Genomic DNA, 126,569 nt, shown 5'->3' on the forward strand with positions numbered 1-126,569 from the left:
GACAAGAATAGATAAGGAAAGGACTGAAGCACTTTTCAGAAGAGCTGAACCACTTTTCCACGCCAGTAATGCTGTTTCAATTTGTTTTCACCCCAAAATAACAATATGTGAAGTTGTATGAAGAATGTTTGATAGGAAACACCAATTGTGAGTAAAGCTACTTCTGGAAGTTCTATAAATGAGCTTTTCAAGCAACTTGCAGAGATGCATGGTCAATTTTCATTGAATTTCAATGGGATTTGTGCATCTGTTGTTTCAGTCTTAAACAAAATTATAAACCTGTTGGTTTTCACAGCAGTGTTGCTTAACTGCTTTCTTTGTACAGTAGTAAAAAAAAAAATCAAAGTTCTTTAAATACAAATCAATATAATGGACAAAATTACCGTTTGAAAATTGTAGGCTACTATAGTCATGTAAAGAAAACATTCTTAATCTTGCTAATCCCTATTCAAACAAATCCAACAACTGCTTTAAGAGACATATAATGATCTAATGTACTCAGCCAGCTCTGTGTCTCCTTGAATAACTCAAGGGGACAAAAAAACCAAACCAAAACAAAATTCTAGCCAATAGCCAGATGGGGATATGGCACAACTTAATAAATTGATGGGAGACAGATGGAGGCCTTTTCAGAAGTCAGATTTTGGTAGTTGGAAAGGACAGTGATACTCTGACTGTGACAAAATCCCAACTACCAATCACCCACAGCAGATTGGACCTAAAAAAGCTGTGGGTAATGAGTGCTCACAGCCTGACAGTAAAAGTGTGTAAAGAGTTTACTTAACTCCACAGATCTCCTACGCCTCAGATATGAACTATTTCTTAGGAGCCTTGCTGGGGTACTTGGGCATGAGCATTGCTGGGACACTCGGGATGCCATGAGAAGCAGGAGGGATTTTGCACTGCTAATATGAGCCTCTCAGTCAGCTGCCTTGAGATGAAGAGCCCCCACTTGTCTGCCCTTCAGGGTAGGCACAGAGGTCCTTCTCACTGTCCACCCAGGAACCTCCAGGCTATTTTCTCTCCATGTCGATGTCAGTGAGCAGAGTCACTGCAAAGCACTTTCCCACACTCCCCCTTCCACTCCTTCCTTTTCAGCATCGTGGGAAACACTGTGCCCACACTTTTCATGAATACTCCCTAAATGACTGAATGTTCATGTTGGGAACATGTAGGGGGGTCAGTTACACCATCCTGTACTTTGAGGGTTTGTTTCTGTTACACTATTTCCTCTTTGGCTGCATTTCTTTCCCTGCACTCCCCTTTTTGCTGGAGATACAGCACATTAGACCTTATTGTGTTCACATGAGAGGTTTCTGCTTTCTCCAAATCATTTCATTGTATCTCATCAAGCTGAAAACACTGAAAATTACCAGGTGGTATACTGGCTGCTGTGTTGAATTGACATTATTTTTCTTCCAGACTTTCCACCTACTTCTAAAGGCATTCTTGGTTACCTGCCAAGGTGCTACTCCCTGCCTTTTCCTTTTCTGTAATGTAGTAGTTGAGATGCAATTTCTACTAGGATGCTACAGAGTGAGGGACTGACCATTAATTATATGTACTCTGACCTGGCATGTCTTTCCAAACTGGTTCCCAATCCTTGTTGTGCCTCATGTGAAGCTCACTACAGAGTACAGCTGCTCAAGCCTGTATTTTTGAGGTGACACACCACCTATCCTCTCTTCAGTTCTCCCTGTGAACATCCTGGTTTTGCTCAATTTTTTCAGATTAGCAGCTTTCCAAAGGCAGAGACACTTGATCATCCTCTAAGCTTCACCAAGCATGTTAAGTCTGTGCTGCACATCAACAGATGTCACACTGTTTGATGGATTATAGTTTAAGAGCAAAAATATGGCCAACCTTATGAAATAGACACTTGAGAAGGTAGGAACCAGAGACCATGGAACATTTTACTGTCATTGGCACAGCTTGACAAAGTGCTATTATTTATTTAAAGCTGCATCTTGGCCTGTAGCATGAGCCTGATAATAGTGGTTGAAGGAGGGAAAGGAGGAGGAAATACTGAATGGTGCTGCTTGTAAATGCTTCAGATACTTGCCCTCTCAGAATCACAGAATGGGTAAGGTTGGAAGGGACCATGTCCACTGCTCTTACTTTCATAATTACTCTGTATCTGAGCAATACAGTTTCTTTAGTAAGTGGTTTGAGTTGCATCGTTGGGTGTGAACACACTGACCTACTTCAACCTCGTTTGCGATTTCTAAATTTCCCTGTTTACCCCTTTCAGTGTCATCTTGTTCACTGTCGCTTATAATCAGCAGGCTTTACTGCCTTTGTGGTTGATTTCTCCAGATATAATTAAATTGTCTGGGATCGACATCTGGCTCTGCCAGAGGTTTGGGTTGTGTCTTCTTGGCTCCCTCAATGTCCTCCGTGATTTGGGATTCTGATCACTGCCTGCCCTGGCGTGGCACATCATCAATAGGTCCTTTCATTCCTGCAAGGCTTGCTTGCGACTACAATAACACAGTGAAGTGTTTCTGGCTCTCAAATGACTCCGGAAGGTTATTTCAAGACAGCCTCAGCTGTGGTGCCTGTGGTGCATACTGGAGCCTCCAGCAGGACTGTGTCGAGCTATAAAAATTTCTAAGGGTTTCTGTCTCTTTGCAGGAGGGCTGTGAGCTCTCCAGGCCTGACGTCTTCACCTTCACACCCAGCTGGAGCTCTGGTTTGGAACATCCCTTGGTCCTTCGGCGGCTGATAAAATCCTGAAAAAAAAAAATTGTGTTTCTTCCTGCTGTCCATGATCTTGCCTAAAGGTCAAAGCAAGACCTCGTACCTCTTCTGTGCCCCCTCTTCTCCTCTGCTGTTAGGGTTTAACCCAAACTGACAACTGAACACCATGCAGCCGTTCACTCACTCCCTCACCAGTGGGATCGGGGAGAGAATCAGAAGAGTAAAAGTAAGAGAACTCATGGACTGAGATAAAGACAGTTTAATAGGGAGAGTAAAAGCTCTGTGAGCCAGCAAAGCAGAACTAGGAATTCACTCACTACTTCCTGTGGGCAGACAGGTGTTCAGCCATCTTCAGGAAAGCAGGGCTCCATCACAGGTAACGGTGTCTTGGGAAGACAAATGCCATGACTCCAATGATCCCCCCTTCTTCCTTTCCCCAGCTTTATATGCTGATCATGGTGCCATACGGTCTGGGATATCCATCTGGTCACTGGAGGTCAGCTGTCCTGGCTGTGCCTCCTCCCAGTTTCCCATGAACCTGCAGCCCCCTTGCCAGTGTGGCGGTACAAGGAGCAGAAAAGGCCATGACACCATGCAAGTGCCACCCAGCAATAACAACATCTCTATATTATCAACAGTGTTTTCAGCAGATCCAAAACACAGCCACGTACCAGCCACTGTGAAGAAATTTAACTCTACCCTAGCCCAAACCAGCACACTGTTACAGAACCTTCTCTCATTTCATGTGCTACAAGCTATGCTGTCTACACCCTTCTTCTCCAGTGCTTCTTTTAATCCCTTAATTTCAGGTTTGTGAAACATTGCAGGTGGCAACAAGAACAGGGCTCATCTTTTCTGTGACATACCTTTATGTCCCTGGCAAACAGCCCTGTGCTTTTCATACAGATGCAGTTGGTCCCCTTGCTTCTGGGAAGGCTTTTTACCAGGTACTGTTGTAGCTTTTGGTGACGTGTATCCTCTTGGTCCTGGGCCTAACAGCTCAGGTACATGCCATCTCATGGCCTACTGCTTTTCTTTGTCAAGTTCATTGGCTTTAGTGCATTAGGTGACAGGTACCCAACCTAGAGATGTTCCTCACTGAAAAGTTTGGCATGGCAAGTTTTAATCTTCCTACTAAATTTCCTGATTTTCCTGCTCCTGTGCTTGCTTGCATGGTCATGGTTAGCTATGACTGTCAATGTGTGTTTTCACAAGTGAGAGCCTTAAAGTTGACAGATTGTCTTCTCACTGCACTTGAAGTTGTTCCTATCTTTCCTGTAGAGACCTTTCACATTCTACCTTCACCTCCCAGCTTTTCCCCCTCTGGTGGAAAAAGTTCCCACTCTGAACTTTTTGTGATTCTTTCTGGTTGGAAGCTCTTTAAATTATTCATCGAATCTGTCTTATTATCACTTCCCATAGAAAAGGCTTCCCCCTTTCCCTTAGATTTTGTGTGCACTTTTCCTCTGCCTGCTTTACTCTGGCATTTCCAGCCACACGCTTTTTGATGCTTTCTAGACATCACGTTACAGATGTGTTTGTTCATTTCTGCCTTGCCCAGTGTGATCTCTGCACCCATGCAGAGACTGCCATGTATCTTTATTTTCTATAGCCCAATAGGAGACATTCTGCATGCCTGTAGGATGCTAAATGAAGATGCATCAAGAGCCGATCAGTTTGAAGTTATGGGATTTCTTTAATATGTCAGACTAACAAGGCTAATTATTTCTTTTAAGTCTGTTTTAAATATGTAGGATTTTTTTTCTCTCTGACTCTTTATGCAGAACATTTGTCTTTGGTAGATCATTTATGTAAAACATGTCATCTCTGAAGTAATATTCTTCCCTTCTTATTCTCAGCTCCCAACTCCAACAACTAGAACCAACAAGAAGTACCACTGACTGTGTTCTTTCCCATTTTCCTACCAAGAAACAGTTCTTTATCAGATTTATTTTTCCTGGTATCCTTCCATGTTCCCTGTATTTAATCTTTTAAACCTGTCAGCTGATCTGTAGTAGATTTCTAAAGTAAGCAAAGTAAACTCATACAGCACACAGCCCTCCAATACCCCCGTGCTCTAGTCTGGCTATAGTTTGGAGCTGCTTCCCAGCTCCATGTTCAAAGCACTGCCAAAGTCAGCTGGACACTTGGTGTCCCACAGTGATGCACCAGGAAATACAGTCTCTTCAGATTTGCTACTGGGCTTAACACTTCACTGGAGATTATCTCTATGGGCAGAGACTGAGCCTTGCACTACACAGGCTCTTCCAACTTGCACTAAATGAGAAGTCCTTTGTCTCTGCCAAGGTGAGAAATTGTATTATTAAGATTAAGTTATAAGATTCATTGCTCTGATCTCAAACATGAGGGAAATTTATTGATTGCCGCCATTCCTGGTAGGGTTCTTCCAGGTACCTGAGCTGTATGAAAGTCCAGGCCTTGCCATGAGAGCCCTGAACAAGCCCTGACTGCATGGTGTGAGGGGCAGAACTCTATCTGAGAGAGGCTAGAGATGCTCTAGGTTTCGGGCCCTGGTGAGCAAATTTGTTTAACAGAAGAGTATCTACACCCTCAGTTTTGTACAGTATAATAACTATATAACGAGAAATTCTCTCTGTTAACTTTGTGGTTCTAGTGCTGAAATCTTCCTGTTGAGCTCCCCTGATGATCAGCATGTCTAACTATGCATTTCAGCAGTACCTCATTTACACCTGGGCTCATTAGTAAGAGTGTGATTTACAGAAACAGCTACTGCTTGAGAGAGAGAGAGCTCCTCTCTTCCTACATTTATCTTCCTGGATCCTGACTGAAAGTGCTCTTGGGATGAAGAGGGTAGACCCACAAATATTTGACATCCAGCATAACTTGTTTTTCCCCGGTGGAGCTGGCAGATCAATCAGCAGGAACCAAATTGGGAACCAGTTTCAGGTGGCTGCCCTTTGTTTGCCATCGATTTTGGAGCTGCCTCCCTGAAAGGCTAATGAGGGCCGTCAGGTGCCAGACATTGCCAGGGATGCCACTTCCCCGTGATTGAACTGCCGCCGTTTCACAAAGCAGCAAGAACAACTTTGATACGCATGGAAGGTGAAATGGCAAGTACAACTATGAAGCTTGAAAGGGAAGCACCAGAAAGCAGAATACAAGCTACCGCTTGTCATTTAGCAGAGACAAACACGAGTGCAACCAAAACAACAGCATTATACGATTAGCAAGCACCTGCAACCCGCCAGGAGTGGATCTGCAAAGGCAGGGGATCTGTCAGCTGTCATTGCAACACCACTGTGAGTGCCACAATACATTAAGTGGGGATGAAGGGAGGTGGTGTAACAGGTGTAATTGCAAAAACGCTGAAAGGGACACTGCCAGAGCTTGCAGACCTGAAATTAGACCTCTTGATCCCCTGTGTGGGTGGTGCAATGTTATACTGCACTGAGGGCTCTGCCTTGTGGCTCCACTGTGACATCCAAGGATGCAAGAGTCCTGAGCTCTGCCACAGAGCTTGCAGAACTCAACATCACCCTTGTTCATGGTCCAGGACAAGCAGAGGACTGTTGTGACTGGGAATACCTCAGAGAAAGTGCTTGGTACATCCCTGCTTGGGATCACTTTGCTGATCTACCAAATACATCTCTGATGCCCTAGAAACTTATGTCTCAGAGATATGTACCAGCTTTAAAAGCACTCTTCACTTTTAGCTTGTCCTTCCCTTGCTGCATTCTCTCCTTTCCCATGAGGCAAAAAATTTATTCAATTTCAATCAGAGTATAAGTTGTAGAGATATATTATACTATGATGATGATGATAAATGGCGTAATAACTGTCTTTTACACACACACACAGAGTACCACCATACACTTACATTATACTGTACAGAAAATACTAAGTATATGAGATGTTACCTAAGCATGGTTTATGTGATCAGATTTTTCCCCTGAAGGGTAAGTGGTAAAAATAACACTTAAATTGGAAAGTCCTCATAGGGTTCATCTAGGGATCGTCTGCTCAATAACCTGCATAAAACAGAGGTTCACGTGGAAGGCTGTTGTATCATACCCATCTTTCAGTTTCAAGATTGTACATGCCAGTTCATTAAGCTTCTACTAATATACTCAGTTTAGTCAATCAGCTCTGGGTTGTTGGGCTGTTGGACTGTGCCTTAGATGCATAGATATGCAACCTCACTAGTACCTTCCCCAGGTGGCACAGACATGCATCTTTCCCAAGGAATCAAAATGATGAGAATGTTAATTGGGGGAGAAATCACAAAAAAATTGGGTTTGGAACGTGGTCTTGAAAATTGCACCATCGGTACCAACAGGGGGCTGGAAGGGACTTTCAGGACTAGGAAATGAAGGTCTTCTAGATCTTGGCAGCTGGGTGTCTGGGTCATGTCCTCCACAGCATGACCCAGGTTTAGTCAGGTAGAGCAGACTGATTCCAGCATGGCAGAAGAACCAGGCCCTTTGCTATTTGCTCCCATGCCATTTCGGTGGACTCGCCACAGAATGGCTGAATTTCCAAACATCTTTTGGGTGCTGAGACCTCATAATACCACGAGGTGAAACTCTGCTTTCCACCAGCCTGTGTGTTTACCAAGGAAGGCACTGAAACTCCCAGGGGGGATATAAGGCCTCCTTGGCCATTTATCAGCTGCTCCCTGGAGTGCTGGTGCCAGGGTGAGCACCACAGGCTGGGGTGAGGTGTGGATATTGCACCTGTGCCATGCAGAGATGCCCTTTGGAGGAATGTGGCCTTATCAGAAGATGAACGAGGTTCCATGGATGGAAGGATCTCCTTATTCACCTGCTAAATATACCCTTACCTTCTTTGAGCATCAGGGATCATGGAATCATAGAATCATGGACCTTAAAAATCATCTAGTTCAGCCCCCCTGCAATGAGCAGGGGCATCTTCAACTAGATCAGGTTGCTCAGAGCCTCACTGCATATAGTGCCTTGTTGCAATGCATGTCTTAAAAGCAGCTTATTTTCCCCCAGAGAGATGACAGTTTGCTGTAGTTTTTAGATATCCATGCACAGAGCATGGCTTCTTCAACCAGAAGCAGAGGACTAGAGTGACCTTGGGAAATGGATCCTACTTATAAAAAAAATGTGGCTCCAACTTTTCTCAAAGACAAGATATTGCTTGACAAGAAAGAATTAGGGAGGTGGAGAAACAGCACCAGTCATAGCTTTTCCAGTTTTGAAATAAGTCAACAGCAAGCACAACAGCTCATTTGTCTCCCAGCTAAAACTTGCCTCCTGACTGTTGTAACTGTGCAGGGTGTCCAGGATTTGAAACTCTCCTGGGATAGTGTAATGGTTTTACCCCAGCTGGCAATTAAGTACCATGTAACCACTCACTCACTCCCCACACACCTCGGTGGGATGGGAGGAGAATCAGGGGGAAAAAAATGTAAAAGTTGTGGGTTAAGATGGTTTAAGAATGGAAACAAAATATAATAACAAAACCAACAATAATACTTAGACTAAAAGGAAAGGGAGAGAGAGAGAAAATCCAAGAAAAACAAGTGATGCACAGTACAAAGTCCTTGCCTTAGTGCAAGCACCACTTAGCAAAAACTAAATCACCAGTATGTTATCAACATTGTTGTCATCCTAAATTCAAAGCACAGACCTCTACCAGCTACTGTTAAGAAAATTCACTCAATTTCAGCCAGGACAGATAGGCAGCTGTGTGCAACCTTCAGTGCTACAGGAAAGTTTATTGCAGGCCAACAGAGCATCAAGAACGTTGGTGATGATTTGGTCACAAGTTGGACAGGTTGACCTTCAACAATATGATGGACTCTTACATTGCTGTACCGCTTCAGGCCAAGACAAGTAGTAAATGGCAGATCCAGAATTCATTTTTAACACAGGCATTCTTTGAATATCATTAGGAAAGCAAGAGTCTGGCCATCAGGGGCTGTGGACTGGAACCGCTGGCTTGGCCAGCAGCACTGCTGCAGCCACTGTTGTGCTCTGAACTCGTTGGTTGGTGCTTGTTTGGGCTGCAGTTTCAGAAACACAGCCTGACTTCAGAGGTGAACTATTACTAATCACATAGCTATCCGAAGAGAGATGAATTTGCCATTATTTAAACAATCATCAGTTGATCTACATGGAAATAACAAAAAGAAAACCAGCAGAGGAACAGTTGAAGTTCAAAGTTACTATAATTTGTGGTTCTAGTTGTTTTTTTTTCTCTTTGTAAGGGAGACTGCAACTCTGTGGCTGGAAGGAGCTGAGCTCCTTATTCCAGCAGCCCAACGACATCCTGCATTTCTGTGCAATTATCACCTTATGGTCCCTACATCTCCTTTTAACAGGGAAACTTAGGCACATCACATTCACCTCGGGACTTAAAGGAAGCTATTCAAATACTCAAGACAAAATGCAAACAAAAGAGCAAGTCTGTCCATGCCTTTACTCTGTCAGCCTCTGCTCCTGACTCACTGCTGTGCACAGCCATCCTTTGAAAGTCTGGCAAAGCCTCTCAGATGGAGAACCGTGGAGAGGATGAGGTACTGGATGTGTGAACCCCTGTCACCCCTTCCCAGCGTCCTGGGAAGGATGGTGACTCCCCTGCAGGCTGCCAAAGGCTGACAAACCTGTCCCATGGGTAAAGCCATTCAAGCTTTATATTTGCTGTGCATACCTGGGACAAGATCCTTAAGTGCCATGTTGATGGGAGTTTTGCAGGGCGGGTGATTTATAGGGAAGGTTTATGAGCATCTCCCACTCCAGTAAGTGCACCCGTGTACTGGGTCACAGCTCCCACTGAACCAAACCACACCCTGTAACTCCCCCTGGTTTTGAGCTTGTGGCTGCCTCTGTGTCTTAGAGTCTCTGTCCTAGCTGCAGATACAAGCAGTTGGTATTTCTTGGGACTGTGGCATCAATAAAGGATACTTTCCTTTCCAAATTTCAACTATTCCTAAAAAAATTTCCTTTCTTGGTAGTGTAGAAAAAAGAATGATGGAAAATATAGACTCCATCTCTGTATGAATCTGTAGGAGACCTGGCCCAAGTCTTCCTTGGTTCTGTAGTAAGATCACATCAAGTCCTCATCCATTTGGTTTGTTGAAAAAAGGAAAATCAACTGAAAAAAGCAACCCTCTTATAAGTGAAAACTGAAAATACAAATACATTAATTTAAAATATTACATTACCAAAAAATGTAATCCTTGAGCCCAGGTACTTTAAATGTAGCCATTAGGTGATTCCTAATTAATGTTTCAAAGTTAATTACAGCTTGTTTAACTTCTGAAAACTTCTGCATTGGAAAAAAAGTTTTTCCCCCTTATAAATCTTTCCCCTGGAGATCTGCCAACCCTTCCAGCAAAAATAGAGAATAAACTCTACTGAATATTAAACTGAGGGACCTTTTCTTTCTCTTTATACTAAAATCATGACACAGCATGGAAATCAGCCTCCCCAGGGGCCCGGTGCTCTGTGGGAGCATTCCTTTAATCCCCATGACTCCGCACTCCAGGCAGCTTTTCCTGCAGCTGAATAGTCCCACTTCTCCACCCCATAAAGAGGTGGTGTGACAGGCACTGAGGGGGTGATGTAGGGATTGCAGGCCTGCTAAGGGTACCTTAGAGGATGGTTGTGGTTCCACACGAAAAAAAATTAAATTCCCCCATGTACTTTTTTTTTGAAGTTAAGTAATTACATCAAAACAAATGTGTGCTCAAAGAAGCATACAGCTGCGAAATTAGGCATCCATAATCTATGAGATGCCAAAATTGAGATTGCCTAAAGCAACTGCAATGCAGCTCTGTGCTCATTGCGCTGATCTCAACAGCCTCCACACCGCCTAATTCTCTTCTCCTTATTTTCTGCCCTTGTTTGTTCCTGTCCTTGCACCTCCAGCCTTAGCTCCATGGAATGACTGAATTTCCTTGACACATCCAGTGACGTGGTGCTCTGATGCTGCACCATAGCCTCCAGGCAGTACCACACTGCAAGAAGAGCAATCATTACTTTTACTGCTCATCTGAGGGGTTTCTCTCACTGCACACAGCGTGGAGCAGTAGTGGAGACACGGCCACCACAGAGGCGTTGGAAGGAGCTGCCTATTAAAGTCTGTGCTGGCTCCAGAGCCTGCTGCCACATTTGCCTCCAGCGCTCACGTGTTGTCCCAGGGGTTGCAACATTATTCCCTGGCAGTCCTCTTCCCCACCACGGGATGGATGGTCCCTGCTCCCCAGGGATGGCTGGAAAGGAGGAGAGGCTGGAGGCTTCTTCTTGCCTGTGGGGGGGGAACAGACTTCCTAGCAAATGGCAAGGGGAGAAGTGAGCAAGGAAGATCTTCTCTGAGGCATGAGTATTTGCTGTTGGCCTCCTTAATTAGACCTCCCATTAACCTGCGGTCTTTCCATGGGGAAAGCACTGAGGGCCGAGCTCCCCAGCATCACTCTGGACCAGTTCTTCCTAATTTGAGAGTCCAGTTTGGAGGGGAGGATTCAGCTGTTCACTTGAATCCTCAGGTTTGTAAATGTAGTGGGGCTGCTTCTAAAGCCTGGCTGCAGGAAGCTGTGCCAGAGCCCCCTGGTCAGCAGTGGCAGCCAGAGTTCCCTCCAGACCCGAATGAGCAAGGGCCACAGGGGGGTCAGAGGGAAGCACTACCTCAGGGAGCAGCAAGAATGCTCCCAGAGCAGGGGAAGGGAAATTGTTGTTTCATTTGCTAATTGTGTGAGGGCTTTCTTCTGACAGAGCCCTGCCTGTGCTGTGCTCTCTTCTGAGGAGAACCAAGTGGCTATGATGAACTGTCAAAACAGGAGAGCCACTGAATTGAGAAGTCAATGAAATTTTTTGCATCTTCACTAACACATACCTCGTTAGAAAATGCCAACAATCAAATAGGAACATTGAGGAAGGAGGGCTGTCACCTGGTGCTCATTCCCTGTAGTGCCAATGGGTTAAGCAGTGGAGACACCAGGGACACAACCCCCTGTCATTTGGCTGCCAAACACCTCTCAGACTATAAAATCACTACATCCAGACAACCACACGCATGAGTTATGTTCCACTCTGCCAAATTCTACAGGCACCATCAGTATGAGGTTGTGGCTGGTACTAGTGCATCTCCATTGGCTTCCTCAGCTCTGCACCCAGGGAAAAAGAGACCCTGGGGTTTTTTGTATGCTTTGTTTCATCTCCTTTATGAGTACAAAATCAAGTCTATTGCACTAATCCAAGCAAATTATTAATGATCTTTCATTTTGAAGCAACCAGCTCCAGTGCTCACCAGGGTAGGTTTGCCTCCTGTTTGTGACTGTCCTGCTGCCTCTGTTGTCAAACAATGTCGTTTTAGAACAACATCCATCTGAAGTGGATTATTATTGGGTTGACTACCCCTTGGGGTGTAATGAAAAGCATTCATTAATGCTCAGGGCAGGAGGGCTAATTACTTCTTTATAAAAAACCCGTGCTAATTGCCAATAACTTTTTTATTGAATGGGTCTCATAGAGATAATTTTGATTGGCTTTTTGATTTCCCTCTCATATTGTAGCACTTAAAATGCATAGTCCAAAGAAGCTGGGAACAGTTAGGCTATCCAGATAAGCACGGGGAGGAACCCCCACCATTAGAAAGACCAGTGGACGATGCCAGTCTATGCTCAGTTCAGTGCTCGAGCTTACTGAGGTGCTGGCCAGGATTTTTTGGGTCTCATACCTTCACGCTGCCTCAAGCTTCCACAAAGCAGGTGGAGAACCGTTTTCTGTACTCCCCCAGGGCACAGCACTGATCTGAGAGGCTGTAGGTGCTGGCACAGCAGAGAGAATGTGCAAGGCTCAGGCTGGTTCCCTACAGAGCTGAATTCCACCTCACCTGCAGGAACAAGGCAATCCCTGGCCCTGTAAAGTACCAGGATTGCATGAAGGTGAATGGAGTAGCACACAACAATAACCCACAGGGTCAATGTGGTTCCTATACTTGGGAGGAAGACTCATTCATCTGATGTTTGGGTCACACTGAATTCCAGGATGCAGAGAATTCTGGACAATAATTTGTTTGCTTTTATTTAGAAACAGTTAAAGGGCTGAAGATACCAAAAAATCAACGTAAGCACTAACCATGTTCTTTTGAGCAAACAATAACTTACAAACACTACATTAAAAGCAAATCCCACGGAGGCGCAGTCAGCCCATGGGAGGCAGAGGTAGGAAACTACCACTGTCCAACTTACCCTGCAAAGCCTCAGGTAGTGCCATAGGTTGATGCCAGACATGAGTTTCACTGGATGTGCACTGCAGCAGTTTCTAGCAGTCTGACACCTACAGACTCCCTCAAAAGGCTGCTTCTCACAATCTGGAGAATGTAAGACTGTCCTGGCAGGCAACAGTCCCCCCCGGAACAGACCTCAGATGCCCTGGCTGCAGACATGAGCTGCTGAGCCTACTTACCTTGGAGCTAGAGATTGCTGCACTGCCATGCCAGATACACAGTCAAGTTGAACTACTTCCCATTTCAAACCCTTCTGACTAAAGGAAAATAAGTTTATATGGTTTTTTCTCTTTTTTTTCTTCATCTATCCCACCCCAGCAGTTCTCCTACAGGGCATCAACCTTCTCTCACACCGTGTTTTCTTATTCTCTACTCAAGAAGATAAAGCCCATAAACTATGCCTTCCACGCAGCCAGAAAACTGCCCTTCTCTCTGGAAATCACAGTTTTAAAAATAATAATGTTTCTTTACTTGGTCAAATGATCTCCATTTTAAGAAGAGATAGGGCCTTCAAAAATGACTTTTCATTTCTGAGTGTCCTGAGAGGTTTCAAAAGGGTTGGATTACCAAAAAGTTAGTAATTTGGCACTTTCTGAAAGCTAGAACATTCTGTAAACACCTCCAGGGAGTTGCCTGAAATCAACTGCTTCTGCAAGTCTTGGCCAAGACACTGTGTTACGTGAGTATGGTGAATAAAAAACAGCATTTGTGTGATTTAGTAGTTGTTTTAGGAACGTATGTCACGTTAGGAGTTCCACTGTTGTATAGCACACCATAGATTCAGAGAATGGTTTGGCTTGGAAGATCACCCAGTTCCAAGGCCCCTGTCACGGGCAGGGACACCTTCCACTAGACCAGGCTGCACAATGCCACACCCAACCTGGCCTGGATGTTTTGTGTGTGTGTGTGTGTAATACACACTCCCCAGTTATTGGTCACACGGAAGGACCGCAATCTAAAATAAGCACTCAGTTTCATCTACAGATAGTTTCAGAGACCAAAAATAACCACACTGCAGCTACCACAGAGCAGAACAGACTCCTGAGCTTGAGGAGTTGCTGTCTCAGCATAGCTTGCTTTTAATGAACTTGTGTGTACCAAATATCTACAGTCATGCTGGACAAAAATGAAATGTCCTTTGAATATAATGCTTCCTGGTTGCAATAGGAACAAGTGCAATGACAAGAAAAAGGCAAAAGCAACAGCTTTTTTCTTCAAAATTGGGCCAGACTGGTTAAAACACCTTGCAGAAAGCTGACCATACTTTCCACGTTTGGAGGGCAAAACACTCTCACAAAAATGGAAAAGTGTCATTTCTATGTTGAATCACAAAGATTTTTATTTTTATGATACAGGTTCATACTGAAGTAGCCCTAACAGCCCGGGTAGAAGTCTGACATCCTGATGGATCCTGCCCCTCCGGGATACCAGGTATTTTATGCATGGGGCTTGGCTGGCAGTAAATTAATTTCCTGGCTTTAAAATTATCTTCCACGGTAGTGAGCTAATAAAGTCAAGGAGAGGAGTCACAGAAGATAAAATAATCTTCAGCACTGCATAGGGTCCTCCAAGGAGCAGCAGGCTGAACTCCTGTGAGCAAAGCCAGTCTCCCCTGCAGCAATGCTCACCCAAGGATGGCAGCAGCCAGCAAGGCTCTCCAGCACAGCTGTCCAGAGCCACAGTTCGATGATACTGGGAAACATCACCTTCCCAGCAACTTATTGTCCTCTTCGGGGCTCAGGGTTGTCCTCCTCAGCAGGAACAAGCCCTGGGAGGCAGCTCAGGACAGGATGCATGTCAGCTAAGGCCGCTGGTCTACCTTGCAGCCAAACCAAGCTAGCAACTCACTGGGACCAAAGCAAGGTGGTGACTCTTCCTTCTCCCACAGTCATGCTTCGTCTATGCTAGTGGTTTGGTGGTAGATTTGGCAGTGTTGGGTTAACAGCTGGACTGATCCTTGAGGTCTTTTCCATCCTAAAAACGATTCTATGATGCCCCACTCTCCTTGTTCCCCAGACATGCCCCATTCCTCCTGGGATACATCCAGTTGCTCCATCCCCCCTATAACTCCCAAACCTTCCCACCCTCGTTTGCCCCAGCTTGGTCTGGTGATTGCAGTGAACACAATTTGCTTGGGAAGGGATCAGGTAGCCAGAGTCAACCCAGTGCAACAGGAGCCCATCTCCTCTGCTGTTCGTTCAGTTCATACCACAGGGTATGAACTCAGCTTCTGGGGTAAAGGCCTCTGGTACTCTGTGGCAGCTTCCCCTCTGGAGGGAAAATCTGGCATATCTGTGCCCTGCTGACATTATTCCATGCTCAGCAGCTCCAGTTTTGTTTCCTATATCCACTGTCTTGCTTCTCCCTCCAGAAGTGTGGGGATGCTCCACCCAGGCCAGCATAACCTGCGCAGCCCCAGCTCGAGCCGGGGGGATTTCTGAAGGGAAGCCCCAGCTGTCCCTTCACCAGCCTGATCCTCTTCGGAGAAGCTGCCAAGAGCCCAATTAACACACCTACCCCATATAAGCTGGAGTGTTGCTGCACTGAGGGAAACAATTGACCATGCACTGAAGGGCTTTGCTGAATGGACTTAATTCAACGCTTATGTCTTAAAGCCGAAGCACATGTTTACTGAATGGGGATGGGCACGTTCGGGGGCCTGCTGACCTGTCATCCAACATCAGCATCTTCAAAAGAAACAGCTCTTGGCACAAACAACTCTCTCTTTCAGGAAAAAGAAATAAAACAAAAGGAAAGAAAACCAAGGAGAGGCCGGTGCTTTTCCACTCTGGAAAGTCACTGGTGGCTCCTGAGGGAGGAGACGGCAGCCTCACCCGCCTCCCTTCCCTCCATGGGGCAAGGGGAGACCTGCCCAGGAATGAATAGTGGAGGGAAACTGGGGCAGCTGGTGGGCCAGTTCTTTCTGGCATGGAAAAACATCCTTCTGTGAACTTCCTGTGCCTACAGGAGAAGGGCATCACTCCAGCATCGTGTAGCCCCAGCAACCGAGAGAGCGGCTGCGACTGTTTTTGAGCCCTCAAAAGGGACTATAAATGTGGGTGCTGTGACCTGTGCCGAGTGGCTTTGTCCCCATCGCAGCACTGCTTAGCTGCCCAACATTGATGCAGGACCTGTATTGACATTCTCCACCCTCACAGCAGATGCTTTATTGAGGGCAGATTTAAATTTGTGGACCAGCTTCCTCTTCTATTTGCAAAGCTCTTTTTCTCCTTCCGGCTCTGGAAGTGCCCTCTGAATAAAGCCAAAGATGATGCTGCTGAGATTTTTAAGACACGCTGCCTCGGCACGTGCCAACAGGTTTCTGCCTCTGTGGCTGCAAACCCTTTCACAGCCGTGGGTAGGAGTGCACTGACCACACCAGCAACCCTTGAAGGTTCATCAGGATCTGATGCTTCTCCCCATTCTCACCAAAATCAGATAGAAATGCTTAATGCCAACCAAAATCACTCACAGCACTAAGGATGGGACAATTAAACACTTCAGATTGTTAACAGTCACAAGAAGAAAAATTGCAAAGCAGAGGGTATTTGTCATGTGGTGAAAACAACTGTGGAAGGTTTTTCTGGGAGTTTTGAAACAATTCCAGCTCTTTCTCTCTCTTCTTCCCTCCCCCCCCCCAGTAACAACATTTTTCTGTCACAAGCAAGTTAGTTGTTAAAAAATGCACCAAGACATGTCACTCCAAGTTGTGCCCGGGTTTTTTTTATGTTCACTTCCTCTCCCCCCCAAAAAAAGAGTTTTCTTATGACTAAAGAAAGAAAAGGAAGCAGCTAGAAATCTGTAATGGTTCCATTTATTAATACGTATATCACAAATACTCACAATATCAATGCATTCTCGTTGGCATGCTAGACAGAGGCATTATTAAAAAAGTCCTATTTTTTTTAAAAAGGTTTTAAACTTTTGCTTTCCCCCAAAAATATTTCATATGCCTGTTGGCTTTTTTTTTGTGATTTTTTTTTTTTTTTTTGCTTGTGTGTGTGTGTTTTTTTATTTCGATTTGATTCAACAATGTATTTGGTGGCTGCAACCTCAATGCAAAAAGAAAGATAAAGAAAGAACAGGAAAAAAGTATGAAGGCCGCAGTACAGCACAGTTCAATTAGTTCCATAACTACATAATAAAAATAAAGGAAGCAAAATTTCTGCCTTCACAGTAAGCAACAACACAGCTTAATAACAGTATTACACAGGATCAGGTTCCGAGGCAAAATGCACTAGACAAAGCCTACCGGGATACGCACTAGGCATACAACACTGAGTAAGAATCAAAGATGTAGAAGAACATCAGGAATAACGGTTCCCTTCAAGCACAACATTTTAACATCGTTTTCAAGTATCTTTATGTTATGTTACTGATTCCTTTTTTTGGGGGGGGAAGGAGGGGAGCAGGCGCGGGGAAGAGGGGGAAAGGATGAAAACCTTAGTAAAAGCAATAAACAAACCCAAGAAATTAAGATAAAACCAAAAGAATATATATTTCATATACCGGTTTATATGAACGTGTGCAACACTTATTAACCATGGTGAAAGGCTAATTATGCCCTCCAGTCACTACATGCACAGCCCGATCAATGCTGTTAATGAATTACCTTTGTTAACTTACGATGCAACTACTGTGTGACCAAGAACATACAGACGGTGCCGTCCTACGCCGAGCCGAGGGGATGGGGGTCTGGGTCTGGGTCTGGAGGCCGAGGGGACCCGGCTGCTCTCGGTGGCACCGCGGTACTTCACAGAATGGTAACACTACGCATGGGACAGTTCGGGAGGAGGGGTGCGAGTGTGCGCGCGCACGTGCTTGCTCGTGGGGGTGTGCGTGCGTGCGAGAGACAGTGTGTGCTATAACATTCATGTCAGTCTTTCTCCAGTTCTGCAGCTCCTGGTCTTCAGGCAGGCTCTGGACTTCACGCTTCTGAAAGACTGGAGAGCGGGGAGGATGAAAAAAAAAAAGAATAACAAGTGGGTTGCTTTTGTTGCTCTAACAAAAACCTTATTTCTCTCTACAACTGCCTGAAAGGAGGTTGTAGCAAGGTGGGTATTGGTCTCTTCTCCCAGATAACCAGCTGTAGGACAAGAGGGCACAGCCTTAAGCTGCGCCAGAGGAGGTTTAGGTCAAACATTAGGAAGAAATTCTTTAAAGAGAGGGTGATTGGGCATTGGAAAGGGCTGCCCAGGGAGGTGGTAGAGTCACTGTCCCTGGAGGTATTTAAGAAGAGACTGGATATGGCACTTAGTGCCATGGTCTAGTAGACAAGGTGGTGTTAGGTCAAAGGTTGGACTTGATGATCTCAGAGGTCTTTTCCAATTTAGTTGATTCTGTGATTCTGTGATTTTGTAATAGTACTCACAGTAGGCATTTTACCCTCTCTTTTCAAGAAAACTGAAATGATGAAACATTCAACACTACATTTCCCCCTTTTTTTTCCCCACCGGGCACAATACTGGGATGTAAATCCCAAGGCAAAGAAGCCCATTGGAAGCCTTAATTCTCAACGAATATGCTGAGCATCTAAAACTTGCCCACACTTTTCAGCAGAAGCAGCACAGCCACAACAACATACCAAGGCTTATACAGTATTACTGCTTGGAAAGCTGGGAAAGCTCACCTTGTTACACCATCTCATATTGGTTAGCAGTAATAAACCGGGACAGACAGCATGCCAGCAGCATCCCAATCAACTGTACAGGACAAAAATAGAGGTAGAATAGAATTTAAGTCAGCTTATATTGATGCAGAGCAAAGGAGAGGCCATTGTAAACAAGTACTTCATGTTCCTGAGTCATTATGCACAACGTATTTATGCTGTATTTTAAGGATCGCTCTAACCAGAAAAACAGCATGAAAATCTCCCGTATTTCTTTGTCAGATCTTACTTTTGATTTTTATCAGAGAGTATTTATTTGACGGGCAACAGGCCTTTTTGGTATTTTTCAGTCCTGTTGTCATTGCCTGGACAAGCCAGACATGAATGGATAAACTGGAGGGGGTATCAGCATGCTCCACCTGGGTCCCTCGCCACCACCCCAGAGAGCTGGTGGTCACTTTAACCTTCCCAACAGTGTGCCAGGGAAAAGCTTCCTAATGCCCTAGAGCAGTTATGCTCTCTTTGTAAGTGATGCAGCACTGTAGAAATGAGTGCTATAAATATGGAAATAAATTTTAAAAAAGTCTTTCACTATTCCTTTGGCTGTCACTCAGATTGTTGAAAACAGATCCTGGGTTTCCAGTCGCCAATAAGCACTCGATCTTTTCAACATTTTGCCTATTGCAGTTTCTTAGTGCTCCCCGCATATGCCAATGATGTTAATATGCTGTAAGTGATTCAACCTCTCTTTTCTCATTTGGATTGGTCAATTAATTAACTCCTGAGCATATCCAGACTGTTACAGCTCATCCCTTGCTAAGGAGTGAGATGAGAGTGCTGCGTCTGCCAATGGACCAGCCTTCCCTGGACCTTGTTCCAAGCAGGGGCTGTCCCAACACCTCCAGCTGGCTTGCTCATGCCCACCTCTGCCCATCTCCTTCTGTTGCAGCCAGAGCACATGGCAAGGGGGATCATAACCTTTTGGTAGCAGCAGAGCTCCCTCAGATCATGACTAGATGATGACTGGCTGGCTGCTCATCCAGACTGGCTCCTTCTCTCTCACTCTTGGGATTGTGTGTCCTTTCCCCTAGACCAAGTAGTTGCTCCCTGTTAACATGATCACCATCAAAATATACATCTTCTCTACCAGCCAATTGCTTGATTTGGGCTGGCATCAGCCTAGAACAAGACCAAGCCAGGGTAACTCAAATCTAGATAAACTGTTTTCTGCCTCTATAATGTCACAGTCCTTGTCAGGCCATGTGTCATTTGCCAGAAATTTGCTCTGTCTCCTGTTTCAGTGTCCACCGGAACTGTTCTGGGCATCTCAAAAGGGCACAGAGTCACCTTTAAAGGCAGGCTGAACCCTTCTGTTCCCTACATGCACCCCCTGATTTTATCAGCAAAGGTGACAGTGCCTTGGTTATAACTAGACACGGGGCACAGGTAGCACCTCCAGACCAACCTCCAGTCAAAACCAAAGCTAGTAGCATTCAAGGACTGTATTTTTAGTTTCCAAAAGAGATGTGTGTGCTGAAAACCCTCTTCAGGTTTGAAAATCTCCCTAGATACCAAGAAGAAATTTCAGCCATCTTGCCGCCTTTTCTACTCAACTTCTCTAGACAGGTGTTGAGGGAGGATATGGACTGGCAATGATGAGAATTCCAGCTTTGTCTGGCTGGGCTTTGAATTTCCACACTTAAATACTCCTGTCACTGGGAGGATGATTTAATCAATTTGTCGGTTTGGAAAGTGTTGGTGAAAACCAACCACATTCTGCAGGTTTAGCTGGGGAGGCTTTGACAGTCCCGCTGCTGATTCATGTGATGTTTCTTTAGCTCAGTTCCAATTTGGAGAACGAGATTTCTGGTTTGGAAAATAGTACATATTTCTCTGTGCTTTGACAGGCTAAACAGAGTGAGAGCCTCTGGGTAGCCCTGTCCCACTTGCTTCACTATTACTTTGCTGTGTTTGTGGTAACTTTCAGCCTTTTCTCACCTTCCTCATCTGGTCTCAGAAGTTACTTCTCTGCTTTACTGCATTTTTCATTAAGACGAACTTCACAGTGTGTTTCAACCAATTTATTTTCACTGAGCAAATTCTGGCCCAGACCCAATACAGCTCTTCTCTCTTTCTACAATGGCCAACAATGCATGTAAATTCAAGTTTATTTATTTGTTGTTGGTTGTTTGTGTTTTTTTTAATGCCCGTGCCACAAGGTACCCCTTATTTCCCATGACAAGCACTCAGATTATGGTCACTGTTGTTCTCAATCTGCTGTTTGTATCATGTTTACGAGGGGAAGATGGTGCAACCTGTACAAATAGGAAGCCACAGGCTTTTCTTTCCCCCTTCAGCTGTAGCAGACCTCCCCAGCTACCTTTAATAAGGGATTCTTCTGTTCTGCACAGTCTGTAACTCTAATAATCAGTGTGTTTAACCTTTGTAGCATTTCAGGCACATAACAATGTTTTATTTTACTCAACTCAGTCCTAGGACAAATTGCAGGTTACTCATGAATATATCTTTCTGATCTTTGGCCCATTTATTAATTCTTGTCTCTGACCCTATGCTGGTTTAGGCATTTAAGTGGTTATAATAACATAATATTTATCTTCTGTACTTCAAAAATAATGGCATGCATATCGAGCCATTGCATACACATTTTATACAGCATTTCTAAGTATTACTAGGACATAGCAGAGCTATAATAAATACCTTGGAAGTACTTTGAACACATATAAAAACGTGTTTTCCAAGGTATGTAGACTGCCACGTTTAACCACAGGAGCACTGTCCCTCCTGTAGCCAAGAAAAGGTGATACTGTATTATGCTGAATTTTCCTCATGGTACTCTTTCATTACAGTCATAACTACGGTCCTCTGCATTTTAATCAGGTTAGAGGGTCCCAGACTGTGAACCACAAAAGAGCACTCTCCAGCCTGCCCTGCTCTCTGCATTTGTTCCATCATTTGCCTCTTCTGCTCTTCAGGTGGGGGGAGGCTCCTTATCCTATTGTGCAGCAGGTCCCTGCAGCTCCTTTGAAAGACCAGAAGGATCAGCATAAAAGGATGCCCACAAAGAAACTAGCTCCTAGGAGTTGAATTCATTTCCCTTCAGTCCCTTTATCTCTCAAATGCCCAGTTTCAACCTTTATACACTTACTAATTTATTTTATAGTCTTGATATTTGAATGCTAAGATGCCAAACTTGGTTCTGCATTTGTGTTCTTTCTCACTTTTCCTCTTTCTTATCTTTTTTTTCTAAGACTATCTTGGTCTTCTGAGCTATTATACGTAAAACTGAGAGTTTGCCTTGGAATTTCTGGTCTTGCCACAGGAAACTTGAAAATGCTGACAAATTCTTTGGTATTGAACCCTGGGAGACCCACATCCCTCAGGTGTGTCTCCAGTACTACAGTCCTGTTGGCCATAGCTCATTTCAGTGCATTTCTTCATCTCTCCATGGTTCCTAGCAGTCATCTCAGGTACATCTTAGTTCTGACCACTGAAAACCATCTGCAGCAACTTCCTGGCAATATTATCCCTGCCATACACATAATAACTAGCTTTTTAATACAGTTATTCTAGAAGACTTAACATTGACTGGGAGTTGTCCTGCATGACATATTTATTACGCCTTATTATACCGAAGAGAAAGAAACTGAATTGCAATTTGAATTTCCATTTTATTTCCAGTCTTGAGATCTTCACCATTTCTCATACCTTGAGAAAGCATCTATAAATAGAAACGTGTTGAACTAACTTGGAATTCATCAGCACATCAGGCAAGCTAAAACTGGGTGTTTTTTATTCATCAGAAATAATTTTTTAGCTCAATGATTTACCTTGCTATAGTCTCAAAATGCAAATCTCCAAGCATCCAGGTTGTCTGGCTCTATTTTAGAAGACAGAATTTTCTATGTCACAGGTCACTTATTTGAGCCAGCCTCCTGTGCTCTGGTATGCCTCTGGCACAGGTCCTATCTTCATACTGAACCCCAGTCTTATAATGGATTTTCAAGCCACGTATTGGATCCTGATACGGATCCCACTCTCTAAACCATGTGCAAATAGATGCAAGTGTCAGCCTCCTTAACTCAGGGAGGAGTTGTAGGAGACAGGGTAGATGATGTCTGCACCAGAACTGCATCCACAGTCAGACAAAGTTATTAACATTAATGTTGACAGTAAAGAGGGCAGGTGGATGTTGCACTGCAGAGAGGGACCATGGTAGCATGGGAATGTATCCTTAAATGATGGGAACCACATATGCTCAACAACTTGTTGGAAACATGGGGAGAACACCTGACTTCCAGTCCTTCAGCACAAAGGGAATAATCTGGCCTTAACAATGCACTGAGACTTCCCTGCTCAGGCAGTCTTTCCTGCAACCACAGCCTATAAATCCCTGAAGACCATGTCTCTTGCATTCCTTAAGCCAATGCCCGCACTGTAGTTTTATCCAGGCAAAACTCTTCATCATCTATGCAGTTTGCATAATTTTATTCTCTGTTGGGCACAAAACAGCAATCATTTTTCTGCTCTGAAGAGCACCTGCTAAACTGAAATTATTCCAGCTGGAAGTCAGCATTGGCATCTGAGTCCAAAAACAATCAAATTTTATTTTATTATTATTACTTCAAACCTGAGGAGCAGAACAGACAAGGTCAGCAACACAGCATGTTTTTAAAAACTCTGACTCTGATGGGGAGGTCTGTGCCAGGCCTGTAAGATGTGCAATACCATTACATCAAACTTTCCCTGTTTCTGGGCATCAGCACGTTCCCCATTCTAGTCAACACCTAACAAATCATTTGAAGGAAAGACCCTTGAGTGTGCTTTACTGTAGAAGAGCAACATGATTTAATTTGTCTTTTATTTAGAGCAAACCTATCCTCAGCAGGAACAGCGAAACCTCGCCTACAGCTGGAGCACTGCCTGGCACTACTGCCAGTCACAGTTAACCTGGAATCAGTTTGTAAACACTGTCCCTAATTGGGTCCAGCAAAACAGATTAGGCAGTAAATTATAACCAGCCGCCTTCTATTCTTCACAGCCCAAGAGAGCTGCATTTTTCTTCCCTGCATCCCCTCTCTTCTCATTTTTACACATTTGCTAACACCCCAAGGAGCTGGATATGTACTCACAGAGCCAGAGCACTGCCCCTACACTGGGGAGTGATGTCCCCACATGGCAGTAGGATGTACAGTGTCATCAGCAGCCTGAGAAGCCAACACTGTATCAAAACATGCCTTAGCTTTCACTTGGAGCCACAGTAGCAAAGTGCTTTGCACCCCGTGCTGCCTGCAACCTCCCAAGATACACCAATTATTGGTCCTGACTGAGACATCTCCCCCAGCAGCATATGAATTGTAAAATTCTGCTCATCCCATTTTTCTTTTGGATAGCTTTACATGAGGCACTTAAAAAGATGCTTTATAGCCTTCTGGCTGTCTGGAAATCGAACTGAAATATGAGCTCAGGGTCCTATAGCAATAATCAAGCTATAGTCAAGGTTGGAGAAGAGTATCAAGACTGTGACCATTCAAGAAGAGTTAGAACAGCCTATTTAAAAAAAAAAAAAAAAGAAGTCCCCCTACTTCATGAACAAACATCTCCAGACAGGAAGTTTCACCATTCCAGATCCTGAAAACCTGACACGCAGGCACATGCCCTGGGCAGCTGGTGTTGTGATGAACCAACATACACCCACATGAAATTGGCTGACAGGCCAAGTCATGGGCTTCTCACATCTAATACCTTGGCTACAAGGCATCAGGTTTCCAGATATGCCCAAGGCAGGGCAGTCAGCTAGTCTGAGCCCAAATAGTTTTGGGGCTCCCTCAGGTTGTGCATATGTAGACCGAGAGAATGTGGTGGCCCTTTTCCACATAGCTTGGGGACATTTATTCTGAAGAACCTGGAGATCATTGTAACTGCTGAGCAAAACTTCAGAGATTTAACTAAAACACCTTGCAGCCAAGGGCTGACCATGTGGGGCAGCTGGAGCAAGAGCCCCCTCATTAATTCACTTGCCCGCCACTAGCAACAGCACTGGCAAATCATTTGTTTTCAGTGCAGCACAGTATAAACCTACAGCATGAAAACTGAATTAATGAGTTTTAAGGACACCTCAAATAATTTTTCCTAGCACCTCATTTTTCCCAACCACTGGATAAACATGAGTCACCCAACAGAGGTACATTAATATTTTCAGGACTGCCTCAGGACCCAGAATTTTAACACTGTGTCAATGGAGTAAATGCAAGTTGTATGATAGTTTTTTGAATGACACATGCAGTATACTGTCTACTACCCATGGAGAAAAAGTAGACTCCTTCTCAGGAAGAAGCAGTTAAGGTATCATACACATCACCGAGTTTCATTGAACCACTGTGGAAACAGCTTTGCATTGTCTGTGTTTCACTCACTCTAAGTTTTGCACATTTCCAGTAGAGTCCTTGCTATCAAAAATGAACTGACTGGTATAAAAGAGCATTTTGTTGAAAGGTGCATGTGTTTTCTTGTCCCTTGTTGATCAGAAGATGCTGACCAGACCTATACTTCCCCCAATTTCTGTCTACATAAAGGCAGTTTGAACATTAGAGAGCAGCAAACTCTGTCTTAGCTCTCCTCTTGTCCCTCTCAGGACACACTCCTTTTGGTGCAGGCAAGGAGTTGGTTTAATAGTCCGATTTTGGTAGATGTCAGCTCAGTGTTCTTTGTTAAAGGGAAAATAAATAAACAAAATTGGTAATCAAAACCAGGTGCCCCCTCCAGGCTCCAGGTCCAGGATGGGGAGGCCTGAAGGTACACTCTTGTTTGAGTTCTAGACTCCTTTAAGAACAAATAAGAGTACTTAAAAGCCTATCCAAACATCAGATAAGCTATTTGTCTCCTTAGCTGTCTATGCTCCATTTAAGCCAATGTTTTATTGGGTTAACCTCTATTTGACCCAGTGGAGGGACAAGTTGTTTTCCTTGAGCTAGTCATTAGCTCAACTGTAACTGATATTCCCAAGGAGAAACTTCATTTAAGTTGAAAAGAAGAAAATCAATGAACTGATGACCTCAGAACTAATGAGCATGCTGAGTTCAGTCCCTTTCTATAATCCTTCCTTCCTGGAAGTCCAGGTAAAGAAAGAGAGGGGAAGAAAACGGGTGAAGGGGAGTGTTCTCACTTACCTGTGAGAACGCAATCCCAAAAGCCACTCCAGCTATGATTCCCATATTTGTCTCCATAAAACTGGTCACCAAGTCATAACAGCCCTGGAAAACAAACATCATCATTCCTTGTATCAACCTTCTCTGCCGTGAATGCATACATACAAATTTCTCACTTTAAATGGACTTGGGCTAGACAGTGCTTCTGCTGTGATTTCTAACACTCTCACCCTTTTATTTAATGGTAATTCTGAGTGAATGATGGGAAGTGGTGGCAAAAACAGTTTCTTTCAAAAACAAATGCATTTCAGTACTTTTAAAAGCTAAATGTGATGTTACACTCATTTTTATGGCTCTTATTAAGCAAGCCAATTTGCATTGTTTTAAAAAACAACATAGCTTTGACCTGAAACCAAACCAGTAACAATATACCAATGTTACAATACAATACAAATGTCAAAAATTAATAAATGATGCTGATTTTCTAATGTTCTAGATGTTTAATAGAACTGCCCCCTGAGGCATTTTTCTTGCCTTTATCTGTCAAGGGACACGAGGCAAAGCACTGAGTATTATGTAACTCTAAACCATATAACAAAGTTATCAAAGGTTTTGTATGAATTTTCTTGGTTCTTTTGCCCTTGGACATAAAATTCCCTGTCCTGTTCCCCAAACCCAATTTTCTCTCTCTAGCTCAGCCCCTGACTCCACCAGTTGATTTGCTTCCTCATGCTTCAATTCACATCCCAGACTGGGGCCAGAAGATTCATATACGTGTCTGCCCTTCTCTTGGATAGACTTTTTTGAGATGTTCTGCCTCAGTACAATAATTTTTGCCAAGTTCCTTCCCTTGCCTAATTTACCCCTCAAAAAAACCCCATCTGAAATTAGCTGTCCCAGTTTGTGGTGCCTAAATGAATCTGAACCAGCGACACAATACCTTGAAGAAATAAAGAAAGATGACATCTATTTTTTCTTCCATTACTAACCCATCTGTCCACACAATCCAAAATGACCACTCAGCCTCTTTTGCCACACTTCCTCAAATGATCAACATCACTCTGGCTTCAAGCCAGTCCTGAAGTGTTTTATACATTATAACTTTATCCACTCCATCAGAAGTTGGAAAACTCAGAAATGACAGTGAGCTCCCTTTCCCAGTTTGGACTCCTGTCCTGTAAGAGAAAAGTGTCTCCACATTTCACATCCATCCACACCCTCCTCATTTCTGCAAACACTGTAGGAACTCTTTACATGACCTCAGAGCAATAGGTGCTTGTAAAAAATAACAGCGAGAAGGAAAAACAATGCCCCTTCTTTGAGATAGGCCATTTATGAAATAAATTGTGTCATTTCTGTAACTTCTTTTATAATATGAAAAGATATTTAATCCTGACAGTAATTAAGTGGTGAACCTAATAGTAGCTGAGGACTAGCACATCTGTGATTCATTTCTGCAATGTTTAAGTGTACATATTAATACCTAACTATGTTTTACCTCAGTGTATGGTAAGTCCAATTCAAGCTTGCTTATTAAGTCATCAAGCAACTATAGTTGTGTGTGTCTTACATGTTATGCAATGAGATTAGATTTCTCAAGCAGTATTTTCATTCTGTCTGACATGGCTTAATGCTCTCCCACCTCTTCTGAAATCTGTTCTGTTGAAGTGCCTTCAAGAGATGCAACATCTAACTGCAATGGTAATCCCACGTCACAATAATCTGTTTACTGAAGTACATTGTTTACATACAGCTTAATTGCTCAGCCCTGACTGTGCTGAGTGAGAGTTCCAGCAGCACCCACGAGATGAATATACAGCACAGAAATGTGTGAAGCGCTGTGTGCACACAGCTGGGGGCTGATCCAGAGAGACAGAAGTGACAGTTTAGCAAGTATCTGATCTGTCTTGACTCCATGCAGCTTTTCCTTTCTTAAGGTTTTAGAGAGAAGTAGTAGTTCTTGAGATTTGCTGGTAAAGAACTGTGACGATTAAAAGCACTATATGAACAGTAATTAGCTAATCCTAAGGACAGCTCTTAAAAGCTAGGTATTAGTGCCCTCTGAGATGAAGAAATGGAGAGCCTAAACAATTTACCCAAGGTCACTAAGCAAGTTAGGGTCAGAATTGGCAAATACAATCCAGGAATGTTGTCTTTTAGTCCTGCAATTATATAATTAGTTTAATCCTCTTTGGTTAATTTATCATTGGTCATCAGAAACTGCTAGCAATTTGATTAGCTCATAGAGAACTTGTCTTACTGATAGTTTTGCAAGATCCACCAAAAGATATATTCCAAATATACTTGTCCACAGGCATGGTGAGAAGAGTTTTGTACAACACAGGCAACATATATTTTCCTTTTTCTCCAACATGCACAGGGTAAAGGGCTCGTTTCCAAGATGAGCAAGGTGCTTGGGTCAGAGGCAATGACACTTGCTTTCTAGCTGAAGTGGAAGGACAGGACCACACAGCATTTCCTCCTGCTTGCTTTTTGTTCCCATGCCCCTTTCAGAAACATCCCACCTTGTTCAAATGCTTGGGACAACTCCAAGATCTCACAACTGCTAAACAGAAATCTGCGACCTTTGATTACAAACGGCTATCTCAGAGAATGAGATAAAACCAAACAAACTTCCAAACATCCAAACTTCCCCTAGGTAATTAAATCAAGTCATCAATTCAACTACTTCCTGAGGAATCAGCAGTCCCTTTCTGTCAGATGACTTGTGCATTTGACATGAGAACACAGAGCAAACATGGCTAGAATGAGTTACTAGCCCTGGACTAGGACACATTCACCCCTCAGTCACTTTCTATAATTTAGCAGGCATCCTGTGCCATGAGGAACTCACAGGTGGACAAGGATTTACCTGTGCATGCAGAGCAAGCCTGGCACTCTGAGAAAACACTAGATCAGTGTTGGGAATGCAAATATTACCTGCTCAATGATGCACCCAGGAAAGGTTCAGAGTCCATGGCTGCCCCAAACTGAAAAGGTGGGACCTGCTGGTAGAATACCAGTCAGAATACCAGAAAGCTTTCCTGCTGGGAAGACGAGCAGAAGCAGGGGCTCAGGCTGGGCTGCCCAGGAGGCACTCTGCCTGCAGTGGATGCTGTTCTGCTCATGTCCTAGATTCGCCTCGTCCTGCCTCTCACCTTGCTTCCACTTCTACAGAAACATAAAGTTGCTACAAGTTCACAAAGTGCAACTGAATGGAGTGACTCACCCTCTATACTCATGTGACCCATCAAGATTACTCTTGCTGATGGTGACTGTGAATATTTTAACCAAAGAACACCACTAACATTCCACATGTCTGCAACAAGTGGTTCTCATTAAACTATTGCAAAAAAGAAAGGCTTAGTGGAAAATAACCCTCTAGTATCCCTTTTTCAATACAAGCCAGAAAATGTTGTCTACTTGACTGGTTTTCAAAGATGTTTCAGGCTGTGCTCAGCCACCACTCCAACCTTCTCAGTCACAGGGGACTGAGGTGAAAAAAACAGAAAGAGAAAAGAGAGAGGCATTTCTACATTTCCTGTTATCTACTCAGGACTTCTATTTATTGTTTCTAAATTCAACTCTGAAAATAAAAACAGAAAAGAAAATATTCTTTAAGTCTGAATAAGCTATGCTGCAACTTATCATGGTGATTTAGCCACAATATCATTCCTTTTACCAACAAACTGTTCCCTCTCTTGAAAATCTCGGGTGAGAAAGAAAGAGCTGATGACGCATTGGCTCTTGAAGCAATGACTTGAGTTGTACTTCTGCAGTGCAGCATCTGCTATAGATGCTGCATTATTTTCTTTTTATTCATCACTTTCTTAGTGTTTTCTGTAATTTTATTCACCAATTATTCTTTTTCTTCCTGTTTTCCCAACCTACTTTCCCAACCTGCTTTCCCAATCCTATTCCCGACCTGCTCCTTCAGGTAACCCCAGGGAAAGGGCCACTTTGGGCTATGCTGTACTTTCAGCAGCACATGTTCAAAGATTTTAAGTCAATGTACCCGCCAACCACAACACTTGTTGTCCATCACCCATATTTTCTCTGTTTGGGATGACAGCTAGGCTCCAACACTGAAATTACTGTTTGAACATAAGCAAGAGTAAAGCCTGTCCTTCCCTCCACCTATGTTTTCGTCCTCCACAAAACCCCCAGCATTCAGCAGGAGTGAGCAGAGAAGAGAAGAGGTGCTGACTGACCCAACCATCAAGGACAATCGAGCACATGTGCCACTTGCAGTCCTGTGCCCAGCCAGCATTGCCCCTGTGCAGTGCCTTTACCTCAACCTCTGCATGAGGAAAGAGAACAAATCCCCTACTCAACAGAAATGCTGCACCTGGGCATTTGAGAAAGGCCAGATTAAAGAACATGAAAGCAGGCAAGGGGCAAAGCCCATTGTTACCGTTGCTCCAGCCCTATATGCACATTATCAACCTATCATTTGAAATGAAATGCAATTGTAAACATCCATACTCTCCTCTCCACTGGATGGTGTCACAACAACTGCCTCTGGCACAATGTTACTGGTACCTTCTGGTTTACTTTAGTGGCAGCCACGGTCATGTTGCGCAGATCCTGAGTATTACAGTCACTGGAGTTCATGCAACAGCTCGTAGGGATGCCGTGCTTGAAGAAGTAAGGGCTGGTGCTCCAGTTGGTGTAGCTCTGAATGCCACAGCAGCTCAGCTAGAAGGAATAAGAGGCAAATTTAAGACACAAAAACAAACAGAGCAGAATTAAAATTAGCACAGAATCGTCACTGCCCACTTAATCAGCTCATAATCAAAATAAAGACAGGGTGTCTCCAGTTTTGAAAAGCAGATACCAACCCCTGCCCCATTAATTGTGAAAGTATCAGGAGTGTCATTTACAGAATATGGGAGCAGACAACTAACTAAAAAAAAGGTATTTTTTGAGCAGAGCTATTATTTGTAACTTTCAACAAGGGTCCAGCCATAAAGCCATCTTCTTCAGTTGAATGTCTGTTGTTGTTTTTATTTTTTTTTGTTTATTGGTTTCCTTTACTTATTTATTTCACTAAATATGATCCTGGAAATTCAAAACCCCAAAGCATTACACAGAATTACATGTAGCACATACACGGCCAAGCTAGTGCAAGATGATAAGGTGAAGTCTCTCTAACTCACCAAAATAATTTCTAGGACAATTCACTGAGCTTTGAATAGAAAGAGACCATATGTTCATAGGGGGTATCTATGAAATCAGCTGAAAAACCCCAAGCTGGGAAGGATGTGCTTCTTTAGATGCTAAGCTAGAAGACAGATACTGAAAGATATGAAATATGTGCTAATTTTTTTGCATGGAAAGGGCTTATAAATGCATTCCTGTAAAAACAGAGCTATGAATGAAATGAACATTTTGCTACAACAGAAACACTGAATAATTATTCAGAATTATTTAGTTTGTTGAACTCCAAGGAATCAGAAGTTCAAAATACAGGTTAACATTAGGCAAACAGACAATTTGATAGCAGAATATACTCAGTTTAGAGCACTGCAGTAATCTGCTAAGCAGGAGAAACCAGGTTAGAGTTCAGTTTCAAACATGTTGAGGTGTCCAACATAACAGTTGTAATTTCTAAAGGTCTAAAAATCATCAATACAATTACAGTGACGTTTCAGCCATTCAGCAAATTACAATCACAGGGAAAGCAAACTGTCTCACAGAATACACTGGGAGCTGAAGGGATAGCTTCTTGCTATAGTACAGCTTTCAGTGAGAATTTAAGTGTGAATTTTATCACTCTGTGTTGTAGTTGGTGGACTTGGTCCCTTGTGGGTGACAACTCCAACTGGTTTGACCATGTTGTGGCACTTGCCACCTGCATCCTGACAGAAGGCAAGGCAATCCCCCATTGCCCTGCTACCACACCCCATGGGTCAGAAAGGCTCTTCCACCAAGCACCTACTCCATCCCTCCAGAACAGCTTTCACTGCCAACCTCAGCAGCACATTTGTCCACTCCCTTTTCCTCTGGGGAAAATACACTCAGTTTTTCAACTCACTAAGTTTCCTTTGCCAGCTTCTCACTGTACTTCTGAAGAGAACTGCTGCATTTTATCAGTGATATAGAATGCTAGATTATAAAATCCTATCTCATCCAGCTCCAATTTACAACATGTCATAATGTTATTGGCAGATTCCCGTAAGAACAAGGTGTGCTCTTTAGGGATAAAACTGGCCCTTAAACTTAATTCAAGATCTGGGACCAGCAACGAGCAAGTGGGACAGGCCCTGCCTTTATCAGATGGCTTTTTCACTAAAATTTAGACATCTTGGACAAGCATATCAGCTGAAACACTTTTCCCCAGGTCAGTTTTTTCAGCCTCTAATTTTGCTTGCACAATACAACTTGCAGATCAAGCCATCCACACTTCATGTTCTGTGATCAAATCTGAATGCATGCCTTTGTCTCTTTATTTGCTAATTTTCAGTATCCAGTTTCAGACTTACACTTTCCTGTACGTTATCCACTGCATGGCTCCGCTCATCGTTCTTGTTGTAATTCTGGATTGCTTCGGTGTATGTCCTAAGGAAAGTATCCTTGATCTAGGAAGGCAAGGAAAAAAACAGCCCACATGAGCAACAGAAAGCATTACATCTGAAGCAGTTTTTGCAAGAAGCAAATGCACTTCCAAACCTAAGAAGACACCCAAACCAGCCCTTCACACTTGTTTTTAAGCGTGTTTTCAGAGCTGGCAGAGCTCCCTCCTAACTGTCAGGAGTCATTCATGCCATTTTTCTAGTGGAGTCTATCAGACTCAGAAACAAAACTACCCCAGAAAACAGATATATTTGAAAAAAACCCCATAAAATTACTTAACCTCTGATGCTTTTTCCCCAAATACTTTGTTCCAGCACTAAGTCTGAAGCAGACTGCCTGCCTCCTCATGGATGCCTGGTGGGAGTCAAAGCTTATGGAAATGCCTTGGGGACAGAAGCCAGTGGCATCAAAGGAAGACATGAATCCCTTGACTGGGTGACAGCCCTCGTCCCCAACACCAGAGGCATTTGGGTAAGGAACAAGAGGTCCCTCAGCTGGAGAAGGTCAGGCACATCACCAGGAATGGTACTTTGACTGCATGGTAAAGGGGCTGGGAAGTAGTTGATTTGGGCAATCCATGTAGCTGTGGCCTTCACAAGAGACTGACTCTCCCAAAAGGGAGCAGCAGCCTGACACTGAGGCTGCTGCAGGTTAGGCCAAATGCAATGTGACCTGTCCTCAGCACGTGGACAGGTATTTCAGAACTAAGTTAAAAACAACCCACCACTTGCAAGGGTAGACACCAGAAAAGCCTACAGCAATGGAAATCTGATATCAAAAGGGGAGACTAGAAAACCAGTTAATACAAAGAGAAGAGACAAGGAGGGTCTCTGGGGTTGTTCTGGTTCAGCATTGTGGCATGTAGGTCCATGGACTTAAAGCCAGAGATAGACCTGATTACAGTGGATAAAGCAGAAGTGCTACTACAAATCTAGACCATGATGCTTCTTTAAAGCTTCTTCCTGCCCCAGTTTTCCACCCCCCTCTACTTCTAATCTCTCCTTATTCTGAGGATAGAAACAAAATCCCATCCCACTCCCTCTCTGTCCTCCGCCTCCCCCCCACAAAAAAGGAAAAGATTTACAAAACATGAAGTCTGGTCTGATGCAGAAGTGCCCTCTGCCTTACATAAAACAGCACTTGCCTGGCTGAAGAAGCTGTGTTTAAAAAAATATTTAATCTATTCTGCAGACCTCAGCATATGTAAAAGAGTAAAGAAGATCTTACATGAGGGACACAGAAAACCTGATAGCTCCAGAGTAAATCATCAGGCAGCTGAGGGCAAGAGCTTTGGCTAAATCCCTTCATTTGGGATCACATCAGTTTTTAAGAGCTGTACACGTTATTGTTGCACATCAGCCACATCCCTGGAGATGTGTTTGGAGCCTCTGAGCTCAGTGACCTACACATTCTCCATGCTCCAGAGAACTCAGCAGCTCCTGCCCAGGGAGGCACTGCCACATGCAAACTCAGCACATTTCCACCTACCTCGTGGCGAAACACAAACCCTGAAATGCCAGCCACTAGCTCAGCCAGGAACACCAGGGACAAGAACATGGCATACTGAAAAGGCAGGAGGCAAGAGAAGTCAGAGCATGACAGGCATTTGTCTCAGCACAGATATTATCACATAAAATTTAACTTTCCACTCTAGGAACCCCTCAAACTTGTTGAGAAACCAAAGGACTTTCGGAGGAGATACATAGGTTATTACCTGAATGTAACATATGTGTTTATACAACTCACAACTGACACATATTGTTTAATTACTGGCTTTTCTGACATTTCTGTTCCCACATTTCTTAGCATTCTTATATAAATTGAAACAAACTCACATGCCAGAGACGGATCCAAATCACTCAGGTTTTGATCTTGCAGAAAGGAATACAAACAGACCCTTCACATTTGCCTGGTGCTCTGCTAAGGTAAATAGGCTTTCCCAGGTGTTTTAGTTCATGTTTATCTGTCTCACTGCTAGACTGGGATTTGCTGCCTGATTCCTGAAGTTTCTACAATGAATGAACCGAAATATTGACTTCATTGGAAATATTCTAACAGTAATGAGAATCTCAGAGTAATGAGACATATGTTTGAAATACTTTGCTGAGCCAAGGTCCATGTTTGGCTTTAGGAGCAGCGTTTGGATCAGGAGCTAAATAAACTTTGAAAACAGTGCTTTCAGTGTAGACACTCACACACTATTAAAAATATATTTAAGCAAAAATAAAGAAGGTAAAGAAAAAAATGCAAAGTGGGATGGTAAAATTTGAAGTTGGGCCTTAATCTTCTGGATGGAAAATTACGTTGCTCCACATGCTAATAACGGTTAATTAAAAAAGGAAACATTTTAAATTAAATTCAGTCCTAGCAGGATTTAGAGGAGAGAGGTAAATTTAGTTTTACTGAAAGGCTATTGAGGAAGGGAGGCCAGCAGTAAAGGCAGAACTAGAAACAAAAATCGTCTCCAATTAATGCAGATGTCAAATCACTTTCTGTTCAGGAGAGAAAAAAAGTTTAGAAATATTTCTTACGTGTACAATGAAAATAAACCCATGTACTTGGAACAGCACATGCTACTGCTAGTGGCATACCTTTAAGAAAGTTACATGACTTACAGAGCCTGATTTCCTGTGGATTTATGCCACCATTCACCTCTATCCCTTTACCATCTGGACTGTAGTAACTCTAACAAGCCTCTACATATGCCCTGACAACACATCACCAGCAAGAGACAGCAGTGGTGCACCTACGACAGCAACAGGTACTTGTCAACTGGCCACCACATCTGCTGACAGATTTGCAGCTGCTGCCTCTCTCCTACTCCTCCCCTGCCATCATTTGAGGAAATTAACTCTCTTTAAGTTGTCCTTTTTTTTTTTTTTAATAAATACAGTTTAAACTGGAGAATAATCATGCTGTTTCCTTAGAAAATCCCCAAAACATTGTAGCAGGAGATGCATTTTACTATCAAGGCCTTTTTCACTAGCTCAGTACTTTACAAGTGTTATTTCTAATCTTTCAAGCCACTACACATGTAGGATTTTGCTCCCGAATATTCCTAGAAACACAGTTTATCATATAAGTTTGTTTAAACTGTAGTTATTTCACATTTTAAGGTAGGCTGGAAAACTCAGAACAGACAAACTTGTATAGAGAGAGGTTAAAGTGGACTGGGGAACAACTGCTGTACCTCTCCTCAGCGCACCTTGAGCCCCTGCTGTTTTTGAGATGAGGTCAAACATACTAAACAGCACTTTGTTTTCTGGAGTTGACTTGTCCTATCCTAGTGAAGGTTAGGATAAAAAGAAAGGCTGGTGTGCTTTTTTTCCATAACTACTTTTTACATAATTTCACATCAAGTACTAAACTGACCCCTCAAAACATGGTTCAAAAGAATTTCACATTTATGATGCTTTGGACATTTTAAAGATAGTAAATATACTCATCTCTCTGGTTCACAGAAAAATAGAATGACTGTAGAGTGACACACAGAGCAATTCAGCAGCAGTTTTCCATTCTGCTTTAAACAACACTTGGGCCTATATGCCATGTGGTAGCAGATTTCAGTAATACTCAATCAACAACTGGTTTTGGCAAAGACTCTTTTCCCCCTTTGTCCAAAGGCACATATGTTAAACATTAAGATCAATAAAATCTAGCTTATGTGTCTGAAAAACTACATCAACATCTGGTAAACCTAGGCAGGGGGTGTGGGGAATCCTAATTCACCGACAAAACTTCTTCCCCTCTTTAAGGCACTTTGGCAATGCTCACCAGTTTCAGCATCCATGGGCTGCCACGACAAGTGGCAAAGCAGCCGAAAAGCCCGAAGACGATGATTGTGGTACCCGTCCCAATGAGCACGTAGGGGGCATTGGTGGAGTTCTCAGCAATGAGAGAGATGTATGTGCCAAGGGTGAGCTTGCCCCAGACACCGACTGCGAGGAGGATAACGCCTGTAATCTGCAGAGAAAAATGGGAAAGGTGTCAGGAGCAACCAGGGAAGGTATCCAAATTCAGTACACAGTGATCCTGAAGAGATTCATTGGTGCTGTTGTGTTGGCAGAAGGAAGCCTCAGGACTTCTACTAACTCCAGAAGGATGGACAGACAAAATTAAACTCCAGCATCTGGAGATGACACTGAAGGACAAACAGCTAATCATTGCCAAGCTGACAGTTGCCAAGGGAGGATGCAGTGAACCACCTGCAGGACCAGGCTCTCTGCTCCTACAGCACACTGAGAGAGGTGCCCAATTCCAGCACTCTTACCAAAAGGCACAAATAACTACTGCCAACTCACACCTCCTGAGTTTTGCCACAAAAATTGCCTGAATCTCAAAAGCCTGCTTCCTGATGTCCTGTCCTTCTTAATGCCAAACTTTCAGGAATATGAACACCCCTTGCTGTGCGTTACTCTGGTAAGTGAGCCTTCCCCAGGCTACACAGCAAGTGACCCCCCCTGGCTGTGCAGAAGCTGTGACACAGGGTGGGAGAACACCAGTGGGCTCTGGGAGCACCCAGCCTCTTGTTTGAGACTCACAAGCAGAGGCTGCCATGCCACAGGGCACTATTCTCTTGTGAACATCTTTATACTGCTGTGAAATCTTGAAATTCAACACCACTACAGCAGGGTTGCCCTGCAGTTCTTCGTGCAGGAGATCCTTGTTCACAGTTATATTGCACCTAAAAACTTCCAGCTGAGTTGTGTTTTGAGATCTTTCATCTCCTTTTCAAACAGGTTGACGTGAAATAATTGGGAGAAAAACTCCTTGAAGATAAAAAAGGAAAACAGCTTTTTGGCTTTTTTACCTGGGCTGGCTCAAAAAGGACTATGCAGAGTGTACTGCCCACATGCCTTTCCACTGTCCTGCTGCTCAGCACCAGCAGGCAAAGGAGCCCGTCCTCTGCTCAACCTGTGTCTGCGGCAGTGGGTGTTGTTCTGGTGCTGCACTTCTACCTCTCTGGAGAGGGAACTGCATTCAGCAAAGCTGCTGAATAATCAGAGCCACCTAAGGAAAATACCAGGAGGGGGGATGGTACAAACAGACACTCTGAGGAAAGATACAGAGGGAGAGATGCAGGAAAAGAATAAATAACAAAAATAGATGGAATAAATAGAGAAACAGGAGAAGACCAGGAAGATAAAAGCAAATTAACTTGTCCTCAGAGAGAGGAGATAATTTCTATATCAGAGAAAATAATCTCACCTGGCAATTTCCACACTTCCCAGCTCATCTGTTTCCATGCCTCCCAGAGCTCTTGGGAAGACATGACCCCACCTGGCTCCCACTCAGAGCCCACCAGAGTGCAGCACTGCCACAGAAAGCCATCATGTTCCTCTGTCTCACTAAGTGTCCCCCACTACCCTCAACCTGCATTGGCATTTCTGTTGCACCTTTGGGACAGGACTAGTAGAGACTTCTGCTCTCCTGCCCATGGTGGGGATAGGAATAAATCCAACTCTTGTTCATTTTTCAGGGCAGCTGCTTCAAAAGTGCTGATTCTTTGCTCTTGAACCTTATGAACTTAGAGCTGAATGTCTAAAAACTCACTGAGTAGCCTACCTACCCACAGACATCAAATGCCCCCGCCAAGACTGGTCCCATCCATACACAACACTGTTGGCACCTCTCTCCTTCTTTCTAACAAAAGCTTTTTCAGAGGGTGCAGATTAATCAGCAAAATCTGAAAGCAAGCTGCAGGGGACTGGGAAATCTGCTGAACAACTTTTGGTTTCTCGCCTCCAGTTCCACAAAGGGCTGGTTTCTGTGCCTGAGCTGCTGAAAGTTTTACCACTGTCCCCAGGGAGGTGTAAAAGCAGCCTTCACTGCCAAAATGAACAAACAGCTTCACATATGAAAGAGAACTCAAGCCTTGTAAAAAAAACCGGTTTTAGTTGGCTGTTTGAAACAATTACTAACCCTTTACTATGTGCTTTAGGAGTTTGGTTTCCCCTGTCTCAGGGGGGAGCCTATTCAATTTGTGGCACACACAGACTTTTGAAAAAAGGAGGAAAGCCTCTCAGTGGTTTATTCCCCTTCTCCTTCTTAATAGAGCTCTGATTTAAAGGGATTTAAGGAAATCCCTCAGTTTGTTGGGAGGTCTAAACCCCCAAGTGCAAGCTTGGCACACTCCAGAGGGGTTGGGACATTTCCACAAAGACACACTGCAGATGCACCTCGGGTTGCAGCAGTGCTGGCTGGAATTTTGCTTGTGAAGAGGAAAAACCAGAAAACTTCCCTACAAACCTTTTCATGACCTTTATTTAGCAGAGCACAAGCAGTGGTATGACTAATGCCTTCCTCCACCCCAAGGCAAACCTCATTTCCTTATTTTCAGGACACACTTTTCATCCCTATCTCTCTGTTCCATCACACAGACAAGGGAACGATGAATATACTGAGACTCTGGTTTGGTTTGGTTTGGTTTGGTTTGGAGATTTTTCTTTGAAAGCAGGAGGTACATGGGCAAACAGAAGACCAAGATATTGCTGCCATGAGAATAAGGCAGCAGGAATAGACATTGGTTCTGACACTCTTCCACCAGTACACACATCTTTTCCCTTACTCTAGCTCTGTCTTCTTCATTTGACTCCAAGTGACCACATCAGCCTGTGACTTGTGGGTCAAACCCAATAGGTGCAAAAGCAGGGTGATGTCGGTCCTCTCGCATCTGAAAGGTCTAAAAGGAAACTCAGAACACCTCTTCCAATACACAATCCCTCCCCAGTCTTCCCTATTCCCTTTCCACTGTAAAGTTCCCATTCAGGCCATGATCATATAATTCAGTGGCAAAATGGAAAATAATTAGGCAGATGAATAGATGGATATGATCAATACATCTTCTGCTGGAGACATACAAAATATTTCAGATATCTGGGCAGTCAGAGGAGAGTGATTACCAACCTTTTGATTTTTAGAATCCCCCTGAGCCAAGACTCACCACCCAGAGCAATTTTATTTATAAACACCTGCAACGGCCAGCACATATGGAGCAAGAGAGCAGCAGTCCCACTCCACCAGTGAAACTTTGACTTCCTATGGCCCCTGCAAGAATTAAGATTCTTCCTGGAAACGGTATGACAACTACAGCCTGTGAGGAAGGAGTGTCACAACCCCACTCCAGATCCTCAGCAGACACAGAAGAAATGAACTGGCAGCTGCAGAGCCCACAATGCCCCAAATTAGACATCTGGAGTGGTAAAGAAAAACAAGCATTAGCAAAGGAAAGAAAAAAAATAAATGTTTGCTTCTAAAATGCAGGTGCCAGAGACATCCTGCCCAAATGCAAGGAGCTGTGGGAGAATTGTCAGTAGCTGCTCTATGGAGGGCTGGGACCCCGTTCCCCTCCCAGCTCCCATGGGGCAGAAATGCCAGAGCATCTCCCTGAGCCTCGGTCCCATTTTATACCCCCAGCTGTGACAAGCACGAACGGATGAAAGCAGGCTTGGCTTTTACCACCTCCCTCAAGTATCTCTGACTTTGTGGTGGCAGGATTGATTAAGCCCATGGAGCAGCTTCCAGGGGCTCACAGCTGTGTCAGGAAGCTTTGCTCTCTCACTGCTGCTGCTGGGACCTTGATGTCGGTACGCTGCCATCCTACAATGTCTCTGAGCATCCCCTTTGTCACAACACTGAACCCTACAGGTGATGGAGGGCCTGAGGTAGAGCCATATACACTGAACACAACCAGAGCCAGGTAGGTGAAACACACCCTCAGTGCTTGTGGATGTAAAAGTCACAGTGTGGAGGGGAAAAGAGGAGTGGAGATTATTACATGATGAGGTTATCCAGCTTTTTGTGCCGTCATGTCCTCTGACGTGTTTAAGGGAAAACAAAAGAGAAAACCACCCCAAAATACCAGGTTTCAAGGCCTGTCACAAACTTACCCAATGCTTTGACTCAGAAAAAAACCTCTTATGTTTTCCTTGGACTTTACACATGCCTTGGTTCAAGCAGTAACAGCCCACATCTGGATAAAACAACCAAAGCACACATCCATCTCCAAACAGACAACATCACCAGAGAGGGGTTCCTGCTGGCAGCCAGGGTGGGCCTGGTTTATCCATGCTTAGGGCCAGTTCCTAAAATCATAACAAGCCCCAGAAATTCAGACAGGTTTCATGTCCACAAATGGGTTGGCAAATGATTTGTGCTGGTTTTGGCCTTCTCTTTTTCATAATTGCAAACTGTCCCACCTCTAAACTATTTTGATGGATTTTCCCTGCAACTTCTGTTTCTTTTCTGTGCTGTTTCTCCAGTCTTCGACATTATTAGAAAGCTGTTTCATCCTGGATTTCATCAAGGGTAGATCATGTCTTCATTACAAAAGTTCACTGCAGTGGAAGCCCCTGGACTCATGTTTCCTCAACCAAGAAACCCGAGATGTAGCATTCCATAAAACATTATTAGGCCTCCCCTTCATTTAGGTCAAACATTTTAAAGGTTAAAAAAAACCCCAATGGAGGAGATATTCAAGTAGGGTAAGGGCTGTAAAGACTACACAGAACGAGAAATTGCCTTGTTTAGCACTAGCAGGTCTCACATTTCATTGTGTCTGAGCTCAGGCTTGACAAACACACCCCAGAAGCCCTTGACTGATGAGATGGCAGGAAATGAAGCAGGTGGGCCACCTGGACATTTTCGAAGAAAAACTCCACTTAAATCAAGACGCTCTCATGGAATGTTTTCATCTATGTGAATTGGATTGTTCTGGCTTTAAAAAAAAAAAATCTGAGAAAAAACCCCCTCAACCAGCTCTACTCCCTTGCTCTGGCCATGTGCATCAGGCCCAAACTTCACTGGTCACCCAAGCACTGTTATGCTCCCCTGCTCCTTTCCATCTAACAACTCTGTGTATCCTGCATCTACTCTATGTAACACTGTATTGGGTTTTTGTGGCAAGGTTTTATTAGTGGGGAGGCTACAGGGGTGGCTTCTGCGAGGAGTTGCCAGAAGCTTCCCCCATGTCCAACAGATCCAGTGCCAGCTGGCTCCATACAGATCCACTACTGGCCAAGGCTGGGCCCATCAGGGATGGTGGGAGCACCTCAGGGACAACATATTTAAGAAGGGGGGGAAAAAACTGCTGCACAACAGCAGCCAAAGAGAGGAGTGAGAATATGTGAGAGCAACAACCCTGCAGACACCAAGATTGGTGAAGCAGGAGGAGGATGCTCCAGGTGCCACAGCAGAGATTCTCCTGCTGGCTGTGGTGCAGATCATGGTGAGGCAGCTGTGCCCCTGGAGGTCCATGGTGGAGCAGTGATCTACCTGCAGCCCGTGGAGGAACTCCAGCCAGAGCAGGTGGATGCCTGAAGGAGGCTGTGACCCTGTGGGAAGCCCACACCGGAGTAGGCTCCTGCCAAGACCTGTGGACTCACAGAGAGAGGAGCCCGCATTGCAGCAGGTTTGCTGGCAGCACTTGTGACCCTGTGTGGGACCTACACTGGAACAGTTTGTGAAGAACTGCAGCCCATGAGAAGGACTCATATTGGAGCAGTTCATGGAGGACTGCCTCCCCTGCAAGGGACCCCATGCTGGAGTGGGGGAAGAGCATGAGGAGTCCTGCCCCTGAGGAGGAAGGAGCAGCAGAGACCACATGTGATGAACTGTTTGCAGCCCTTATTCCCTGTCCCGTTGCATTGCTGGGAGGAGGAGGTAAAAAAATCGAGAGTAAAGTTGAGCCCAGGCAGAGGGGAGGGGTGGAGGGGAGATGTTTACACAACTTGGTTTTATTTTCTCATTATCCTGCTCTGATTTGATTGGTAATAAATTAAACTAATTTCCCTAAGTCAAGTCTGTTTTGCCTGTGACAGTAACTGCTGAGTGATCTCTCCCTGCCCTTGTCTCAGCATACAAACCTTTCATTATATTTTTTCCCCCCTGTTCAGCTGGGGAGAGCAGTGGGCACCTGGCATCCAACCAAGGTCAACCCACCACAATCACACATTTACTCTCTCATCTGAATGTACTGGGGATTGTCAGCAGGACAGCAAGGCATAGACCACCAAAGCATCTCTCCTTGCTTTGTCCTGCCTCTCCTCCATCATAGTATCACAGGCACATCCCCACCAGTTGCTGATTTCAGTCAAATGCAGACTTTCTACTCTTTTGCCTTCCTTCAGCGTTAGCGCAGATGCTTCCAATGTTATCTGCAGTATTGCCCCCAGTTCTGGAGCTGATTGGATGTGGTGAAAAAGTTCACTTGCTACAGGCAGGCAGAAACACAACTGAACTAAATGTTAGCTCTAACTTTGCTTTTCCAATTAACCATCAGCTTTTAAGATATGACCAACAGCATTAATAAAAGGATACGTGCTGCAGCTTTGTAGGAGACAGGGAGAGTGATATCTTGATAAGGCTGGACATTGCTGAAATCAGAACTAATGCTAAACACACACAGTTTCTCAATAAAAGGCAACAGAATAATGCCTGTGAATTACTTCTTCTAATAGTGCTGGGACAAAGATTAAACTATCAACCCCCTTCTAGACAACAGCACTGAAATATGTGGAGAAGAGTATTCAGAGAATAACTTATGAAAGTGCACTATCTTTAATTCTGTCAGAATTAGGCAGGAAAACACTATGTACTCCTTTAAACTGGATGCATGGCACATCCTAACAGTGTCTGTTGTCTTCATACCCCAAAACTCACAGAGCACTGGTGGCATGATATAAAGGAAGCTGCTGCTGTAGTCTGAGATAGGAGATATGAAAGCTACTACCTCACATCCACAGAGATTCAAGACTAATTTAAACCCTAATTTATACACAGGACTTCCATATGGAGCATTTAAAGTTTATCAATTACAGAGGTGAAGATAAACGTGCAGCAGTAATTGCTAGTTTATCTGTCTACATAATTCATGTCCTCCCCTTCATTACTAATGTCAGCTATTCTGGTTCCTAAGCTCTGGTAAAATAAAACTTGGAATCCAATCCTGATTGATATGGAGCACACAGCAATCCCTACTGCTTCCAAAAGCAGCAGGAAAAGCTCATCATTTCCCTGGACTGGTTCTTCATCAGCAGAACTGAGATGCAGGAGGACAGACTCATCAATCAGGATCTCACTGTAGGTAACATTTTTCTATTTTATTTTATATTTGAAATCTTGCTAAATGAAGGTAAAATGTGTACAACTTAAAAAGAAATTCAAAGCAGCAGCAAAGAGTCAGACACAAGGACAATAACCACGATGTTGATATATTCGGTGTCTCAATTTCAATACTTCCTTTTCCAAACAGCAGCCTCCCAAATTTTGGTAGAGGTATGCTGTGTCTCTGCACAGCTCTACTGGAAAATCTTCTCCTTAAACTGGCTGGAGAAAGTCTGTACATAAAATGGATGAAGCCAGGGGAAGGCAGACAAGAACTAACACAATCCATCTTGAAGCTGAAAGGCCTGGTGATAGGTTTAGCAGGCTGTGAGGAAATGAAAGAGGACCAAAGCTCACAGCTAATTAGATCTTCCAGACATTTCCCCAAAGGAGGGAAACTTTTTCACGAGGAAAACGTCCGACCTTGACAGCATCCAGAACAAATCCTGCGCTAAAAGCATGTCCAGAGAGACTTAAAAATAACTGGCCTACCTCTGAAAATTTTATAACTTTCCCAAAATAGGCAACGGATCACATTCAAAATGTTCTTGCCTTACAGCTTGTCAAGCCCTGGGAGTGGCTGGCTTTGAATCTTCTGCCTCAGCCTCTGGGCTCTCATCAGGCAGGCAGGCAGGCGACTAAAACAAATATAAATCTTCTTTTGCACTTCAATGTCAGCTCTTCACAGGCAGGGCCAAAGCAATAAGATGCAATGGAACATGGAAATGCATGTAAGCCAGCAATACACCTGAATTCTCTGTGCTCACATCTGATGATCTTGACTACACCTGCAAACCCAACTTGGGGTTTGCACAGGATTGACCTCTGCTGGAGTGAAAAAGAAATGAAGATGACATGAGCTGTACCTTTAGAAGAAGGCAACTCTTTCACGTCCTTACCTCTTCTTTGGAGAAAATAGAAAATTATGCCCATTGACAGAAAAAAGCCAAACACAAAACCATCACTAAAGGTGGAGTCACCAATGGTACTGCCTGGTATTTCCACTAAAAATAAAATTAGTTCCACTTTACAAAAAAATCTGATGATAGAAAGAAAAAATGTTTTCTGGTTTTTTCCTTCTTCCTTTTTTTTTTTTTTAATTCTGCTATAATCATACTCTACTCAGTGAAGACTCTACTAAATAAAAAATTGTAAGCCAATTAATAACCATTTCCATTCCCTTTGCAAACTGAGAGATGGTCTGTAAAGGTCACTGTGTTAGGGGAAAACACTTTCAATGGCCATTCTGGTATGTAACTGCTCTAGTGTCTTCTAGTTCTTGATTTCTCCATTTTTAAATACATTCCCCCAGTACCTAATATGATTATTTTGTCCTCCTGTTCTTCTAACTCAGGCCCATCCCTCCTCTTCCTCTCCTTTACAGCCAGCTTCCCATCTAAATAAGATTGGAATATCTAAATAATTTTCCTAAGAAAAACCAGTCAAAAGCATTTAAAGAAAAAAAAGCTGTAAGATTAATTTTTTTAGATTGCATTCCTTTCTATGATCCTTTGCCTATCTCACCTGGGTAGGCTGCCAGGCTCAGGGTTCTCTCTTCCTGGTGCACGTGTGGGATGCCCAGCACAACAAGTCCCTTCGCCCCAGCAATCTATTTGAGTTATGATCCCTGCTGTTCAGCATCCATCTAATGGTAGCTTCTGTCAGAAAATTGATTATCCACTACAGCTTTTGTTGTTTCTGTCCAAAACTGAGATTCATGTGTATTAAAACAACTGGCCAATGTCCCCCCTGAAGAAACCATCACCAGGGTATACCAGCACATGCAAACCACAGCAATGGGGATGCTGCCTCTGCTCCCATGTCACCACAGGGACAGAGCTGAGTATCTAGTGCACCCTAGTCAGGGGATAACCCCCAGTCCTGCCCTAAAAATACAGTGGAGGAGGTTTTGATTAGACACATGGATATCAAGCTTAGCAGCCTGTTCTTGCACAGCTCCTTTCTGTAAAGCAGACTATGATTTCCTTTTTAAAAATATTTTTACGGTTCAGTGCTTTTCCTTTCTCAGTGGGACACTACTACAAGCACATGAATAGTTGTCCTGAGTGAGGTGCCATCAGATTAAGGTCCTCAGAGGTCAAACTGTAGTGCTGGTAAAAAGGAAAAAATTATGAAAAGAAAGTAAAATACTGACTCAGATGCCGAAGTGAATATCAATAGCAAGTTATCACGGAGTTGATGTGGCTACTCACCACCAACTCTGCAGACAACGGTGTGCACCAATACCTAACTTTAACAGTGCCTCTATCAACAACGAAGAAGTAGAGTTAAATGATCTCCGAAAGGAAAGTAATTTTATAAACAATTCAGGTTTTTCCCAGCACTCAACCCATTCATACAATAACCACACACTGAGGTCTAATAGCACATTCCTTGCAGGCTGAGGCAGAAATGACAACCAGGGCTGTGTCACTTACTCTGTAGGGAAAGCACAATTAAACTCACATAGAGGTGAGTGCAACCTTCTCCTTGAAACCAGGAGAAGAGGTCAGTGACCATTTTTTTTTTTACAGTGATCGAGTAATTTTGTTTGCTGCAGGATGAAGAATTGGATATGGCCCAAGAAGTCCTAAGAACACTAACAAGGACTGCAGTGGGGGGAACCACACAACACAAGAGCTTGAAAACCACCTTGAAGCATTGCTCAGAACTAATAATTTCTTTCTAATACAGTGGAAAATACCTATTCTTAGAGAGTTTTCCTATAAGGAAACAATTAATTACATGCCACTTGTAGGAACATTCAGGAAAATTAAGGTCATTTGGGACCTGATATCTAGGCTAAGACCATACACATAATGAATGGTTATAATAAACAACCATATTCTTATGGTGAAGATTCAGCTGTATTACACCTTGTATTTAGAGAAAAAAAGTTGGAAATCTTAGTAAAATTAAGTTTTTTATCATGAGAATTATACCTATTTTTATGTGAGACACTTCATTAAATGAGAGAAAATATTCTGTTTTACAGTTTAGTCACCAGTGGCTCTATTAATTGATGTATCTTTTAAGTTAGCTGCAGACAAAAATGTGGTCATTTCTGGATAAAAATAAAATGCCAAAAAAATACATTTCTGCTGGGAATTTTCAGACCTAATTTCTCGAAACATAGCTTTAAATATGCATGACTGAACGTCTGAGGAAAAAGAACTTACAGAGTGGAGACATCAAAAGCAGCATCCCACTCTGCAAGCTAAAGCACATAATTAGAGAAAGGAGGTGCCTTCAGCCCCAGGCGTTGGCTTGTGGCGCGCGCTCGGAGCCCTGTGGCCACTTGCTCTTCCCGAATACTGATTCATCCCACAGCTCCTACACAAGGTAATTGTGGCCACTTGTGAAGAAGCTACATGGTGGTCCATGGCCACCAGAACAAAAACTAGACTAGTGGGGGACAAGCTTTAAACTGAGCTTTGGGGGAGCACAGGTTGTTTCCAGAGAACAGCTGAACGGCTTTGGCTTCAACCTGCTCAGCAGCCGAACCCTCTGCAGAGATGCAGCCTCCTCTGGGCAGGACCAGGAACCTCAGGGAACCTGTTTGTCCAAACTATGATGGAAGTGAGACTGGGCTTCACCTCCCCTTACCCCCACCTCCTCTGCTGAGAGGTCAGAGATAGCAAACAGTCACAGCCTCCCTTGCCACAAACTGGGCACACAGAGCTCAGTTTTCAAGGGCCAGCAGCTGGGCAAAGGCTAAAGCACACTCCTAACTAGAGAAATAGCGGTTGTTTTGAAGGTACTATAGAGAATAGAAGGAACTAACTGATCATCAGCAAACTGATATACCCAGAGGATATTTACCTGTGAGGCCTAAAAGGTTTTGGAAGCTTAAATGCAGCAGCTGTCCCCCATACTCACACTTTCAAATCCCTGCAGTAGCAATACACAATGATGACAGAAATGTTGCTTACACAGTATAACATAGTTTGACCTCAAACTTTCTAAAAGAGTTCTCCAATTTTACTGAGATATGAGACTTCAAAAGATAAAAAAGGAAAGATAAAGACTAGATGTTTTGAAACAGGAGTATCACCTATTTAAATACTTTATTGCCTCTTAAATGCTCTTGTTGTTTGTTTGCCTCCTAAAAAATCAATACAAAATCTGAACTTCTATAATCCCAGTGTGAACAAAGTAAAGGAGCAAAATGCAGCACTCTGAAAATTAGCTTCTAGTGCTATCCATGTCCATGAGACTAGCACTGTGTTCCAAGCCCTGCCGGCACAAGTATGAGTTAGACTTTAGCTGAAGGACTCTCTTGTACCTCGGGACTGACCAGGGTAGAGAAGACTTTGAGAGAGACCTCAGTGAAGGAGTTTTGGTAATTTCAGTGGATCAGTCAGCACAGGAATTCCTCCCTGCACATGTTAACAGTCTTCAGGTACGCAGCAGCAAACTATGGCATCATAGTGCAGAAGCTTAAACCCAAGCGAATCATCACAACTTCTTCACCTCTCAACAGGAATAAAATAAAAATCAGAACATGCAATAGGCACACAGTGACCACCTGGTGCAGTGCATCCAGCTCTAGAGAGAAGAAAATATGATGTGTGCATCCTAAGTCAAATGTACAAGGAAAAACCACACTCTCTCGCACCAGCACACAAGTTGGATGACAGAAGACACCACAAAAGTTGTCAGAGTACATGCAGTCAGCAAGACTCCACAAAATAGCTCTGGAGGGGAGCTGCTGCAATGAAGTTTAGGAGAGGAAGCTCCTCAAGGGAATTGCTGCATCTTACCCATCTAACACACCTGCTTAGTCAGCACGTGGAAAAGGTATTCTCCGAGGCACCACCACCAGCAATGTGCCCGGGGGGCAAAGGCAGCAACCAGGCCTGTTGGGCACTCAAAAACTCTTGGGCAGATGCAGAGCAGTATCAGTCCATTTCCATCCTTAGCTAGGCACTAGCCTGCCACTGTCCATAAGGATATTATATTTCTGTAATTATGACTTTGCTGATCTTACACAGCTTCTTCTGCGTGTAATGAAAGGCAGTAATGACACCCACAGCAGCGCAAGACCCAGCGTGATTTCTTGCTTTGCTGGCTGTGGGAACTGGAAAAAAAGCAGAGCTATCACAGTTTGTTTATCTGCTGGCCTTGCAAAGCTGGGATTTAGCAGTAAGAAAACTTGAAAAGAATTAAAAAGAGATTTACAAGCTCATTAGTCACTGCACACAACAGGAGTGGTGTGAAACTCCCTCAGAACCATTTTGTATTTAAGCAACTACGGTCCTAATAACCTTCAGAAGAAGCTGAATATGGGACTGAGGTGTGCAGTAATAGATATGCCATGAAATTCTATAGTACTAGATACAAGATCATGTTGCTGGGGCCAATTCCAGCAGTTTCAAGCTCCTAAATTTGCAAATAATAGTGGAGGAAAAAGACTTCTGAATGCCAGCCAACCACGACGAGGAAAAAGGCACATGCAACCCAGTGGTACGTTTCCAAAGGCAAGGAATTTCCAGAAGAGGCTGTGCAGAGGCTACCACTGCACCAGGCACTGGTGAGCACCATTCACAACTCTCTAATGCAGTCTGCAGAGGGTGTAAATTCCATCATCCCCATTCAAGAAAGGTGAGGCAATACCGCAATGGGTACATGGAAGGACTCCCGGGATGACAAGGCAATGCAGAGTCTCTGTAGCAGGAGGCTGGACACGTGGCTTTCAAAGCCTTGTATGAAGTGGGATAAGGAGGGGTGAGGGGATATAAACCTGCCTGTTAAGGGGATTACACACCAGGGACAAGAGAGAGCTGTTTAAGCCACAGGACAGCTGAGCTGGGAACAAAGCGCGTGCATGCTGGTCGTGAATGCACTTGGGGAGGAAATGAGAGTAATGAGGTTGGGAGCAGCCTCCTCCTCTCAGAAGAGAGAGGTGGGAGGGAAGGAGGTGAATCTGACAACACAACCCCAGCGTGCAAAAGATGACAGCTGGGCAGCTTTCATCCCTTCACCATGGGAGAGGGGTTGCTGGGCAGTGGCACAAATGCAGAGCTGGGGGGTCCCACTAAATACCTAATTGGCTGGAGCCTGTGAAGAGGAAGGTGGAGGCCAGGGTGGATCTGAGCTTCCATCTGTGCAGTGCCAGGCTGTCCCTGCCAAAAAGGTCATCAGCTGCAGCATTAACTTCAGTTCAATCCAAAAATCAGCTTGGGAGCACATGTAATGATAAGGGGTTTGTTTAAAGTTTAACAAGGATTATATTATTGCAACCAAACCCCTAAAGTACTGATCCCTCTTTATGGAAAATCACTGGCTATTTGCAATCACCTAATCATAGTCAGAATGAGCTGAGAACTGCCACTCTTACTGTGGGACTGCTGGTTGTTTTTTTGTGTTTGTTTTTCTGAGAAGGACACATTTCTTTCAAAATTAAGACTTCTGGTTTCCTTTTCTCCTTTAGCATGAGCCATGTTTCCTCTTCAGCTCTTCCAAGCACCCTACTGCAGTGGTCTCTGGTCTGCTTTTGGAAGCAGTACACTTATGGTGGATCCCCACTTTGTTGCTGTACAGCTCATGTGGGCCATCATGAGAAAGTAAATGTCCTCGTTTCAGCATACCCAAGTCAGTCCTTCAGAATCAGTGATCTTCCCCATAATCCTCTCTATCTGCACTCACCCACACCTTGGTTACTGCTCCTCCTCTCAAACGCAGGCAGCACAGTTAAGGAAGCAAAAAAGGTAACTAAACAAGGGTAAGGATGGCAAAAATATGGTTTGTTCCACTCTAAAATAACCAATTTTGCCCGGTCAAGGTCCAGCACTCTGTCTCAGTGTCCACACTACAGTTTTCATACTGCTCTGTTGTTCATTTGTGTACAGATCTGGTTTACACATGTCACTCCTGCTAAAACAGCCAAAGTCAAAGCCAGAAGTTGCTTTCAATATTCAAATGCTTTTTTAGAGAGAGGAAGGAAATATCCGCCCCAAATCCCAAAAGGAAGGCATTCCGTGGGTCATGGTGTGCAGATGCTCTGTGAGCTCTCCTGCACTGTTGGGAGATGGATTTAATAACCAAGGTTGTTCTCTCAAGTCCGATCCTCCCGGCAGCTAAAAGGAGGAGAAAGAAGGCGGATGAAATTCAAATTTGTCAGTTCATCCAGAGCCCACACAGTAGGCAGACACCGTGTGCTACCAGTAACTAACTCCTAAAAGTTTTTTAAAATGTGTAAGTGTGCATTTTCAGAACACACAATCCTTAAGTCAGCACCTGCCTACAGATAAATCAGACACAAGCGCCCCCAAAAAAACCATGTGAACGTTGGGGCCTTCTGTGCGAGACCAAGTGCCAGATAAAGTGACCATCAACTCCCTTCTTTGCAGGTTTAGCAGGGATGCAACAAATTTATCTGCAAGCAAGTTGGATATTCCAGGAGGTGATGCTCTGCTCTGTGTGTGTGAAGCTATGAGACCAGAATATTCTTACCCTCAGTGGAAAAAAGACATCTGCTCCAGAAGCTGGCTGGAAGAAAGGGGCAAGTGATGACATGGCAGCTTCAAAGGACTGCAGGAAAGAAGCTACAATTCCCTAACACGCTTGTAGCTTTTAGTACAAGATTGTAGTGAACTTGTAGTATATACCATCTTATTAAAATACAAATATTTCCAAGAATAAAAGTTCAAAACAATCACGCTCCTCACCATAGATTATAAATATTTATTCAAAATAGTTTATGACTTGTAACCATTCACCAAAACTCCCTGGATGAAATCAAAAGAAATGACTGATTTATGTTTTATATTAGTTTACATATACATGTACTGATGCTTAAATGGTTAGGATACAGGAGTGCCTGCTTAAGGGTATTTTACTTGTGTATGTGTCTGAAAACAAAGGCATATTCCTCACATAAAAGTTTGTTTTTGCTGCACATTAGAGTTGCTTAACTAAAAACTGACACCTTTGAGTGTGACTGACTGTATGTGTTTTCATGGGAAAAGAAAAAAAGTTTTTTATCTAGGCTGGACTCAAACTGCTAAATTCCAGTTGAAACAAAACCAAAAGAAGTCAGCCAGAGGAAGAACAAAACTTGAAAAGTTTCAACCCAGATACTTGGTTCTTAAAAAAACCCAATAACAATATAGCACAAACCAAAACAATACATTAAAAAATACCTCATAATCCCAATACCAAGTGACACTACCAGATTGCTGATAACACACATGTAACTACAGTGCAGGTTCTTTGATGCCCTTTTGAAATACAAATTAACCTACAACTTTATCCTCCATCAGGATGGTGAGGCCATCAGGAGAGCTTTCTAACCACAGTTAATGTTTTGTGCACTCATCTTGTGTTTTGGTGTGGATCCAGAAGCTGTGGGACACATGCAGGATTCCCTCATCCCATCCTGAAGCTTGCCACAGCTCCTGTGGGAGCACAGGGACAAATACCCACGTGATTCCTGGCTGAGCTGCTGCGAGTCCCTTCAGAAGAGCTTGGGAGGCAACGGCTGCCGCTTCCATCTGCAGACCACCCATCCCTGCCCACGTTCCTCCATCTGGTCTGTAAAACACCCTTTGTCAAAACCAGCAAAATGCCTAAAAACTGAGCAGGAATGCTCCTGCTACTTGAGTTGCAGTGTGAGATTTCCAAAAGGAGTCAGTTATTACCACTGGGTTTTAATTCGAACTTTTAGATTTCTACATATAATACTTGTGGCTCACTTGCTGCTTTCTCCTTCAAGTTTTCTTTTCTTAAAACAACTACAATGATGACCTAAATGACAGATGGACCAAATTGTATGGGACTTTGCATATCTTATGATGCTATGAAAGATGATTCATTCTTAAATACTTTAAGACTTTTTTATTCCTATTCATCTCATCAGCTCTAATCAGGTTTTGATATACAGTTAACGTACTTACTAACCAAATCTGCAATCAATGCAAATAAATGAAGTAAGTGGATTGTTTGAATGAAAGGAGAGAAGAGGACTTTATCCTGATCCCTGGCTCTGGCACTCACAGTTTCAGAGTGCAGCTTGCAAAGCCTTTCTGAGCTGGTCAGAGCAGGCACTGGAAAGGCAGAGGGGAGCAGCCATCCCACTGGCTTTTGGTGCCGCTCTTCAGTCCCCCAAGCACGAGATAAATTGCCTAGAGTGAGAGGAGAGATTTGTTCTGCATGGCAGCTCTTCCAAGTTTCCTTTAAAGCACCTGTAACTACAACAACTGGCCAAAACCTCTCTGTGTGCTCAGTGCTGGTGCACTTCCAGCTTCCCGGGAAATAGGGCTAATAAAAATCCCTATGTTTACACACAGCAGAGGAGAAAGGCATTGAGGAAGCAATTTAATTTTCAAGCTTGAATGGAAGTCCTGCAATTAACAGAAAGAAAAAAGACAAATATAAAAAGTATGCATTAAAAAACCTGTTAAATGTTTTAGAACAGCAATTAAAGGAAATGATTCAGAGTAGAGCGCCTGTTGCAAAGATTAAAGAAAACTGCCATCTCTTTCTCAAGAAGAATTACAGTTTGAAGGGAGGTTTCATGCTAGAATAATGGTAGTTTATTTGCAGATATTTAATATTTATCTTACCAGCATTCATATTAGCAGTAAGGCAAGCTAATGTTACCATTATTATGCACATCAAACTGTTTTATTTCATTTGACTTGTTGCTGTAAAATTCATGATTGCACTGTTGCCAGTTGATCTTATTCAAGCCTCATCTATGTTCTTTAAAGGTTCCAATTTGGGGAACCACCTACTAATGAGAGAAAATAGAAAACATTAAAAGGCTGAACATCAGCCACACAAACTCCTAGCTGATTACTCTCTTGCATGCATTTACCAGGCTTTCCTATTTTACTTCACCAGCTCTTACTACACACTGCCAGCAGCTGTCACTAAACTGTGCTGTGACTGGCTCCAGGCAGGAATGTAGCTCCTAAACTTGCCCCCTAGCTGGCTGTAGCTGATGCTCACTGTTAATCCAGGATGACCCACCAGCACCATGGTGTCCTACAAACAGGCTACTCTAAGTTTAAGGTATCAGAGCCTGGCAGACCTGCAATGTAAGAGTAGCAGTATCAGCAAGGAAGGCAACAGAAATAAAGTTGCTACACTCACTCAATAATAATAACAATAACAATAACAATAATAATAATAATAATAAATACCTAGACATCAAACACTATGGGAAAAGACCAGACATACCTTTTCCATTTCAAGTTGCCAACCACATTATTAACACACATAACAGTGTTATCATTTCCAGCATCCAGACATATACAAAAGGAGCACATCCTCCTATGTAATGAACAGATAAAAATAGAAAGACCTGCATTTAATATAGATTATATTGACAGGGGGACTTCATGGCTTCCTAGCATACCAGGCTGTTGGGGAACCCTCCTACCCGAACTTTGCTGAAGTCAAAGCTTGGGAATCATGTGCTTTCCTAGGATTCACAGGGAGAAAATGAATGCTGCTTCCAGCTGTGACAGCCCTGACAATCAGCTCCAGCACATTCTGCTTCTTCGAAAATGTGTTATTCCCATCTAACTGTTACCAAAACAGAGTGCTCCAAAATCAGCTCTGGAGGAGATGGTACCACCCAACAAGTAAATGGAACTTCTCTGAGAGAGTCTATACCATCATTGGCTTCCTCAGACTGTAAACTGTTCTTGGGCTACAAGACTTGGCCTACACGTGTAGATTAGTGCAACAAAACTCTGTAAGAGTTCATGGAAGTAGAAGGTGATTTTATTTTATGAAACTCCAAAGCTGATTTCACTTACCAACACTCTCACACTCAAGTACTCATATACACCAAGGCACATATGTCCAACCAACTAGTTTGGCCAGGGTCACCGAACCACAGAGGCCAGGAGATGCTGGCTGCCCTAGCTCATGCAACACCTCTTGCATTCTTCTCAATGGGACATAAAGTACTGATTTAGGGCTTATCTACATTTAGGAGTGTTCAGAATATCATTCAGAAACTTCTGCCTCATTATTTTGCTTCCAACCTCTCAGAAGTCTTAGACAAAAATTCCTGAACTTCAGGGTTCTTTTGTTTTCTTCATTTGGGCATCTTATGGCTCTAGTCTTGTTCTTTGTCTTATCTTGTCTTTAGGTCATGTTCAGTTCTCAAATGATAGTTTTCCTTTCATAAAAATGGCCCATGTAGATTGGCAAGTAAGAAAGTGAGGATGTTCCCACAATACAAGTATGTTACCCCCATTATACATAAATATTTTTGCCAGCACACTTCTGAGAGGTACTCTAAGATACTCAATGCTTGGGAGAAGTTTAAACTTATCTGTTTCATGATACAGTCGACAACAGAACAGCCAGTTACTGAGAGAGTAAGAACAGAAAAAAAGGTAAATAAATACAGAAAAACATAAATAGAGAAAAAAAGTATAAATAAATGCAAGCAAAGCAAGTCTTCAAAACCAAACATTCTCCCGAAGAAAATCAGCTGAAATTTGTTATCTAGAAGGATCAGTCTGGGTACGTATTCTTCATCCACCAATGAAAAATAAACAAAACTGTTTTAAAAAGGCTCTGCCAACTTTCCCTCATCGTTTTTCATTTTTGCCTGCTATTTTGCTCCATCTCCATGGTTTATAGTCCTCACAGGTACCTGGTCATCCCCTTCCAGAGATGCTCTTGCAGGCACTTGGGCTCCACAGTGTGCAAGAAATGTCTGGATGTGGCACTTAGCGCTGCGCTTTGGTTGGCTTGGTGGTGTTCAGTCAAAGGTTGGACTTGATGGTCTTGGAGTTCTTTTCCAACCTTAATGATTCCATGATTCTAAGTTTGCTCAATTCTAAATGCCAGTACAACACAAAGGGAAGCCAACAAAAAAACATGTGGAAGCTGCCATATATTTCAGTACCTCTACATCTCCTCCATGTAGGGACATTCAAACATCACTGGTGATCTGCTGAGGACAGAAAGGTAGAACAGAACAGCTCTTTTCCACTACACTGTATTACTTCCTTTCCTAGATCATATAAAGAATAATTAGGAGCATCCTTTGAAGCAAAGCTATGCTTAAACCATAATGAAAAAAATATGCTTTCTACATACTCTGCCCTCTGCCCCAAAAGGACTGCTCAAACAAAGCCAAAATCCCCTTTGTGCCAACACGGCCAAGTAAGCTGAACTTACTTTGGTCAAATGTGCTGATAAATTCAGATCTGTAGGGGCTTCTGAAACACTGATTTACACTTGTGTTGAAGATGCTTTGAAGAAAATATTTCCTTATATAAATGGCTATTTTAATGTCAATACAAGTAAATACACCCCTGTTGCATCATTACAGGAACTGCACTGTTTAAGAATGCAAATATGAGAAAGTAAAACCTATTAGAAAATGTAGATATAATTTTCACTGTCCAAGCTGATAAAGTGCCAATATAAATGGAAAACAAGGGCCTACTTATTGAAAATAAAATAATATTCTTGCAGCATCTACCACCAGATATACCACTGGGTATGAGCTGTTGCCTTCACTTTTTGGAATGGTTTGGCACCTGGCAACAAGCCATCAGACAAGTGTTATCTTCATTGTTATTTCTTAAACTCAGAATGTCCCATCAAAATATAATAATATTATGAAAATATTCTTTTCAAAACTTAAAAACAACATTAATTTTCAAATCTACATCATCAATGTACATCTATAGCAGCATCATCCGCATTACTGCAGCTAAATGAGGCAAAAAAAATGTTTTCTTAATTTAAAGAGATGTCCTTTTTTAACCACACACACAAAAAATTAACATAAAAATATTTTTTTCCAGCTGGTTTTACTTGTTTTATCAAATGAAGGCACAAAGGTGAGTATGAAGTGGGATAAAGTCATGTAGAAACCAAGGCTCACTGAAGCTTAGTTATTGCAAATTAACCCAAATAACTCTTTCTGAAAAGCTGATTCACTTTTTATACAACAGAAATACTTCTGGAACCATCTGAGTTCCCTTCAGTAAACCTGCTGACAGAGCACCATGTGGAAAACACAAAAAAAGCTGTACTGAAACAGCCCAATGATAAAGGAGCTGGCAACACAGCAATGACCTTTGCCAATAGGAGTTATTAGAGAAATTCTGCAAGCATCGGAGCTGACTTGTTTTTATGAGTGTTACAAAAGATGAGGAACATCCTAAGGAAAGTTTATTTGTGATAAAAATGGCCAGCACTGTCACACAGAGGAAATGGAAGCATTTCACACTGAAACAGAAGGAACGTGACTGACTGTGTAATGTTCTGAGCATATGTATACAGATCTCTGACATATCCGGGTCTCAGTCATCAAGAATTACAGATGAAAGACCTGTACCAGCTGCTCAGAAGGTGAGCATTAGCTACAAATGCAAAGCAGGTATGAAAAATTCTGGTGCAAATGATGTACTTCCAGTAGGCACATGGAGATACAGGTGCTACAGAACAAAGCACTGAAGAAATCTCCTCTGCAGCATGATTTTGGCTGGACATGTTCAAATATGACTTAATGAGCATGAAAGACCAAAAGAAATGCTCAGCTCTTCCTCCTCTGATCAGTCCCCTGTATGAGGAAAGAACAGAAGGATCTGACTTGCTCTGGTGAACACAGAGATACCTGAGAATAAGTCCAACTGGCTTCGAGCTCACCTTCCCTTGTTTACTGCCAGGAAACTGCATGGGTAGAAAGCCACAACTGTATTGTTTCGGGATAAACTTAGATGTTTAACCTCTCATACAAATGAGTTTCTGAATAGCCTTTCAACAAGATTTGGAGGCAATGGCCCAGTTATCTCTGAGACGGAGTTTGGTCTGTACACAAAGGCACCAGACGATCTAGTTCCAGTGGTAGCAGGGAGTCAAGTTCTTTCCTCCAGGAGGTGCTTTCCATCCTACATTTCTGCAGTTACAGAAACACCTGCACTCTACAAAATACATATTTATGTAAGGTCTTTTTCAGTGTTAAAACACACCAATAATCAGGCTTTTAACCTGGCTGGCTGCCCCCAAATCCCAGCTGTCTGCCTGACCAAAAATTAACACAGAGAAGAACTCAAGCCCTGCAGTGGACTAAAGCTTGAAGTGGTCCATACTGCCCAGGAGCTCTGGTGATGCTGCATTCAAGATGAACAGCAGTGAATGCCCACGACACTGTTCGGATGACGAGTCTAACACATGTATTTCCTGGGAGAAAACCTAGAAAAGGAACACAGTGGGTGAGAGAAATCAAGCTCAGAAGAAGACTGAACCTTCTCAAACTCCACATCTGGGTCACTAGTGCCCACAGGGAGCCTCCATGAACACCACAACTGCTGTAGAAATCACCGTTTCCCACTTAGTAGACTACAGGTCACATATTTTAGCAGATTTTAGGTATCTAAACTCTAAACCAGAGCTGGGAGTTCCCATGCCCTCCATTTCCTTCTTCCATCCTCCAGTCCAAACCCACAGTGCTGACTTTGGCTGTCAACACTACTAAAGCACGAAGACTGTGCCAAGAATGAGCATCACAGGGCAGAACATAAAATACAGAGGCAGCAGCTTCATAGCTACTATAAACCAGATTAGCATGGGTTGTAAAGAGCTCAGCATGTAAACAGGGAAATTTCAAAAGCACCAAGATATTTAGAAGAGATAATGCAGTAGAAAATAGGCACCCATTTTCCAAAGGCTGTCTTTCATCTCAGACAGGTCCAGCAACCAGATCATCTGACAACTCCAGGACCTATCTGCACTTTTAGGTACCTAAACATCTTTGGAAATGTGCCTTTATAGAAATATCACCTTTCCTGACCACTCTCATGCCAGCATTGATCTGTCCCTTCTCTTACATCCCTTGACGTGTTCAGTTTTTCAGTTTATACCATCTTAGACCAACAAACCAAAATATTCAATACTTCAACTCCATGCCCTTAGCCTTTTAATATAGACACAAAGTATTTACAGTGGATTTTTAATGTAGATGTGTAACTAGAACACCAGTGGAGACTGCTGCTGTAAGGAAAAGATCACATTTAATATACTCTGCAAAGAACATAAAATCAGTGACATTTTGACCACCAGGCCTCGAGGAATGATCTGTACTTCCCGCTCACAGAGCGCTGGCTGGTGCTGGGCTGATGCTGAGCAGATGGCTGCAGAGCAGCTTTTTCTGGCACTGAGCCATCATATTGTTTTTTTCTTGCTTGTGCAGGTAGGGTTATTTATTTATTACATGGCCTTAGATAGCTGTGATCAGGGCATGATGGAAATGCAAACACACAAACAATAAGATGCTGTTGCAGTTGTGAGGGGCTATTCATGATCAAACTTTGATTTTCTGCTGCCAATTTTCCGTTTACCACCTCTCGCCTAATAAAGCCTTCCCTCCAGCTTATTGTCTCTCCAGCTTACAACTGCTAATGAAATGCTCGAGTGTTTCCATGGGGGCTGATATTAATGTGTTTTTCCTAGGAGTTTTCTTTCTTTATGAACAGCACCAAGGATGTCAGCAAAGCTCCTGCAACCATTTTTATTAAGCAGAAAGGTTAGGATCTCAGACTAATTGGCATAAAGACAAAAGAGTCTTTAATTAAAGATCTGTAGCAGTGAAAGGGATTAAATACAGATGCAGGATTATTAGATGCTAATTTTCACACAATTGTTCAGAAGATACATTTTTAGTAACTAATAAGATGCCCATTTTTATAAATCAGTTCCTCTAAAAGTAGTAACTTTTATTTTGAACTCTTCCTGTCATTAAGCTTCTCACAGATGCTCGTTTTCACATTGTATTTGAGAAAAAAGCTGAACAAGAACCAAATACATGTGAACTAAAGGAGAAATAAACCCCATTTGACTCCAAACTAAGATCCATACAAATTATGCTGCACAGAATCAATAACCATTCTGCTTTTTGCATGCATATTTAAACAGACCTAATCCCATACATAAAGGCGGCAGGTTTAACAATTACAAGATAATTGTCACACAGACTTTAGATCAGCCAGATGTCCAGAAATATATTGTTAATCTCAACTGTAGTTTTACCTTCAAAATTACGTTCTATTCTATCTCCTGCCCCCCATGCCTCATTTTTAAATCCTTCCATTATTCACTCCATAGCTTTTTATTATCCTCCCCCTTAACTCAGTGTGATCAGTTAAGTTCCAGCAGATGAACACATTCTCCATATGAATCAGAAATCCAACACAACCACAGTGCTGCCTGGTATTTACATGTAAAGTGGTGAATCTTATAAGAAGAAAATTAAAAAGACATCAATTTATACTTTGCATTAAGTGGATCAGACATCTCCTCTCTCCCTTCCCCCGCTCCCTCCTACCCCGCAAAGCTTAAATGACGACAGCAGCACTTAATCTTTTTTGCTGAAGGATGCTAACAGCACTGGGCTATGTGTACTGCTCTAAGTTTGTTGGTTATTAAATACTTTTTCTGCTTGGTTGCTTTCAGGCTTAGAGTCAAGTTAAAAATAAATGAATACAATGCAATTATTAATACCCAGTTGTGAACCAACTTTAAGCATTTAAGAGGTAGCGAGAGTGCACAGTAAATGTGTCCTGATGAAATTTATGTCCTTTATTTCAATTTAGAGGTGATGGGCAACAAAAATGCAACATTTCTAATGACTGACGTAGTGGGGCAATGAAAGCTTAGGAATGCTCTATGTAATGGACCTGCTTCTAAAAATATTTTGATCAGAACTAAACATGAAGCTCATACTCCTTTCACCCAATATAAACTCACAACTAAACCTGGTATGTTTTGCTCAAATAGCTTTCTCCTAAAAAACCCCAGATCAGTATATTCAAGTGGCTGAAGGTCCTGCTTTGGTTCTGGACCCTGGTCTGGAAAAAAAGAGGGTATTCTTGTCCTCTGCTCCCAGGCCAGCTCCCAAGGGGATTGTGGGTTTTTTTCCACAGTCACCTCCTGGCAGCATGGAAGCAACACGAGTAAACATTCCCCACCAAAAACTGCCCACCCATGGCAGTGCCATGGGTAGCTCATCAGACTGCTTTCTCCACTCACCACCTCTTCCCTCTTCTCTCCCTCCTGCCTCCTGGGAAAAAGGAAGCAAGACAAAACCAGCACATTTTCTAATACACAAGCGTAGTTTCTTGACAGCATCTCTTTTTTGACAAGGAGGCAACAGAAATGGGGCAGCAGGAGGGAGGCTGCGAGTGCACCAGGCAACACTTGTAAGGGAGAGCACCTACTGCTCCAGCACATCTTGTCATCTCCAGCACTGATGGCCACCAGGACAATCTCAAATGCAAATTACAGCACAGAACTGCTCAGGGCAGCAGAGTGATGAGACACAGGTGAGGGTCAGAATGACCGAGCCAGACCCTATGGAGCTGCAGTTTGGGTTGCTCCTGCTGGAAAGAATTGCCTTCTTCAGGTCATGCAACAGTCCCCAGGCCAAACAGATCTGACCAAGGCCTCACATCCTGGAAACTGGAGACTAAAATCAGGCTTTGGTGGGTTGAGTGAGCACAGGACAGATCCCACAGATAAATTAGCTACACTAGGTGACTAAAGATAATAAACTGATGCTGCAGCCTTGCTTGAGTCCTAGAGGGCACTGCATAACCTGGCAAGGCTTCAGTTACACCTCTGCTCAGCCAAGCGTTGTTGTACAGCTCCCACACCACCAGCTGCATGGGCAGGTGAAGATGAACAAACCAAGGAAAAGCATCACAACAAAAAGTAAAGCCAGAGGAAGGGTAACCCACTGGCCACAGAGGATTACTCCTCCCACCCTCCTCCCTTCTGAACAAACCAAACCAAATCAATACAAAGCAAACCCAGGGCAGTGAGAGCTGAGCCTAAAGACAAAGCCATGTGGGAGTGCCTGGACATTTCTGATGAAAGCCAAGAGGTAAACTTTGCCTACCCACACGAGAGGTCCCAGCTACACAGGCACACTGGTTTCCCTCAGGTGGAGGTGGGAGAACCTGAATGTGGGCTCAGCCTCCCACCATGCAGAGCACAAGGTCCCAGCATGGTGAGGTCCCGGGCAGGGACGATGGAAAGGAATTCTGGTTCCCTGTTGGGTTCCCTACATGAGGTTTTAACAGCAAGGACACCAATGCACAGGGAAAGAAGTATTAAGGCTGTTCTTCCATCAACCAGGGCATAAAAGACAATGGACTCTTTCCTCTCACTTTTTGGGGAAAGAAGGAGATAGGAGAAAGCAACGAATGACGAAAGCACAGCATGCATGTGGTGACGATCAGAGTCATGTCTCCAACATCATGCAATTCTCCACCTCACACCAATCACTGGTACACGCTGGCTCCCTGGAAGAGAAAGCAACACAATTTGCACTCTACTGAATAAATTCCTCAATTCCTTTTCCAGGTATCTCAAGTGACAGTCATTCCTCTTATCGCAGCAAAACACATTAATAGAATGAACATTACCCAAGGCAACTGTGTTAATTTTTTTTTTTGGAGGAGGAGCCCATGTCAGAGTAGCTAGCATGAGGGACACTCTCAAGAAGGTATAAAATAGCTCCAGGGATGGCCAACAGGACACCTCTGACTACAGGAGTGCCCTTGAGAAGGCTTTGGGTTATTCTGTAAAACGTAGTCCACGGCAGGAAGAAAGTGAAGGGCAGAGGGCTTTAAAATGAAGAAGGCAGGTCAGTATAGTTGCAGTGACACATGCACAGGCAGTCAGCTGTGCTGCTAATCAATTATCCTTCACCCTCTTACAGATGCTGCTTTGTATCAAAAACCATCTGTAAATCTTTTAAATTGTGGCAAAGCACATGAAGAAAGATGGAAATGACAGTAATCCCTACCTCACAAGACACTGGTATCACTCCAAAGTGAGATACGAGCTGAGTCTGTCAGCTCCAAGCTCTGATTTCCCAGTAAAGATACAGGTCTCACACCACTGTTCCCATGGCTGTGAGTCACCACCAAAACTTCCATTTAGCAGCATAGACTTGACACAATAAAGATGGTTGAAATTCAGCTGTTACATGATCAAAATACATGTTTTCAGACAATGTACTAACCATGTTCATGGCCAGACTGGTGTTTGCATAGTGTCACAGAACCATGCTGAGACAATGTGGTGTTCCTTGATGGGTTTTTGTAGCTATGACCAAGTTTTTTCTTCCTCAGAGAAACAGATTATTTCAAGCCTTCTCCACAGCTCCTCTTTCATGCCTGAACTGAATTTTCTGAAAGCTACACCTGTGCAGCAGCTTTTCAGCTTAAGAAACTTAAGAAAAGTGCCTTTTTCATAGTCCTCTTCCTCCTCGCAAGGAAAAGCCCACTCCACTGCTCCAGCATGTCACAACAGGCTGCCCAAAGACACCACTGTCCATGCAGCAGTGTCATCCTAAATTTGCTTCATGGAACATGATTAGTAATTCAAATGTTTTTTCTGGAGGCCTTTCCCTCTCTGTGTTCTTTAAACTCAGCTTCCTCCCACTGGCATCCAAGTGTCCTCAATTTATCACTGAAAAAGGAGCCACCATCATGATAACAGCAAAGTAAACTCTGACTTCTGGCAGTAAAGTAAATTCTGTCTTCTGGCTTCCAGCCCCTTGTCCATTTGTGGGCTGCATTTTCTGCAGCTGTCCTGTAGCCAGCCTTGCCAAGGCTATGGGCCACTGGCAGGTGAGGGCATTAGTGCATGAGCATCACCATGATGGCATCCACTTCCACTTGGAAATGACTTTGCCAGCAAGGAACAGAGGAAACAGAAACTGACAAGATAAAAAAAAAAAAAGAAGAGTGATAGAGTAAAACAGCAAAGGAAAAGACGGAAGGAAATAACACAGCAAACACCACTACAATGTTTCATTTGTTCTTTTACAGCCAGCTGTGAAGCCCTACATGCTTTACTAGTGTATATCTTTTTTAAAAGGAGATGTTAGGAAGATCAATCACTAGTATGCTGATGCTTATTGCTGTAACTACAGCTGGTTAATATCCTTGTTACACCTTTAACCTGCCCCTGTTTTACTGTGAACCAACCCTTCTCTCCGCAGCAATATAGTCAGCTATTTAACAAAGAAAATTCAAGGAGGTGAGACCACAAGTATGTCCGACAGCGCTCTGCCAAAAAAATACACAAAGCCTGTGGCCCTCTAAAGACAGTAACAGTGATCTGGTTTATGGCCTTAAGTGTCTAGTAGATTACATACATAGTTGATAACGCACCTTTAAGATGGCTAAGTGACCATTTTGCCCTCAGACATTTGCATATGTTGTAGGACATCATCCTGCGGTGCTTTGACATCTTCTAAGCAAAGGCCAAATCCCCTCCTGGGTTCCAAATGCCAATAGATAACATAATATAACCACCCAGCTCTTGAATTTAGGTCCAAATTTCTAGCAGTAGGTACTGAATGCACAGCAACCTGCAAGCCAGTCTTGCTGAGGAAGACTTTCCCACAGCAGCCTTCTTGCTAGCACAGGCAGCTCCGCTCCTTCATCAGAGGCTGGTCCAGCCATGGGGCACAGAAAACAGCCCAGGAGTCTGCACAAGCCCTGATAAGCCTGTGCCCAACCCAGAGGTCTGTCACACTCTGTGTCCCCCTTCATTTGGGCTGGCTGGGAGGGGGCAGGCAGAGCTCAGAAGGCAGCATGTGGGGTGGCACAGGGGCATCACTCTGCCCATCCATTTTGCCCTCAGACCCCGCTGTCACAGGAGGCTGCCCAGAGCCATGAGGCAATTAAAAAAACATTGTTTCGTTTTGGCACGTCCAAAGAGCTGTGCAAATAGAGGGATTAATTAATCCCCACAACAGCAGTGCAAGGTAAGCACCGCTCTCCAGATGGAGAAAAAAAAATGACTGAGGCAGTGCGGAAAGGCCAAGAATGAAACACAGGTCTGTGCACCTTGTCAGACTTGATTTCAGTCCCTCGGGCCACAAAGGAAAACATTTGCCTTTAAAGGGGAGTGATTTATGATGATCTGGATCTCAACCTTGACCTATTTTAACAATTACAACCAGACAGGAAAAAAATCTCACCTAAATGTTAGATGAAGGTTTTAAATCAAAATCTTCTATTCCAATGCAGAGGACGTACAAAAAGGAAGCAACTGCAAACGCCTCCTGGCTCAGTGGTGGCAAGTTCCTGAGCTCATTTGCCCCAGAGTGATGCTAAAAGCCATCCGTTCTGGGACATTTTCACAAGCAGGCTGAGCTACTGGCTCTCAAATCATGTGCTGTGTGTATGAGAAACCAGGGAGGAGTCCTGTGCTAAATTGCAGCAAATGTAACTAAAATATACAAAATCAGTACTTTCATACAGAAGTACCTGGTGTAACTAATTCCGGGGTGCTACATCTGAAACAACCCCTCTACAGGCATGTGCCACACTGCAGGATTTGGAATCGTTGCACTACATGAAACCTAACATTCAGCACAAAGACTTTATTTCACCTTCACATAAAAGCCAACTGACAGGAAGGAGAGCAGAAACTAGTCTTTGACACACAGAGGAGACAGTAGTTGATATGAAGGGGACACCATTCTCTAAGGCAGGAGGTAGACCAAGACTCTCCTGGGTTTGCCGAAAACTCGAGATCTATGCACTTGCTCCTTCCCCGCAAAACGACTGAGCAGACTTTCATGTGATCACTCATTCACTGGTGAGCAGGAAATTATTGCTATGTAGGTTAAGATTCAGTCATCTTGAACACGAAACATTGCAGAGTGCAAATTTTATTTTTTAATTTTTTTTCACTCTGTTTTATTGCGTGGGAGGCCTCACAGGTGTTCACAGGCTCATATGGTCCTTAATGCTGCCTCTACCACCAACCAAGAGCTTCCCCTTGATTCCTCATTCAAAACATCTGAGCATTTAAGCATCTAATCAAGTCTAGCTGTCTTTCACAGTGGGAAAACACATATGGTAAATATTTTACCTGATAAGCTATAATGGACTTGGATATAATTCAGACTACTAAACATCCTTGTAAAATGCATGGTTTAATTTTTAGGGGCTTTGCTTCCTACAACATGGAAACACTGACACCATGAACAAGGATGAAATGACTCTGTAACAGTCGAGCTAGAAAAAGGTTCTGATATTATCACCAAAGTCCCTGTGGAAAAATAATTCCAAAATAATGGATTAAACTCATGGTCTTACCAATGACAGGACAATGAGGGGAGCAAGTACTAATCTGGGCATCTTCCTCTGACATGACCCCTGTTAAAACTTTCCAAAGCAAACCATAAGGGATGGGGATAATAAACTCAAGGTATCCTGATGTTACTTTCTTTTTTTGCCCTGACACCTTTCTCTGGAGCTCTCAATCCTTTTGGTCACAGCCTGGCTCCATCAGCCAGAACCCTTCAAGGGTTGTCCCTCAGGATGGTTCAGAGACACCATATCTCCTACTGTGCTGGAGTAGTTTTGCCCTCCCCAAAACACCCTCTGTGATCCCATCTGTCCAACATGGCTGGAGCATGTTATAGCTCATGAGGCTGTGACGACTTCTGTTTAGGAGAAGGCAGAGGGCTGTGACAGGGGTTCCTCAGTGTTAGTTCACCTAGAGCCCAAGCCTTTATTTCAGTGGTGAGAGATCTTGTGGTGAGCTTGGTTGCAGCATGTTGCTTGAGCAGGGCTGTTGCAAGAGACATCCCTGTCCTTGCTCTGCCCTCCCTTCAAACACTGAGAACTGGGATGTGTGGCCATCTACTCAGGGAAATAAAAAAATGGCAATTGTGCTTGAGAAGTAAAGCTGGGAAACCTCTTAGATAAAATCCAGGATGGAGGGGCTTTGGAACAAGTAAAGAAAAAGAAAATAAAACAAGGAAGAGAATAAAAAGAAGATACTTGTAGCTGTTACCTCATTAAACTGCCAGAGAAAGACGAGACAAGCTGCCGATCATGCCATGCTATCCACATATAACAATTACCAAGATGGCACAGAGTGCAAAACCAGGAATGATGGCAGAAACACCTCTTCCTGAATGTAGGGCTCCTCACGGCACAGATAAGAAGCTGTGGGGATTGCATTTCCCAGTATTAGCTGGCTGGTTTCTTATCTTGGGACTGGAAATCAGAGGGGGAAAGAAACATGGATTTTCAGGGACTACCTAAAACTAGAACAGCAGGCCAATCTGCAGTGTGTCACACAAAATTAATCACTATTACTTTACATTCCCACTGAGGTCTCACTATTCCTACCCACAGAGGAGGCAAAACCAGGGATTACAAGGGGAACTTGTGGATAGAAAACAAACCATTACAGAGCAAGCCGCCCTTCCTGTTAATAGTGCTTTATACATCTATTCCTGCTACTGGTCTTCACAGAGAAACCTTGTTATTTGTTATGCAACACCTGAGTAGCAGTGGGAGGTTCACTAACACCTTCTCAGCAGCCACACACAAATCAGGAGCCCCTGTGCTGGAACTGCAGCGAGCTCATATATTGTTGCACCTGTCACACATATGTCTGTTTACTGCCCATTTTGCTTGCTGTGTCCTCATTTTTGTCTCTACTCAGCACTTAAGGAGGGAAGAAAAGGAAAGGAATAGAAAGGACTCGATTATTTCTAGCAAAAGTACATTTCTTTCTAGCTAAGAATGCAGCATAATTTTGTTTCCAGACTTGACCATTTTCTCAGAGCTAAACAGCGCACTCTAACTCATTTGGGGAATTAATTGTTAGAGCAAGAAAATATCAAAGAGCCAGCCAACGGCATTCATCTTTTCTGCAGCATTGATATCATCAACCTTTTCCTCTTTAAGCATCAAAGAAGTTCTTAGTGAAATTTCACTGACAACATTTTAAAACAGGATGAACCATGTCAATGCAAGCTTTCAATTTAATTTCCAATGTCAGATATTTATATATATATATAAACCCACAATTTATTGAAGGGTCTGGCCTGCTCCAAATCGGTCCTTTCAGAAGTGTACTTACCCAGGGGGAAAAACCACTCCAAAATACAATACCAACAGCCAAGTTAGTTTCTTTTCCAGCAAAGCTACTGAAGCTTCAAAACCTAATGTCGGAGCTACCCTCCTGGCAAAATTTTAAGCAATTAACTGCATTACCTGGTGCTGCCACGAGATGTCAGGGAGCAATAGAGAAAAATTAGTTGTAGCTGCCCTAAATCACAAAGCTGGTGTTGTAAAGGAGAGGTCACAGTCTGCCCAGCCATGCCAGCTCTACGACAGTGATGTCCACATGACTGTACCCCTATTTACTGCAACATGTCTTATCGCACTATATCTCATATGCAGGGAGTCATCTTTCAAATAAACACCTCCAGGTTTTGAGAGTGTCGTCAGGGGAAGGAAGGGGGAAAAAAAAAAATCAAGCTTGGTTTTCTGAAGCTGGAAATTCAAAAGAAAAGCCCTAAGGTAATGTAACAGCAGTATGTAGGTCTTAAAGGCACACGGCTCAGAAATACCCAACTTCCAACATCAAGATCAGCCCTGCTTTGTGCACTTGTAACAATATTATTACATATACTACTATCTTCTCTCTTTTAATTATTGTGCTCTTGGCAGAAAATTTTGCACACTTTATTCAGAACCCCACTCTCTCCAAATCCCCTTTCAGTGATGAATAAAACACAGAAGGATGCATTACATCCTCTATAGCAGCCACATTGTTCCTGCCAAATTTGAAGAGTCTCTTCAAGTCACTCTGTAGCACAGTCTGAGAGTATGAATTGGAACATGTGATGAGGAAGGGGAGCATACAAGGTGACTGCAGCATGAGTTTGAAACCATTGTACGCAGGTGGTAAAACCACAATTGGGTTTGGATGGCAAGAGAGAAATGTTAAAAAAGAGCTACCCTGTATCATCCATATGTCACCTTTCTGGATATGTATCAGATGGCTTTTCAAGTCCTACCACAGCTATTTTTTGTATCCTTTCAATATGATGGATACAAGGCTTGGAGGATGCTGAGGTCTGCTACATGATGTAGAACACTTACACTTTCTTGTAAAGAGAGTAAGAATGTTAAAAATTGGTGTCTTGGGTCTTTTCCAAGGTAAGATGAAAGTGCTACAAGTCCAAGGCAAAGGAAAAATTTCTACTTCTCTTGCAGCATAAATCCTGTTCAGGAGTAGTCCAAGAATATGATTAAAGATATGGCTGTTTAAATTCCACCTTTGACAGGCTTCAAGCAGAGAAATTCGGAGGTCCAGAGGAAAAAAAAAATGTTTTTATGGCTGATTGAGTGACTGAAAAACATGTCTAAGACTTTAAGACATTCAAGGGCTGAAACAGGGCTGAGAGTGCAGATCAGGTGAGGAGAGAGAAGCCTGGCAAAGTAGCCAATAGCATATGGCAAATTAACTATTTTTTTTTCTAGAAGTTCCACATGTATGATTTTACACATTGCATTAGATGAATACACATCTACATCCAAGTACAAAAAAAAAAATCTAAGGAGCCATGTTTTGAAGGGGTAGTCTGCCAGCCCTCAGGGAATGAGTTAGTGGGTAACTCTGCACAAAGCTTATCCTGGGACCTGAGTGATACGTGAGAGGACCAGCAGCTGGGAACACAGCTGATGCCCTGGAAACCTGTGAGCAGATGGGAACTAGAACGATGGATGTCAGCAGGGGAACGGCGTGGGTAGCACTTTGTTCCGGATGCTTCGTGCTGAACGTAGGAGATTATCGGTTATGTGAGCAGCAGATATATGGCCAACAGCTCCAGCTCCAGTGGATGCTCTGCTTCCCATCATAATCCCTCTCCCCGGTGATGAGAGCAGCAGACGCAATGCCTTCCTTTCCTGTGCGGAACACAGCACGGTGTGGAGTACAAGGTAAACAGAGCATCAGCAAATTGGTTTGTGCCAGTCTCGGCATAAAACACTCAGTGCACACGGTACAACCTAATGAAAATTGCTTCAGAGTGTTTGAGTTCCAAATGTCTCACTGAGGAGATGGTCCCATCCTTCTGTTAAGCCATAACACCAGGGAAATCCCATGACACCAAAGAGCAGTTCTGCTTGTTGTGGTGTATCGGGCTGTTGCATGCTATAAATAAAGCCACTAAGTATTAGTTCTACTCTAAGTCAGGCAGCAGACACTTCTAGTATCACACATTGCAAGCAGTACTGCCTCCTAAAAATTCCTTCAGGTTATGGCAACTTGGGTGTGAAGCAGGTGTTTAGGTTTACGGTCTTGTTATCTGATGCCAAATGTTTTTAGAGCTGTATTTTGTACCAAACAAATTTATTCTATAAACAACATTTGAAAAATCTCCCAAAATGTACTTGCATCCTGATTTATTTATGAATCATTGAATAATTAAGGAAAAGGGCAGACAAAAGAAAAAGATGGGTACAAAGAAGATGCCCAGGATTATAACATATGTACAGATTTGAAGAAAAAACTTTTGACTTTGAAAGATAAGACTGTGAAGTTATCTGACAGCATCTGCTTTAAAGCCTTATGATGTTATTTCATGCTTCCAAATGCACATCAGCAACCACAGGAGAGATTAGTTGTTCAGAGCCACACCACAGAGATCCAGGCACAGACCTGCTGAGTTCACTGTGGGCTTTTTCATATAAATGGCCTTACCCTTGCATAGGAGAGTAGGAGGCTGTATGAAGGCATCAGATGAGACTCCATGCAGAGCGTAATTTGAATTAAAGGCAAAGGATGGAGAGCTGTGGTCTAATGGCTGATCACAGCTGCACAGGAAGGTTATCAGGGCACAACCCAAATCCTATGATAAGCAAACCTGAACAATTTATTTGATTGTTTAAAAAAAAAAATGCCCTGAAAGAAGGCCACAAAGTTTGTTACTACTTCCAGATGCTGACTGTCCAGCTCTCTAGCCAAAGACAGGGCAGGTTGATCATGCTCTGCAACTGCAGATACCAAAAGGAGTTCATGTTTCCATCTCTTACTGTCAGCATTTGAGTTTGATAGAATCAGGTCAAAATCAGTCTTGCTCAGTCTGATGTAATGCAGACTTCTGGATCCTACCCTGCTCACCAAGCTGTGAGACCTCATTCTCCTTTCCCACAGTCGTGCCATTATAAACTGCCAGAGAACTGCTAGTGCTGTAGAATGACATGTCACCAACAAAAAACCCTCAAACCTTAGGTACAGTGGTCATTTTCAGAGAGGGGAAGCACATTTCCTACCACCACAGAACAAAATAATGGAAATGGATAACATGCCAGATCAGGCGGGTACCTTAAAATCATTTAACTTAACCGCACTCAAAAAAAATCTATTAAAAGACAATACAAGTTCATGATGGATTGGCTTATCATGTTGCACTAGAGTGAACAGGATCTGGTATACTCCTTTCCTAGTTTTGGCTCCTGCAGAAACAACATTTGGTGGTGTATACTGCCACTATCTCTTCTCCATCCTCCTTATCAAGTAGATTATGCAAGTCAGAAGGTCGGGAGTATAAATAATTTTGCCCTTCCATCAGTGCTGAAAACAATCTTAGCTAAAAATGACACAGGATCTTCCATCAAAAGGTAAAGAAAATTCCTTAAGTGAAAATGGAACTTCCAACCCCATGAGGGTTCCTGTATTCCCAAGTGGTTCAAGTGGAGTGGACTAACATGGTAAGGACATGGGTTAAAGGCACGCACTGAGACCATCTCCAGAAAGGGATCTGCACATATTACAATCAGTGAGATTGTTTTAATTGATAAAAGCTTCCTGTAAATTGCAGAGGTTGTACAGAAATGTCAATAAGGCCTATTAATGCTTAAATATATCTGCAGGAATTTACTCGGGGAAAGCATAGAACAACCTTCTCTTGAATTACAAAAATAAAGCCACAAATCAGTCTGAAATCCAGGTTGAAAAAGTCAGTTGGTTTTGGCACTGGGAAAATACAGTCATTAAAAGCACAAACCCCACAGCTCTGTGCATTTACCGCTTCAGTCAGCCTGAATCCCTGTGACAGAAGCGAGCGGCTGCTGATTGCCACCAGCTAATTATAGCGCTGGTCTCACGACAGGGCGGCCGCTGCTGGGGCGGTGTGAAGCCAGGCAGCTCCGTGACACATTCACCAGCAGCTCTCCAAAAATGACCCGCTCCCGCCCGCCCCCATTTCACAGACACCATTTAATTGCCGGCCGGCACGCAGGGAGGAGCGGTCAGCCCTCACAGAGCGATCCCATTGCTACTCCTCCAGCCTCATGTCCTCGTGGCTGCGCTTGGCTGACAGGTAGCACCTGGTCCTTCTTGTGGTAAGAAAGCTCAGGGCAAGACCTTATGGCACGGGGAAAGGGATATTTATTTCAACTCACTACGGAGCTGGGAGATCTTTCAGAGTAAGTGGAGCCAGAGCTGTCAGAGCCAGCAGGGCATCTGCTGCCTGCAGCAGTCCCTGCCCACAGTTTCCACGGGAAGGCAGGTGACTGGTGAGCGGCACAGCCACCAGGCTGCACCCGCTTCCCTGGGGCACTGACCACGAAACAATAACTCCTGCCCATTTATTCTTCCACCCCCACTGTTTCACAAGAATGAAAAGCAAAATAAAGCCGGGGGAGATTATTCCTCAAATGTTTTCCTTGACCTGGAGAGAGCAACAGCTTGCTACAGACTTCCTGCTGGCCTACCCTCGGTCAAAGCAACCGAAAGGGCTGCTGCATGAATTTCCATCTCAGAGTTGTTTACGGAGTTTTGTCCTTCCCTCAGGCGCTTTCCTTCCCAGTATTAGCACCGATATGTGGAGATACTTTGGTATCAGTACCCTTTCCCTGGAAGTGTTCCAGTCCACCGGGCCCAAATGACTGCTCTGAAGGGCAGCATTAGCTACAGCCTGTGCATTTCTCATCCCGTACAGGTCCCTCAGGTTCCTTACAACACAGAAGGTGGCAATGAGGCACACAAGGATTGCAGCAAGTCAGGTCGTTTTGTAGTGTGACTCTGCCAGAGTGTCACTCTAAGACTCCTATTTAACAAGCAGTCTGTTTTCCCTATACGTGTGATAACCAGGCAACCAAAATGATGGCACACAACCCTAAAGACTGCAAAACAAGTAAATTCTAAGGAGATACTTAACATAAAATCAGTGCTAAGTAGATGGGGAAACAGGGATGAGGAAGGAATGAAAAATAAAGCCCACAAGACAGCACACCCAGCCACATCACATCTTAGTTACTTTTCAGTTCACGCAAGCTGCCTCTCTGGGAATCAATTCTGGTTGCACCTAAACTAAATCTGATCAAAGTTGCTGTAATTATTTGTATACTTAAAGTATCAACTCATCAGTAAGAATGAAACAGAGTCGGCTCATCAAATGCTTCTCATTATTACAGTCTTTCACAGCAGGAGCCTGCATCTTCCATCACCGCAGACATCTGCTCTTATCATCAGAAACCCAAAGAGAAAGTGGCACGAAGACTCTCTTCTTCAGGATTATTTCAGTTTGAGCATTTGTCGGTGCCACACACACCATCCCCATTCTCCCCAGCTGTCGCACATAAAGAAGTGCAGAAGTACTATGAAAAGAACCTACTGTAAAACCCACGCACTGGCAAGGGATTTGGGGGCCTATATAGCACTTGAACCTACATTTGCCTTCAGTCTGTGAAATAATTTAGCTTTCAAGTCAATGGGGCCTTTTAACATGGGAGTTTTCAATGCCAATGTTGCTGAATGCCAGCACCTAGTTGCATGTTCTTGAACATTTGAAGGAATGTAGCCACTCCAATATCTGCTTCTTACTAGCTTTCAAAATCCTTACGTTTATGACTGATTTACAATTCCCTGTATGATTTTTATCTCAAATTAAGATTTTCATATCTCAATTTAAGATTTTCATATGAGGAACCTGCACATGCGCCCACATTGTTTTGGAAAATCACTCACTGTTGCAACTTGACTATAATCAAACTGAAGAGAAAGCTGGTACATTAGCAGTCCATGAGTTTTCACTTACACAGGAAAGCTCCAGATACTTCTGTATAAAAATATTTTTACAGTTTTTTCTTCATGTATGGCCACACTTCTCTGGATGCTGCATTCACAAATGTTCCCATAAGCAACCAAAGAAGCACAATCTTAATGAAACCAGCAACAAATAGAGGAGCCAGACAAGTGTCATTAATGGGACACTGTAAAAGCAAAAAGAGATGTCAAGTACGTTTCTCCCTTTTTTTCTTGCTCTTGGTTCTATTCTACACTGACATTAGCAAAGGAGAGGAAGAAGTAGAGGGCATTCTTATTAAAATTTCTGGCACACAAGTCTGAAGGGAATGCTATTATACCAGAGGACAAGATTATATGAGATTATTTCATCATTTGAAGACATGCTTTGAAATTCAACGTGGCTAGAAGGATAGTTATTACACACACAGAGAAACAACCAACTGTACAAATAGAGGGGAAAATTGTTCAGACAACAACTCTTCAGGGAAAGATTTGGGGTGTAGCAGACAGTAAGGCAAATATGCCTCAGTGAAGTCATACTGTGATGAAAACTGAACACACTGGGATTAATAAATACAGGAGCCCACATCACCTACAATATAGATCATTCTTCTCCTCTGCTCGGCTTCATAAGGCCCCGGATGAAGTATTGTCTCCTGCACCAAATGCTTTAAGTAAAAAAAATAAAATAAAAAAGGACCAAAGGAAGAGAGGTCAAAGAACAAGAAAGATACCTAGAAAATACGATTTGTCAGGAGAGGTTAAAGAAAATTACATTGTTGTCATCTAGAGAGGACAACACTATGGGCAGGGTGATAATGGACCTCTATGTACATAGAAACATGCTACAAAAGTCAATAGAACGATCTGTTCTCCATAACCAGAGCAGATAAGAAATAATGGACTGAAATTGGGGCAAGAATGACTCAGATCAAACATTATAAAAACTACATATAGTTATAACAAAGAACAGGAATAGATTTTATGCAGAGTTCTTCAAACACAGGGAAAATTATTAGCAGTGATGTATGATTGAAGTATTGCTGATCACACCCAGGAGCAGAGAGAAGCCCTCAGTAATATACTGGTATTCTCCTTCCAATAATTTTTTCCTAGTTTTCCAGGAATCTCAGCTTTACAAATGTAAGCACTAAGAGATAAAGCAATATTATAACCATAAGAGCTGCAACAAACCCCACTGAAGTTTACATGCAGCTAGTACCTCATTAATATTGAAAATTAAGTCACAAGTGGTTTGTGCTATCCAGTCAATGTGATGGCAGGGAAGTACCTTTTGCTAAGAACTTGATTGAACTGACTTAAGTTTAGCAGAAGAAGAGAAACTTCAGCCACATATCACTCTCAGCCCCTAGAAGAGTCAATAGAGAGAAATGCGCATGGTCAATGCCTGTTTTAGGATGAAGGCTGTGTCAGGGCTGTGCTCTGTGCTGGTTGGGCAGGCAGCTTCAAGGCTAGCTCAGGGTTTGGCTGGAATTGTGAGATTTTTTTGTACAGGTAATGCAGTGCACCATAACAATTACCTGTGTACCCTGCACTTCACCCAGAAACCCCTGCTTACACTTCCACTTTTCTGATCAGTGCAGCTGGCCATGAAGAGAGGATGCTGTACAGCACCAGCACATGAGGTCTCAGATGGACTTTAAATTTCTCATCTTAAAAGATTTTGGCCACATTCTTTACTACCTCAGGGAGCACAGCATTCCAGCATGCCTCAGGGTTCTCACTGTTGTCATTCCACATGTGGCATTAGCATATTTTTAGAGTAACATTTCTTTGAAAGCTGTATCATCAGCCCTGGATCCAGAGCCTTTTTTTTTTTCCTTCAAGACCCAACTTGGGCTGCTACTGGAGAAGAACAGTTCATGTTATCTCCTTGCTGAAACATCAGGTCTATCTTCTTGCAAGTAAGAAAAGCATAACCTTTCAGAATACGTTTCAGGTTTGGGGTCTGCCCTTTTTCATGGGGCTTTCTCCTGGTGGGCCAAGGCCTCTCTGGAAAACATTACAAAGCCAGGGCAGTGCTGTCCCACAGCTCACGGGCCTTTTGCATGGTACAGGAGTTGCTTTCTTACACCCCAGCATTCATTCCAGCTCCCTTGGGGCCGGGAAGGCGAGGAAGGCGTACGTAACTCCCCTACTGTGGAGCACGGAGATAATTTCTTCTAATTAGAGAACTCTAAATATTTGGAAGTCAGCATCCATTATTATTCTGGAAACTTCACATGACAATAGAAGATGGGTTGACTCTGGCAAAATTTCTTCATACCTAAAGAGCATTATTTGGCAAGAACAGAGACTCTTTCCTGTTTTTCAGCTTAATAATGCCAACAGATACATTTCAACCAGGCAGGAAACTCAGATATCTCTAAAGGGGAAGAAAGGCAAACCTTTTCAGATATCTCCTTCCTCTCATAGATGAGCCTGTAGAAAAAATTTCTGACAAAAATGGCACAGCACATCAGCTGAAAAATAACCATGAATTCATATTAATTCAAAGCTGTGTCTTTTAGATGACAATACAAGTTATGTGACTTCTCTTCCCTGAAATGGCTTTGGGAGAAAGGAGCAGGGAAAGGAGAAAAAAGAGAAAAGGGGGAAAAAAGTTGTCCTGGAATTGACTTTGGGAACAAATGCTATGTCAGCTGGAAGAAAGCCAAACTTGAGTTGAAACAGCACTTTGCTATATTCAACTCTACAGATTTTTCTGACTGGAGATGGCTCCACTCAAGGACATTACCACAATAACTGGAACATGCTGACATCTGCATCAGAGGCTCAGTCTAGTCAGAAGTCAAAGTATGAGAAAGAGGCAGCGAGATCACCCTTAAGGATCTTGAAAACTTGCAATCAGGAGAGCATTTTGGGGAAAGTTGCATATTTAGTTCCAAAGTGTCTCCCCAAGCTTGCTGAAAATACTGCAAAACAGAGGGCTGATTCTTTACTCAGACACTTGTCTCAGAGCAAATCCAAGCTGCACACTTCACTTGACTAAAATGTGGTTAACTCAGACATTGCTTAGCCAGTACCACAGACTGTATGTGTTGGCCTGTTGCTGGGATTCATAAAGCAGGGAGATTGCTTCACTCGTTTATCAGTTTTGCACAGGCCTAGTTATGGTTGAAAGATAACTTTGAAATAGCAAAATTCCTATTTGAGAGAAAACCACAAGGCCTAGCAAATCAGTATTTGAGTCATGCTCTCTTCTTGCCATCAGTTTGCACAGTGTTGGGAGAAGCAGAAAAGGAAGACACAAAACAGAGATGATGCACAGATTTGGGAGAAATTGCTCATCAACCCAAACCCCAACATGCAGAGGGGCCAAGAGGAATTTAATTTCAAATGAAAATTTCAAATGAAAAACGTCCAGTCATCAGCCCAAAAAATTGCTTTGCAAGAAATGACATTTCCAGTTGCACAGTGTGTTCTGCTCAGACACATAAAATCCATTGTATTCCTCTTCCTCTTGGTATGCAGTGCACACGTGGATGAGAATTGCTGCAGCAGAAGCTCATTAGCCCTCAGGGTTGGAGGTGATCACATTCCTCCTAATTATGTAAGAAAATTCCACTGGCATGGTGATTGTTGCAACAAGAACAAATGTGTAATGCATGGAAACAACAGAGCTTTGGACTTCAATAGATCACCCCTACTCTGTTCAGAGGATGCTGGGACCTCTCTTTCTGACCAAATGAATCAGGCACCAAACACACCCATCTACTATTTCTGCCTTGCCTCACTTTCTGTGATGTGACTTCCTTTAAGTTGGCTTCCCTGCAACCAACACTGATGAAGGAGAAGAGGTAACAGGATTTACTGTGCAGTTGTTCTAGCTCTGTATATAGGATCCACATTCCTGCTAGAATACAACAAATAACTAGTTTTCTAACTGTAACAGCATTTATTTTTCTCTTTGTCTCAAAATTAGGAACCATTTTTTTAATTCACAGCCCTTGAAGATCAGGGCTTTCTCTGCCATCACATGTGTTTGTTTAGCATGGATACAGGTGTATTTGGTGACTTTGTCTGAACTTCGTTTTGGTTACCAGGCCTTCATCCATAATGTTCTTCAAGAAGAAGAATTTCCTCTCATCCTAGTATTGGAAGCAACATAACCAGTATCCTAGAGCACCCACCATATCAAAAGCCAGTGAAACTCAAGAAGAAAGTAAGACCTTTGCTTTCAGTACACACCTAAAGGACCAGGGAAGTGGAATAGAGAAAACAGTTTTCCTTAGGAATATACCCAGGAGTTTTTAACTGAACCTGACTCAACTTGTGACTGTCTAAATCTAGAATTAGATCTTTATCTTCCAGGACAGGTGGGCAGACAATGAGAGGCTCAGAAGAAAATAATAGTACAGTACAAGAAATGGGCATCTTCATTCATGTCATTGCACTCCCTGGGATACCAAGGTAGGAGCTGCTTTGTCCTGTTCCTAACTTGGCTGACATAAATGGTCAGGCACTTGCTCTGGCCAGTGTCCAGCAACCTCCTCCTGATTTTCATTCTCCTCACTTGAAAGAGCTTGGCACCATATGAGTTTAAGTGCAGAGAGGGTTTCTAGGCAGCCATGCAGATGACCCTGAAGCAATCAAAACCAACCACAGACCTTTCCTCAGCAAACTGCATTTGCTCTTGCAGTGTTATATTTTCTTTGCTGTCTCCATCAGAGACTGATTCGACCCGACATATGACCTGCAATCCTCACCAAAATTGCCTTTTCTCTGTTCTGTATTTTCCTTTCAGAGTGACTGTTTGATCTGGCCTTTACACAGGAGTCTTCAAGGGCAGAGGGCAAAAGGGAGTTGCAGGAAGGATGGAGGAGAGAAAAGTCACACCAGCATGTGGACAGCAGCACAGACTGGAGCTGACACTAGAACAGTTAGACCTTTCTTTCGCTGGTGGGGACAACTTACATGGTTGAAGGCAAAAGTTGGTGCCGTTGAACTTTACACTGATCACTGGCTGCTGGGAAATGAGCTGGAGTTGCCTGGCCCCTGCCAGCATGGAGTACAAGGATATGGCTCAAGGTCTCTCCTGCGATGGTCCTGTGCTGCATCAGCAGTCCCAAAAATGGGACCATCGCATAAAAGACTTGGAAACTGCTGCAGTTAAAGCAAGGAAGGATGACGGTATGCAAAACCAGCACCCTTCACTCTCCAGAATACCACAGAACCAACCCAGAAGGTTCTAACAAGAAGGTACTCAAGAATTTGTGAACAAAATTACCTCCTATTCTTAAAACATATTTTCTTCTCCTTGAAGGCCGCCTTATCTCAGCCGGCAGAGTAGGTGAGGACACTGCACTTGACTACACATCACCTCAGTACTGAGGATGCATCACTGCATCATTTTAGGAAAAACATACTTCATTAGCAAGTCAAGTCGCAGACAAGCAGCCTTTTAGATTTAGAGCAAAATCGGCCTTTTGGATTTAAAACAACAGCACTTCGGGAGCTCCTTATTCATGAGTTTCCAAGAGAATGTGCCATTCCCTAAAAATCTGAACTAGCTATTGCTTCAGAAGCAGCTCTGCACAGGCCACACTCCCACAATATACTTCACATTTCTCTGCCCACGTGAAATCCCTCTCCCAGCCAGGAAGAGGGCAGGCACCAGATGCTCTCAATGCAGCTCTCTATTTCCCAGTGCTATATTTCACAGCCAAAAATAAAACAGCCCAACACAACTCGCTGGTTTATGGATATACTGCACATCCTATCTGTTTCATCATCTAAAACCAAGCTCTGTGCTGCAGAAACAGTTACACCTTGAAAGAGAGAGGATCACTGGGGTAAAATAGTGCAAGGGAAAATTAAAGAGGGCAGGGGCTCTCGTAAGGAAAGCATTCTGGCACGTCTCCTCCTCAGTGGCTTGGCCCCCTGAGCAGAATACAAATGAGGAGCATCACTGACAAGCCAGTATAACATCTCAGTCCCCTTTACAAGTCATCCATTCTGCTCACGGCACAGAGACAGTGCAGGCATTGTCAGAAATACACTGGGCCCAAACAGACTAAGAGGGAGGCCCACAGACAAACATCACCCTATTGAGATTGAACACAGCCTTAAAAATATACTAACAGATACGGCTATTAACATGCCTGCACAAAATGGAATATGGGCACTCAAAGTGCTTGTTCATTCCTCATCCTCCATTTCAAGCTATAACGTCACCCTGTAATTAGCTGAAATAACCTCTATTCTGTTCAACTTCTCTACTGATGAGAAGCTCAGAAGAAGCATGAATTGTCAGGAAAGGTTTAAAAATACACCAAAATTTAACAGCAACAAGAAGACACATAAAGCACTTACTTTCTCTTTGTGCTTTTTTTTAATCTTGCAAGGGCTGATTATCAAGGATGTCACAAGTTTGGCTTTGCAAGCTAGTTCATAAAAATTAAGTGGGAATAGACTTTTCCTAAGTGGAAATAGACTTTTCCAAAGCTTCAGTTCTAAGATAAAAGGGCCATAGCATTGCTGGGAAAGATATGGGCATTACATTCTCAAAAAAAGGTACATTGTAGACTCCAGAAATGCTTAACTTTAAAATAGATTAAGGTCTACTATCAAGGTAAAAGGATTAACACAGTAGAATTTCCATAAGAAATAGGAAGTTGAGGATGTCATATATTTTTACATGGGTGGGAACTAACTGTGGGCAAATCAGGGAACCTACATTTCAAACAGCAGATTATTCATGAAGTTCATTTCCTCACCTCTATTACTTTGTGAACATCTGATTCAGTGGCCCCTTTGTGTTTTTTCTTTAATTAAACATTTCAAGCCATTCACCACATCTGACTAATGAACCCTGCATATTTCATTCTCGTTTTGTGTGCAGATGGGTTGTACACACAACTGTGAGCGCTGTGGCTTGTGATGCATAAAAAAAAACAAATGTAGATTTAAAAAGTAATAAAAAAATACCAAATCTAATGCTATTTTAGAAGCTTTTGAGAAAAACATAGTCTGAGTGCTGGGGAAGCTCAGGCTGTGAGAATGCCAGGAAAATCTCCAAGAGTCACGTATGAAGTTGCAAAAGTTATATATACTGGGATAACAAAATAATTATATGCAGGAATTGTTCCTATGAAGAAAATGATGGGCTGCATAGGAACAGTAAACTACTCTCAAGCCCAATTCATGATCTTTTGGTGCCATATTTACACAGACTGTAATGAGAAACTTGTGCTTAATTAAGTTTTTATTTAAAGAAAGAGCTGATAAAACATGAAAAAGAGAATCCCACATCTCTGGTATGCATTCCCCCTTCTATTAGCTTTGCTTGCTCAAAAATCAAACACAGAGAAGATTAATTTATTGGTTGGAACATAAAACCAATTAAATAAATAAATAGCTTGTCGCTCTGGCTTCAGAATGAATCTAGTGGAAAATTTTTTTCCCAGGAAACCTATTTTAGGAAAGCAATAAACCACTGGGAAGGGCAAAGGCTAGAGGAAAGGTTTGAGGCATTAAAAAAACCACCTGGAGACACTGGGCTATTTCTGACGTTACTGAGAATTTTTCTTTGGTTGATTCATCATCGCAGGTGTCCAATAGTAACATTGATTCTCAGAGATAGAGCTTTCCACACAGAGCAGCCAAAGCTGGATCATCTGTTGCAGGTAAACAGCAACAGGGGTGAAAGGAATTGCCCTCACCAGCCTTGCATCAGTGGCGGGGCAGAGGAACATCACCCTCACGTCCCACAGTCCAGCACAAGGACTTGACCCACTGAGGCTACCCATGGCCAGCAGCTCACAGCCAGTGCTTACTCACCACAGCACTGCCAGGAAGGGATTAGGGAGCCTCACATCCTTCTTCAAGTAGCCTGGGAGACTGGGGAAACAGGGTAAGGTCTTCCCCTCCTCCTGCCAAGCACTGAAAGGGGGATGGCAAGGGTAGGTAAGTGGCAAGTGGGGGTGAAATATGCATCACTGGTCTGAGTGCTGCCCCTGCCATCCAAAATTAGCAGGGGAGGGGGGGAAAGCTGAGGAGCACTGGGAAGGAGCCTGTACAGCAGGAGCTGGATGCTACAGCCCCTTGCTACAAGAGGAGCCCACAGTCCTTGAGTGCCAGGGCGTCTCACTGCACCTCCAGCCAAGCAACCACACTGCTGTTCCCATCCAGATATCCATTGTGTGTGGTGTTTTTCTTCAAAAAGAACTTTTTTCCTATATTATTTTGCTCCTGATCTTTATGACTACAGAAAGCTGATGGATTCCTCTGCAAAGATACAGACCAATGGCGTTGTGCTTAGGCTTGATGGAATTAAATCACTGGTGAAGGTTCTCCCTAAAGCTCACTTCATTTCAAGCTGCCCCCTTACAGCCCCACCCCTGTGAAAAGGTGAGAAGCATCTCTCTTCTGCTGTCAGTCAAGACTCCAAAGTGGAGAAAATTACTATACAGCAGCATAGAAAATGTTTCCTTTGGCAGCAGTTATGAAAATGCCATTCATCCTGTATATAGCCTGTATGCTCTGGCATAATAAAGAGAGTGATTGAACAGTCTTTTAAGAAGTTTACTGGGTCACATTTCTCCTGGACTAAGGCCAGTGCTCCCATCATTCCCCAGTGCTGGGTGCACATCACACAAATACTTTATTGGTCTCAACCCTTATTTCTTACTGATTCTGATGGTGCCTGACACTACTTCTAACATAAAATGTGCTTCCAGAGGTTGTTCAGGGAAAATTAATAAGCCTGCTATCCTTGCTTCTTAGGTGGCCAAATGGCCAAGAAAATCAGAACTTGTGCCCTTTTTTCTGTGTTGACCAGCACAGGTTTGTTCCAAGTCAAAACAGCACATAGCACACTTCAGAGGCTTGGAGGAGAATGAGAAGCAAAGTAAAATACAGTGAGGGTTAGGACAATGTGAGGACTTGATTATGCAAGCCATTAAATTAATGCCACTAGTCATATAAGGATAAATCATGCCAGGGAGTGTGGTTTTATAGAGAAATGCACTGAGGATAAATTGTACTCTCCAGCTAGACATTTGTGCAGCTTCCTAAGGCAGTCAGTCTTCCCCTCACCACAACTGAGGAACCACATTTTCCAAAAAGCTTGTAATGCAAGATGCTGTGGGCAGCAGCCCGTGCAGCAGGACTGCCATCCCTGCAACAGATGAGCTCAATGCCTTCACACAATCATCTACTGCATTTAGTAGTTCTCTGGAGAACCAGCAAAACATAGACACAATCAGTGTCCGAGTCTCTCTAGGTCAACAGGAATTGAAAGTAAGCAATACACTTTTTGCAAAAGGAAGCAATTTCTTGTAGAAGGCAGAAAAACAGAACAGAACAACTATTTTTTCCTTCTCCTTAGCTGTACTGTTGAGCTTCCCAACTGTTTAATTAATAATTATTCCAGAAAAGTTATTTTCTAGGGTTTTTTTTAAATAATTTAAATATTATTTTTAAAATAATTCATTATTTTAATGCTTTGGGTACTAGTACTTAAGCAAATCTCATCATGAGCTACATTTCAAAAAGTGTTTCCATAAACTGAGGGCAATAAAGCTATGGAAAATGGCCTGTGCACATTGGGAATCAGCAGCAGTCACGCATCCAGAGGGAGGGTAGGAGCAAAGAAAAGACCATAAAACCCAATCTGGTTCAACCACAGAAAACCAGCCTTCCCCTGTGCAATATCCCAGCCGGCTCACTCTGGGCATTGTGGTCAAAGAAGAAGAGAAGGTACAACATAACTTCTTCAGGGGTTCTTTGCATGGCTGACTGACTTGCAGCACACTGGGTTTGGTGACTCTGCAAGGCAAATTGGCTTTCCTAGCCCAGGTCTGGGCACATGAGACCTCAGCTCAGCCTGGTCACTGAGCTGTCCTTTCGCGAGTAGAAGACATTAATGGGAGGTAAAGACTCTACAGGACACAAAATAAATAGACACAGAGGTACGTTTCCAAAGTCTGGCCAAGAGTTTTACTCCTCACTCCCATTAGACTAATGGGTACAAGCACAAGGAGGTATCCTTTATGCTGCCCAGTTTTGGATAATTCTGCCCAGAAGATCCATCTGTGGCAATTTTAAATAATTTCAGACCTAAAAGCAAAAAGAGGAAAGTAAGGGGGGAAATTGCAGAAAAAGAAAAGGGGGAAGGAGCCTTTGAATCTCTCCTATTAATAATGTTAAAAAGTCCAAATAACTTAATTTCAGGCCCAAGGCCTAATTTACTGTGTAGTAATAGCACTGTCACTGTACTTATCAAAAAGAGCCATTTTGTGTTGTACCAGTGAAATGTGCCCTTTAAGGCATTACTGAAAATTCTGCAGAAAAGGAGGCTCACTTTCTTGTCTTGAAGAAACTTTCACCGTGTGAGCCTTCGACAGAGATAGCTATGCACAAACTTAGCAAAATTATGTTCTCTCTTTTGCTGATGATCTTGTAGGGGCTGTAAATCAGCAGGGTACATATTTTACTAACACCTCACCTAAAATCAAAGAGCTTTGCTTTTGCAAACAGCTATGAGCAGGCAAAAGCAGTGGAGCAAGGTCCTGCTGACACCTCTGGACAGCATTGAGCCCCCCCAGCTCCCACTGGGATGGTCAGAGGAAGGACAGGCTCTCCTCAGCATCCTTTTCCAAAAGCCTCTTGGCTTGGACAGTTTCAGAAGCAAAAGACCTCCCTTCTTGTCTCCTGCACGAGTAAGGAGTAACTTTGAGCCAGAGATCCCTCGCAAAAGTGTCCTGGAGCTGGGAGAGCTCAGCTCCAAACTGACATCCTCCCAAAGAGATTTAAAACCAGACATTTGTCCAGGCAAGAGGCAGCACGGCAGGTGCTTTGTGGATTTTCTCATTGCTCCAAGTTACATTTTTGAGCCTCCCATAAGCTTTCCCTGCTGGGATCTCCACCGAAAACTTGACTGTGAAGAGGCTGCAGCTGCGTGGGACTGCATGATGCCTGGCAAAACCCCCAACTCCAGGGCAGGGATGCAAAAACCAGAAGGAAATGTAGATTCTGCACTATGGGCACTTGTGATGTGCCATCTCTCTGCTTCACACTGCAGCAGTTCAGTTCTCAGAGCTCCTACAGACACACCAAACTGTGCCAACACTCCAACACTCTCCTTTTCTGCCTATCCATTGGTACAGCTGAACATCATTTCTGCAGTACCGTCAACAGTACAGGGGTCGTTTCCAGGAGAAAATCCAAGCCAGGTCGGCAGTTTTGACATGTTTCCCACGAAAGAGGTAATTTTAACCACACTGGGTGTGCTACAGGCAACATTTATATTTGCACAGGTTTAAACGAGTAGAGTTGTTTCAAGTACATGTAGATCAAGCCATGGTAAAAATTTAAGCTTGTGACACTTGTAGGAAGGAAAATTGGGCTGATAAGTGGTGACTCAGACAAGTTGGCACTGAGGAGCAAAATGACAGAACATTTAATTAACAAATTAACTTTCTACTCTCTTAAATAATCATTACAGTCTTGCAAACATCCCAGAATATAGCATCCAATTTCTACCTACAAGGCTATGCCTGACATTTTTCCAAGCCACACTTCCTAGTTTCCATTAAAAATGAGTTTACCTACTGCATCATTAGATGTTCTGCTGAGAACAACATTTTGCTCTGTACACTTCTTTGTAGCTGCAGGACATATTAGCCAATTCCTCTGAGTCACTTCTAGCAGTGTCTCACTCTATCAGTAGCACCGATTTGTGCGTGTCTGTTTGCTTGGCTGTCCTCCAACCACACCAGCTTTTCTGACTAAATCTCCTGGTCCCCTTCTGAGCAAATAGAAGTAAGGAGGCTTGTAGAAAGTCTTCTCCCCTTTGGGAGAGAGATTCAGCAAGAAATGCTTGGAGACTTTTTTCAGAACTGACTTGGAAGAAGGAAAGGCAAATGGACAGGAACAAGAGAGATCCAAGTGTCTTACCATAAAAGTCTTAACACCTTTGTCCCCTTATAAAAATCTCAACCTTCCAAATTTGGGATGGTGTGTGGAGCTGACCAGCACCAATATTTCCAGAAAACACACAACTTTGAAAAGAAGGGACTAAAGCTACAAAAAGGCATCTGCATATGCTAACCTGATCCATTAAGACACTGGATCAAAAGTTTGCCCAGATGACCTGAACTTGCGTTTTGGCCACTGTCTTTTTGCTGCTCCCAGACACAACCCTTGCTTCTCATGTTGGAAAAAAGATTTACCATTAGTAAATGTTAAGGGCTTTCGAAAGAGATTTGGTTCCTCTTTCCCAAGCTAAGCCATTTGCAAGCTCAGGTAGACCCAAGCACACATCTTTCTGTTTGAGCATCTGCTCTTACATCGGCCAGGCCTCAGACACAAAGGCCCCAGTTTCTCCAGCAGCCACCATTTGAGTAAAATAATAAGTGTCAAATGCTTAACAACAAAAAGGGAGCAATGGCTCCAGACACCATTTGGACAGGTCCCTTGGGCTGGGAACCTTCTGCAATCCTTGCAACAGCAGGCCACCTATTATACAGTTACACCAAGCAAGGATCCGGTAATACATGTTTAATTATAATTAACACTTAGCTGAAGGAAAGGCAGCAGTAGCAGGGCCAGAACACAAAGGAAAGGAACGCCTTCCCTCCCTCCTGGGACAGGGAACAAGAAGCAGAGATCTCCAGTGACTTGAAAGAGCAAGCGGTGGCCAGCTGAAGTGCCTCAGGGAGTCCTAGTGCAATGGGGAAAAGGTTTTTTGCCCAGGAAAAGCAACATCAGAAGGAGGAACTTCCAACAAGCCAATGCTAATTTCCAAAGTCCTGATGGACACACAGTAAAGAAAATAGGAAGCAACCCCATCTCTCCTGCATTCTCCCCAGGGCACTCTTTCCATCCTCCACGTCTCAGCACCCTGTGAACGCTTCCTCCCTGGAGCTATGGGCTTGCTTACCGCATTACCATCAGCAGGAAAATCTGGGTTGTTTATCGTCCCTCTCAGAGAGGGCGATCCCGTATTAGAAAGATTAAGGTCAGCCTGTAAAGCGCGTGACACGATAATCTCGAGCAGGCGCCGAAGGGGCTGTGACAGGGACACGGCACAGATCCTGCCCCGGCTCCGCACCCGCAGGGAGCTGCCGCTCCCGCCGGCCCCGCGCAGCTCCCGCACGCTCAGGTCACCCCTCGGGTGCTGCTGGCCAGGGCGTACCCCGCTAATCACATGCTATAAACAACACATCGATGCTGAAGCTTGCAAACCTCCACCCAGAATCTCGGCTGCTCGACCGCGCAGCACAAGCCCACGGGGTCTGTGCGACCTCCACAGGGTGCTGGGCTTTACTGCCCAGCCCACCCCACTGCCCCACTTTCCCACCAATACACAGTATTTCAAAATATACCAGCACTGCTTTGGCACCCCCTCCATCTTCCCAGCACCATGCAATCTGCTCTGCAGTACCTTCTGAACAGCTTGTAAGCCAAGTTCCCCTTTTAAATGTTAAGCAAATTACACTGGGAGAATCATGAATGATTCCAGTGAAGTATGTGTGTCTGTGTATGTGTGTGTGAAATCTTTATTTTCTGAGAACAGCAGCTACTAGTTCTGTCCTAAAGGAATAAACAACGCTTCTGTACATTTTTGGGAAGCAGGATCAGGACTTTTAAAACTACTATTCACCTCATGAAAGTAAAGTAAATTTAATTTCACCCTGAATAAGGCAACAAAACACGAACCATAGTTTAAAACACAGCAGCATCAACAAAAAATCCTCTACCACAAAACACCCCAAACCCAAGACATTTCTTGTCCAGAATATTGCTTTACTGCTGAGTCAGGAGAGAAACATAAAGCTATTCTTAACAAGCCTGGTCAGAATCATTTTCTTCAACAGCAAAGCAGAATTTAAGTTTCTGAATGCTCAACAACTGCAGCTCACAGCGTGTCTAGTATTTCACAAGCAAAGCCACGAACTTCCACTTGCATGCTGTCCTGATGGGAGGCCTTACAGTGCGAGAGCTGCCTGACATGCAAACCAGGTACACTATGGGCAGCCAACACACTGTCCAATTACCCACTGTCTAAACCCTTTTATGCTCGTGGTTGCTTATTTCTTTGGTAACTTACTGTCCCCACCCTGCTTAGATCAACCTCTTCATCATCCGTTCCCCTGCTGCCTCCATTTTCAGGGGAGACCCCAGCCCGTAGCTCATGTGCACCCAGGGGATTGCACCACAGATTTTTAGCAATCACTATCACTCTTGCTCTTGTTTCATGGGTGAACAACAGCTTTGAACACTTGTCTTCCCTTCAAACACTTAATTGCTTGACGTATTGAGAAACTACCTTTTAAAATTATTACTCAGCTCCATATCACTAGATCTCCATCTTCCAGCATTAAAACCTGTCATGCACAATCAAGCCAAAGGAATCTTTTATCATGGCATCACTAGGAAAGAATTAAGATCCCTATAACTTAAGAAAATTGCTCCTATGCAGAGAGCTCAGAATGATTGGTACTTTTTGTCTCTTCCTTCCTTCTTTAGAGCTAAAATCACTTTTTCTAGGCCTACCTGCTACTAATTTCCCACCTGTGCCTCAAGTGAGGAAATCACTATGTTCTTTCTGAAAAGTCCAGCCTTATCAAAGATTCTGTACCTAATAGAGAGAAGAAAGAAAATAGCCCTTAATGTGTTTTTTTAAATCAGTGCAAATGCAGTTAATATTTAAATAAAACCTTATGAAGTAAATATTTATGTATAAAAATCCAACCTGTTCCGATTCTCTTTTTCCAATCCCCCTTCCTATTTCCCCTTAAAGCTAGCAAAGCCACCTGGAATGATCAGTCATGTGATGACACACAACAATTGGTGTTTGGTACACAAAAGTAGCCCCTTCACTCCCAAAACACTCCTGTTTCCAAGGGCTGGGGTAAGATGCTGGGTATGCCAGATATGTACTTAGCACCAATCTCAAGGTCAAATTTTCTTTTAATATCCACTTCCTCCAGAAAATGATGAGTTTGCTCTACCAAAGGTAACTCGAAATCCAATCATCTTCACTACACAGAGAAATACAGGGGTGTCAAGTGAGAAAAAGGAATGGAGCCCCCTTGGAGAGAATCACAGCGACTGCTGAAATATTAATGAAGCTCTTTATTTGAGAGAGTCTAAAAAGGACTTTGAATAATGCATTGCAAGCAACGGTACATCAGCACTGTCTTTTTTATCCGAGAGGCAGCTGGCATTTTAAAAATAGACAACTTTCAACTTGATGGGGGTAGCTCACCAGTAGAGGAAATTATCCACAAATGTGCCATCATTTAAGGGAACAAAGTAGATAAACAAGCAGAGCACAAAGAAAGTTCATTAGTACAAATGTTCTGAAGCAGCCCTCTGCTGTCAGCACAGGCTTGCCCACCATAAGTGCAGCTTCACCATTATCAGGCACCTCAACAACATATTCTGTCCCTTAACGTCACCAGAAAAGTCTCTTTAAGCTACTCTGTGACAGGAATGGTCTGGGGAAGATTTAATGATTTGCTCCTGTAAACAAAAGACGTGCTCTGTCCCCCCCAGGCAGCTCATTAAGTTCTAAAAACTATTTTAAAAATAGGATTATTAGTGATAATGGCTTTTTAATTCAATAGAAAAATAAGAAGTGGGAGAAAATGGAATTGTAGCAGGAATGGGATGGAAAGTAAGAACCTTGGAGCTTGCCCAGCTGTACAGCTAACTGGACACATGGGGTTCTTTGGCTTTAGGATTACACTAAAGTTCCCATTCCCACAGCATAAACACCTTTAGCAGCAGCACACTGAAGAGCCACATGCAATGCAAGCCAGTGAGTTGCTTGGCACGTTGGGGGTTTCAGTGTTTACACTGACTAACAGCAACCTGACTGATGGACAAAGATGTTGCTGTAGCTGGCTTTGTGACAAGTCCCCCAGAACGTGACATAAGTCCTTGCAGCCAGGGATGTTTTCTATGTATCCTTGATATGCACTCTCTTTCCCTGCACAGACAGGATTTATAGAATGCAGTTTTAAAATACAGTCACACAGGCACATCTGAACATGTGGGGCTGTGATTCAAGGCACAGGTGCCCTTATTGTGGGCTCTACCTGCACATTTACAGTGCTCATGGCCAATGCCATTGGCACCACTGATTTTTGGTGAAAATATTGTGAATCTCGATGCTGCCAAGAGTCACAGCATTATGAAACTTTTTGGGAAAGGGGTTGACAGGAGTTTTGCAGCCACCTGACCAGAGATTTCCCTCCTTGCCCTCAGTACCATGCTGCCTACACATTCCCAGGGGTTCTTTTATCCCAGCACAATCCCCTCTGAGACCCACAGATCCCACAAACCAGCCTGCCCCCACATCATTTCCCCCTTTTCCTCCCCCCCGACAAAGAGTGGGGCCAGCAGGGCAGCAGCTCCCCGCTGTGAGGCACAGGGAGCTGAAGGGGGAGTAGGGAGAGGCATGAATCAGGCCCACAATGAAGCAAAATGCTACAGTGGTTTAGAGTTAGCTGGTGTCATGCACATGTAGATCAGCAGTGAGGGAGGCAACCTTAGGAAAGTGAAATGTCCCAGAAAGCAAGTACCCAGGGCCATAAAACAAAATGTCCTGCCAGCCTTATCTATTCTTCCATCTTCCTGATTTATTCTGCCCAGCCACTTATTTATTTTATTGGCCATCAAATGACTGATTGGTCGCCTCAAGTACCAGTTTCCCTTTGCCCTTCTCTTCTCCATTAACTTTTACCTTCCTCCTCCATACATCCCCCTCCTCTCTTTCTGTTAGCCTACCCTTTCTGCTTTGACATCTTCACCTGCACAAACAAGTTTCAGTTGTTTCAGTCAGCTGTTGTGTGTCCATGTTTCACACTGCTAGAAACAGGCAACCGACAGCATCAACATCCACACCCACTCCTGACAGGTGAAGCTGTCTGAAGGAAGAAAAGCCCAAAGGAGAGAAAGGACAAACTCTCACCCCAAAGGCATTTCATGTTATCATGGCCTTAGAGGATCTCTGAAAATGACATTAGGGGGTGAGGAGCAGGGACCCCTGATGCAGCCTGATCTCCTTGCTCCCACCCCGCACCATGGGGTAAGCAACATGTTGTTACCCCTCCAGAGCCACCTGACACCCTGGAGACCTTGGCACACTGCCTGCCACTGGAGGATAACACAGGAGCACATGAGGCAACCCTGGGCTTGACTTGTTTGTTTTCAAAACAAGTTTTGACTTGCCTGGGCACGGGGGGGGGGGGGGGAGGGGGGGGGGGGGGGAGAGACATTTGGACACCACTAACACCACAGTGTTTGCTACACCACAGGCAGCCTGACCACACCACCACCTCTGGGGAATACCTGGGTGGTGCTGTCAATAATCACACAGCGAGTGACAGGTCATCTATTCACAGAAAGGCCATACTGTCCAAGAGGGTTAGTTGTGAATGAGATGATAAAAAAAGCTTTTTAGGGCTTGCAGCCCATTTTGCACTCCTGACATCACTGTGCACTGGTGCTTCATCCAATGCCATTCCCTCCTGCATCAGCACTCACTGCACCAAGGTTTATGCTTTTGCTTTCCCCTTCACACTTTCATTTTCCATCTTTTCTCCTCTCTTCACTCTTTCCGTTCCCTTTTTTTAATGCGATGCAGTCCTTTTTTTTTTCCTCCCCTCCTCCCCCCTCCCTGCACACTGCTGAATGTAGGAAAAAATCAAACCAACACATCTCAAGGGCAGAGCGGGGACCAGAGTGGGAGGGTGTGCAATGCTGCCCAGGGCACAGGTGCTGAGGAGGGCAGGGCAGGCAGCCGTGCCGACTGTGCAGAGTAAATAACTGCAGCCTCGTTGGGAACGCGTTACAAATCCAAGATACAGCTGGCACAGGACGGATTTAGCGTGGTTGTGCTACTCAGCACTGGCAGAAACCCTCCATGCCCCACGGCTGGATCCCCTGCCACCGCAGTGCAGTTGCCCTCTCCCTGTTTTAGCAGTTCCCAAGAGAGAGATCCCTCCAAAAACATAACTCTCCAAAAATGCTGAACAAGGGTGAAAGCATAAGGAAAACAACCTGCAGTAAGTGTTTGGACCTCCAGACTGTACCACGGCCCAAAAGCCCCAGCAGCATCTGAACTTCTGATGAGCTGGGTAGAGTTTCAAATAGAGGCAGCCTAGAAAGGGGAAGAAAGGTTCTTCTAAACCAAACCAACAACATTAAACTGGGTGGGGGGAAGAAATAACAAAAAGAGAAAGATGATTTCACTAGTTTTTGAGAACATGCTAAGGGAAAGAGCAAAAACACGCGGTGTTTGAGACGAGGCATTCCCTATGGACCAAGTCATAAAATCTCTGCAGCCTCAAGCTGGGGACGGGACACAGATGCAGAGGGGGGAAAAAAAAGAAGTCTGAATAAGTTGTCCCATTTAAAAAAGACATGGGAAAATAAGAAACTCAAACAAATGTATATACTTGTACTCAAGATGGTGGAAGTCTAAAACCCATGATACAATCTAAGGTACGGAGACTGAAGAGTTTGGTTTTAAACGAGGATGCCAACACACTAACTGCATCAGTAACCTGGTAAAAGTGTGGTAGTCATGATGCTTCTCTAAGAACAAGCTACTTATTACCTAGGAAAGAGAGACTGGATCACGTCAGTGGGGGAAGAGCATTCCCTTAGCAACATGGTAGGTAGCAGTGCCCATTACAAAAGCCAAATAATTCAACTGCCCTCCTTCAAAAGAATGATCCCAAAGCATGAGAGATTGTCTGAAGAGAAAATTAAAGAGAATAAGCAGCCATAAAGGTGATACATTTGAGGGATTTGGGAAGATAGCTTAAACACATTCATCTGGAATACAGGGCAAATAGTGACTGCCAGAGGAGGTATCAAAAGACCCAAGCTAAACTGCCACCACAAAGGAGCAGCCTGATGAACCCTTGTGGCTATCCTTACATCCAAAGACAAATGATGCAGCTCCATCCCTCATGCCCCACAGACACCAGGGCTGCATCCCAGGCAAGCTTCATTGCAATTTTCTGGGAAGGAGCCTCCCAAAAGGACAGAGGGAACCTGCTGGTTAGCCAAAAAGAAGTATGAAAAATGGGATCATTGTTTTTCTGCTAGAAGCATCAGAAGCAGAGTGAACTTTGAACTTCAAGATCACTTCCAGGATGTTCAATGTTATTGCTGTTCTTATTGTTTAGGTTAGGTATACATACAAAAGCCATTTTATCATTAAATGTTTCAGGACAAACTGTTCACCATTTGTCATCTACTCCCAAAGCTGGGACCCTCAAGGGTGCAACGCAGGTGTGATGTAGAAACACTGGCAGGTGTGTCAGGAGCAAAGACATAAAACTTCAGTTATATGATATTTGTGAATAACTATTCATAAAGAGAGTTTCAAAACAAATTATTCTAGAGTTTTTCTTGCTTCAAATACCTATGCCATTAGATTAAGTTACCTGAATCCTTCCTATTTTTCCTATGTGAATCATCTTTCACATATTGTTTGCTGTAATACAAAGCATAATCAAATCTTCTGTCTTTACAGACATCTTCGTTTCCCCTGATCAATTTGAAATATCTGTTAGTAATGTGAAAATCCACAATGTCTTCCTACAACAGAAACCAAGTGCAAACACTTGCACTTTACAGTCATTCTGTGGTTTTCTTGCCAGTTTCAAAGTCAGGTAAAAAATTCATGGTTCATTGTGACAGATCTCTGCAGTGAGCTAGAGAAAAGGCCAGCAATGGATAGTGTTATGACAAGGATATTCTCCTTCCTAAGCAGGTAATGGACTGTCTTTTCCTCTAGCAGTGCTTGCCAAACCCTTACAAAAGGAACCTGCCATTTTCTATCTATCTGCAAGGCTGATTTATGAGGTCAAAGTATTATTATAAAGATCTTCTTGCCTGTCAACTTGTGATATACACACAGATCTTTGAAAAGGAAAGAAAGGTACCGCATTTAAAATCTGGTGTGAAATTTTGGGAGGAAGGTGGCAGTTAACATTGGAATCTGTGTAAGCTCTATAGCCCTTACATCATTTCTTAGGTAATCCTCATGTCCATCAAGAAGACATTTTATATATAGCAGCCTGTGTATGAGCAGCAATCAAACTAGCCTGTGGCACAGCAGGGAAGCAGCTTCCTCACCATCCAGCTCCTGACCTCCCCACTGCACCAAGGTGGGAAAGAGCAGGTTCCTGATTGCTGTAAGGAGACCTGACTTGGGCCAAATTCATTTGTTAGTGGCTTTCCACCCCCTCCTTTCTCACCAAGCTGATAACAAATTAATGAGCTGTTTCTCAGAAGCAGAGCTTAAGGAGGGAAGTGCAAGGGAGAGTTAGCATTAAATACTTTGATCCCTTCAGCAGCTTAGTTACAAGAGCAGGTGCTCCCTCCTTTGCTGTTCTCGAGAAGGAATGCCACGACACTCCACCACAGAGCTAATAGAGAACAGAACTAAAGAAGACTCAGCTGTCACTTCCATCAAGTTTCAGTGCATTTGACCATTTTGCACAAGCCATGTATTCTGTGTCTCCTGGAGAAAGCAGGAATAAACTCATCCTTTCTTCCCTTGAAAGACCAGCAATATATTCCTAGTCTTGTCTCTGCAAACAGGACTATTGGTGAAAAAGCAGGACACAAGACTGCAGTGAACATTTAAGTTCACTGCTCTGAAAATATCCTGCAGCAGTTCTAGCTCTCATAGGAGAGGAAAACTCCTCTGAGTTTTTAACCTAGTCAATTCATAAGGGAAAAGAAATTCACAGTAAGAGCTCTGCAGCAGTTCATCTATACTGTGCCAAACACTAGTTGGGGGACTCTGAATAAATTGCAGAAAACAAAACAACAAAAAGAAGACACAAAAATTTTTTAAACTCTCTGATTTATTACACAAATTATAGAATAATTTGCCCCTGGGAGGAAAAAAAAAGTGTATTTGTATACATATATTGATAACCCATCTCCCCAAACAATCGAATATCACTTCACCACACTACAAAAGCACTCAAAACTGTTTATGGGGTGCCTTCACAGAAACCAGCAGTTCACTGTGGGAAGTTTAGATGAAGGACATCTAGGGCACATCCACTGTGCACAACACAGCACTGTGGAGCAGCTGTACAACCAAAACCAATAAAGTCAAATCTTCTGAGAAGCAGGGAAGACCCCCCTTTAATCACAACCATTTTGCAACCATGATACAAGTACCTCTGAAGAATATCACACTGTCTTAGGAAGACAGGCGTAGCAGAGAGAGCTCCACAGCCTTTACAGAGAACAGGGCTTTGCAGTCCTGATTTCTTTCAAGTTTGGACCTTCCTTATATCTGAGCTGGTTTCTGTCAAATCAAGAGCCTAGCACAGAGTTACTCCCAGAAGGCTGTAACCAGAAACAGGGCTTTGCAGGTGTTTGGTACAAAGACCATACAATTGTATTGCAGATGCAAGATGGAAATGCTCCAAAGGTAGACAATGGAGGCTACTTTTCTTCTGACAGAAAAAGCTTGAAATGACCTTCCAGCCTTGAAATGACCTTCCAGCTTCAGGCCAGAAAGGTGAAAGAGAAAGGATATGGAAGAGGCTGTTAAACACAGTCGTTTTTGTTAGAACATTGCCCAGGGGACTGACAACATTTCAAAGAAGGGCTTTTAGACCACCATGAACAGAATCCCTCTGGCTTTCCAGTGCTGAGCATGTGCAGAAGAGTCTTGCTAGCACAAGAAGGCAGGTTTGGGAAGAAAGCAGATAGATCGAGAGATCTTTGTGGCAGAATACTGTGACCACCTGGAAAAGAGATTTCTGAAATATCTCAGCCTTTCCTTGGAAGCTCAGCAGAAGGCAGTTTTGTCACCAGAATCCTGGAAGCTATACATTTCTATAAGCTGGTGCAAATGACCTTCTACAGGAGAAAATGAGTTCACAAACATGGAATGGCACAAAGAAAGTTTTAATTGCCTTGGAAATTACTTTAGTACCAAATGAGGCAACGATGCTTTAAATGGAGGGAAGGCAGTTTCCAAAATAAGACATCTCACATTAATTTGACAGGAGGCCCCAGGTATCCTATACCACCTGTATCCCTCTATTCCTTGAATGACCAGAAATGCTTGTCACTGAGTGCAGAATCTGCCTTTACCCAGACACAAGCTAGTTTGTGTACATGGCATGGGAGGACAGGAAGAAGTTTCACCATCTTACTTGGTTTCCTCTTCTCTCCCAGGGCAATTCAGAGGCAGTCCTCATGGATCTTCTCATAACACGTTGTCAACCTTTTCTACTTATGCTCAAAAGACAGACATCAAGATAGAAAGAATTATTGTCATCACAATGATGTAGCATTAGGAAAGTGCAAATTTCATAAGCCAAGCTTTGAGACAAATGTTTCCAGGCCAGGCTGAGGAGAATTGTCTTCTCCTTGCCCAGCTGTGCAAGGATAATGTCTTATCCTGATGGGATCACCTTAGGTCTTCTTCTTAAGATCTTCCACATCATTCTCTGGGCACTTCTAATGTGTTTGATGTACTACAGGTTATTATCCTGCTTTTGAAAATAGAAGCTAGAGGGTGGTAAGGAACTGGAACAGATTGTCCAGAGAACTTGTGGATGCCTCATCCCTGGAAGTGTTCAAAGACAGGTTGGATGGGGCCCTGATCCAGTGGTGGCATCCTTGGCCATGGCAGGGAATTGAAACTAGGTGATCTTTAAGGTTCCTTCCAACCCAAACCATTCTCTGATTCTATGATTATATCATCCCAGGATTGACACAAACTCTAGTTACCTTATATGAAGCAAGGACTGCTTCGCCTCTGTCCAGCCGGGAGAAAGAAAAGGCTTTAAATTCTGAACTGGGGCAGGGGAGAACCAAATGAAATGTTATCTTCTAAACTGGAAGCTTCTAGGACAACAACAACAAAAAGTAAAAAACCCGCAAAGTCATGAATTTCCCATGCCTGTCTGACAGGGAATTTTTCAGTAAGAAGTTTCTCACATTTTTATTCATGTTGTTTCTGAGTGTCAAGAGGAAATAGATACCAATATATACTGTAAAAACCCTCTGAAAGTCCTGATCTACCAAATCACAATGACATGGCCATGAGTATGATCTCTTGGCCTTTGCCTGCTGGTGCCTTGACAAACATCCAACACAACACAGTGAGTAAAGCAGAGATGGCTGTGGATAAGCCCTGGCCACCTTAGCAGAGTCTAAGATTGACCTCCGCAGACTATGCTTAATATCACAGCTTTCTTCATCCATGCTTCTCCCTGGCTCCTTAGAGATGAGCTCACTGCTACAGATTAAAATAAAGTGGGATCATAGGGGGTGCTACAAGCCCAGTAGGAAGAAACTGCCCCAGAACATGAGCTCTGCAAGGCAACCACTTTCTGACACATCTCCCTCTCCTCTTTGGCCTTTTGCCTCTCGTGGTACCCAAGTATTTTAGTGCAGGAGCAAAGCTGTGGGGGCAAATACTGGTCCAAACTGCCTATGACTAATTCTGGTTTTCCTCCTTCAGTTTTGCATTAGTTACTACATTTTCAGGCCATCCTGTGGTAGAGCACACAGGGAAGAAAGATTACATAATGGAACTGGCTGCTCTCTCTTCTGTGTATTTTCTTACACAGTTCTTTTGATTACAGGATAAACCTAAAAAAGGAGAAAATCAGCAAGCACAGCAATTTTATTTAAGAAGAGGTATAATTTCAACATTATTGATCTAGCCTGACATGAACCACATACATTGATTTTCAAGTATGCCAAGACTTGGAATAAAAAATACCAAAAATCTGATCTCCACAATTCCAGTGCCAGCTGTGCTTCCTCCTGGGAAGCATTCACAATGCAATCCAAAACACATATGTAGATAACACTGGCTCCTACCCCTATGATCCTTCCTGTCCTAGCTAGCATGGGCCATCTGTTACTGCTTAACAGGCAGCCCCACTAGATACTGGATTGGTACGACTTACAGGAAAAGGATGAAATAAACTGCCAGGAAAAATAGCATTAAGAAGTCTTTCCTAAGCAACTCATAATTCACCATTTGAAAAGTGTAATTTAAACTGCATCACATAAGGTGATAAAAGAAAACAAAGCAGGAACTAAGCCACAGACCAATCTCTGGCCCTACATGATACCACTTAGGGAGAAGGAGAAGTGGGAAACAGAAATCATGCTGTGGTTTACCTGAAAATTCTTTCTCTACCTAAAAGCAGCATGGTCCAGGAACGCCAGAGAAATTAATTACCTTCTGCTGAGTCCCTGCTGAGCCCTTTCCCCTCTTGATCACCAAGACATATGAGAGGATAAGAAAAAACAGTGACTGCTCTAAGCCATTCTGCTCTGCTCTCAGCCCCACCAGCTGACCAAAAGCCATTACAAGGGATTTTAGGACAGGGACTATCAGAAGAAAACCAGCCTGTCATTCACCCACTCATATCCAAGATGCATGTTAAGATGAATGATGACATCTTTCCATGAGCTGTCCCTGCCTACACCCACCAAACAACAAAATACACCTTAATCCAGGCTAGTGAAAAGCCTTAATTTAACTCTGACACAAACCAAGGGCAGCCAGCACTAACTTCTTCTAGAACGGTCTTGCTGGGGTGTGGGAGAAAGCACAGACCTATGGTACAGGCTGTAGAATAGGCTCTCAGCATGAACTAATTCCTTTCTACTTGAAGAAATGCCTAAATTAAATGTTTCCTCCGAGCAACACATTACCTGAAATCTTTGTTCTCACAACCTGTTCTAGCCTTAAATGGCAGCTTGGGAAGCCGACTCTGTCCTGCAGAGCACAAGTTAGACTCTACCCCAGTAGGTGTTAGTGTCCTTTTCCTGCACTAAAGCAGAGTTCTGAGAGCTGCCATCACCACACAGACTGTACTTTGTAGCTGTGTGATTAAAATTTAACAAACAAAACTGCTAATAAGTCTTTGCAGCTGTCATACTATCCACTGTGTGAGTAAACTAGAGAGAAATCCTTCTTTAGCTAAGAAGTCAGTCCTAGAAGCACTTGATAATCTCACTCAGAATCTGGCAGAATCCACAAATGACAAAATTCTGCACACTGGTCTTTAACCAGAACTCCATGTTAGCAAAACCTTTCTCCATATCCTCATGTCTGCAGCAGGGTAACCACTTTGTTCTGGAGGTCACCATTTAAACTTGATCCTGCTTGCTACACTTGGAACACACCATGGAGATAACAGATCACTGACAGCACAAAAAGGATGAGGACATTCTTAGGCAGGTACAACAAGTCTCCTCTCTTTGAATAAGTGTGTCAACACCCTTGTTTCTCAGCCAAATAATCTTTCAAAATAAAGGTGGATAGCCATCTACAGAAATGCAAACTTTTTTCCATGAAGGAAAACTATCCCCCCTATTCTCCCTGCATGACAGATTTTTGTTTTCCCCCTACAAAAGGGCCTGACTGATCTATGAAGCCAGGAAATGTGTGGATCATTCCCAGCTGTGGAAGCCCACTCACCCTGGAACTTGCTCTCATGCACCAGCAGCAGTGCTCCCTCTCCCAAGATATTGAATAGTCTGAGATGCTTTTTCCAGTGCATTATGTATATGCAACTTCAGAATAAAGAAACATCACGGTGTACCAATGCCATAGTTCAGATACAGCCAGCTGCTCCATCATAATCTCTCTCCACAAGCAGTATTCATTAGACTTCTCAGAAACATTCCCATACTCTACAGGCTGCCTTAACATCAGGTAGAGTGCAATTTTTATTTCAGCTTGCTATTCTTGCAATTGAAATAAGATGTCAAAGTGAGTGCTACAATGTAATAATTACAGTCAAGGACTTAAAATAACTGACTCACAGCTGTACCAAATTTGACCAAACCACTCCTTAGACACTTTGCTGGATTTTCATCAGTGTCTCCATCTACAAAAGGGACATGCCAATTACTATTTTTTAAGGGCTACCACTGGTAAATAAATCCAAAGGTTTAGCTTTGCCATAAGTAATTGCACTTAAGAACCAGAAAAACATAATGTACATCTGTCAATGTTGTAAGTAATCCACCCTATATACATACAGGGTGCAGGGTCCATTTTTTTCTGAATTTGTTCTGAATTTAATCCAAAGAACGTGCACTCTGCCATGCCCTCTGGTGCCAGCCATAATACTCAGCATTTATTCATCTACCAGCTGACTCACGTGTGATCTCACACCACTTCACCAACTCATCAACACATCTACAGATTGAGTCTTTTGCTCCTGCCTTTTTCAGTTTAGGCTTTGTTTTTATAGAAGCTGCAAAATTTTAAACACAATTCTACCTCTTTTAGGGTCCATCTAAGCTTCAGTAGAACTGGCATGTCAGAGGATCACACATATTGCAAAATGATGTCATGCTGCAAAGTCATAGGGCAACCAAAGCACATCTAGAGACAGGAGGCAGAACTTTACAAATCCTCCATCTGGACAGAGGAAGGGAAACGGGGTTTATCCTGATGAGATATCTAGCACAAGGATGAACGCTAAACACTCCCAATTCCAAGTCTATGGGAATAATAACTATCTGTTTCACTGAACTTGAATATTAAGCACAGGAGGTTTCAAAAACCACTGCCTGACTGCACAAGATGGTTCAGTAGTATTTGCTTCCCACTGATTTTAAGCAGAGCAAGATGACTTTACAAGATATTTTACACCTTTCATATGGACAAAGCTCAGTCCACCCACATGTGCTCATCAACTACTGATGTAATTCTTCTTAAAATGTCTTTTATTTCATAATCTTTTGCTTGCCAGTATTGCACTAACATATGATGTAGAGCAAATATGTTTTCAAGGGGCACATGTTACTACCACACAGACTTGGGCTTGGGTGCACAACTGATCAGCTGGTAAATGGTGCTAGAACAGAAAGTGCTTAACTCTGTTCCTCACTGATGAGGTAGCTCTTATTTTTATATCATTAATAACTTGATTGATTACCTAAGAGTAAAGTCTTCGCATGAAATTCTTCTCAACATCCTTCAGATGATTTAGAGGTCTGCAGTCTTCTGTATTTTTCATATTCCATGGTGGTGGAAAAAATAGGAATTCATCTTGGCCTAATATCTGGCATGAAACTAGAAAGCCAAGCACTTAATGAAATTAGGAGAAGAAATCAACTAAGCAGTTGTGGTTCAGTTGTGTTCTTGATCATCTGGGGATTGCATTGCTCCAGGAAACAGCCCAGCTCCTTGCTTTAGTACTGGATATTCTTCACAGCAGAGGAATTAATCCTGTCTGGTCCTCCAGCAATGTAAGGTCAGTGAATGAGGGGGGGAGGGAACACTTTAAATCTGATACTTCTGTTAAAAAATAGCTATGGTTCAGCATGCTCAGGTTTCCATACAACAGGGACCAGGTTTGGTTTGGGTTAAAGAGTATTGCATGCATATCACACACGCCAGCTCACAGAAACCGAGGCAACTTTTCCATAACATTTTGAACAACTTCATGAGCTGAAACTTCTCTCTACCACAGACATACCTATTTTAAGTACAACCATCTTGTCAGAAAGCAACTGGTTGTTGCTTATAAAACACAAAAGTCCTGGAAGTGGGAGGTTTTATTTTTGTTTCTGGTTTCAGTTGAAAATAACACAAGTGCTGGATGAAATACTGTCTATTACCCACAGTGGTTGGTCCAGCACATCTCCTGCAGCTTGTAATTTCACCAGCTGGTGAGCACAGTGGGACAGCCCACCCCACACCTGTGTGCCCCAGGGCAGAGCCTGGCAGTGCTCTTATCCTGTCCAGAGGGCTGCTGGCTGTCCCCTGGCTGTGGCAGGGACCACCTTGGATGGGACAAGGACCCATGGTCCTGTCTTGCATATACCTCTGGTGACCATGCCAGTAAACACAGCTGAGGGTGGGTGAATTCAGTGCTGAGCAGAGGACAGAGTGCACTGAGCTGTCCTTTCCATGCCCAGAGGATGCTCAGTGAAAGCATCATTTTGAAGTAGGGAGACCAAAGGGGAAAGATTTAAAAAAGAGTATTTTCCCATAGAAACTATTTATTTACAAGATCATGGGCAGAAACAACAGTTGCCCCATCCTGCCAGGGAATTTTGCACAAGTGTTCTGAAACAGGGATCCTGCACATACTCAGTAAATGCAGCAAAGTCATGCTGCCTCCTAGAAAGGCCATGAGTGTCCCCAGTCCTACCTGCCATGACAGAAATAAACCTGTAGTGCCATCCCTGTGAACTGCTTTTTTTACCTTTCTAAAATGTGTGACCTTCCATTAGAAAATCCTTCTTCAATCCCTTTGCATCAACTCCTGATTTGTGAGAACAGGAAGCAAGGAATACACTGAGGCCTGGATTCTATGTTCCAAGAAATAATACTGAAACATTCCTGACAATCAGCTTCCCAGCATCTTAAGGTCCTGGTTCTTTCTTCAGGAGTTTATAGACCTCACTTACATAGAAAAAACCCAAAACCCTGAGGTCTGCAGGTGATGCATAGATGGTCTATAAATTGTTCTGGGACAAGAAAGATCAATTTAAGCCTCCAGGTTGTTTGATCTGCATGATTTAACTCATCAGTTTTTCCTGAAGTAACTGGAAAGAGAAACTCAGTTCCAGATAACACTTAAGCTGATCTCAGCATTCACTAGCAACTCCACACTGGGTCGGCTGACTCAAAGACTCAGCTATACAAAAAAGCAGCTCTACCATAGCATAAATAACCTGTAAACCCAGAGGAAGTAGAAAAAAAAAAAAAAGAGAGAATCTCTAAACATGCAAAAATATCAGCTGCTGGTTTCCTGTAAGACATTATTTTGCAGGTAAATCAAAATACCCTCTGTCTGCAATCAGTGCACAACGCAGAGCAGCAAGTCCTACACTCAGCACAGGGCAGCTGCACCTGTTAAAATGATCCCAGCCATAAGATGCAGCCATCAGGAAGAGCATCAAGGTCCTGAGGGTAACCTATCTGTATTTGTTTCCTCTTTGTTTTCAAAGAGAAACAGAAGTGACATGCTCTTAATTATGTTTCCATTCCAAGCCTAATTAGAGACAGTTAGATGTTAAGTACTATTGAAGTGAAATGCATACAGGAGGATTGAGTTTCTACCTGTTCTTCTTTCTGTTAATGCATACCTGGAAAGTGTCCTCTCTTTTATCTTTATCTGTTCTTGCAAGAATGAAAGCCACAACTTTCCTGACACGTTTCTGGTGTTTTGACTGCCTTTTGATACAGTGGTGGCCATAGCTATTTGAAATGAAAATGCTTTGGCCAGGAAACTATTAGGGAACACAGCAAAAATCAAAGGATTTTCCCCCTTCACCTTCATTGTAGGAAGCTTGCATCAATCATCCATCTCAAATAGCTTTTGGAATTGACTTGCACTTGTTGCCACAGTGTCCTTCACCTTTTCTTTGGTGAGGTCAGAGTAGAGCACCTGGACAGGCCAGGCAAGCTGCACACTGCCACACACCTTTGTGTTATCTTCTAAAATGGAAAAAAAAAATGCAATCCAGGTGTTTATCCTTGCAGAGTGCGTGGGCTTGCAGACCCCAGTTCCTCAGATTGTGCCACAGATTTTCACCTCTGGTTGGTCCCCAAACCCCAGACACAACTTTGAAGCTTTGGTGGTGCCCAATTGAACTGATGCAACTTATGCCACGACACAACCGGTGATGCCATAAACTGACCTGGTTCCAAGTCCAGCTATAAAAAGGAACGCCAACATTATCTGGCATACTCAGGAAATTCTCATTTCTTTGAAAACTTTCTTTTTTTAGGATTACCCCAGTCACCAACAGTTTCCATCCCTGAGAAGACTACCTCCATCAAAAATTTCAGGTTGTGATATAGCTCCCATTTATTATTAGAAATATACTAAATGAGCAGTTTTTCATATTCGGTTGCCAAAAACGCTGAAAAGGAGTTTTCCAAACACTTCAAATTTGTTGCCAGATGGAGGCCAACCCATCAGAAACTGTCCAAATGATAAAGGTTTTTAAAGCTTATCAAATCATTAAATCAGCATGGTGCAGCTGAGTCTTCAGTTGCAGGGGTTGTATTTAGGTCCTCGCAATAAGAATTTCTCATGTGCTAAGAGTGAGTTACAAACATACTGTGCTGGTGCAATTCAGTGCAATTTGCTGCTCCTGTGTAGTGCATTCTTCAAAGCAGTGCCTGTAATCTGGTCAGGAACAAGATCCTGAAGAACTTGTCAGCTTCACTGACAACTTCAATCCCATGGCATCATCAGGTCTGAGCTGATCATTTCTGCTCAAAGGCATTAAGGCACTCAGTGGTTATATGGGTCATACAGCAGGGGCTTCCTTCCCTTCCCAGTTTTAGGGAAATGTAAGTGCTTCTTTTCCTATGATATTTACAGGGTTTCCCTTTCTCCTCTCCTTCTCTGTAGCACCATGTAAGCATGTCAACCTTTTCCTCAGGTCTGCTCCCAAGATCCACAGACTTTTGCAGATTAAATCCATCACCTTGTTATGCACATCACCACACTCCTAGCAAATAAACTCTTAAAAAAAAATTCTTGAATGTGAAAAAAACCAAAAGGAACATTTCTTTTTGATCCATCCTAATCCACGAGCAACCTAAACCAAACCCAACCTTTTTTCAAAGCTCACAGCAAATAACTCTCAGAAATAAATGATGGCAAGGCACAATTTCAGCCTTCTTCCCAGCCCAGGCTGTTGCCTTGTGGTGCACCCTGCTTGACTTCTGGGAGGGAGTCACTGCTGGTATCACACAGTGACCAGCCACCAATTGAACTCAGCACAGAAATTCAGGGAGATGAGTAAAGTAAGAAACGGAAAGGGAAGGGGAGCTGCTTGCTTCTATTAAAGATTTTAACACTGTCCCCAGAACCACATAAATGAAAACAGAACATCTGGAAAACATCTTGCAAAACACTACATGGAAATTACAGCAAAATTAGTATTAGCAGCATTGCTTCCACTCTTTTACTACAGCTCCTAAAAATCCTGTGGCCTACTCCCAGAGCTCAAAGAACCAACTCAGCTATGAAGTAATGATAATCCTGTAAGACACAAGTGTGCCACGCTTCAGAGTCTCTTTAGTACAGGAGAAATTTAAATACTTCCCTCTCATAACCCAGAACTGTTATATATATATAAGCCATCTACCCACCACTGTGAAAGAGAGCTAAGATGGAAAGAAGCACGTTCTACCAAAGTGAAGGATGCATTCTCTGAGAGATGATTAAATATTAATTGAGTGAGCCAAAAGAAATAATCATGTAAAAGAAATCATGTAAATAAAAACAGCCTTACAGTATCTGTTATCTGCTCCCTACAGTCACCTCTGTAGTCTTGCATTTTATTCTAAAGATTCAGTCACCAAGGTTTGCAAGACACTGAGGGCTGAAAACTGCAAATTTGGTAGTTGCAGAACAGACTCAGTATTACAGTAAAGCTGGTATCTATGTAACAAGAATCTCTGGGCTTAAAATGCATGTGAAAGATTGAAGGAGATGTTTCTGTAAGCTCAGTGCACAAAGAGCCTTTCTAGATATTCATCTATTAACTCATTGGCATGTAAATTTGTAGGACAGTTACAACAACCGAAGAAATGATGATAAAAATCCAGAGATGGAGACAACTAACAATACCAGGTAACCTAATTTAGATCCCTGACAGCACAAGGAATTGATAAATAGTCACAGAACCACAGATAAAATCAGATTATTGGATCCGTTTTAAATTCCCTTGGTTTACCTACAATAATTGCCTCCGTTTCCTTGACAAGCATGGCTGGTATGAACCAGCATCCAAGAAAAAAGACTCTACTGCTGTTTCAATGGAAAAGTGATAGCAAGGCCTCCCCAGCATCCTTCCTTAGAATTTCTATTTACACTGTTTAGGCCACACAACACGGTGGCTAGAACAGGAGTGGATGCTAAACAGCCAAGTGTTTACTACACATACAGCAGTACTCCCCCACACCTCCATCCCCTTGGAAAAAGCAAGGGCTTCTGCCACTGCTTGTTGTGAATGCATCCTGTGTCTTCCCAAATACAAATGAAATACTTCAAGTCACCCACTGTCCCTCTTCACCAGTCCAAACCAACCTGTTAATGCGAAAAAGTTACTAACCTCAAACTAGAGAACTGTCCAGATACAAACTCCAACGTCAAGGGCTAGCAGGTACTTTGCTGAGACATAACCATAGTTACACAAATAAAAAAGAAGGAGCATTTGGCCAACAGCAAAGTCAATTATTCATTTAAATGAGGTGTACAGTGCTAATTAGTACCATAAACACACAATTTTCAGAATGTGAGTGGGCACTGGCAATGCAAAAACTGCATCCACTGTAGTCAGGCAAACTGACTACACTCATAAAACCAATTTCTTGCCAAGGAGGGGAACAGGGTGAGGTCCTAGAAATGTCTGAAGGCACAATCCATGCCACATGGAAGCTTCCCCTGTGACATCCCACCCATAGGTGACCCTGGGGTAACAGGTAGAGGTTCTGCATGCTGGCAACAACAGCCCCAGCACTAGGTATGGAACACACATCAAAGTTATAATCTTCCCTGTTTACCCACACTGTCTGGAGCTGCCCTGCTGGCATAGATCTCATCTGTTAGGACTGTCATCAAGGGGGTTTTGTACCACATTGTAATAAAAACAAAAAATCCCACCAAAACCACCACAAAACTAAGCCAAGTTGGGTACATATCCCAAGAGGAAACTTAGAAAGCTGACTCTGGAGTTATGGTTTAAAACACCATCTAGCCTTTATTTGTTGTTTTTTAAATCCAGTTATTTATTTAGCCAACAGAATTCACCTTGGGCTATACTCACAAGAAAACACTGCTATCTTTAATCTTTCATGTATATCATTATGTGAGCAGAACAGGAAACGACTGACTTAAGGAGGTAACTGCATGAGATTTGTGCCTAAACCACGGAGCACTCCAAATCCATCATAATGGGGGGATTTTTTGCATTTTTGAGAGTGTGATTTTTTTTTTTAATTTCAGGTAACTATGTATGAATAATAACATTTCTTTCTAAAAGTATAGCGATGTTGACTTTGCAGTCAGTGGAACCACCAAAAGACTGAGCAATCTAAGCCACATGGGAAAGCTAAATTTTTCCCAAAATATTTCCTCTAAAACCATCTGCTAACAGATATTTTAAAAAAAATTTAAAGAATGAATATAAGCATTCTAAGAGGTATTAAAAAGACCAGAAACATGCAGAAAATAATGCAGGAGCACTGCAAAGAATTTCTGGGGAGAAAACCAGTAATTTCAGCAACCCAGCTGGACACTCATAGCGAAGATGACTAATGCCACTAGTAACTCAAAGGGACACGCAAATTTAATCCCATATTATAATGCATGGCTAAAAAGGTTGCATTTGAAGATGGGTCAGCAGTGGAGCCATAAATCTGTGTTACAGGGGAGGCCACTTGCTCTTTGTCTCAGGCATTTCCCGGAAAATGGCTTTGTGAGCTCCCGGAATGGTGGGTGAATGCTGTCTCCACCCTACCACCACAGCACAAGGATCAGGAGCTGCCTGCCCCAACACCACAGCCACTCACAGCCCCCCACCAGTGACCTCCTTTTCAGGAAGCCTGAAAGAAGATGGAAACGGGGGGAGGAGGGGAGCAGGATTCAAAGGAGACACCAACTCTCCCAGTGCCCCCCATGCTAGAGAGGGCCTGAGCCCGTCATCCTTCATGGGCCACCTTCTGACCCCCTGACCTCCACACCAGTGACACCGCAGCCACCAGAGGAACTGGCTAAAAGAAGATGAACTACAAGAAAACATGCAATTTCAACCTGGTTTAAAATCACAGCACTGGCTGTGGCCTCACAGCCAAGCAACACTTACCTGTCCCACCACACTCCAGTCCACGGATCTCCTGCCACTTGCCAACCTCCAAGGGGTCCTACCAGGATGCACAGGTCCATTTTCAAAGCGATAAAAACTTGGAAATCTAAACTACCACTATTGCAAATAACTATCTTAGTTCAGATTTTGTCACATTGCAAAAGACAAGCCAAGTTCCAAGAACCTAATGCAGTCTCCAAAACATTGACTTTGGAAGGTGCTCTTCAGATCAGTGACTCACCTTTGAAAAATATCTGTGTGGAAACTCTACTTCTATGCTTTTATTACATTAATGAACAGCAAGAAAACCCAATACCAGCAGTACAGCACACACAAAGCACTCATTTGAGTGCCAAGTGTCTCACAGGGCCTAAAATTGGAAGGTAATCACTTTGCTACGGTGCCTATTTGGGGCAACAAGAAGCTTTGCATGGAAGATGAAACCCGTTTTCTGCAGCCGTATGACTTTAAGGACCAATGCACGCACCCTTAAAGCTCCTTCCAAAACACATACAGGCAGGCAGTTAATTTGGTAACAAAATATATTTTGAAGGCTACAATGAAGTATTAAGTATACACATGTTTTAAGACAAAAGGTTACTTAAGTGTTAGATAATTACAAGGTACTGAGAGGTGCTTCAAGGTTTCATTCTCCTATATATAAAAAAAATCACTTTGAATTCTAATCCAAAATTCGTCTTCTCTTAAAAACAAGACAGGTTATATCTTGGATTTCTATGCAAGCAATTTATGATACCCAAAAGGAAAAAAAATAAAAATAGCTAACAGCCAAGCAGAGCTTTTATCACCTTTTTTTAATCTTCTAGTTCCAAATCAGATGCATTCAGTACAGAATTCTGATTAGGAAAAAAAGGGCTGTTGAATTTTTATTACTACATCCCTTAAGGACCAAAAGTGGTAACCTTAGGCACTTAATGTGTTCTATGAATAACAATACATATGAGCACATAAAAAGCTTGTTATCTCTGTTTATGGAATTCTTTTACCATATTGATACATTTACGGAAAGAAGTTGGGAAGTACGGTGAGGGGGAGGAGAGGAAGCTATCAAAATAACAAATACCATTAAATAAAACCTATTTGGAGAGGAACAAGCTAGACAGTATGAAATTTGAATGAACCATGTCTCCTCATTACGGTCCTGCAGCTCCCATGTAGTCAGTGGAGCCTCATTCAATGCTCATACTAAAAGCCTTCACTCGTATGCACCTCTCCCATTGATACAAATGCAATTCATATTTAACCCTGACAATCACTTGTTATACGAGCTTTCTGTGTACATTGATTTTCTTATTTTATAAACAATGTAAATGAAGAGAAGTCCTTCATGATGGTTCAAAACAGCTCACTGGATGCACAGAAGAATCTTCTCCCCCTGTCCCCTCACATCGGAGTCCATAAACACTTGGCTTGATAACCAAAGGGCTGCCACCACACACCACCCTGTCACAGGACAACTTTGTGCCCTGTGTTATAACACAACTCCATCCCCACAGCTAGAAAAAAAATCCATACGAACTGCAGCTAAGCAACGCCGGGCTTTCTCCTTCAGAAATCAGCTTGCAGCCTCTCCAAAAATGTGGGAAAGCCGTCAGAATGAAAATTTACAAACCAACCATTTGTGGTGCTGGCATGGTTTCCTTCTGGTATTTAGATCAGTCCAAGAAATAAATTTTTAAAATAGTTCCTCCAATAGAATCCTTGCCATATTTTCAGCTCTGAGAATTCACAGGGACCAAATTCAAGTTACGCTGGCTCTGGAACCAGCAGCTTGTGAGAGTACAAAAAGCATCCTAGAAAATAATGGAGGGAGGGTTGAGGCAAGTCCATGCATCTTTCAGCTCTCAGACTTGCCTGCAAAAAGAAAAGGAGCATACGGCCAAAGTGAACTAGGTTTCTGCTCTACTCATGGCAATAACTGTAACCTGCTCCAATTTATGTTATTTGGATTTAAAGCTCAGCAGGGGGCCAAACGTGAATTAGTTTTTGTTCTTCTATTTAGCATGGAAGAACTAATGAAGACTTAGGGTCTGCTGTCAAATATTTTGGACCTTTAAAAGTCCTTTGCTGTCTTCCCCCACTGAGACCTGCCTAGGTTTCCATAGGTTGGTGCCTTGAGAAACCAGATGAAAGAGCAAGTGGGATAGTTCGCTCTCCTTTGCTCATGGTTGCAGGATTGTGTCTCCAACTGTTTATTTCTTCTTCCTTTTCTGGGCTCAGGGAAGATGATAAGCAGACAAACACTCTGAGGGCTGCCAAATGTTAAGTAACTAGAAGAGTGGGCCATGCCCTTGGAGAAGAGCAGGACACACGGGAGCCTGACACATAGTTCAGAATAAAATAATTTGCAGGAGAGCATCCCACCAGCACAGCTGTGTTGCTGGAGCCCAGACCAGAGTTCAACTGTGTTATTTACCCTACAAGGTCCCAGCTGTCAACCTGGCCTGGCATCACGACAGCCTACAGCACAAATGCCCTTAGCCAGCTGCTTGGCTCAATGTACAATTCTCTCTTTTTTAATGAGATTAGCGCTGGTGAAATGTGCTAGCTCAACAGACATGCCGATCTAAGTCCTCTGTTTTTTCGGGCTACAGCAGACACAGCAATCACTTTTAAAAGAAGACACAATTTTAAAAGACACCCTGAATTCGCCAGGGCTCCTGCAATTGCTCATTCATCACAGGAAGAAGAGGGGTTTCTTATAGATCCACTGAGAACTGAGGACTGGAAAGGATGAGTCTTGAAATTGTGGTAAGTGTATAAACTTAGCAACCTACCTCCTTGAGACTAGCGTGAAGGATCTACTTGCCAACAAAAAAAAAAACAAAAACAAAACAGATGATTCTGGCTTTTTATCCATTTCAGTCATCAAATACATCTGCTGCGGCTACCGCCAAAATTGTTAAAGAACAAGGGGGAGGGGGTGTACGTTAAACACCGGGGAGCAAGGGGAGTCAATAACACAGAGGTACTGCTGTAAATATGGATTAGCAAAATGCATTTTGGTTATGCTTTAAAAAAAAACCTGTTAAAGTTGAAACAGCTGAAGTAATGTGTTCACTATAACGCTGTCAAACGTTATTGCCATGAATAAGCAATTCTTTGTTTAGAATGCATTTTTAAGCAGAATGATGAAAATTTGAGTCACCCTGTTTCGCAGGCACTATTCACAGCACAAAGCTACTAAACCGATAAAGCACAATCAGCTCCCCTTGCTAGGAAGTGACAAATGCGCCTTAGGGCACGGTATCGATGATGTGCGGATCACGGTCTCTAACGGCGCACAGCGGGGCCATTATCGTGTGTTGTCACCGCGTGCCATTAAAAGGACTTTAATCTGCCGATCGCCGCCGCGATACGCGGCTCCTGCCAGGGATCTACCGACTGACAGGCCGGGACGCTGCGAAATCCCCCAGCCCCCGGGGTCGCCTGAAAAACACGGCCCGGCTCCCCCGTCAGTCAATCGCGGCAACTCAATTAATGCATCTGGGTCAGGAAAATGGTTTGCGGGAGCCTGAGCCCGGTTACGAAACGCGGATACCGCGGCGGGTACCGCGGGCGGCGGCGGAGGGCAGCACCCGCTGAGCCCAGGTGAGCACCGGGGAGGGACCGGGGGGCACCGAGGTGGCACCTCCGGGCCCCGCGGTGGGACAGGGATGTGGCAGCAGCCGGGACACGGGCGGGGGCCGTCTTGCAGCCCCCCCACCCCCGGTCCGGCTGGCCAAGGGAAGCAGCGGGGAGGGGGGGCGGCCAAGGCGACTGTCGGAGAGACCTCTGCAACTTTCCCCGGTGGGGGCTCGGGGGGTATGTGCTCGGCGCGAGAAGAGGCAAAAAACATTACTTTAAATATATATATATGTATGTGTGTGTGTGTGTATAAATATGTGCACATACATACATGTATATGAGTGCGTATATATATAAATGTATATATACACATATATAAGTGCATATATATAAAAATATAAATACACACAAATATATATGTGTATATAAATACACATATATGAGTATACACATATATATTCCGGCGGATACAGTCCGTCCCCGCACGGCACGGCGGTGCATCCGCGGCAGATCCGCGCTGCGGAGACCCCGCCGCCCCCCGCCCCGGGCAGGTGGGGGCCGCGGGAGTGCCGGGGCCGTGCCCGGGTGGTCGGTGTGTGCCCGCGCCGCGCCGCTCCGCACTCACCCAGAAAACGAAGGAGTAGATGATGAGGAGAGTTTTCAGACACGTTATCACGGGTTTGGTCTCCATTCTCCTCGATGCCATAATACTGAGATCCCGGCTGCAGGCTGGGCGCGGGAGGAGGCGGAGGAGGAGGGAGGGGAGGGGGAGGGAGGAGAGAGCTGGGGGGGGGGGGCGGAGGGAGGTGAGCTCAGCTCAGCGCCAGGCTCGCCCTGCTCGCCGGGGCCCGGGCTCACCGCGCCTCCTGCTGCCGCTTGGGGACCCCCGCCCCGGGCCGCCGAGCGGCGGGGAGAGGGGGCTGAAATATCACCTGCCAGGCGGTGGCCGCGGGGCACAGGGATCTACCCCCGGAGGAGTGTAATTTACTGGAATATCTCGGGTGAGGCGGGGGGAGGGCGGCTGAAGGTTTTGAAAGATGAAGTGAAAGAACCCCCTCGGCCTCCTCCTTTTCTCGGGAAGGTGCTCGGAAGCGTTGCTTGGGGTGCTTAGGGGCTTGGGGAGGGGGGCTCTGGATGGTCGAAACTGGAGAGGGAATTGCCCTTACGGGAGAAAATATCTTTTGGTGTCACGATGAAAATGTGTGTTTGTGTGCAAGCTGCAAGAATCTGGAGACCAGAGCAAGGGCATGTAGGACAGCTTTGACAGTGCTCTGGTTACAGCCACATAGTCTGGGTGAGCCAGGCTGTGTAAGAGCAAGAGCTCTGCACCGAAGCCATTTGAGGGGCCAGGGCTCCTCCAGCCCTGCGCCTGTGACGTACCTCTTTGCAGCTCCAGTGCAGGTGATTGAATTGAGACAGTAGGATCTATGATCTATGAATGAGCAGGTTGTGAAGCTCAGATGCTTCTGATGCTTCTGAAGCCTGGTCCCTAACCTTGGCTTCACCTCACCCTCAAATCTCAACTCTATCCTAAAAAGGCATTGAACCCCAGCCTAAAATGATCAGAAACCTTGCAATTCTACATGTCTTTGAGACCCTGAGCTTCAGCTGAAACAGACCTGGCTCAACTCTGCCTGGAGTGACAGTACACCCCAGAGAGAGAACAGATCTCTGGAGAGAGCTGGCTTCTCCTTATTGTCCCTGCAGCCACCAGCCCACTGTAAAATCCAGCAAGGGATGGACAGCAGAGAAATAACTGCATTAGTCTGGGAATGGAAAGGGACCTGATGCTGCAGAGCCCCTGCTGCAGCAAAACAGTGGTGTGGGACTCACTGGACTCCTCTGGGTAGAGTTAAAAAAGGCTTGTGGGGTGGCTGCCTTCAGGAAAACTACAGCCAGAATGAGGGCACACACGTGCCTTGGCAGCCCGAACTCCTGCGCCAAGACCATGGGCAGGCGCAGAGGGAATGACTTCAGGTTTCCTTTTCTGTAGTTCACATTTTGGAGGAGGGTAATGGGAGTGAATGCTGGAGCATAGCATGGCCCTCCTGAATGGTGTGCCTGCACACTCCACAGAGCAGGGCTCTGAACTGTACCTTTCACTGCATTAAACAAGGTCAACGCTAAGCAGCGTATTTCCTCAAGCTACAAAAGCAATGTACTTTGTGCATCTGAGATGAACCAAAGTGATAAACCAGACTTTGCTGCTCAAGGGATAGTGTTTAAAATAATATATGGGAAAAAAAATGGTTCCTGAGCAAGTGCTTTTGTAATATGCAGAAGTTTTGACATAAAAACTGCTGCAAGATTTTGCTGGGTTTGACTTATGTCTTTAAGACTTGGTTAGCCTACTATTTTCCAAAACAATGAAGGCATCTAAAAGATGCTTGAGGGGGGAGTATTTTGCAGGAGATACTGGGGGTTTTAAGCAATCACTGCTTTTGTGGAAAATTCAGATGACAGGTGCATAAATCTTTATTGACTTTACATTAAAATGTAAATAAGCGCAGTAACTGCAAAAAATTATATTGACAGTAACAACAGTTATAAATATTCACTGTACAAAAATTATACTAAGATTTTTTTGACAGAAAATAGCTAAGCAAGAGCAGGAGACTTCTCTCCCTTCCCCTCACATGGGCTGTAGAAAAGATAAATGCTACTGTCACAGGCCAGGGGACAGCAACCATTTATTTCAGTAGGTATGGTTATACTTCCCCTCCCCTTCAGGTGTTTTTAAGAAAGCGTGAAACAAACTATAATATCAATCAGAATTTAAATATCCAGCCAACAGAAAGCATGGATGGCTATTTTGGTAGATGCTGATTTTGACGAAGACTCAAGATTTCTGCCAATAGCCTGTGATTTTAGGTCACTCTGTCTTCTAGTGCCCAATTTGAGATTCATCTCCTGAGTCTTCTCAGAAGGATGTGCTGGGGATCTAAACTGCACAAGTGCTTATAGAGCCTCCCTTGACAGTGTTGTAAAAACTCAGAGGGTTTTGCACCAGGGAACCAGAGAGAAAACAGAGGTACAAGGAGAAATGTCCCTGTAAGGAAATACAGTTCCTTTTCCCATTAATGTCAGTCCCTAGTGGGACTTATGTCCAGACAATTGAGAAAAAGAGACTCCGTGTTATCTCCACTTGAACCTACAATCTTTCTGCGAAGACTCTGAGTTGCTTTCTGACATACACTGAAGCAGCATATACTTTACTGGATGAAGAGGCAAATTTTGGATTAAAAATGAGAATGTCTGAACAGAGCTGGACATAAATCTGCCTGATTACAGCAAATACCATTAAAATACAGCAAGAGCACCAAGCCATCAAATATTTTAGGCTTAAATAGAATTATCAAACAATTGCCAGCCTTCATGTGTGGCTTGGAAACACATTTACCTTTTTAAAATATTTTATTTTCTTTTTGCAGATTTGGGAGTGCAGATTCTCAAGTACTACTAGAACAAAATCAAAGCAAGTTTTTGTAAAGCAAAATACATTTTCAGTTCTGTAATCCATGTTTGCAAAGATGGGAGCATAATTACTCTTCACATCTCCCTGCAGAGAGAACATTTTGTAGTTTTTCAAAATAGAACATTTTTTGCCTAACTGTGTAATTTGAAAAATATTTCTTTAATACACTAGCAGTTTGCAAGGATTCTGCTTATGATCAGTGCCCATAAGCTCCTATTTCTTCATAATGCACAGGAAATATCACCTGTCTGAATAATTCTGTGTGCACAGCATTGGTCTAGAAGGAGCTCCCTCATCCCACAACAGGAGAGCATTGTACTGTAGAAAGTGAAAATGAGCACTTCCATCCTTACCTGCATCTGACCTTAGCTATTTGATGGTTAAACAGAAACTTTCTGGGAAAAGTGGTGGAAAGATGTGAATAGCCGTTGCATCAAGCGTGGTAAGGTCTCACACCCTTCTGCAACTGCAGCAGGTGATATGAAATATGGTGCTTTGTTCTCTTCATACCCACTCTGGCCTTTCCCAGATTCACTACGGTGCTGTTGACTGTAAAGGCTGCAACCTCTGCTGCCTTTTACTGAGCATTCTGGCTCATAATCCACACTCACTTCATCCTCCCTGGAGAGTGAAGTTCTGAGGGGTTTTTTGTCCTTTTCTGAGTCCTCCCATCTCCATGTGTCCTGTCAGCACCTGTCCTCAGCTGGCAGAACCCCACAGCCTGTGTCAGTCCACCGTGGAGGAAAGACAAATCTTTTTCACAAAACACAGAAAGCAGAAGAAAAAAAACAATTGCCTGATAACTTTGCTGTGCTTGTGTATCTCAGTGAGTTCAGGCAACTCTGTACGGGTCCCACCGACATCTCCTCATTGGAATTCAGCTCTAAGAAAGCAGAGGTCTTGCACAGCAGTTAGTTTGTTATGTAACCAGTAGCTGCAAACTTTTGGCAGGTGCATCATCAAGTGATGGCCCAGGCCCCGAAATGTGTCTTCCCAAGATGCCTCAGACTTTATAGGTCCCCAGGGAGGAGATGGGGGGTTACAAAGTCAGTGTCAGAGAATGATTTGTCAGAAGAGACCCTGTAAGGAGACAAGTGCGGTATTGGCAAAGTCAATCAAGCTATGCCCATTGATAACAACTGATGAGAAAGGTCCAGTCTCCTGCAGCACAGGTATAAGGGAACAAACAGAGTCATCAGCTTCAGTGGTTTTGTAACAGGTATGAGTTAGGATGAAATGTATGTTCAGTACCAATTCAGGCTAACGGGCTTGTGGGATGGCTCTGCAGTATTGAGAAAATAGTACCACCCTAACCTGATGAACAAGCAGCACATGTTTGCAGAGAAAGGAGTAGTAACACTGGGAAACTTCCTTAGACCATTTAAGAAAGTCTTAGGATGCTTTATAGGAAGCACATCATGCTTTATGAACTATGCTCAGTTTATGTATGCTCTTACGTAGGCCAAAAAGAGACATCAAGGGAGTAAGGATCAAAAGAAGTAGGTTTAGGCAAAAAAAAAGTGGTAAAAACAGTGAACTTTATACCTTTAACAACACAAAATAACCAGTTACAAGATCAAAACTTGTGCAGAGATTAACAAAACTGAGGAAAAGCTTACACTCAGTCTTTCCAGAAGCCAGATGGCAACTAGATATATCCACTTGCAGTGTTTGGTTCAGTGCTGTTTTATAATAATTTTTAGATAATAAAGAAAGATCTCTACCATTCTGTGATCTTCCTTTGCCCCTGGATTGTTACTTGCTATAGGATCAATGAAGTTCTTGATCCTTTGCAGCATGACTTCCAAAGCTTGAGCAGCTTTGTCCCAAAAGCCACACAACTATGTGGAGGCAGGAGGGAGGGTGTGGTTTCCATTATTCTGCTTCCCTCCAGAGCAGGCACGTAGTATCTGCTTTTTTTTTCAGTAATATCGATATAAATAAGCTTTTCATAACTTTTTTGTATTTCTCAGAACATGTCTTGATTTGAAAGGGAAGTTTATAGCTATTTTGTAGGCAAGTAGTTCTCGTGGCTTGTGATGACTTTCCTGATTACTCTGAAGCTTTGTGAAGTGTCCTCTCCAAAGGGAATGGAACAGAAATACATTTGTGACTAATTACCACAACAGGATAAATTAAGATCACCAACACTTACAGAGAAAGGGTGGAGGACTTGGAAAAGATAAGAGGTCAGAAAGCAGAAAATACACAAAGAGCACACAAATACACAAAGAGCATATCTATATTACTTCAGGAGAAGCATTATTACATCTGCAATTGATAGGAGTTCTGACACACAGCAAGAAAAATGGAGCCATACAATTTTATTATCTTCATCCTTAGCAATAAAGTGGCAATTAACCCTGCACATTTGCCAAGTCAGTCAAATTGTTTTGTAATACTATGTTTCTTCTTTCTTTCTTTCTTTTTTTTTTTTTTTCTTTCTTTGTAGTTCTGAATAACAGCACCACATTCTGTCCTGGAGGTGTCCCTGGAACACCTGGGCATTTTCTTAAGGTCAGTAGGTAATTTACAATAACCTTGTGAGGAATTAGATAATTTCTTCTTCTGGAAAGATCAATGTAAAGGGTTAAGAAGCACCTGTGAGGTCCCCCTCCTCCATGGTTTTCTGTTATTTAGTTTCTGTCAAGAAACCTGGTGGAGCTGCACCTTAAACTGTGAACACCACAGTGTTCAGTACTATTTGCATTTTCCTCCTTTTCTTTTCTCAAGTGTGCCATGATTTGTTTCCACTAGATTTCTCCTACATCTACCCTGAAGCAAATGCAAGCAGAACTGAGGAATCTCAGCCTCTTCTCTGGTGCTGGCAGAACTTGCCTCTTGTCATTGCAGGTCTGTAAGTGTTTGCATAAGAAGTAGGTGCAAGTAAGCAAACTCCAGCTTTTCTGTTCTGCAGGTGCAGCCATCCCCTTGTGTGACAGATGCCGACTCCTGACGGACTGACATGTCTGCATGTTGTGTGGTGTTTTCCGTGCAGGGTAAGAGACTGGTCAGCCTGGCCACCTGCAAGGCTCTGCCCAGCCCTTTACATCGTCTCTGACAGCAGCCACTGGTAGGTATGTGGGGAGGGACCCTAACAAGCCTCTTGCCTGGGGTGCTCCTAATGCTCCTGACCCAGCTGCAGACACTGGATTATGTGTGTCAGCCGTAAGAGCCCTGAAGCAACACTGTTCCCCTCCTTTTGGCAGAGACCACTCCAAAGAGTTACAGTTTGCAAACAATATTGAAAAAGTATCATGCAGCTATTTAAGCAGAACGGGAATCCTGGATGCCCTCACCTTATGGACAGAGGGATGGGGAAAGCTCAAGTGTGAGGGAGATGGACTGTGGCCGACATGGATGCTGCTGAGGGAGGTCACTGTGTGGAACTTCTGCTGCAGTGGAAAGGGATGTTATGTTAGCGTGACACAGCAGCATAGGACGAGGTAAAGCACTGTAGGATGAGGGTCACATCAGGACCTGCTAATTCTGCTACTAACCTTAGGGTACAACTGGCAGGACCTGATTCTCAGTGGGAGGATGAAAGAAATGGGAGGATATTCTGGGATACCCAGAGCAATCTTTACTTTACACAGTACAGAGGACAAGGGACAATGTGAAGAACGCCACAGAGGCCACAGTCAGACCAAGAGCTCTTTGATAAATAGCCACACTCAGGGTGGAAAACTGAGACCATGCACACAGTGAAAGGAATTTGAGGTACATGGCATGAATTTTGAGCCAATGTGTTTTCTCTAGGTTTCCTTCTCCTCCTCTAAACAGTGGCTCTTCACTTCTTCAGAAAACAAGATGATTGATTTTTAAAGCTGCCATGCATTTTACTATAGCGAGTTAGTGATAGAAAGAGAAAAAATTGCAACAAATTAGTGTTTTGGCAAGTAGAATTAGGCTGTATAAGCAATAACATTAGAAAAACCAATTCATTGCAGATAAAGTCTATGACAACAAGTCTTCAAACAACCAAAGAACACAAGACTGGTACTTAGAGCACATCCTGTGCCCACCTCAGTGCCACTGCAGGCAGAGGTCTTGATTTTTAAGGACAACCTGTTGCATGTTTTACACAAGTATCTGTTACATGAGCAGATTAAAGATCTAGCTCCAGCTTAGATGCCATTTTTCTGGAGCAGATATGATGCTTCCTGTGATGCTGGGGAATGGAGTGGATGTGAACTGCTCACTCAGATACTGCTTGTTTCTTGAATGAGCAGCTTTTCTTCCCTCATGGAGGATTTTTCTGCTTTGCACCCACATCCCTTCCTTCAGGAGGAGCAAACTTAGCACTGTTTCCTGGAGACACCCATTGCTGGTCTCTCTCAAGTTCCTTCAGTGAGAAGCCTTGTGTCCTCCACAAAAACACAACAATTTCCTAAGCCATTGGGTGAGGAGCCCTGTTCCTCTAAGCAGAGAAGCAGCAAACGCTCGTGGACTCAGTTTGTGTCAGGCTTACCAGCTGTAACAAGCACCATCTGTCAGGCCCCTAACACACCCTCCTACCCTTCCCAGGCTCTTGAATACCTGGGCTTGGGGCCAGCTTAGGTAAGGGTTACAGGTGTCACATCTTGAATCAAAGGTTTGAGAAAACACTGTGAGAAATCATGGTGGGAACGGCCACTCTTCCCTGAGCTTTTAAGCTGAGCACTCTACCTGTGCTCTTTGCCTAAGCTACCTCTGTAGCTACATCACAGACATACCTGTGCCCATTCCTGTGCTCCAGGCTGACCACCCACCCGAGATGGGCTCAGCCCAAGGAATGCAAGAAGCATACGGAGCTTGTTCACAAATCCTCCCTGGCACTGGAAACAAAGCACCATATGCTCGAGCAGCCAGAGCAAAAGGATGCATCCAAGGCAAAGGGAGTCAAGAACAGAAGGGCAAGGGAGGTACACAGGGAAGGCACCAGGACATCTGCTTCATGATTCCCCTCCTCCTTGTGGCCACTGGTGGGTAACACCAGGGGGTGCCTCTCTGACTTCACTTTCTGACATCCTGCCCCTAAGGTGGCTCTTTATGGGCATCTTCCCCTTTCTTACTGCTTTTGGACATCATCACTTCTCTCCTCTTTGCCTTAGGCTTTCCTGGCCCCTTGCTGTGTTAGCTGCCTGCTCAGCCCAGTGTGCAGGTGAAACCAACAGCTGTATCAGCAACAAGCACTGGGAGCAAGGAGATCAGGTCCTGTATGTGTGCCACTGTCCCCAGAACAGAGCATGGTAGGCAAGCCCCCACTCCTCTGTCACTGATGCATAAGTCACAAAGGTCACCTGCATCACTGGTCTGTCACACTGGGTGTGCTGGCTCAGACTGTAGATATTCAGAGTTTTAATTAACATGGAAACAAGTAGGGCTTTCTTTTTTGAACATGTATAGTTGAGGCTGATAAAGTTTTGTGTCAGTTTATTGTTTTGTGTGAGCTTGTTGCCTTTGAGATGTGTGATTTCCAACATGTATACTCGAGTCTGATAAAGTTTTGTATCGGTTTATTGCCTTTAAAATGTATGATTTTCATGTTTGTCCTGAATTGTATCTGTTAACATTTCTTCTTTTTCTGGACAACCAACAGAAAAATGCTTGTATTAGGAATTGAGATAAATGGTTTATTGACTCATTTGAAATATCTTTTTTTTTTATGATATAAAGTCACTTATACTCAATACTCAATCTCAAATGGCAAAAGAAAACATAAAAAAGGGACAGCATAAATGTCAGCACTACAACACACCATGAAAATGATCTCTGAAGAACCCCCTACACTCTCCAGCTCCTCATGGAGCTTCTGACCTGGTCAACAGTCACAGATCTGTACCAGAACATCCCATGTCTTCCTGCCATCATGCTGACCTCATGGATGAGGGATGCAAAGCATGCCTTCAGTCCCTGGGAAACACTGCAGGCATCCCAGTGACACTTGTGTTGAATTTCCACTCTGGGGCAGAAGAATTCAGCAAGTCTCTTATTCATAGCTTTGATGCCTGAGAATGTACAGGATTTGGAAAATGAAGTCTCTCTGACTCTTCCCTTTTTCCATTTCAGTGTTTTCCTTCCACCTTGCATTTTGCAGTCCTCTCTGAGGCCCAGCCCAGCCTGCAGACCTGTGCAGGATCTTTTATCCCACAGACCACCTTTGGGGAGGTTGTCACGTGGCAGTTGCACAGTGTACATAAGTAAAGATGCTACAAGGACTGCACAAGTCACACAAAACCAAACTAAATTATATACTGGTTTTCACTAGGTTCTGATGACTTCAGAAGCACAGCAAGGGCCTCTGTAATACTTATGAATTACTGACATGGTATTATTTCTGTGCAGGAGCAGGACAAAATAGTCACACAGGGGGTGAGCTACGGATCTCACCATTTCCATGCAGGAATAAAAGAACCAGGTACACCTTTCTAGTTTTGATGCAGGATTTGGTTTTTAGCACCTGGATAACATTACTGACCTCCAGAGCATTGCTGTAGACTGTGAAGCAGTACCAAATAAAATACAAAGTTCTACATTTTCTTTCTCCTGAAGATTTTTCTGTCAAACTGGGTCAACTTCTAAGTAAAGCAAGAGAGCATTTTAATCTGTCAGCACTTCAAAACCAGTCTGGTACTTGAAAATTACTTCTGGGCTTAAAAATGTTATGGACTCTGAATTTGGAAGGCAATATTGTGGGTACATAAGATCTAATGGTATATAATTCACAACCTGGTCTTTTCTGATCTTAGTTGACCATTATTTTAGCGAATGTTTCCTTTGGTGAGGTTTGGGGGTGATATGAGCAAGTGAAAGCTCCATGAAGATATCTTTGCTAACACTGAAAATGAAAAACTAGACCAATATCCCCCCAGTTTTTTAATCAGTAGTGTTTGCCACCTTTAAAAAAATACACTATATTATAGGTGTGGAAGCAGATCATAAAACTGCTCTGCCCAGATCTGCAGGGGAATCAAACAGATGGCAGATTCCACTGCAATTTGGATGAAGATTTCATAGCTAGATAATCAAGAAAATAGTAAAGTGGTTTCAAGGTCAACAATGAGGTGAGAATCAGATTTTCTTCAGCTAGGAGCATCTACAGCCTTTCTCACACATTTAGAGGAAATGGACCAAACTCAGAAATTCCTTCACTACCAAGAGCAAAAGCCCTCAGTGTAAGAAGATATTGCTACAGGGGAGAATTTTCTTGGTCAACTAGCTTTTTTAAAATTAAGATTAAAACTATTATTTCCAAATAGTTGTGCATGACTATTTATGTGACTGTATGTTAGTATGTTTTTTTTAAATTCAATTAAACCTACAGGTGGTCATACACCAGATTGTAAATAATATTAGTTATGAATTTTGGCAACCAAAATGATTTTCAAATAATGGTTATTGTTATTGAATTTGTTCTGAGACCAACATGCATGTAGAGCTGTTGGTAGATGATTCTTTTCCTCTGCGCGTGTGTCTTTTATGCCCTCACAAATCCCTGAATTGAGAAGTTATAGCTTTAAATGGAAAATATCCTCCCTGATTTGTTGTGTTCTTTTAAAAATAAAAACCTCAAGCAATCCAGTTTGTGATATCCATCAGGCTCAGCTACACAGATCTGGAGGCTGTATTTCTCTCTTGTTTATGTCGCTGGTCTGGTTTTAGTTAATTTTCACTTCCAGATGTCTCTTGTGCGTGTTGGTTTTTTTCTTTTTCTGGTTAACAGGATATAAATCACCTTGATAGGACTGAGCTGTTTGCTCTGTTTTACTTGTTTTTTTTCTGAATGTGTTTTCCAGAACCTGATCCCTCATCAGGCAAAAGCAAAGTAAGTTTTACTGGCTTAAAACACAGCTTTTACTACAGTTATTTAATGGCATGAAATATGCACAACTCAGTGAGGAATCATTTTTGTAGTCTGAGCGTTTGTCTCTTCCTTCATTAAATGGGCCCAAAGATCTGCTCTGGCAAGGGTTGGATTCACCTCTCAGGCCACTGAGGAATACAAAGACTCCAGTTAGCATGGCTGAAAGAGCAAAAGTGTGGGTTACTGTTATGAAGGCTGGCTCCTACTTGCTGGGTTAGTATATTATCTACAGAAAACAATGCTAAATGGCATCATTTTTGGTATCTCCCTTCTGTGAGAGGCAAAGATTTTGGCTTTTCTCATTTTCAGTGAAAGAGGTGTTGTACAGCACCGTTAGTAGACCTGCAATGGGGTCTGTGCCAAGCAAATCAATTCTACACTGCATCATCTTCTGCTGAATCACTTCTGGTCCTGAGGGTTCCCTCTCAGGGAGTGGAGGATGGTGCCACTGTCCAAGTAGCTCCTTCAGGATTTTTCCTGCAGGGATTTCTGAAGAGGGGTGTTTGGGGTGCAGTGATGTCAGTTGTGCCTTAGTGAACTTGAGCAGATCCCCACCACATTTCTTCAGGTACAGGGGGGGCAGATGCCTTTGCATGTGGATATTTAATTGCTGGGTTATGTAAAGCACTGCAGCAACCAAATACTTCCTACTGCTTTCCCAAAGAACTGTAGCAGGGAGACTCACATATTGCATACAAGGATCCAAGGGCACCTCGTACTTTTCTCTGAAGCTTTGAGAACTTAGAGGTGAGATCCAGCAACCCTGGAAAAAGCCTGAGGACTGGTCCACCAAGCAGAAAACCTCAAGGGCTGGGACAGTCCCAGGTCTGTTCTGTGTTGCCATTTCCCCATTGGTAGCGCAGGGGTAATAACATTCAACTGCAGGCACTCAAAAAGAAAGAATAGAAATGCTTCTAAAATTTTCCAAAGCTTACAAAGTTGTGTAGAGTCATTACTACTGCTTCTCTAACCCAAAAAAGGCCTTGATTCAGGGGCCCGCTCTTTACAGTTATCATCTCCAGACAGTCCTTGGTGGGACAATTCAACTTACAGCAACGTTTGCTTAATTTAGGGACAAGATGCAGGTGCTTCTTGGACACCTTCTGCCTGCTGACCAGCTCACATAGTTTGAGAAAAGCAGTCACAGAGCACATGCCAACAACCAGCAGCATAGAGGCACATACCAGCTGTTGTCACCGAGGTTACATTTTAATTGTTATTCAGATTTGCATTATCAAACCTACTATTCTGGGTTTTGTGCTAGTCAGCCGAGGTCCTGAGCTCCTGCTGATCAAGGATCACGAAGGAGACGATGCAGCAAGTCAGTGAGATTTGTATGCTGAAAGTCACTCGAGCTTTGAGAGCCTGCCAAAAATAATGTTTCAGAGGGCATGTATAACACTGCCAAAATCAAGCTGATGAATGGCTGTATCATTGAATTTGGATGCAGAATGAGGGTCAAGTTCAGAACAGTCTAGGAGTAGGGTATTCACACAATCTGAGCAGGATGAGACCAGGGCATTTTGTAATCAACACTTATTAAAAAGAAGTTGTTTAACCTAAAGTGCAAGAGAGGGATGGCAGAGAGAAATTAAATCTGGAAGGTAGATGATAAGGCAAGTTTAGGGCTGTGTGGTACCAGGCTTATCTGAGCTTTTGGGAGTTTTCTCTAGTTAGGCACAGTAAAACAAGGAAGGGAAATGCTGATGGTCTCTTCTGGAACTTGTACCCATCCAAGAGTGTGCTCTTCAATACTGGTGATGACTCCTCCAGAAGTAGAACTGTTCATGGCTAATATTGATTCAAAACACAGTAATAAGAAGCCTGTAGATTAAATACTGCATGCTGCTTTGTCTGAGGATGTGAGGGATTTAAAATTAAAAAATGAGTCTTAGTTCTGAAAGAATACAGCCTTGCATTTCATTTTTTCATTGAGGAATTTTATCTCCCTGGGTAACAGGCAGGTGATACAGGAAAAAGTGTATCACACTTTCCTGTCTAGAGAAAGGTGGTAGAGAAAAGCGTGGATCAGGCACAGAAAGTGTCAGGTCCTGGCTGAACACCCTTCTGTCTTAGCTTTTGCTTTTCAATTCCATTTACATTTTTCTCTTTAACTGGTGGGTGCTTTCCAATTGCTGTTTACTGAAAGAGATTCTTTCATGACAAGTTACTTTGGACTAAAGCCAGTTTTAACCATTTTTATAGTGAAGGACCTTGTGATCAAGAGAGATATCACAGTAATTCAGGTCCACCATGTGACGACTTCTGAGAAGAAAACTACGAGTTTACCTAAGAGACAATGCTGCCTAAAGTAACCACCAACCATAGTACTGCTAATTGCTATTACCTTATGAAAAGTGCAGTATCATTTCAACACACACAAAGGACAATGCATGGGGATATCTTGGGAACGCCGTGGACAATTGAATTAAAATAACTGGATATATGGTGATTGTGACTATATCCTACTGTGGCTTTTGTGACTTCAGTGGTGTCTTATACATCAGTCATAAGCTCTGAGTGATGACTAGCCAGTCCAAATCCATAGAAAAAGGCTGAGTCCTTTTTGTGGCATTATGTTCAGATAGCATTATAGCAAACAGATGACTAAGAAAACCATTTAATGAAAATTAGTTGTTTGTACCCAGAAATCTCATGTGAGAGAGCTCATGATGCTCAATGGAAAACAAATACAACAAGAGAACAACAAACATGTAATTGAATAGAGTTTAGAGCTGAGGCTATCTATCCAAAATCGTCTGTTTAGTGTTGCTATGATATCTAGTGAGGGACAAATCAACACAACTATATCTGGACGTACTGGTTTAATAGATAGTTGTTTGTTCTACATCTATGCTTAGATTACTAAATGACTTGTGCGAGGCAAATTAAATCTCATGGCAGAATATTACATTAGAAACATTAGCTAAGCCTTATAGACCTGAATTATTGCAGAGCTATTCCAAATCATGAGTGATGATTTATACCTATAGTTTTATTAATTTATTGCCTGGTCCTAAATTGGAGGGTTGCTCTTCAGAAAAATGTCTCAGTTAAAATAAGAACTGAACTCCAGAAGACAGAGGACTTTGATTCAAGATAGCAAAGAGGATAATAAGGATTGAAGAGTCTGTGAATGATGTATTAGCTTGCAGCTGGAATTCAGCTCTGGCAGAAATCTTGTCAAGATACCCAATTTTCTTATCTCCGGACAGCAGAGCTGATAGCTTTCCATTTCATTCAGAGAAGAGTCAGATTTTGAACCGTGTACTACACAGTTATCAGTGTGTCCCTCTTCTACCCAAACAAGTCCATTTCAGCTATCTTTAAGGTCAGAGCTAGAGCAGGGCAGTTCACATAAGGAGTTTGTCTTTAGCTGCCCAGCTCCTGCTCAGGCCCCTCTTTCTGTGAGCGTTGGATGGACCACAAATGTTGTGTCTCTGGTCAAGGACTTCACCACATCTCAAGGCTTCATCCTCTTCCTCACTGCTGCCATACATCCATCATGGGGATCTGGGCTAAAATTGTTGGTTTGCTTTGTTCCCTGATCTCCCCGTGTTTCCTCGCACCCTCCCAAACACCCACAGTGGGGTTAAACCACATTAGTACCAATTCCTGCAGCATGGATTTGTCTGTGTACAAGCACTGATAAACGGTCCCTCTCCAAATATCCCTGTGAACAAAGAGTGGCAATTCAAATGTTTGTTGAAACACAAAGGGATTTAAGCCTGGCTGAGCAGGATCTGTCTGCTTAGGCACAAATATTTGAGGGGACATTTCTCCATCATTTTCTCAGCTAATTTCCAGGATATACAAAACTGATTATCTAATTGATGACTCACTGTCAGTGTCTATGATCAAAAAATACTGAAAGCCTGCAGAGAGAAGTATATTTCATTCTCCTGTGTAAAACTGAAGGTGACACTTCAAAGCCTGGAGGGTGAAGGTCGGCCTTCATAGCGGCACGGAAGAAGAGGTGACTATACTTTCATTAGACAAAGAGGTCACATTTTTAAAGGTCAAATCTTTCATCTTCAATTTCCTAGCTGCAATCCAGCCAGTGCTTTGAAATGCATTGCTGCTCTAGCTGTAAATAACAAAACCTAGATTCAGGCCAGTTTATGGAGCAACACTCAACACTATAGTTTACATGGTATGTCCTCTTTTGAGGCTCATAAAAAACAAATTTATCCCAGGAGGTGCTGCCTTACAACTGATGTCAGATTATTTTAGAATCAGAGATTGGAAATTAACATCTTGGCAACTGTGAAAACTGCTTTGTGTTTAGAGAGCAGGAAGTTAAATGCCTGCATCCATTTTTCCACCTTCAGCTGTGCAGCAGTGCTAAAAACAGACAAAACCAACAACAGCTTGCCTGTTTTTATGAATTCAGGTTGCCCTAGTTTGTGTGGCTGTACATGCATGTGCAGTTACTCTGGGTGAATGGAAAGAAGAGCTCCACCTAGAAAAACTGGAGTGTTTTTTGGGGCTGGCACTGGCTTAGAGGGGCATAGGCAAAGATTGGTTAGTGCAGCTGCAAAAAGCGTGGCTCACACATCAGAAAATAGG

At 43.3% G+C, this 126,569-nt stretch overlaps 1 protein-coding gene and 1 long non-coding RNA gene across 3 annotated transcripts; one reads left to right on the forward strand and one right to left on the reverse strand.

Moving 5' to 3' along the window:
- Positions 1-16,734: 16,734 nt before the first annotated feature.
- TSPAN7 (tetraspanin 7) lies at positions 16,735-116,369 on the reverse strand. Of its 2 annotated transcripts, XM_032678685.1 has the most exons (9): positions 116,365-116,369; positions 111,305-111,401; positions 36,064-36,252; positions 33,778-33,852; positions 32,199-32,294; positions 30,256-30,411; positions 25,735-25,818; positions 18,569-18,641; positions 16,735-17,882 (listed from the first exon to the last, which is right to left on the reverse strand). In XM_032678685.1, exons 2-8 carry the CDS (start codon positions 111,383-111,385, stop codon positions 18,573-18,575), a joined length of 750 nt encoding a protein of 249 aa, XP_032534576.1. In that variant the 5' UTR covers positions 111,386-111,401; positions 116,365-116,369; the 3' UTR covers positions 16,735-17,882; positions 18,569-18,572. The 2 variants fall into 2 exon arrangements, with proteins under 2 accessions (XP_032534576.1, XP_032534575.1); XM_032678684.1 differs by lacking the exon at positions 116,365-116,369 and having other exon boundaries at positions 111,305-111,431.
- On the forward strand, positions 110,307-121,688 carry LOC116782273. The gene is made up of 5 exons (XR_004355191.1): positions 110,307-110,703; positions 116,607-116,671; positions 116,912-117,011; positions 117,153-117,227; positions 118,893-121,688. It is a non-coding gene; the product is annotated as an uncharacterized LOC116782273 (long non-coding RNA).
- The last annotated feature ends 4,881 nt before the right edge of the window (positions 121,689-126,569 follow it).

Source organism: Chiroxiphia lanceolata, chromosome 2 (assembly GCF_009829145.1).
Source record: "Chiroxiphia lanceolata isolate bChiLan1 chromosome 2, bChiLan1.pri, whole genome shotgun sequence".
In the NCBI taxonomy this organism is placed as follows: Eukaryota; Metazoa; Chordata; class Aves; order Passeriformes; family Pipridae; genus Chiroxiphia; species Chiroxiphia lanceolata.

Excerpts from the sequence above, each read along its gene's own strand:
- TSPAN7 (XM_032678685.1), bottom strand. The coding sequence starts at position 111,385 with ATGGCATCGAGGAGAATGGAGACCAAACCCGTGATAACGTGTCTGAAA. Across the intron at positions 30,412-32,198 it reads TGGATAACGTACAGGAAAGT|CTGAGCTGCTGTGGCATTCA; the intron begins GTAAGTCTGAAA and ends TATTCCTTCTAG. Across the intron at positions 18,642-25,734 it reads TTGGGATTGCGTTCTCACAG|TTGATTGGGATGCTGCTGGC; the intron begins GTAAGTGAGAAC and ends TGTCCTGTACAG.